The sequence below is a fragment of the Denticeps clupeoides genome, chromosome 1 (assembly GCF_900700375.1).
Source record: "Denticeps clupeoides chromosome 1, fDenClu1.1, whole genome shotgun sequence".
In the NCBI taxonomy this organism is placed as follows: Eukaryota; Metazoa; Chordata; class Actinopteri; order Clupeiformes; family Denticipitidae; genus Denticeps; species Denticeps clupeoides.
Window position 1 is genome coordinate 13,268,506 of NC_041707.1, and position 140,319 is coordinate 13,408,824.

The window sequence follows — 140,319 nt, forward strand, 5'->3', positions numbered from 1 at the left end:
AGGTTCACTATACAATTAAATAATTTGGAAAAACTGTGGATGGGTGTAAAAATATATTGTATGTATATATATATAAAATATATTTTATATATATGTAAGTATATTGTGGAAAATATATGTGGATATATACATACAAATTGCATATGAGAAAAACACTATGGTGTTTTGGATGTGTGTGTTTATTAGTCTATGTAAAGTATTTGTGGTCAGGAGTTGGCAGGGAAATCTTTTGGAATCTCTTCGTCCCACATTGTGGTGCCACAGCCTGCCACTGAAGGAGCTGCTTGGAGCTGTCAGGGTCTCTTGCATTGGGTGGAAGATGTTGTCCAGCAGGGATGACTGCTTAGCCACCCTGTTACTCACTACCTCCACTTGGTCCACCTCCATTCGGCCCTCCGGATCAGCCTGTTCAGTCTCTTTCTATCGCCAGCAGAGATGCTACCTCCCCAAGATGGCTGAGTTATAAAAGGTCTTCAATGTTTTTCTTATTATGCATTTAACTAATTTTTGATAAGTAAAGTATCCTCAACAACACAACCAGTGAGAACTTTTGCAAGAAATAACCGAATACACAGAACATATCTCAAAAAAGGTTGCTTCACTGGCAACTGGACTTGTTATGGATCCTGAAAGTGGTAATTAGTGATCACCTCTGGGTTGTCCTGGTGGTCAAGAAAACCTAAAATGTTACATCTTCACTTTTCTATTCCCTTCTGTGTTCTGTGCAAAGTAGTACAATTAACGTTTTGCCTTTTTTGCTCTTGTTCACACTGAGAAGGCTGGGATTTGAGCTCTATAATAAATGATTAGTCTTTGCCTGTAACACTTGTAATAAATCACACTGTTTGGACGCACTTGTGCCTCTTTACCAGAGGAAAAGATGAAAGGCCGTTGTTTGTTCATATATCAGGTCCAAAATTCGCTCTTCCATCTTCAGCCACTGCTCTTCTCATTCCACACATGAACCCCCTCCCCGGCACCGTCTCCTCTGGAAACTGTGAGGATAATTTAGCAGCCAGCAGCTTTTGGTTTATGATGGAGAATGTGTAGTACCTGTGTAGCCTTGTTATATATTCACTGTCAGGTAATGAAACACACGTGGGGATCTCGGGCAGTAGCCAGACTGGTGTCAGGATGCTTAACATGATCCAACCACATGAAGGGCTAATTAAATATGTGTATTTCTGTGTGTGTGTGTGTGTGTGTGTGTGTGTGCACGTCAGTCAGCCTATTCAGTTTGTATGTACCTTGTATTGATACTAAAGCCAAGCGGCACATGTTTAGCATTATCTTCAGAAACAACCCACTGGAGATGGGAGGAGGTAGCCAATGTGTCTGCAGCCAACATAGCCAACATGTCTGCCGTTTGGGGTCTGCAACCATGATATAGTGTCATTACTATATAAAGATTCTCAAACATTTCCTCAAGTATACGGGCTTTGCCCAAGAATGTAGGTTCCTACAACACGAGGGAATCGGTGTACTAAAGTTTATGAAACCATATCAGCACTAAATTCACGTGCATGATACAGCAACACAGCGGCTACATAAAATTTCAAAGGCACTGCTGCTACTGGTGTAGATACGAGACAACTTCCATCCCTTTTCACTCTCCGGCACACTGTTTACTTAACATGCCACTGTCTGGGCCCACCAGCTAAAATATGGGGAGGAAAATAATTGAAAGCAAAGTTATTTATTATCTGTGAACTGAAATTTGCTCATAATGCCTATGCATTAAGTAGCAGCTAAAATAAACAGTTTGATCTGGGGAGGGCTCCCAGGCGATGACTGATTTCTGCAGCTACGTACTGAAGCATTCTTGGGCTATGGAAGAGCCCAGGAGGACTGTATCCATGGCAAACGCATACCAAAGCAGCAACGCATTCGAGAATAAAACAAATCTCTTTCTCTCATTCTTTCTTATAATAAGCACACACTCATTTTCACTTTTGCTCCACTGTACTGGCCTGCAGTGGTCCTAAAACCTATACATGCACTCGGATTCTGGTAAAGCTTTAATGTTGAAGTAATAAATACAATGTGCAAGTAGAATTTATGCATTAAAACTATAGGGATTGAGAGTGTGGTTAGTCTGAACAAACAAATGGCTTTTTATATATAGAATTATTACCAGCTACAAGCCCTTTAAACCAAGCCAAGTGCTTTAAAAACAGAACAGTGCCAAGTTTTTTCAATTTACAGAGGTTTATAGGTATACCAGTTATGTCAGCCAGCCTTTGGCTTTCTGTGCAAGAAAATATGTTATGCAATGCAAGAAACATTGGTGTTATTTATCAGCTGATTTAATAATATTTCTTAATCAAATCAGAACTTAATCAACAGAATATGCATTTCAGATAACAAGCTGTTTGCTTTTGGTGTTACAGATAAACTTCTTTGCACATTTGATGTGGAAATATTTAATCTAAACGTACAAAAATTAATTACTGTAGTTTATAATGTAATGTAATGTCTCCTGACCCTCTGGGGCAGTGCTGGCCTAGCGGTTAAGGAAGCGGCCTCGTAATTAGAAGGTTGCCGATCCGCCAAGGTGACACTGAGCAAAGCACCATCCCAACACACTGCTCCCCGGGCGCCTGTCATGGCTGCCCACTGCTCACTCAGGGTGATGGGTTAAATGCAGAGGATAAATTTCACTGTGTGCACCGTGTGCTGTGCTGCTGTGTCACATGTGACAATCACTTCTCTTTCTTTCTTCACTTTTCTTTCTTCATTATATCAAGCAGTTAAGCAACACATCTTTTGGTTTAGACCAAAAACAAAATTTTATTCATCCAGCAGTCACTGAAACTTGAATTATGAATGACACTCAAAGACACTCTATTAAAGTAATTTATGTTTAAAACCCCCATGAGTCAATTTTGCTATGAATGCTTATAAAAAAATATTGATCCCTGAGAATTGTTTTCAAATGTGTGATGGAAATGAACATAATTTATTTTTATGAAAATAAATTCTCTCTTGGTTCCTCTTGATGTGAAGAGCGCCAAACTGTCTTTGTGTAGAGATTTGCATGTTGTGTAAATAAGTGTATACTGTATACTGTAAAATGTATACTGAGTGTAAGGCAGATCCCCTTTGGTGACGTGATAGTGTGATCTATTGGCCGACAGCACCCTCTCTCAGCATCCTCCTCTGTGGATTCGTACGTGGTGATCTGAAGTGAAGATAATTCCTCTACAAGGGCATGTAATATTTCAACTCGACTTTATTGGATTCTCTTGTGTTTCACAAGAAGATCACATGAGAGATTTTAAATGTGCACATATTTGGCAGCATGACTGAAGCAATATAAATCAGCAGTAGGCATGATCAGTTTAAGCCAATAATGCAGACTTCTGATCTTCTGATCTGGCTCTTTAGTAAAATAAATTATTGTGTGTTCACTGGGAGCCTTATTTGTTTTGTCCCATGCTCCAACTCTTGACTTACATCTCTCACCTGTTGCACTTTTTGTTATGTCCCCTACTGCTTTTCCCCCAAGTGCTGAAGTATTTGTGCTCTTAGAGGCCGTTGTGCATTCTCATGCAGTAGCAGCAGAAGCCAATGCCATGACAAATATCTCAAATGATGAGTCCTCTGGTTATTTTAGTCCATGCCTGAGCTCAAGCTGGGAACAGCCACAGGGAAGAATGTGGTTAGCAGCTGGAACCACAAGCTTCATTCTTCGTGGACTCCCACAGCCACCCCTGGAGGATGCAGAGAGTTCCTGTGAGCTCATGCTGATGATGCCTGCATGGGGATGCTTCATTGTGCAGGTGGCATTGACCAGCACAAACCAATTATGTAATGCATTTTGCAGTCTCTTCTGTCAATGACTTGAAGTACAGGCCCAAACTATGAGCTGCCCACCCTGTTTCTAACATATGTTAGACATATTATGTGACCCATCATGAGGTATTTTTATATTTTGCTCCATTGCTGCTCTGCCTCCAGAGAGATGATGTTGAACTGAAGATGCAAAAAAGATGTAAAATCCCTCATGTAATTTAAAATGTGTAATATTTTCCCATTATGAAGAATATTGCTCGTCATTGTGCCTTCAGCCTGTTCCTCTGTCCTGTGAAGATTCAGCATGAAACTTTGGCTCTGAGATGCTCTCCATAAAGGCGAACATTAAATTTAGTGTAACAGCAACAGCACTGTTGGTCAGATAAGAACAAAAGGAACATAGCTATATCTTTATTTCTGAGACATTTTGTTTGGATCCACATGTTTTCAGTTGCACTTGGCAGCTGTCTTCTGAATTCCAGAGTGGTAAAGCGTACTGAAATGGCATGGCAAGAAAACAATGAATCGAAATTCAGCTTTTATTTGAGGACAGCGCTGAATCGATCTTGAGTTATGTTAATGGACAGCCAGATCTATCATTTGTCCTGAACAATGCTGTTCATAGTTTGATGCCAGATATGAAGAACCTTCGGGTTGTAAGCAGCCAAACCACATTTTAATTCACTTGAAGATTTACTTCATTCTGTGCCTTGGGTGTGTTGCACAACTCAACTTCAAGCACCAACACTGAGTCGAAATAACTGCTCCTTCTCCTTACCTTATCCATGATTCAGACCTGGGAAGGCTTCCATGATTCCTTTATATCTTCAGAACTCATGAAACCATTTGCTCTTTTGAAGACACATGCGGGCCAAATCAGGCTTAGTCTGACAATGTGCCTTGATAGAGTTCCTGAGTCTGTAACATACAAGGTTTGCTCAATTTTTTTAAAAACTAGACAGGCAGCCAGCGTAACACCTACGAAAACAAAAAAACAAACCTTTATGACATAGAAACCTCACACACGCTAGCTAACATCCCACCAGCCCAATTAAATACCCCATTTCCATCAGCGTGACTGTCATGTTCAATTTAATATATGATTGAAGCTGTCTAGCACACTTGACACGTTGTACCCCGACCTTACGGGTTTCAAGTTCCAGCCAGGTGCTTGAGCCAGTGATCGACTTCAGTGGGCAATTTCCCACATTATTGCAATGAATTAGCTAATAATTCATGTGCAATGACATTTGTTTCGTCTCCAAATAGCTTTAATCACTGACAGCACTTCTAGTTGTCTCACTGTGGAAATTGTGGTAACCTGAGACAGATGGGGGAAAGCTGGGCTACCCTTCTTCAGCATGTCCCAGTACCTGTGTATCCGTGAGACCTTCAAGGGAAGTGGGACTGACTGTAGTGCAATGCTAACTGAAAAGCCATCAGTGAAGTCGAGCAATAACACTGAAACCTCACGCAGGTCTCACGCGTTTTTACGCAACGGATTTGTTTTATGCAAAATGACTGTGAAATATATTTCCACTATGTGACTGTCTAGCTTTTTTCAGTTTCCAGAGATTTATTAGCAAAGACAGGCCCCGCTGTGATGAACAGGAGCTCATGAATAGTACACTATGAGATGACATTTACCATGAGAAGCTTGGAATCCACCTAAATCCTCAGATGCAGCTGCAGAAACTGGCCTGTTTAAACCGGGCTAGGCTGTTTGATGTGGTTTTCCAGCAGGAGCTAGCATGGTTCTGTGGTCAATGTAGCGTAATCAACGTTTTGCTGCAACAATCTGGCAGCCTAGGTTTCTGGGATGCTGCCTTTTAATGGGTCCTAACAGAATTCATGGTTAAAGCCAAGGAGAGAATTAACTACCTTCTGATGAAGGATAATGAATAGCAGCAAAGAATGTTAAGTTCTGATGAAGTAAATATTTTCCCCCACATTCTGACCAAACACACTGGATTATTGTCTGTTAATGATTGTTTTGTAAACTATTGCATATTTTATGGTGAATTATTAGCATATACTACGTCATGTATGGCAAAAAATGTCAACAATTCTGTGTTTTTCTGTCAATATGGGGTGCTGTGTGTACATCAATGACGAAAAAAATAATGATTTTAGCAAATGGCTGCAATATAACAAAAAGTGACAAATTTAAGGGGTCTGAATACTTTTTGTACACACTATATATATACCACCCATATGAGCTTGTTATCTGAGGAGGGGCGGAGTCACTGTCATTTTAAACCAATTAGTGTCAGTTATACAAATGTAACTCGGAAATGGATTTATGGAATACAAACACTTTAAAGCATTAAATTAACACCTGGTACATTTGCTGTAAAACTACATGGAAAATATAGAAATTAATCAACAAGAGTTAGCTGAGCTGTGTCTACAAAATTAATGAAAAAAATCACGCAGAGGATTTTTTGCTCTTTGAACCTAGATTACCTGCCTCGGCACAGAAGCAAAAACCATGCCCACATAGCCCCAGTAGGTGGGCATGTAAATTAACCTGACACTTCTTGATGTCTTTTTCTAATTCCGGTGGTGCAACATGACTGAATGGATTTCAGGTTTTACATTTATATTTACATTTATGGCATTTATCAGACGCCCTTATCCAGAGCGACAGTCAGTATTTACAGGGACAGTCCCCCCCTGGAGCAACTTAGGGTTAAGTGTCTTGCTCAGTGATTCAATGGTAGTAAGTGGGATTTTAACCTGGGTCTTCTGGTTCATAGGCAAGTGTGTTACCCACTAGGCTACTACCAGGTTTTCCATTCAGTCACTTTCAGTCAATGTGAAAAAATTTGTTATATTCAACATTCTCGAAGTGAATGGCTAAATCATGTTTAGAAAAGAAACATACATTTATTGTGTTACATTTACTAAAATTATTAAAAAATTATTAAAATTATTTCCATTCTGTGAGTGCGTGCAAGACCTACAGGAAATGTTTGACCTCTGTCATTGCCAAGCAAGGTTACATTACAATTACTTCTGCTCCATGATAAAAATAAATTCTTTAAAAATCATACAATGTGATTTCCTGGATTTTTTTTCACATTCTATCTTGCACAGTTGAAGTGTACCTATGATGAAAATCACAGACCTCTCTCATCTTTTTAAGTAGGACAACAATTGGAGGCTGCCAAATTTTTTTGGCCCACTGTAAATTCTAAATTAATCGGGAGTGAATCATAAATGCACTTTCATTGGTGGTGTGCAAAAAGGTTCTGTCTGTGTGCATGTGTGTACACATAGACAGTGGGTTACTGGCCTCAAACAATGTTTAAAACAGGTTATAATTATCATTTGCATGCTCAGAAATGCAACAATGTGATTACCTTACAATACAGTAGATAATAGGGGTAGATGGTTGTTATGTATGCACATCACTGTCATCTTTAGTGTTAGTGTAATCACTGATTCAGTGATTTTTTTTTTTTCAAGTGTTTAACCTGGCGAGCATAACACTAAGTGTGCGAACATCTGACTCTTACATACACTGCAGCCTAAGAGAAAAGGAATAGTGTTGCACCGTACAGACTCTAGTTCACATGGGATGTCTGTGGTCACATGAAATGTCCATTTTTTATTTATTTGGTATGACTAACTGATTTTAGTACAGGAAAAGACATAAACTAGCAAGCATATGTTTACTCAATAAAGCAGCCAATGACATTGATAAAACAACTTGATTCAGTAAAAATGTACTTTTATGCCAGTTTTACTGCTATACATCTTGAAGTATTCATAATTAGTTTCAGTGACTTGGGAGCTTGTAAATTATCCTCCTTTTTTTACTATTTGCTTGATGAAATACTGATTAAAAAGTTGAATTTATGGTATTCAAGGAATAAATTTGGGACAAATGTTTTTCTTAATAAATTTGAGGAAGTTGGTGTTTGAAGCTCCATACCCAAACAGACAAAATATACACTTATTCTGATGTAAACAACACATTAGGCACCTTTTCTCATGATAATGTTCACCAGATGAATATTGGAGACAAGAAACATTGTAACATGGATGAATGTGTGATTGGCTAGATGGTGTGCGTTAAAAGGATAATGACTATTCTGATGGTGAACTAATCCAGAACAGCATGATAAAAGAACAGCATGTCCTGGACTAAAATTGCCTAAAGTCAAATGATTTAATGCGATATATTCTTATAATTCTATCACAATATTTATATGGTGGTCACGTGAACTGACAAGCAAATGATTTGTCTCTGATTGATTGTTTGTTGAATGACGTTGCAATAATAGCAGCTATTATGTGCATGAAAATTATATTAGTATGTCTTGCAAACACATTGTGTTTGTACCTGCTTACAACTCCAAGAATCAGGACCAGCTTTTCCTCTTTGTTATTCATCAGTTAAGTAAGTGCTTGTGAGACACAGCATTTAACCGGGGAGCAGTGTGTGGGAATGATACCTTGCTCAAGGGGGCCTCAGTGTCACCCTTCAAATATGAGTCCACTTTCTTACCCACTACAACAACAACAACATTTATTTCTTATATAGCCCAAATCACATGCAGTATGTCTCAATGGGCTTTGACAGGCCCTACAGTTGACACCCCCCACACTTGACCCTTCTGCACACAAGGAAAAACTCCACACAAAAAAAAACTCTAGGAGAGCGAAAAAAAAGAAAGGAAGAAACCTTGGGAAGGAGTGATACAGAGGGGGACCCCCTTCCAGGGTAGAGTGAGCCTGCAAATGGTGTCAGTGCAGGGTTGGGGATGATATAATAATAAGTCCTACAGTTGTAGGGTTGGAGAAGTCCAGGATGTAGTCAGTGTCATGGTCTAGATTACGTGTCCATAATGGTCCATTTGAAGATCCCTATAGCTGTAGTTGTAACGGTGGTGGTGGCTGTGGCGACCCTCTGGTTTGTTTCATGGTATGTCCTTGTTAAGCAGTTGTCAGGAACCAGGATTTATTTGCTGGTCTCTTCACTGGGGTCTGCCAGTAGTCTGGGCGCTTGATTCCGTGTCTCGGAGAAAAACAAACAGAAGCAGCGGCAGACGGTTGCACTGTACGACCGATACTGAAATATGTGGGTTTTGATATTGGATTTAAACACTGAGACTGTGTCTGAGTCCCGGACACTGACAGGCAAGCTGTTCCACAACTGCGGAGCTCTATAGGAGAAGGATCTGCTCCCAGCTGTGACCTTCTGCACCTTTGGTACCAGTAGTGACCCCGCACCCATTGATCGAAGGGGGCGTGGCGGTTCGTAAAGAACCAAAAGTTCACTCAGGTACTGTGGGGCGAGACCATTTAGAGCTTTATAGGTTAAAAGTAGGATTTTGTAGTCAATCCTAAATTTGATGGGCAACCAGTGCAGTGATTGTAAGACTGGGGTGATGTGGTCAAATTTCCTGGTTCTAGTTAGCTGCAGCATTCTGTACTAGCTGGAGTTTACTCATGCACCTACTAGAGCATCCAGACAATAATGCATTGCAGTAATCTAACCTTGATGTAATAAATGCATGGACCAACTTTTCTGCATCATGCATTGAAATGATATTTCTTATTTTCGCAATATTTCTAAGGTGAAAGAATGCTATTCTAGTGACATTATCTACGTGCGAACTGAATGAGAGACCTGCATCAATGATGACACCTAGATCCTTCACTTCAAGAAAAGAAAGGCTATCCAGGGTTATTGTGTAGTCAGCCAGTTTATGCCTGGCTGCTTGAGGCCCAAGTACAAGCGCTTCTGTCTTGTCAGGGTTTAACAGGAGAAAGTTGGTGAGCATCCACTGTCTAATGTCCTTCAGACAATTCTCTATATTGTTCAGCTGCTGCCTCTGATCTGGCAATGCTGACAGATACAGCTGTGTGTCGTCAGCGTAGCAATGAAAGCTAATACCGTGTTTGCGGATGACGTCACCTAAAGGTAACATGTATAGCGAAAAAAGTAACGGACCTAGGACAGAACCTTGTGGAACACCAAACTCTACTTTACTATGTGAAGACGAAACACCATTGATGTCCACAAACTAATATTGGTTGGTCAAATATGATCTGAATCATTCAAGGGCTGTTCACTTAATCCCAATAACATTCTCTAACCTGGCAAGGAGAATAGCGTGATCGATAGTGTCAAACGCTGCACTCAGATCAAGCAGGACAAGCAGCGAGATGCGTCCCTGATCAGAGGCCAACAGCAGGTCATTAACCACTTTAACCAGCGCTGTCTCAGTGCTATAATGAGGTCTAAATCCTGATTGATATACTTCATGGATATTGTTACAGTCTAGGTATGCGCTCAGCTGCTGGGCTATGAATATTTCTAAGATTTTTGATATGAACGGAAGGTTGGATATCGGTCTATAATTTGAAAGCTGACTGCGATCAAGATCCGGCTTTTTAATCAGGGGTCTAATGACTGCTACCTTGAATGAACTTGGTACGTGGCCGAGTTAACAATTTTGAGGATAAAAATTATAATATTGGGTGCTATTTGCTTAAGGAACCTTGTTGGAATCGGATCCAAAGCGCAAGTACATTGATTTGACGACGAGATTAATTTGATTAATTCATGCTCTTTAATAGGGTTGAATCGTTCTATTCGGTGGTCTATTAAAAGATTATTTTCCATGGAAATATCGGCGGAGCTGTTTGTTGTGCTTTTAATCTTCTCTCTATTTGCGACAATTTTAAGAAATTAAAGAATTCATTAAAGAAATTCATAAAATCATCGCTACTATGATGATATTGGGTGGTAGTATCTGTTTCCGTCTTATTCCTGGTTAGTTTGGCTATAGTTTTAAACAGGAATCCGGGATTATTTTTGTTTTTGTCTATTAACGAGGACAGATACGTTGATCGAGCCGTGCTAAAAGCTTTCTTATAGTTAAGTAGGCTCTCCTTCCAAGCTATTCGGAATATGTTTAATTTACTTTGACGCCATTTGCGTTCTAATTTCCGGGCGGTCTTCTTAAGCGAGTGCGTGTGATCATTATACCAAGGAATTAAGTTTTTATCTCTTACTATCTTCCTTTTGAGGGGAGCGACTATATCTAACGTACTACGCAGTGTTAATTCTAGACATTTGGTCACTTGGTCAAGTTCAGCGGGGTCTGACAGTGAGTTTATCAGCGTTGATAAATCTGGTAAGGTATTAATAAACCTCTGTGCCGTACTTGATGTAATTGTCCGTTTGTCTCTATAACGAGGGGGATTGAGTTTGTTGTGTCTGAGACATATTTTAAAAGCGATGAGGAAATGATCTGAGATCATTTCAGATTGCGGAAGAGTAACTATATCTTCTTATATTTAAACCGAAAGTCAACACAAGATCGAGCGTGTGACCACCTTCTTGAGTAGGTCCTGTTATATGTTGGTTAACTCCAACTGAGTCTAATAAAGACAGGAATGCGGTTCTTAGTGAGTCTTCTAATTTATCACAGTGGATGTTAAAGTTGCCGACAATTAGCGCTTTATCCACAGATACAACTAAGTTGGAGACAAAATTTGTAAATTCACTAAGAAACTCAGAATAAGGTCCAGGGGGTCTATAAATAATAATCAATGGAATGAATTTAGGATTTTTATTTTGTGAGACTACATGAGTTATATTGGTATGTAGAATCTCAAAAGAGTTAAATCCTTGTCCGGGTTTATGAGTAATACTGAGGTTATCCTTATAAATTACTGCGACGCCACCTCCTCTTCCATTTAAGCGAGGTTGGTGTACATAGCTGTATCCAGGAGGACTAGACTCGTTCAATGCTACAAATTTGTTTTGTTTTAACCAAGTTTCGGTCAGGCACAGTATATCGAACCCCTGATCTGTAATAATTTCATTGACAATGAGCGTTTTAGGTGTGAGAGATCTAACATTTAATAATCCTATTCTTATGTCGGGGGTGCTGGTGGTAGGTTCAGAAGGAGTGATAGTAACGGGTAGTAAGTTGCTGAAACAGACACCCCGCCCAGCCTGTGGAACAGACACAGTGTCAGCATATTTATGAGTTTTATTATTAACGTTTCTTGTAGAATCTCTTGTTTTAATAGAGCGAGGTAAAGACACAGTGCCAATATTGTACACGCTGGGTGGCGGCTCTACGCAAATGGCAGACACTCGGTTTAGCCGGTCTGTCTGCTGCCTGGTCTCGGCTCTGGCACTAGGCCTCCACTGCATCCGGAAAATGCATTTTTTCCACAGAATTCTACACACAACATTCCATAATGACAACGTGAAAAATGGTAACTTTTCTTGGCTAAAAAACAAAATGATGAAAACAAAAAGTTTTTGCCAGATTTATTAAAAATAAAAAACTGAGAAAGAGCCGTCACCATGCTTAATCACTGACGTCCATGGTGGGGATGCTATGGGGATGTTTTTCAGCTGCAGGAACTGGGAGACTAGTCAGGATAGAGGGAAAGATGTTTGCAGCAATGTACAGAGACATCCTGGATGAAAACCTGCTCCCGAGCACTCTTAAACTTAGACTGGGGCGAAAGTTCAGCAGGACAACGACATGAAGCACACAGCCAAGCAATGAAAGGACAACTATGTGAATGTCCTTGAGAGGCCCAGCCAGAACCCAGACTTGAATCCGATTGAACATCTCTGGAGAGATCTTAAAATGGCTGTGCACCGACGCTTCCCATCCAACCTGATGCAGCTTGAAAGGTTCTGCGAGGAGGAATGGGGGAAACTGGCCAATAATAGGTGTGTCAAGCTTGTGGCATCATATTCAAAAAGACTTGAGGCTGTAATTGCTGCCAAAGGTACACAAACAAAGTATTGAACAAAATCTGTAAATACTTATGTACATGTGATTTCTCAGTTTTTTTATTTAATACATTTAAAACCTCAATACACTTTTTTCATGTTGTCATTATGGGGTGTTGTGTGTAGAATTCTGTGGAAAAAATGCATTTAATCCATTTTGTAATAAGGCAGTAACATAAGAAAAAAAAGATGCACTGTGAATACTGTAGAAAGTGCTGTATTAATGCAATAACTACATGGAATGAATCATGTGGGATGGACCCCAGAACCGTCTTAAACTGGTTTGAACCATAACATCTACATAAACATGCAATCAAAGATCTTTACATCACAGAAAATGACAACGCCCTCGCAGATTTCTCTGTGTTCGTACAGGCCCCACTGAAATCCTGTGAACAGGAGAAGTGTTTTGTCTGAAGGACGCACGATTGGGAAATGGTTTTTAAAGGGCCTGACCGAATGGATTGGTTCCGGTGGACTTTTGTCCCAAGCTCCTGCTCCAGGCCCACATATGCAGAAGAGCTCAACATGTCAGCTGCTTTTCAATCAGGAAGAAATAACAAATCTCTGGCTAGCATTAGTCATCTTCTACTTTAAGCGTGGCGATCCAGAGCATTCCTAAAAATATAAATGAAGGGTCAGCCGTCATAACATCCCTTATATAACATCTGAGCATAATGTGTTATTTCCGTGACATATGCATATGAAATCATAAGCCCCTGTGCCGGCAAAAATTAATGAATTGGATAAAAATGTATTGTTATATTCACCATTATTGTATGAAATCCTCTGTTCGCAGGCAAAGCTGAATCCATCACACATTGGCAGCCCACACCACCTTGCCACCTGTCAGTTAAGTGGAATTATGGGGCCGAAGCGGTGGTTCATCAGGGCGCGACCGTTGTTGGTGAAATACACACTGCGTGATGAACAACTTCCCTTTCCTGCCCCGCACGCAGCTGTGGCCAGGGGCCTGGCGTCCTCGCCGCCGTAAATCAGCCCTTTGTACTCCAGAAGGATCCAATCATCCACAGGTGTGGGCCTGCTGAGGCCGGGCCCTGGGATTAGGTAGCCCAGAGCCGGACACCAGATCGCGGGCAGGGCCGGCCAGGGAACGCCGAGGGTGCTGGGAGGGCGCGGCGGGGGACACCACATGCGGCCGAGCTCTCCGACGGCCCCCGTCCAACCCCACCCGCTTCCACTTGGAGTGGAGCGAGGGAGGGAAAGAGTACTGATGAAAAGTGGCACGGGCCCACGGAATGTGATTTCAAGCTTCCACATCTGCAGGAAAGACGAAACCGGCCTCCTAATTTTACAATGATGATGTCAGTGAGAATACATGACAGTGTGCGGCTGAAGTGCCAAGTCCCCACCCCCACGTCTTTTTTCTATGTTCCTTGTGCCTCCACTTTTTTTCCCCAATGCAGTCATGTAGTGTGGGTCTGATGGAGCGTACCATCCCATGAACAACCTACCCAAGTGGGACAACATTAAATGCACTTTAAAGTTGCCCTTTAATGCTGCCACGTAAAAAGAAAAATGAACATCATGTTCCAGTTGTCTGCACTTGACTTGACTTTGGTAAGTGTGTTACCCACTAGACCAACATTACCCCACTAGACTGCACCCCCTTGTAGGATCAGGCAGTATTGTGGAGGGGAAACATTTTTAAATAATGTTTTTAAATTAATTGTTATTCTATGCCGTTTAACGTTTTATTTACGTTACCTCTGCAGTGTAATGTTAAGAACTGTTTTTCTATAAAAAAAAAAATTATGAATTAGATCAGAGCCTTGAGAACACTGGAACAGAATGTTTCTGTTCTAAATGAATCAAAATGAAAAAAACATTTAGTTTTTGATCTCTGGTTTTCTCAAACTGGAGGTTTTGTAGATTCCCGGAATTCTGTCGTGAGATGTAATCCTTAAATCACAAGATGCCCCAGACGGCTCAATAATTTTGCTTACCAGTTTCAAACAATGTAATGTCTTGGATGGTTTAGTCTGGGCCGTACACCGAGGCAGATTTTATGTTGTTGAATTTTAAAAGAACTTGCGTGTCAGTCGCGAAATGCCACAAATCATGACGATTTTAAATTGGACGCATACGGACCCTGATGATATGGTACCCATTCAGAGGCTATGCTTGCACCCTGCACTAGAGTCATTGATTACTATTACTGTATGTTTTTCTACCACGAATGGGACTTTTATAAGAAACAGCTTTGCTCTGCTTTCATGGATAAAAGGGATCCAGATTTCCCTACCTCCTTTTAACAGGGCGTGTTTTAAGGAGAGGGTTTCATCTTTATTCTGATCAGTTCCGCTTAACTTGATGCCAATTCTTTTTTTTTTTTTCCTAGGTGAGGGGGGTCAAAATGGTACCAAGGTAACATAATGAACCAATAAATTGTAGTTTTAAATGCATGACCATGCTTCCACTTCCAAGGCGGTGGGGAGAGCCTTTCATCTAAATCTACCAAAAATAAAAAAAAGATGGAAACATTTCTCCCCACATTGTGCCAGTAGCAATGACTTTCACAAAAAAAGTTAAGAGCAGGCAAAAAAAGAGCAACCTCCTGAAAAAATGACTGAGTTGCTGCCAAATAAAATGCAGCACAAAACACACATTTGCCTACCTGTGGGTCGGATGTGGTTATCCTTGCACTTTGATCTGTGGAAAAGTACTTTTTCCCCATTTAAGTGTCTGTCACAGGGCTGAACTGAGCAGAAAGATTATATTTACATATTAACCAAGTGGGCTCACATTTCTTACCGCTCCTCCAAATGGAACCGTTTTAAGGCCCTAACTCTGTAAGTGCCGCTTTTGACACAAATCAGTATTATAATGTGGAAAAAGAGAGCTATGGTACACACACACACACACACACACACATGCAAAGGAATGAAATTGTCACCATATACACAAACATGAACACTTGGTTGCATGCAATAATGGTTTTCTCCCTTCCATGCATAGACACACGTACAGTACACCTCACAGCTTGAAGAGAGCGTTACATCTGCCAGCCACACTACGAGAGTCGGCTGGGCTGCTCTCAGACATGTGGTCAGGATGTGACATTTTCGGGAGTTATTTATTGGTGCCTGACTGAGGAGAACAACTCCAAAACCAGACATGCTTGCGAAAGCGGTAGCAGGTCAAGCTCGGCTCTGTGTTAAAACCATGCGCCCAATGAGCTGATCACATGAGACGTGATGTTTCCGTGAACTAGTGCATGGCCTTGAACTGTGATCCTGATGCAGGGCAAGGATGTAAAGGCTTTGGGTTGGGGGGATGTGGGGATTTCTAGTATCCCACTTTGCTGAGATTCTGTTCTTCAATATAATCTAATTTCGGAGGTTTTCCGGTCCAGTCATGGATTATCTAATTTTAAAACATACGTGACAGTCCACTAATTCAGTAATAACTTTATCATCTTGTAATTCTATAGAACTTTATTCCTCTTTTTGATTGGTCATTATTGGCCATTGATTAAAATATCATCACATGTAATGCAGTAATGGACAAGGAACAGAATTCCTGAATAATACATTTTTTAATTTGCAATAACTGCATTGTACATTGTAAACCATGCATTGAACATATTTGGGAAACTGCTTTGAAAAAAATTAAAAGGCAGTACACTTACATCCAGTTCAATTATGATGTCTAGGTGGCCATGGCATCGAATCACAGGCGTGAATGGGTTTGGTGCTGGTGATTTGAACCCTTCATACGTGAGACTGTGGGCTGCATTTGGGGTCATGCCAGTGTTTCTTTTGTTCGTTAAAATCTCACGTTTTCATAAAAAAATCGACCGTTTGCCATTTCACCCACGAGGCATTATATCAATCAAGATGAATTTACCAAGAATCTGGCCTGTAAATGTGTTTATGATTATTGTAATGAGAGTCCTCTTTTCAGCCCAGGCCATGTTGAAATGTAATAAATTATGCTCAGTTTTTTTCCTGTTCATCAGGCAGTGATATCATTGATTATTGTGTATTGAAAGCCAGTTGCAACTGGTCGTGTATCACTGCAGATAGACATTGTTGAAAAAAACTAAGTCTGGCAGGTTACGGAGTGGTGACAGTGGTTAAGACCCTCTTCCCCCTGGCCCCACATCCTCCCACACCGCTCACCCCCCACACAGAGACGAGTTCGGGTGACAGCTTTCCACTGGTGGTTAAGGGGATTCTCCAGAGCAAGCAGCACAGCGTGATTGAGATGTTAAGTCATTTTCTTCTGGAACAATAAGCTGGGGTAATTGGTGACTGTGTGTCCCATCCATTTATCTGCATGGCTATATTTAACAAGGGAGAAAGAAAGATGAGAGGGCCTTCCACCCCGCCTTGCCATCTGCTTTACATTTGCTGTAATTGCCATTTTTCAAGTTACAGTCATCTGTTATTGTTAAGGTGGGGTATGTCAATCACACCAAATAATGATTGGAGGTTGATAACAACTCCTCTGTTCGGACAAGAACAGGTGGATCGTCCTGTATAGAATAATCGTCTGAGATTTTCTGTGTGACTTTTAGGTTTAACATGGATGTGGTAAGTACTATAAAGAAACTTCTAAAAGATGCTGTCAAGGTTTTTTTTTTTATCATTAAAATCTTCCCCCATCTGTAAATCTCAGCAGAAACGGAACCTCTATAATCTTTCTGAATACGTCAAATGTAAACAATAGATATCCTTTGAGTTTACTGCACTGGGCCTTTGCTCAGCCACCTTTGCTCATCTTGGACGCGGCCCATTTTAATTTGCAAAATTGCTCAGGCTCCGTCAAGATGGATGAAGGACCCTGGTGGACAGCAATTTTTAGCTCTTGCCACAGTTTCTCTACTGGACCAAAGCCTGGGATTTGACATAAAAACCCTGTCCAACTGATTTTTAAAGACTCCTACTCTACTGTAGCTTTTGGGTCATCGTCCCGCCTAAAGTTCTCCAGATTGCCTTACATTTACCTTACACATCACTTCCCCGCATCAGGAAAGGTCAGATTGCTGCTTCATGGTGGGCATACTGTCCTCTGTATGGTGTTTGTGCCAAATGTTTCACCTAATTTTGATCTCACTAGACCATAAAATCTTCTTTTACTCTGTGGTATCTCGACTGTTGTCCTTGCCACAGCCTACGAATCCTGACTTCAAGGCAGAGTAATCACAGGGAGGCAGCCCAAATTAATCCTATATGGGCCTAGTCCCATTTTTCCCCAATAGCCAGTCCCCTTTTCTTCCTTGATGTGCATTAATATGCATTTTCTGGAACTTTTGGAGATATGGGAAACACATGTGGCGTAGCCATCTATGTAAGCAGTATAGTTAACATCTATTTAGCCATGAAAGTGGGGCTAATTAAATTCTGTCTAAATTTAGTTTCTTCTTATTCTCCTCTGTTTTGGTGGAGAGATGCCAATTGTGCTCTAAAAGCTGCCCTTCTATGGAAGCTTAACATTCACAGATAAATTGAAGCTCTAGGGTATCAATGAATATCAAAAATTCATTAAGTCGGAAATGTATACAGGCTCTTGGTCACTCGTTATTATGATCAGATATTTGAATGATAAGCTTTATGTTAAAGGAGCACATCAATGGATGCCCTGGTGGTTAGCTGTGCTGCCTCACAAGAATGAATTAATTTTTCTTGCCTGCCTCATTGGCATTTTGCAGACTTTCACTCATTTTCCTACTCAGGCTTGGGGTTTCCCTAACTCATCCTGGGACACTGGACACATACACACATATTCACTCACACCTACGGTCACCTAGTGTGCATGCCTTTATACGGTGGGAGGAAACCGGAGAACCCAGACAGCCAACACAGGGGGAGCATGGGATTCTAACCATATAGCTAATTATCGTGCCACAGTGCGGCCGAAATTGTACAACATTGCTTGGACAAATAATTAACACTATTAATAAAGGTATTTCAGAGAGAGCCAGGTTTGGTCTGGTGACTACGCTCCCATTATGCTACGTTCATCCCATTCCATTGCAGTCAAGCAACCGTGAGGTTTTTCATTCGCTCTCCATATTCACTCTGTGTAAAGTGGTTCACAGCACACCCACACAATAAGCTGTGGTTTATTTTCTGTTTTTTAATTTGTCATTTTCTCCTGTAGGGTCTCTCATCCTCACTTTTTACATTCTACATCTTAAATTTTATTTCCTGCATGTAAATGCTTCATTTTTTCCCTGAGACTGTAGCAGTTGTGAAAACTGGCCAGCAGTGCTCTCCTGATTTCATCCTTAGCATGGACAGGCTATTAAAAAACTCCAGGCAACTTTTCTCAGCAATGGCTGAAGCAGATGGCCAGCACATTTTGCACATCATTTGTGAATGATTTCAAAATCTATTTATCTATTCCAGTGAGATTGCTGGAATCTCCAATCTGCGTTTTTTTTTTTTCCCTACCACTCTCCGCCATAATCGTTTCCATGCTGAAGCATAGCAAAAAATGCACGGATTAGTAAAAGCGGTATTGGGAAGAAAAGGGAAAAGGGGCCCAGTCGTAAACAATGTTATATTGCCACTGTTAAGCATCATCAAATTGTTTAAGGCAGTGCAGGCCCATCAGGGGGAATTATTGGATAGAATGTATATCACAGTGTTTGCCTTGGTCCAAGTTCACAGGGAAGTACACGTCCAGCCGGGAGGCTTTGCGTACACCACACATGCAGTGAGAGGAGGGCGGACGTGTCCTTTGTAGCTCCTAAGCACTGAGATATGAGATTTGATAAAGTCAGGGTTCATTTTTAGAGCGGGCTCAGTGCAGGCTAGAGAGAGCTCAGCAGAACAGCTGATGTTTTCTGTGTACATTTTCATAACATACTTGGCCCTGGTGGAGAGTGTGAGTCCCCATCTCATTTTCATACTCCGCCACACCTGCACAAATATGGGAAAGGAAGTTCCCGCCGAGCACGCTCTGCAGAGACGCTCAGGCCTATTTTCAGCTGGGACTACTACTGCAGAAATCTGATTGAACTTAATTATATGGCCGTAGCTGGAATGATCTCACTGCCAAACCAAAAAAAAGACAAACGAAGAATGGACGTCTTATTATTAAGTGTAATGTTTATTACACTTACACTCAGATCCACCTCCTTAACACGGAAACACTGTCAATAAAATACATTCATTGTAAACAGGAGCTACACAGACATGTTACTAATGCAAGTTTTCAGATTAAACCACAGTTGGTTCCATCTTCAACCATTTTGATCGAATGAGAGGTATCTTGATAGTGACGAAATTTCAAAACAAAAGGCATCAAATTAATATACAAAACTGTGTACACTCTATACAATGTTTCATGGAAGTCCTGGTATTTATTTTGAATGTTACACTATAATGCATAACAACTGAGTAGACCTTGAACCAATGGCGTATTCTTCGTCTTTTCATGTTCATCTGATTTATTTCCGCATTTCAACTAGAAGGACAAATTATGATTGGTTGTAATGATTCAAGGGACTCTGGACGTATCTTTTGTTTTCAACTTTACTGTAATTATGCTGCCAAAATGATACTGCTGTTACCATCTCTTGAAAAATGCATCACTGGAAATGGAAGAAATGTAGTGCTGAAGTGACCAGAAGGAAAGACAAGCCAGTTATATAATCAGTTCCATATTGAAGTAAAAAGCAGCAATGAGATTTCTACACACATGAAATCACTTTTAACAGTGAACTATATTACTCAAACAAATCTCCAAGTCCTAACTATTGGTCTGAGGGGGTTGGTGTTGTGTCTGAGATCATTAAACATCGTAAATGTTCTTATTGGGGAGTCAATATTAAAAATGTTTTCCCCTAACCCTGCGTACCAAACCCAAAGTTATCTGATGAAGCTGTGTGACTCATAGGTGAAAATCTGGGTGGAGAAGTGAGTGAGACATTATACACGTAAGTCATGATAGCCATTAGACTGTAAAATTAGCTTGCCAAAAAAGCAAAGCACATAAATCACTACTGATCATGACTGAGTCATATCAGTAGCCTAATGTGCAGTTACCAGAATTTATGTCTTGTGTTTGTGCCTTTGCCCACAAAATAAGATGTCTTGGCTTGCAGCCTTTACTCAAAAGGCAGAACCATTTTGGAGTTGAAATATCACATTTACTACAGCAGTTATTTAACTCTGAAAATAGTTTTATGTTGCATTTGTGGTCAAAATGTGTCTAGATTATTAGTATGTTTTTTTCATCCTTGACATTAAAATAAGCCAATAAAATGCTCTTTGAACATTTTGTGCTTTTCAGGCTTATTTTGGGGTATTTGATATTTGTGACATACTGCATTATTTTGAGTCATTTTCCTCCAGAAACACATGTGGTCTTTGTGTCAGGGATGTTTTGGTGGCAAACAAGGGATCTACCAAGGGTTTGGTGCCCTTTGTAAGTAATATAATACAGTATAGTGCATGTGTGTGAGGAAATGCCCCCTAACCTTGCAGTTCTAGTCATAAATTCCAATTAACAGTAATAACGTCTCCTTACCATTTGATGCAATATAAGCCTGTATTTAGACAGCTGATCAGAGTTAAAGAATCACGTTTAACCTCCGGGTCACTGAGACCGATCAGCTTTGTGTTTTTGTTTCTGTTCAAACCTCACCATTTTCTCAAAGAAAACTCATTCTTTGTTAACTAGTTATTTTGGGTAAATTGGATTAGGGCTTTGCTAATGAATACCAGAGCCTCTTCTCACTAACGAAATTAAAACACTTCCTTTGCTGAGTGTATGTGAACACCCCAGCCCCCTGCCCCACCAAAAATAGTATCACCCTGAGCTTGGGACAAGGCAATGTTTATTAGGTTTAAGTATATAAATTTACTGTAATGTTTTCTGATGGCTTGGCTACTGGAGAAAAAATACTTTCCTCAGATTGGTTTATGGGTGTGACCAATTTCTTCTTGCTATTTGACATTGAAATCTGACTTCATACCGGCACAATGAACACTGTTTTATCTCACTTAATTATTAAGATGTGTTTCGAATGCAAAATGAAATAAACCGATGAGAATGGTACCGGTTGAAAAGGCAGGGGCATGATATCTGTGGCAGATTGCTCTTTGCCTGGTAATCTAGATACATTTAAAACAAAAAAGATACACAGCCCAGCCCAAATGGCAGATTACTTTCCACCGCTGAATGCAACTGCCGTGATGTGGTGATCATGAACAGATCCCAGCTGTTTGCACAGATTTTGTTGATCCAAACTGCAGTGTCATGAAGTGCAGGGTTGTTAAAGTGCAAAATCATGTTTAATGACATGGATAATAAGCGATAATATGCAATGTGCCTCTGCCACACATTGCACAGTAAATTGGAAAAACCCACCTTATGAAGTGAAATAGGGCCCTATGTGGGCAACTCTTATGTACAGGTTATGTACAGACCATCACACCTGGTTTTCAATGGTCTTTTGGTCTTGAACTGACTGTTAATTGATTAACTCTCAGTGGTAATAAACCCATTGATGTGGGGGAAAAGTCAACACAAGAAACAGTGATGACGCATTCATAATAACGCATTCATAATTTTCACAATATATACACAACATAAAACTACAAAGGGATTATTACCATTTATATTTATGTTTTAATTATAATTTACATGAAAACCATTAGTAAATAAGGACAACATGCTGTTGACTACATCAGTAACATGGTGAAAACATGCTTAACAAACAACCTGGTAAGCTTTAAAGGAACGTGAAGTTATTTTTGATTCCCTGGTGTGTATGTGTGTGTGTGTGTGTGTTCATGTGTGTGCGTCTCGGTTAACATGAAACAGGCATATTACTTGGCAGACCCTTTTTGCTTGTTCTCCAGTGAATGAAAGAGGACGGACCAGGAAGCACAAACAAATGGGCCATAAAATGGCCCGCAGCAAGATTTTCTTAACCCTGTAACTAAAATCCAAACATAAAAAATCAAACTCACAAAAAACTCTTATTAATTATTTTTTTTATTAATGTATACCTTCAATCAGACTATAGACTTGGGTAGGACAAGCAAACATATGAGACTCGTTCTGTTTGGCCACCGGTTTGTTCAGATCCTCTAACAGACCGAGACTTGCGAGATGTGGCAAGACTCCCGAGGACTCGCCGAATAAAATCTGGAATTTGCACATTCTTTTTCTTCCTATTCTACTCCCTCAAACTTGCATGCCATTTCCAAAAGGGATATCTCCTATGGTTTACGTAAGCTCGCAAAATATGTTACACGTTTCACAAGACAGTAGTTTGGACGGGATGGAGCTCACATGGGTGGAGAAGAACATTTTTTAATCCATCAAGAGAACAGTTCTTGTTGAAAACACCCACTGATTTCCTGACTCCCAAGGGCCTTTGTTCTCGCTGGGGTCCAGGCCCTGGCTTAACCCCTCGCATGAAAACAAACGCTTCATTAAGGTAATATATCGATGTCTGTCTTGGGGTCATAGGTCACTCCAGAATTTAAGTGTTGATCAGGCAGATTTCTTTTGGCCAGTCAGGGTAAAAAAGCTAAGATGAAGAAGTAGAAAAAATGGAAACCGGTAACTTTCGCAGTGAACCAGAAGCTCAGAGAGGCTTGATCTCATTTTCACTGCCCTACATCAGCCGTTGAAAGCAGACTCCAGCAATTTTTGGACATGTGGTTTACATTTCTCAGAAACAGAACCATCATTTGTATTTCCTGATTTCGTTTTTTTTTTTTTTGATTGATAGCACTTCCCCCCCTCCTTTTCTCCTCAGCTTTTATTTTTGAAACCCATGTCTCCTCCGAAAGATGAGCTGGGCATAGATCTTGAATATGGTGGTAAGAGCAGGAAGAAGAAAAATGAGTGTCATGCAGGAAGAAGTGTCCTTGAGAGACCCTACCAGGTTCTAAGTAGGGTTTTACGACCGGAGTGGTGGTTTTTGTTTAAAACACCATAACGTTTTATGAGGTGAAACATGGGTCTCACTTTTACCTGTGAAAATCTTGGTGCTTCGATGTTGAGGTGCTATTGGTTCCATATGGACTCTGCCCTGACCAGCGGCCTTTGAGCCAATGGCTGCCGCCCAAGTCATAACATATCCGTATAAAACGGATGACAACAAGCACACCACCTTTGACCTGGAGGCTCTCCTTCTGCTGATCTAATGTATTTTCCTTAAGGTTTCCTCCAAACTCAATGCTATCTGAAACCTTATCACAACTTGACAATATGCATTACACAGCTCCAAAATGCAACCCTGATTAATATACTGTATATTTGGGGGACTGTCCCTGTAACTACTGATTGTAAGTCGCTCTGGATAAGGCCGCCTGATAAATGCTGTAAATGTTTACTGAAACTACCCCAAGTAATTTCATTTAGTACAGTAAATTCTTCATTTACCACACTATCTACTTTCATGGCCAGCCTGCTGTTCAAAAGCTGCTCTTGTCAATTAAAGCCTTTTTTTTTTTTACTTTAGCTTACACGTTGGGCATAGAAAGGAGATACAGAATTTGACCGTAACACACCATATAGATGGAAAGGATTATGTAAATCTACATTGTAATACATAAACAAACTAATATTTATATATAGACATCATAATGTGTATTGATTTGACCCAGTTTCAAGCAGTAGTGACTGACGACACAAGCTCGACAATCTCTGGGGTTCACTTAGACTAGTGCCATGGCCAGAGTAATTATTACATTTAAAGCCAAGACAAGACCAACTCAGAGAACTCATGAGTGCTCAAGGCGATTAGACATAAATCTAGAGTTTCTGCGGCCTTCCAGAGGTCACTGCCGAATGTGAGATAAGAGGCGAAGGCACTTGTCCAAAATAGTGTTATGATTTTTGAAAGGCTAATGAGATATACTTTACACCGTCGTTATTCTAGTTTCCCAGAGGAAATGCAATATGGGTGCCAAATGGCTGAAAGAGGGCACGCTTATTTATACCCAGGCATTTTTATTTACCCACTTTTTATTTGTAGGGTGTGTGAGATGAATACACATTGGTCTGAAAAATAAGATCTGAGACTGGAATGCATCTGATACAGCAAATAATAATGGCATTCATAAAACAGCAAATGGCCAACTAATTTTTTTTCTTTCTGATAAAATGGGAAAATTTGAGGGATAAAATATGGCTGGAACTTTGATATGAGCCATAAAAATCATAGCTGTGTGCAATAAAATAATTGATTTCAGCCCAGTGTTGCCTGAAAATGTAACAATAACAGAGAATATGATAATAAATTTACCTCTCGGGGACCATGTTCTGGTCTCTCACAGTCCCCGCTTGTGCACAGTTGACTTTCCATGCATGGAAAATAGGTAGACAGGCAATTTACTACTGCAGAGTTACTTTGTAAGTAAATGCTTATAAAAGTTTATTGTGCTTGTTAAGTGCCCACTGTGAAGCCCTTTGCTTCTGTTTCAGGGGGGAGGCACGGAGCACACTGCCTAAGCCCAGGAGCAACCTCTAGTCCTTCTGGCCTGACCTTTCATAGGGCTCATTAGTTTTCCTGTTATCAGTGCAGAGCTGCTGTATGAATCATTTTTGCAATGGCCAAGAAGCCATCGTGCAGGACTATTCAACAATTTTGGGTTATGTAAAAGTGAAATTTAATGTCATTAGTGTCACATAATTGACGTAAAATGACTTTGAATTTTGGGTTTCTTCAAACCCAAAATTGTTTTCACACCATATACTCAATTAGTCTCAGTACTTCCTTCTGTCATGGGACCTTTAATGTGTCAGACTTGCATTAGTGAACACAGTACTCTATTGGAACACTAATTGTTGCCGATTATGGGCCTTTGCCATTTTCAGCTACCATAGTCATTTCACTACATTAACAATGTTATTGTTGATCAATTTGATTTTAATGGACAAAATCCAGATGGCTATTCCATGTAGTTACCACATTAATTAAATTGTGTTACTATTGTAATGATCTCTGAGGTCAGTTATGTATTTGCTTTTTGGATAAATAACTAAAATACAAATAAGTTACTCTGACCTATGATCTCCATGAATTAGAAGTACTCAATGTAATTCAAGGTGAATTCATTCAATTCATGTTCAAATAAAGATGAACCATATGTAATTAGGAATTTCTAAATATTTTTTCAAATGGCCCATACAAATATGAACCTGGAGCAGTCTGCTGCTGGGAAATATGCTCTGAGTATTCAGTTTACACAGACTTCTTTCTATCTCTGTGGACTTCCACTTTGGTTCACCTAGCGAACCATGAGATTTTTGCGATGGCGTGATGTTGATTCATTGGATTCAGATATAATTTGAGTGATTACACATCAGGGAAAATTTGGCAAATCTTTCCACATTTGCAAATAAACTACTGTAGCAAGAATCTGTTCTTCTCTAATCAAGGTTAAAGGTCAAATGGCAGAAGAATCTCTCCCAATCCCACTAAAACTATACTTCACTGTTTTTAACCTGCTCAGGTCCTACATAAAGTTAAAGTTCTCATCTGATTTCTAACTGATGTTATTTGAACTTGGTTACAAGTGTACCCAAGTCATGATGACGATGGTGGCAATTTATTCCTTAATGCCAGTGCTTTTCACTCACTCAATACATCATTTACCATGCTTAAAAAATTGAGAGCCTAAGAGTTAATTTCAAAAGAATCAAGAAAAAGATGCCTCAGTTAATTATCATTCATTTTACTGACATTATTAATATAACTGACCACAGTTTTCTGCTTGGACATCTGTTGTTAAGAAATTAGCTCAAGAAATCTGCCCAGAAGAAGTCCCAATGCTAAACTGATTCTAGAAATACATCAGAAGCATTGGGCCTAAATGAGACACGCCCACCCCCCCCACCATCCCACCATGATGAGGGCTGTTGAGGGCTGGTAACAGCTAATGATGACAGTCCCAGGGGGAGCAGGTAAGTAAGAGGGCAAAGACTGGGCCTTTGTCAGTGAACAGGCTGCGGAATCCCCACACATGCCTCCATTCAGTAAATGACATCCCAGCACGTGGGGGCTTAAGAAAAACATTAATCATAAAGGTCAGACTTTCAATTTGAAAGTCTCACCCACCTGTCAGTCACACTACAGTCAAATTGACAGCAGGTCTTTTTGACATCTAGAATGTTTTAGAGTTTGCCATATCATAACATATAGCCGTCCTGTAATAATTTAAAGTAATGTAAACACATCCTGCTGTTGGACAGTACTTGTTCTTTTTTAATGGAAATTCATGTTTTCCATTAATGGAAATTTTAATGGAAATTCATGTTTTCGATGTAAAAATTGTATGTTTCTTTTCTTTTAGCTTCCTGATCACAATATTAACACATATTTTTGAACAAAAGGCTCTGGCAGAAATAGCATATTACTCCAATTAAAAGCACCTGCCTAATATTGCACAACAGGCACGACCATAATTGTCAATCGACATGAAGGAGTGTAGGTGGGTTGCAATAATCTTGAGGTAGTTTATACAAGTAACATCTAAATGAATGGCAGTAGACAAGTTTCCCCAGGAGAAAACCTCTTCACGGGGTTAACAATGCACATGCATACCCTCACGCACAATGCACTCAGGAGTCCACATGATCCGAAAGAAAATGTGATTCATCACACCACATCTTGCTCCACTGTCCAGTTCTGAGGTGCTTTTGATGCCACACAGGGGTCAACAAGGTCACTCTGGCCATAAATGTCAGCTCCATACACAGCAAGCTTTCTATCGTGACCAGCATTATGGTTTTTCACAATCTCTATGACAGTTGCTCTTCTACAGGTTTGGACAACAGATGTTAGATATAAGCTATCAGCAAAAGCCCAAACATTGGCAATGTCCTCAGTCCTGTTAAAGCACAGATGAATTGGGTCACATGGGTTTTCAGAAAAAAAAAGATTGAATTAACATCTTAGAATCATAAATTCCAAGTTGCCCAAAGGGAGCTGCGTGTTTACTGTAATGTCAAGCAGCATGTGACAAGCAGCAGTTCTAGTCAATTATGAAATTATCCTTGTTGTGCAGACTTTCTGCAGAATATACACTTTCAACGGCAATTATCAATTATGTGGCACAAACATGTGTCATGGAGTGTCATCTTAAGATCATTTGAATACCCAGCAGGCAAAATCATAAAGACCGACTGATTCGCTGTGGCGACCCCTAACGGGAGCTGCCAAAAGCAGAAGAAGACTAGTTTGCCTATCCAAATAATCTGCATCTTTGGTTTTCTACATGCCCTGTTCCAAGTCTACAGCAGAGTGTCATGGCAAAAGGCAGATTTGGTGCCATAAAATGGGAATGTCAGCAATACGAGGGAACCCTAATTGCAGTATTGCCCTTTTATTCTACGAACGTGAGGGAATTAATAAACCTGCGTCTGCCAGCATTGCCTTTCGAAAAGAGAGAGGAACAACCAGAGGAGACAATCCTTACGAAAACAAACACATATTGCTACATGCTAGAATTTATATTGCAATGCATTGGTAAATATATTTCAATATATTAAAAACTTTCCCATATATTTGCAATGCCTTTTTTTAAATATAAACTCATTTAATGTAGGCCATTTTTCAGTATATATAATAATATATTAAATAGTATAACAATGTATTTATTCAATATATGAAAATGGCAATATTTTTATATATCCTATTTCATATGTTTATATATTGCTTACATATAAAATATATTATTATAGAATATATACACACACACACACATCGGGCTTACTTTGTACCGGTATGGGCCCTCAAGTTTCAGAAATAGCATTTTAGTGACCTACACTGTTGGTCAGTTGACAAGAAACTTCTAGCTCATTCTTACAGCCTTTCTGCTACTGTAGCACAAAGGCCTGAATCTACATATTGCAGTTACATTAGCATAATGGATCTGATGTAAGTGTACTTCTACATATGGATAAACTGGGAACACAGTGATGGCACCTGGGGCTCAGAAAGGATGTTGTGAGATTCCAACATCCCAGAGGATGCCTGAAAATACTTGGCTTGCGTACGCTGCATGATCAACGAATACCAATCAGGTCATTCCTGGCAGACCTTCAAGGCCCACAAATGGTCAGGTGTTCATGAGCATATGAGCGCCCAGGGACAGTCCTGAAGGCCCTTCATCCTGTAAGAGTGGAAAGTCAGACAATATCAAATGCACATTCACCTTGAATCAACTTCAGTCAAGTTTCTACACGGCTACCCAACAGTCGTCACACACCTTGCTTCCAAAAGCAAAATGGAAAGAAAAAAATCCCAATGGAAGATTGGGAAAGCAATTTTTATAAAACCTTTAGCTCTAAAGCCCATAGTTCTCATCTTTGGCATGACTTCAGTTCATGTGTGTAGGTCTGTCAAACTTCCTTCCAGGCTAACGTGCATGCATATTTTCTTGCAGGAAAATGTCTTGCAGATGCCACGTCTGATTCAATCAGCCAGTTGCACGCTTAACTGTTCACTACTTATAGCGCTGTGCATGAACGCAATCAGTGATTGGCGTTCATAGTTCTTGTGAATGCTGAATTTAACAAATCGTTTAAATAATGAAGAACGTGAATGTGAGTGCCGCCCTGTGCTTACAGAATGCAGTATGGTCCATCTTCAGCACCATATCCACAATTATTCTGCAATGGACTTAGAATCTTCAACAGAACAGCCATTAAGGTAGAATGAGAATGGATTTTGCCATTGGCCCAGTGGATTTTGGAAACATGTTATGGCTAACATGAAGCAAGGCTAGTGGTATGGACATGTCTGCTGAATCCAGTTCACTGCAGCATTTCAATTGGTTTTTATAAACAAACAAATGGGCCAATCTTTTTCCATAGAAAATATTGGTCTGCTTATTATTTTTAAAAAGGAGCAATTGAATGTGAATTTATGAACTGAATTCACTTAACGAAATTAGTTCTTTTTCTGTGTGAACTGGCTTACACTGACTAAGTAAGCTATTTATAAAGAACTATTTCAATTCTAAACTTTATGGACTACAGCCAACTAAGGGACAAATACTGAGCCAAAGCATATAAAAAAGAATGAGTAAATATCCCAAAAGATACATCATCAAATAATGAACATTTTTAAATGAACCTACCCAGTAAAACACTGAATAATCCTTACAAATAGAGAGTTTGGTGTAAACAACGAGAGGAAGGGTTCTTTCCCATTAGGCCCCATCGTGCAAGTGAATTCCAACTCCAGAGTTCAACAATTCCCTCAGTCCTTTCGTCTGTGCAGATTCCCAGCTCCCCTTATTTGGGTCCGAGGTGCTCTGGAATCATGGCACAAGGACCACAAATGAGAGCCCAGCATTAGCTATGGAGTTATGTAATTGTTAATGTTGACCTTGCAAAGTAAAAGCTCACTGACTATGGTTTCTTATTCACTGGCTCTTACTTCAACCATCATGTCAGTACTACTGTCAGCGCTTGATAATGTCTCCTCAGGGAAAAAAAGGACCCGAGGTTAGTCTGATTGTTGGTTGCTGAACCTGAGCTATGTGGCTTAACACTGAAAGGGCAAGACAGGATCTATAGTAAATATTCCCAAGGGGAAGGGGAACTAAAACTCAGCCACAAATTGAGGTCTAATTAGTATTTAGGTTTATTTCTCAACTGCCAAAGGAGATGGTGTTGAATAGGTGTTAGATAAAGGACCAGGACTCACAGATTTTGGACTACTCATCAGGCAACGGAGCAGACAACACATCTGTTTTTACTCAGACCCCTTGTACAATTTGTGCACAAATCTGATTCCTTAAGCATGTTCTCTCATCTCTCTCTGGGATTCTGTGTTGCTGAGAACAATGCTTTGGACCTTTGCACATAGTTTTTCAAAATCATTTGTTTCTGTTTTTTTTTTTCAACCTAGCAGCAAAGCATGCTGCATAAATTACGGCGTGTTTGAAGTGAGGGTAAAATTAATTTACCTCATACCATGGACAGGCTCTTCAACAGTCCTCTTCACAGATTTTGTGGTTTGATTGGAGGTTCTGTTGGTCTCTGGTGATTTTAAATGACATTAAATTAATAATGCATACATGGGACAACAATACAAGAAAATGTCTCCAGCTCAGAACCAGACCTCCTCAGCTACACAATGACTCATATAATTTGATGATTATTGTAGTCCAACAATAACACGGAACAGGAACAAATTCCAGCAGATATGATTAATTTCATTATATTTGTGCACCATAAAAGTGCCTGGACATTATTTGATTATCCTTTTTTCCTTTATCTGTGTGCGGGCTAAACTACTGGATGAAATGACCTGTTCTTCCAAGTATTTTGGCTACAACAGTGACTGAGAAGTTTTAATCTGATATTTTCATAAGGAAATTGATGGAGACCTCAACATCCGTAACCTGTGTTTTTACTGTCATTTCACTTTCCACGTTTAGTTTAATAGAGCATATTATTCGTAATTCTGTTTTGAGTTATAGGCATAATTAAAATCCACACCCATGTCCTAACTTGTTATTGTTCTCAGGGCGTCATGGTGGTTCTGCTGCTCCCTCAGAATTCCTCTTGGAGCCCCAGTTTCATCCTTCAGTGCAACACCATGCAGGTAGGATGAATTAGAAATGTTAAATTGTTCCTGGTATATAGTCACACTTTGTCTGCATAGATAGTTTACATTGTGAGTGGCAAAGAGGTCGACTGGATCGACTTGCATTGCATTGTTTAAAAACTGTTTTTAATTTCCACTTGATTAACAGTAAATATCAGCATTCTGATGAAAAAATAGAACCCTAACTTTCAGCTGCAAATGTTTATTGCCAAATAAAGAAACAAGGCCTATAGATCGTCCCTCCTTGTTCTCTGAAAGCTGTTATTTTAGACAATACTAAATGCAAGATCAGTTGACCATATGTCCATTTTGCTTTTTATTTAAAAGTCAACAAAAGTAAAATGTATTAATTATTATTATTATTATTAATAATACATGTATTGATTAAATTATTTATTTATTTAGTGTTTTTATGCCTCTAAAATTCATGAAATCACATGCAGGTCAATTATCAATAGTTATTTTTGTTTTATTACATGTATTTCATTTATGTCATAAAAGATAAATATTGAGGTCAAGGTTTTCAATTCTTCCTGGTGCAAGCTGAATATGAAATGTTATCGAAGTGTGAGCTGGCTCAAACTCATATCTGTATGGGTGCACCACACATTCTGGGCCCTGGTGCTCATTACTTGCCTCATCCAAACTGTGCTCTTATCATGGAAGCACTCAGGTTCAATCTTGTTCAATCTCTGCTGACTGCCAGATGCATTGATGCTGCTCGTTTCTCAGTAACGAACCTCCCAAGGGTAGTATATCTGGACGCAGGGAGCGAGGGATGTAATGACCGACGCCTGTTGGCTCCATACGTGTCCACAGCATGGACCCTGACCCCAGCGCTGGGAACTCAGTGGAAAAAATGAAGAGGTGTTATTTTTCTATTCTTCAGGGAGGAGCAAGCAGCGGCCCTGACCCCTGAGTTAAACTCCAAAAATATTCAGTAATCGCATAAATATGTCCACATCATCATAACTCCGTGGCATATGTAACGAGTTGCTTAATTCCATCATCTCCGCGTGAACCTCGACTGGCCGTGATGGCAGTGTGGCTTTCGAAAAAGCTAAATCTTGAAAAACGTCACACGGGCCACGCCAGGTCAACCGCATCTTTAATATTTAGTCTGACACAGTCATTAAACATTTGGGGGTCGGAGGTGATCATTTCTAATTTTTGCATATAGTTCCCAGCATCAGCGAAGGAATCTTATTTTGGGCTTTGCAGGAAATTGAATAAATCGGGGCTGTACCAAAGCAGAAATCTCAAAAGACAAACAGACTCACAACATGTCTCAAGGCGCTATTGGCCACCGCTGCAATAGCAGCAGGAACTACTTAATTACAAGCTTGTGGCGCTTCAGGGGGTGGGCTTCTCTTTACTGTTTGGCACATGTCAGGCGTCCCAGCGGGACCCTCACACTCTCTCAAGGCCCCGTCTATTAATAACGGCATGGCAGCTAGAATCTTCATAAAGTTTTACGCCGTGTTCTTTTAGTCGCTGCCATCATTTTTATGCCCGTGTTTTGATGTTATTTTCCAAAACTATAACAGGTTTGAAAAATCCAGCAGGGGCCCCGTTGTGGATTTTTTTTTTGCTTAGGGGGCCACGCCAATTGTTTTCATGTGACACCGCGGGGGCCAGGTTGCAGTGTAACTGGTTTTTAAGTGTTTTCATTTCAATTTACCGAGCCCAAAAAAAAAATGAAGTTCTAATTCTGCTGACTGAAAAGAGAGTGGCAATGTGGCCAACGGCAACCTGAAGAGAACATGCATCGTTGCCAAGAATGCGGAAAGTGCGGAACAAAACAGTCCAAAGCGAAAAGATCCCACATTAAAAATGTCAGGCCTGTTGTGGAGAGGGAAAATTGATTGCTGTGTGAGATCAAAAGTCGAAAAAATCTCCCCGGTGCCTGAGATAATTTTGCTGCGGTGCGTTCGCACAACGGCCCAGTTAAGGGCCTTGTTAGTCTTCAGCGTGCATTTTTTCACCCCGTTCCAAAGTCTCGTTCGGTGTTGAACTGCAATTAAATGGTCTAGTGTAGCCGTTTCTCCCTTGCCCTTTTTATGAGTGGCGCAGGCAGTGGTGGGGTGCTGCAACAGACTCAAGCCGCTGTTGTTTTTATTTATTTATTTTAAATTGAGCAAGTGTGAGCCCCCACAGGGCTCCGATACAGGCGGAGGGGGTCGCGCGGAGCTGAAACAGTAGTCCATGTAGTAATGCACCGCCCGGGGGCTTGTTGGAGTCATACAAGGGGCTGGGGCGTACGAGATACGTTTATGGGTCTGTTTAAAAGCGCAAACAGAGAACAAATGCAAGCGTGAGAGGGGTCATTATTACCATACAGTACCATGCTTAAGCCAATAATCATCTGACAGGTCATTAGTTTGTGTTTCTGGGCTGGAGCATGGGGAGTTCTTGCATTTACCCGTGCGCTGCTGTCATTCCTGCTAATGTGCTCAACAGGTATCTTTAGCCCTGGATGAGGTAGTGCGGTGAATCACCTTTTGAAGTCAAACTTTTATAGGTGCATGTCGAAATGCCTAAGACATCTCTGAGGTTTGGAACCGCTGTGAAGTTGCCCATAATGGAACATTATGTTGCATGAAGACACTGTTTCTGAAGGTTGCTTTTGTTTATTAGAGGAAGTGAGGTAAGTCAATGAATAATCCAGACATAAATTGGACTGGAGACCGCAGCAGGATTTTGAATGTAAAAGCTTGTTGGTACTTGACATATGATATCAAATATTTAGCATTTCTCTGATTCATGTTTGGGGAGTTGCAAGAAGATGAGTATGCTTTTTACAAAGGGACCTTTAAGGGCCCAAGCTAACAGAATCACTACTACTCCCAAATCACCTTTTCTATTCACGTTTCTAAATCACCCATCTTAAAAATAATTTACATTTTCATTTTGTTATCAAAGCAAATGTCATTTGACTGCTTTTAAATTGCAGTATGCCTACTGTGTGCTCCATCCTACAAACATGATACAATACGTTGATGCTTTGAGGACGCATGTGCAAAGTGGAAATAGGGAGTTTAGCCAAGGTCATCTCTTGTTGCTTTCTTCAAGCTGCTCTGCTTTCGTTAATGTCAGATGAAAAGTTATGCTAAATTAGCTCAGGGATGTGTGAGTTCACACTGCAGTGGATGCGTATGTTCATGTCTTGTGTATAAAGATCGTTGGAAGAAGCTCCAGCATTCCTGTAACCCTGACCTGGATTAGCAGGCTTCACAATTGGATGCATGCTTTAAGAAGATGGCCAGCAAACTCATCAGAAAACCACCCAGGCTGTTGTGCAAATAGTATTGTTAATGGCTGGAAAGCAACATAATGCCTTTCTCTTACTGGGAAAATCTTCTGAGATCACTAAATTTTTCCCAGGATTTTTCCCAGACTCCAATCAGTGATTCCAAAAAGAGGCCTGTCATGTCACCTAAGAAATAAAACAGTAATCTTCCCAGTCACCTCATAAAGGAGATGTACAATCTGCTGCCCTAAATTAATGTACCGTTATTTCTCTATGAAGTTCGTGAAATTAATACAGGATCAACAAAACTGAAAATAAAATTCTGAAAATGAACTCCCTTAACCATTAAGTGTGGTAAAAAATTACAACTCTTTTCTTAGTATGGATTAAAACAATTGTTTCTGGCAAAAGACGCAGACACAGTGTCTTACCACAGATACTGCTTTGGCTGCTATTCTTTCATAATCTTGGAGAAGAGTTCAAGATTTTAATCCAGGACGTGTAAAGTCCTGAATGTCTGAGTGTGCCTTGCTTTTTTGCCATGTATAGGCAATTCATTATGAATGACGTTGGGACAGAAGAATAGATCAAATCAGCTCTCCTAATGGCACTTAAAATAGCATGTCCAGTTACAGGATGCATAATTAAGACGCAAGATTAGAATAGGTAAGTAGAAAAATAAGGTTGAAAACATGGAGGTATTGGCAGTAGAGTTTACAACCAGATTGATTAAGGGTGCAGTAGCTACAGGGGCATAAAGTTGATCAAAAACAGTCTAAATTATGGGAGAGAGTGGTGGAAACAGAGTTTAAAAAGAGGTCTTGTGTCTTCGTAGACTTGATCCTAGCGAGGGACTTGCAGAAAAGAATATAAAAGTGATGCAGGACTTGAATGAGGGCAGTGTGACAGTGACGAGGTCTGCAGTAGGAGTGACAGATGTGTTCAAGGTGGAGGTGGGTCTACAATTCTACTTTACTGTTTGCAATGGTTCACAGATGAGATGAGACAGAAGTCCCTGTGGACTATAATGCAAGGTGGGGTGCGCACACACACATATCTATAATTCAGAGTTGTCAATTCACCAATTCACCTTAGCATCAGCTGGGAGGGATCAGGACCCCATTTATCAGCCACATGAGCATCTGCTGTGTGCACCCTGCCTCTGGGCGTCACAGGGAGAGTGTACAAACGGCACTTGGTTACAAGGTTCTGAGCCGGGAGTCAAACTCACAACCACCATGTTACGTAATGGCCATTAAATTCATGCAAAAAATATGGATTTTTTGCTACATGTTCCAATGCCCCCGCAGTCAAAATAATCATATCATAGCTATTGCAAATCACTAAAGAGCCTGGTTTTACATGAGGGTGGTGAACACTAATGAGACAAACAAACAGGAAAAAAAAGAAACAGGTGTGATGTATGAATCCATCCATAAAAGCAGCAGCAGGACGGCAGGCCCTGGTCCTGCTTCAGGGCACACCGCACGCTCTTAAAAGCCTACATGAGCTCATGCTAAGGAACCTTGTTACAGGAATGAGTTTACCAAGCCACTGCCGTTGCAAAAAAACAAAAAAACAAAATAAGGTAGTGCTTTCAATGATGTGCAGAGGACGACTCTCATGCGCGCAGACATTCTCATTACAACATGACGGCAGGAGCACTTTTTAGTGGGGCGAACGGCAGAGCTGGGGAGTCGTGAGGTCATCCCAGATTCCTCAGTATTATTTTAATACAAACATAAAATGCCATTACTGCTCATTATTTTGAGAGCCAGATCACGATAAGTGCAAATGCCAAAGGTTTGACTCCGACCAATCGAAAACCTTTTAAAAACAGTTGGAGTGGAAAAGTGCGAACAGCAGCTGGGTCAGGCAGGAAGCATAACTTTCAAAGGGCATGCAGGCATACACGAACAAACACACACACGTACACAACCATGTCTGAAGACATATCAGAAGAGATTAATGAATTAGAAAACCTTCATTCACGTTTTCAGTATCTTGAATGAAAACCCTCCAATTACGTCTTGTAACCATTTTGCCCCGTTAGTGATGAAATGTCATGTGCATTATCAGTGGCCAGGTTTCAAACATTACGTGGATGTACAGTGCATCCAGAAAGTTTTCACAGGGCATCACTTTTTCCACATTCTGGTATGTTACAGCATTATTACAAAACAGATTCAACTATTTTTCCTTAAAATTCTACACACAACACCAAATAATGACAACATGAAATAAAGTTTATTCTAGATTTTTGCTAATTTCTTAAAAAAAAAAAAAAAAAAGAAATTACATGCACTTAAAATTCACAGCCTTTTGTCAATACTGTGTCAGTGCACCTTTGGCAGCAATTACAGCCTCAAGTCTTCTTGAATTTGTTGCCACAAGCTTGGCACACCTATCCTTGGCCACTTTCACAATTACTTTTTGCAGCTCCTCTAAAGCTCCATTAGTGTTGATGGGAAGCGTTGGTGCGCAGCCATTGTAAGATCTCTCCAGAGATCTGGGCTGCGCAAGTCTGGGCTCTGGCTGGGCCACTCAAAGACATTCACAGAGTTTTCCTGAAGACAACTTCTTTGACTTCATTCTTGGTTTGTGCTCTGACATGAACTGTCAACTGTGGGACCTTATAAAGACGGTGTGTGCCTTTCCAAAAGAGGTCCAATCAACTGTTTTGTCCAATTAAGCTGCAGAAACATCTCAAGGATGATCATGAGAACCAGGAGACACCTGAGCTCAATTTTGAGCTTCATGGCAAAGGTTGTGAATACTTACGTACATGTGATTTCTCTTTTTTTTTTAATATATAAAAACACAAACTATTTTTATGGAGTGTTATGTGTAGAATTATTGAAAAAATATTTAATCCTTTTTGGAATAAGTTACATAAAAATGTGTGCAAAAAGTGAATACTTTCTGGAATCACTGTACATGCATGTGTATATGAGTGTGTATGTATCTCACGATGTGGGCCAGGGCGGGGTCTGTGTGGTGCGCCAGCTCACCACAGGATTCTCTCACACACACATAGACACCATTCAATCACACAATAACATACAAATTAGTGTTGCTAATTTACCTAGTGTGCAGGTCATTCGATGGTGAGACGAAACCAGAGGACCCAGAGGAAAGCCGCACCAACACCCACACAAGTGCTGTACATGCATGCATGACACAGGGAGGTATTAGGAGAAATGAGACACCCAACTGTTGCTGCAGGACCATTGGGCTTAAGGGTGAAGGACAGACACGTGCTAGTCTCATGTCTTCATGAGCTACAGCCTCGCCAAGGCCCTTCGAAGCTCCACATGAAACAATCCCAAAGAAATGTAATTCTTTTCTGGTCATACAGAAAAAAATATTTGGTTATTGTGGCTTGCAAGGTTATTACAATGTTAAAATTGTGTTTGTGTGTGCATGTGAGTGTGTTTGTGATAGTGTGTGTAAAATGTTCAGTGTTAATTTATTACATAGTTATATATACACAGTATATGTATATAAGCACACACACACACAATCATGCTGTAAAAGGTTTTTGAGGTTCAATGTTTTTTCTGGACACCCATTTTTTGGTCTTGTAAAAGTCTATAGGGCTTTTTTACTTGTCTGTTACATCTTACAGCTCATATCGCAAGGTTTTAATCCGACTTTGGCACACTTTTACTGTCCCAGCATATTGCTCACAGGTGTGACTGCATATTTGTAACCGATGCTGCATTTTACGGCTCTCCTTGTTTCACTAAAGAACATGTAGAGTGATGTGTTGTGTTAATGATGTGATGAAATGCAGCCTAATCCACAATGCACATAATGTCACAGCACCCCCCTGTGGACTAAAGAAAGCTTAAAAATGGCCTAAACATTCTGGCTGTGTTATCATTCTACAATTCCACTACGCAGAAAATGGGTCTGACAAATGTATCTAAACAGAGAGGTGCAAATGTTTGCCCCACAATTATTCTGTCCATATGCCACGCTGCCTTTTTCTTGAAGCATCTGCAGCATCACTTTTCAGTTCCCCCCAGGAGACTTTCGCCATCAATCTCGCTGTCTCCTGATTTTGGTTATGCATGATGCCCCTTGGAGTTCAGGGGTGCATAAAAATTCCTGAGCCCAAAAGACCACATGTCCAGAGGGATATGTCCAGCAGAAGCAATGAGAGGAATACTTCTTACAGAGAGCCAACAAGTGAACATGGGTCAGACAGGATTAAAAAGAAGGCTGGGTTCTGCCTTCATGTTGCATGTCTTGTGTTCTGGTGGGTTCGCAAGCCAGCAAGACCACTGCCAGCTTTGCTTAGCAGAACCTGGGTTGTTCTCATAGCGTATCGTGCCTTGCAACATCTGTTGTGCGTCTGTGAATTATCCTTTAGTAGCATTTTTGTTGAAATCAATTCTGAATGGGGATTGAGTTCATGAAAAGCGGTAAATGATATTATTGTGTGTTGACTGAGGTTTTGGGAAATGCGCATGGTGCAGGTAACATACATTTACATTCTGCCAGAAATTTAGCTCTGTGGAACTTTTTGTGACCATACATGGAGATGATGAAGACATTATTGGACCTATATGGAGTCATTAGAAGAGAATAGATCATTACTACATAGAATAGAATACATTAGACGGCCTAATCTGAATCCAGGTTAGACCTTGTTTGCATGCATTAGGGGACCTCAGTCAATCAATCAATCTTTATTTATATGACGCTTTTTACAATGTAAATTGTCACAAAGCACCTAACAAACTGAACAGTGCTCAAAGTCTCAGGTGATCAAGCCAGAGGCAACAGTAGCAAGGAAAAGAACTCCCTCTAACAGAAAGAAAACATTAAGAGGATCCTAGACTCTGCAAGGGGAACCCATCCTTCTCTGTTCAACACTGGATTACAATATTATACATCCAAAAATAATTGCAGTCCACATGTGTATAAAAAAGTAGCATCCAAGTAGAGTGTTGGAGTCCCAGCAGGTGACTATCAGATGGGGTCAGCAGAGGGCCAAGTAGGACAGTCCATAGTGGTCAGCTATGTCACGTGATCACACTGAACCAGTACACTCCCCAGGAAGAATAAACCATCCACACTGGAGTGGTTGGTGAAGGATAAAGAAAACAGAAGAGTGAGTTAGTGTTGAGTTAGCAACAAAATGACAGTTACTGAACGGAGAACTACATTTTTTGCTTGGATTTAAATACAGATACTGAATCCTGTACAGTCCTCGAAAGATTGTTTAAAAGATTTGGGGCTCTACAGGCAAATGCTCTATTTCCAGCCGTGACTTTGGATACACGGGGGACAGCCAGTAAGCTTTCTCCCAGAGAACAAAGGGAGTGTGGTGGATTATGAGGTAGATTACTAGTAGATTACAAAAATAAACTGGAGCATGACCATGCAAAGCTTTATAGAAGATAATCAGAATCTTGAAGTCAATACGGAACTTACCTGGAAGCCAGTGCAAAGAAGACGGCCATAATGCGATCATACCTTCTAGTGCATATAAGATCCCTGGCTGCAGAGTTTTGGATGAGCGTATGTTTAAGCAGCAGAGCAACCAGAAACTTCCTAACTTCTTTGGGGCAGTGGTGGCTTAGCGGTTAAGGAAGCGGCCTTGTAATCAGAAGGTTGCCGGTTCAAATCCCGATCCTCCAAGGTGCCACTGAGTGCCTGTCATGGCTGCCCACTGCTCAACAGTGATGATGGGTTAAAAGCGTGCACCATGTGCTGTGTGCACCATGTGCTGTGCTGCAGTGTTTCACAATGACAATCACTTCACTTCCAGTAACGCTAGCAATGGTGGAAGAAGCCTGTCCTGGAAATATTTTGAATGTGACAATTAAATGACAAATCAGCATCAAAGATACTTTGCAGATACTGTACTGTACATAAAAAGTATCACCCAAATTATTCACAGATGTATTAGGACCAGTTGAAAAACCAGCACACTCCAATCTATATTCTATCTATCCATGTCTTGTCCCTTTAGAACCAATCACCAACACTTCAGTTTTATCCATGTTGAGCATGAGGAAATTGGAGATCATCCAGTCTCTAATGTCCTTCAGACAGTTTCCTAGTTTAGGGAGGTGCTGAACTTCATTGGATGCACTCTTCTAGGATTTTGGACATGAACGGAGGGTTATAAATAGGTCTGTAATTTGATAAAACCTCAGGATTAAGAAGTGTTTTTATAACAGCTGTCTTTAGAAATAAAGGAACATAGCTAAGACCAATGGATGAGTTCATTAAACCCAGGAGTAATTCACCTAACGCAGTTGGTAGCTCATTCATCAGTCTAGCAGGTATTGTGTCAAGGATATAAGTTGATGGCTTAATTGACGAGACCAAGGCAACAAGTTCGGAAAGTGTAATCGGGGGAAAGAAATCAAGTGTTGGTAATCAATATGCTGGGTCTGTGTTTATGAGGATTTTGTCCAATGTATTTGGAAATAGAATAGAATAGAATAGGACGGTTCAGCAGACATTAAGAGATCCAAATTTTCCCTGAAGTGCACCTCAGAAAGAGGTGCCCAGTCTCAGCTAAAACAAGGCAGTAACTTCAACTTTGTCTTCCACTAGAAGCCAAATCGTCAAGGCCAAGACTAGGAACAGATGCCTGGCTTTAAAAATGTTTACGAGATGCATTAGTCTTGGCTTTAATGGGAGTTTTGCACCTGTTCGTTAAAGTGTTCCCCAGCCCTGCACGAGGGCTCCTGGTGTTTTAACACCTTCTGTGGGTCCCACGGAGGACCAGGTGCATCATTTGCCTGGTGCTCACCTCACAGCGAGGTTCTTATCAAACTCTTCTTCTCCCGCCAAGCCCCTGGCATCGTGAATGGGACCAGGAGGTGCTGGGACACCTTTGCTCTGACCACAAAGCTGCCCGAGCCTGTCTGAAAACCACGGTTCAGAGACATAAACATTCACTGCTTATGTTTATGCCCACTCATGGTGGCTATCGCTGGTGCTGGCCATTTAAGTTACACAAGTTTGTTTGGTGTCTTTAGATGAAAGGAGGTTAAAACCTATTTTCAGCAACTGTTGACTGTTCTGTGCCATGTTTAGGTAAGAATTATGCCAGTTTAGTCTTAAATCTCTTGGTTAATCCTCAGTCTAATCAACACCACCGCAATCATTAAATCGGTTCAACCTGTTTGTCACCTCAATGTCATTCGCTTGGTGCTCCACTGACAGAAGGGCCTTTGCCGCTTTGCTGCATCCCCTGCCAAGCCCTTGGCACCAGGCGTGAGAGAAGGAGTGGGGGGGGGTTATTGGTTGGTGCCCGTGCCAGCCGAGCGTTGTAGAGACACATGGCTGGGTTGTGTAAACAGTCGGTGCCCAATAGCCCATTACAGTGGAAAATACACCCTCACCGCTGCGGTTTAACAAGAGGAATTTCTCCCGCCTGCACCTGTTTGCTGAAAACGTAAACAATGCATTTTCCATTAGCTGCTTTTATAAGGCTGACTCATTACCTGCTTCCAACACGCTGGCGTTTAACGCCTTCCTTCATTCGAGAAGCATTTACTGGGCCCAGCTGGGCAGCTTATTGGAGGCCCAGGAATATGATCTCTGTTCAATGTAAGCACAGCATGATGAGATATGGAGGATCACAGAGCTGTCTGAGCAAGAGTGGTTTTTCCTTAAGTAACCCTTGACAAAGACCTTCATGTTTCATCCCTAATTACTCCACTACCTCCTTAAGTCAGAGGTGACTAACAGTTAGAAGTCATTTTCAAATACTTGTACAGTGACGGCAGAAGGGAAAGGGATGTCAGGATAACAATTGGCTCACTATTGCATTGCCTTCAGTACATTCTAGTTCTGTCATGATATATACACATTCTGAATTATTATCTGTAATTTCTCTTATTTATTACAGTGTGTTTTTAGCAGGTTTGCACGTACGTTTGTCACTCAGTCACATTCAACAAGACAGAAAAACTATTATGCTCATTTGTCCTACACTTTATCCCAAGTGTCTTACAAGTGGGATTTGTGCTAAACTCTCCATCATCGATATAATAACCCTGGCTATCAGAGTTGAGTGAGATTGAAGAGACTGGTAAATCCTCTGAGCATTTCCCTGTTGATGACTGAGAAAGAAAAATGTGTTGAAGGGATCTATGCTCTAGTCCTTTGCCTGCTTTGATGCTGAAGGCCATGCAACACATCTGATGTGACAATCAGTATGGATTTGTGGAGGGAACTAACAAATGAATTAATAAATAAAACAGCAGGAAGATGCTAAAATGCCACAACTGGTGCATTAATCATTTGTTGACATCCAACTGCTTTAATGAGAGGGGATATAGAAGTGCATATTTTTCCCTGTTACCGCACAACAGTCCACATTTTAATACAGACACTGTTACTAATTTTCGGCAAAGGAGAAGGTACATTCTGTAGTTAAATATTTTTCTGCGCTGCATTGGGGGCTCATTTGAACGATAGCAAACATCTGGTGTCCAAATGCAGTGGCTATGCAGGTCTGAGTCATAGTGAGCAAATGTTCTCTTCAGAGAGGCTGTAGCTCTGTACATTGATTGTGCCAATAGTATTCCAATAGTGTTACTGTAGTTGCCAATCCAAAACTACTATTGAGACTGCAATAATACAATACTAATTCTAAATCTGACATGCCTTATATAGAGAATAATCTAGTTTTTTATTATATCAGCGTCACCAACACTTGTCCTGGAGATCTTTCCCTGTTCCACCATACTTGATTCAACTGAAGAACAGGGTGGTAACTAGTAGAGAGGTTGAATCAGGTTCAACCGAGTGTTTGTTTCCTCCATGTTCAGACAACATTCGTGATAATAGCACTCGAATGCAGTTATGGCCTCATTCCATTAACTGCAGGACCGAAGTATAAATATCTTTTAGTATTGCACTTCTTCTCATGTATTAATGTTAAATGTTCTGGATTTTTGCTGGTAACCCACCAGATCCTGTCAAACACAGAGTTGTTGAAACACAGAATTTCAGACTTGAGCATTAGCAGTACTTTACCTTTAAAGAATAACACATTTTCTTTTTTGGAAGCTTTATGGTACCTAAGGGTGTCAAAGCCAACATTGCATAATGTAAATGCAACTATTTTAAACTTAAAGTGTGATCAACCACAGCCTGCAGCTGCAATTAACTTTATGCATCATAGAATTGTCATTTTACAATTCTTTCTCTGTCTGTATCTGAAAAACTTCTAGTAGTTTAAATGGTCAAACATATCTGTTCCCCTCCAAGCTGTCAAATTACTATGCTTATTTAGAGAATCAAAAAAATTCAAGAAATGCATTTTAATGTATTTCTTAAGCAACTCACTAAAACATCTAAATGTTTAAACTTTAAATTGTCTTAATTTATTGGTTATATTTATCATTATATAGCCTATGAATTATTTTTGTTAGCTCTGACCCCGAATTAAGTTTTCAAAAGAAGACATTACTTTATTTAATTTTTAAAACCCACACAGTATAATTTAATGCTCTAATGTACTCCCTCACAGAGACAGCCAGTGAAACACAAAAACCAAGGGATATAGCTTATGTTACTGCACATAATTAATTTTGACGGGTTTTTTTATGCAATCAAAATGAAAAGCCACTGATTTATAGCTTCAAAGGTTACATGCTGGAAGAGCTGGACACTGGGAGAATCATCCAGTCTCTCCCACCAGGCAACACATCGCCTCTGCCTGCAGCGCACTAGGTCTGACCAAAGGGTCTACTGCATTCCCAACCTATGCCTGCACTAATTTATGGAGCAGTAAAAGCACATAGAGGCGCTTGTAAAGCTTTGATAAATTCATCATGGCGATGGCTCATAAATCTGGATACCCCCTGGGAGATTTCAGCACTTTTGTTTACAAGGACCTGTTGCCTGATGAGGGGGAGAGTGTGTGGCTGGGAGGGGGTGCAGATCTGGAGGTCTGTGTTGGGGGGAACTCTGGAGCAGGTGGTGCTGTAAGGGGTAATGAGTCTGGAGCTTAACGTCTGTCGCTAAGGTGGCACGACTCCCACTGCACAGACGGATGTGTAACCCACCGAGGCTAGGTGAGGTTTATGTCTATGTAAATCAGCCCCTGGCCCTCTAAATGCTGTTTTATGGACTAGGGCATCCGGTCAAGTGCAGCACAATTTAACCTCTTTGACAAAATTGCAAAATCTTATGCGTGAGTCAAAAATCTTTATAAAGTTATAGATTTAGAAAAAAGTACCTTTTGGCAAAGATATTTAATTTTCATCACAATTATGAAGAAATGGAAGTAGCCCTCTTTCAGCTGCACAAAAACATCAGACCCTTAGTCAATGGTAAGTACTGCCGGACAATGACCGGCTAAGGGTTTATGTCACTGTTGGCTATAATAGAAGAAAAGAAAAAACACAATATCATCATCATTCAACAAGCAGCCAATCCAAAGACTCCTCACTGGTAGGCTCATTGAATAGTCCCTTGACTCTGTGGAAGGGATTCTGATTCATTGGGTTCAGGTTTGAATTAGGTTTATAATGTTCATTCTTGGTAATAAGGACTATGATTTAAGTTGTCTTCATTCTCTTTTCTTTCTTTTGCTCATGTATGCTGCACAACTGGAATTTTTTTTGGCCATAATGCCGTTTTAATTTTTTTTTTATGTGTCTTGTACCTCATCATTCACCGACGTGGCATTACATACTCATTGTGCACAGTTATTGTGGGCACTGTGCTGGTTGGCCTTTGTACTGTCTCTAAAACTGCATTTGGTGTGAATAATAAATGAGAATGAAGTGGTGCATGTTTCATCTGATTTCCATTTGACATCTCCCTCCATGCAAATTCCACTATGCAACTCTAATGTGGTGTCCAGGTTAACTGGAAAGTTTTCATCCTGCTCATGTTGAACCATCAAGTCTGGAGTCCGTGCCAGACTCTAATCTGGTGGTGAGGGTTGGCTTCTACCACACATAACATAAAAGGCGCTAAAAAAAGGAACCAGGCATTTGGTGGTTCAAGACATTTGGTTGAATGGTATGTCATCCTGGCCACTCTGCACTTTTTTTGAATGCAAATTTGCTGCCATTACCATTATTTGTGGTAGTTATTTCCATAGCAAATTTAGGACATGCACTCATAAGTTTCTTGACATGCTGAACTTGAATACAGCTTTTGTATTTTGATTCAAGTGATTTTAACCTCCCCAGTAATTAAACAGTGCCATTCCAAGCATCTTTGTTGTTGTGGTCCAGCATTGGAGCATATTATTTTTTAGTTTCTGAGTAAACAGGAAGCATAACCATATAATTGACTTCAAGAAAGGGAAAAGTTGCCCTTTTCAGTAGTGACAGAATTGTTTAATGACACATTGACACAGGTCTCAAAACCACCCAGACCCTCCTCTCCCCAGAACACAGCTCCTTGTAGCACTTTAATGGATTCAGGCTGTGGCCGAGGTCACTGGTTCCTCTGGGGAGAGGTTATTGCATTGTAAACTGCATGAAAATGTATGTTAATGCTTAAACGCTACCTTCAGTCACAATTCTAATTCCCTAATGTCTTCTTCCTTGCAATAGCTTTTAGAGTAGCCAGACACTAATTTATCACTCTTTTCCTAGGAGTTGAGCTGCAAATGCACCATTAGCACCATTTAGTGGTGCCTTCAGAAGGTAACTTCACAAACATAAAGCCTCAGAAATTGCAATGTATTTTGGACAGTTGAATGTGGGTGTTCTCTGTTGAGCAGTGTAACCAGCTTAAGTTGGTAAAGGTGGTGGATAAGAAAGTTAAGGTGTGTTTTCATACTGGTAATACAAGCCCTGACCAGATTCATCCTGCAGGATTTTAGTTTTTGATGGACCAGCATGTTTGACCATCTTTTCACATTGGTCATGATCAGCTTTGACCTGCAAATTTTACAGCCTTTAGTTAAGTGTATTTGTGCTGGTCTTGCTAGTGAACTAACTAAGACCAGCTAAAACCAGGTACCAGCAGGGTTCAGCAGGTTGTGAGGTCCTTACATAAATGTCATTGGGCTAAAAACTAACCAAACTGCCAAATCTTTCTTGTCTGTGTGCATTTGTTGACGAAAGGCCAGGAAACACATTTGATCAGCCGTTAGCAAACATGTGGGTCTTGCTTAGTCTGATCTCTGCCCGTTTAAGAACCCTTAGAACACGGTTCTGTATATAACGTTATATTTAGATAAAGTATAGAGTAACAAGGCTCTGACCCCTGTATAAACTCTGGGCCCGGCGATGGCGGATTTGTCCCTGTGAGCATGAATGCACACGTCCGTAGTCGGTGCATACTAGTCTTCTCACATCACCGAAAGAATAACACAGGGACACAGGGCTCGGCTGGCAGGCCATCCTTCTCCGGCCAGAGGGGCATCTGACCCGCTGTAATCACTGCGGCAGATACGCGCCGACCCGCGTCCAAATCTGTCATGAAGCAGATCGCCTCACATTCAGCTGGCTCGATTATCCAGGCTGATAAGGCTCCCCAAATTGCTGCCATTAGCAGTAGCTCAAGAGTGATTTGCTGCTTGGTTAAGGGGCGAAGAATAACAGCCGCGCTCCCTCGGAAAACGTCGACCGCGTTTGCTTTTGCCGGTGTTCGCTTGGCAGCCCTCCCCCTACTTCATTTTGTTTTCTGAGGAAATAAACAAGTGCTTGTTGGGACATTCTTATCGGTCGCAGTCTGATTGGAGGGCGACCAAATGCTACAAACATGGCCCTCCAAGATCACAAGGGGGAAACGCAGCGGATAACGTGGACGGCTCCCATTTTCGGGAAAGTTGTGATGCCGATAAGGCTCTACGTGTCAATTGCCGATATTAATCGTCTCTCTTCCTCCCAATCACCTTTTGATTAAGACTTGTTATTTCCTTTTGCTCGCAAAAGTATGTTTCGTTCCTAAAAGCCTGAGAGGGTGCATTTAGGAACAAACTAGGTGCTATTATGAAACTCCATTTAAAATGTTATCCGTGGTTATGTGGTTCAGGTACGTTGCAGTCATTCATGCGTATTAAAATTATTTTTTTTACATAAAACAAGTCGTGAGTGTTGCTTAAGTCGTGTATGTTTGTCATGGGTTTTTTCTTTCCTGTTCAAGTGCGTGTGTTGTGCAGTGAACGTTGTGACCTCATAACGTAAAACAGCTCGGTTTCCACTAGATCACTCCATGTTGGCCCTCGCCTGCCTCTGTGTGTGTGTGTGTGTGTGTGCACCATGCATCTCTGTAAGGCTTGTGTTACACACTGTCGGGTGCTCAGCGGTTGAAAGTGGTTGAGAGCTGGTACATATAACCCCTGCTGCTCATTAACCTCGTCCCTTCCAGTGTACACCACGGTAACGGTGCAGATGAGCAGTTTGTCGTTTTCAGTGCCCTTATCGCACCCTGTTAGCGTTGTTAGCATTGTTAGCATTGTGCCCGACAGGCATGCATATTTGCATGTAATTCTCAACGTGGAAACAATTTGAGCATCTAATTGAACAAATCACAGAAGGCTCTGCCAATCAGTGCCCCACTGATCCCCAAATCACACACCCGGACTACTCAAACACTCATACACACACACACACACACACATATATCTTACTGGGCTCCAGTAAAAACAGAACTGGGTGGGTAGTTTAGCTGTAGGATGGATTTTTTTTCTCCCAGCATAGCATCTTTGATGCTTATCTTCAGCAGGCTACGGCCCTGGTTCTGGTTACCTTTTTTTTTCAGTCCACAAAGTAAACCTTTCATGTTTGTGTTTACTTCTACGTGCCTGAGATATTTTCACAGTGGGGTGATTTGGCACAGCACAGAATCCCCAATGAATTACAAAGTAAAATCATAGCAAAACTGAATGAAATGAATTCTCAGGTGGCCCAGAGTCTGATAAGAGTTGTGCAGCGTGTGGGAAAGTCCATCTTTCATTTTGAAATAGCGATAGAACAATCAAACAACACACAGCTCCGGGCCTGGAAAGCTCGAAAAAGAAAGGGGAGAAAATATTCATATTGAAATACCAGGCCAGCACATGTTGCTTTATGTCTTTGCTTTATTTATTTTTCATTTCATTTTTTTTACAAAACTATGATAAATATTCAAATAACAATTTAACCAAACGTTATACTTAAATCTAATGAAAATAAAAAAATATTTGGTTCTTTTTGAGTTTTAATGTGATTACAATTATGACCAAACACAGACATGCCTACATATTGTTGGAGCCGTGGCCACAGTTCAAATGTTTCCTTATTTGGATGTGACATATGGGAAATGTAAATAGATTCTTTAGGGTGCACATACAGTAACCCTCCAAATGTACTCACTGGGAGAGAGCCCACAAACTGCTCCTATTGTCGCTGGCAGCCACGCCCATATAGGACTAAGTAGTCATGGAAATTGAGTTTCCTAGGTTTCTTATTAACACAAATCTGCAGATAGAAAAACAATATTTCTGTTAATCAGCTAAGAGAACAGCCTCAGGGTATTTTCCTCCATATCTATCATGTCAATGTTTTGAGGGACTTGTGTTAAAAATGAAGCCACTCAAGGTTTAATACTTAAGACTTAAATCTGCTGTATTGTATACTGTATGTTGTCAATATATATGTACCTCTAATCCCTGTGTGATTGGGGTCATTTGGATGGTCAGAATTCTTTCAGAGTATAATTAAATACTCATAATAATCAGTATTATGATCACAAACTGAAAATAATCGATTTAGATGACTGATTACATGGTAACACTCACTTATTCATAAGCCCAGAGTCGCTCTGCTGAGCCCATTTTGCAATATGCAGAAATGGGTCTCTTCCTATTTTTTGGTTTCATTTTATCTTGTGATATCATGGAAGAGGCACTCGGCTCTTGAGGCTCCTTTCCTCCTGGCCCCTGAAATCATATGCTGAACTTTGGTTCATCCCATACATATTTTGCCAAGTCACATTGTGTAAATAGTTGTGTCATCGAATGTGTCATTCGGCCTCAAAAGAGGAAGACATCACTACTTTTAGAGAAGGAACTAGGCAAAAACGGATCTATTGCAAATGATAAAATCAATGTCTTTGACATTGCATTGAAAACTTCTAATCTTTTATTCTTTATTTTAGTGGATTCCAGATGCTTGTTGATTTTTCGTTGAAATGCAGATAACATATCATACTGCCTTTAACTAACTAGATTACAAAGGGATTTGATTTAAAAATGACCTCATTTGGATGATTAAGAATATCTAAAACTGATAGTTGAAACAAAGAAACAATGCATATTAATTGATTCAAATGGTCTTTATTTGCTGTTTAGTCTAATTAAATAAATAAATAAATAAACAAACAAATAAATAAATAAATAAAGTATTGACATGGATGTGAGGACATCTAGTGGACATGGAAATGAGGCAGGAGGCTCAGCAGCTGAAGAGAAGACCGGTTTAGGGAGAAAAGCCTGGCTGTGGTCTGAATCTTCATCATTCCATGCCCAATTCCCCAGCCTTATTTATTGTGAGAATGTGGGAAGTGTAGATCAGTAGTAAAATAAGCAACAAGCTTTCATGGCAGACAGGACGTTTTAGTTAATCAAATAGATTATAACATTGTAAAATGCAAAGTATTGCTGTAAAGGAGGAAAAGGAAAGGATTGATTGCTCACATTGGTACAATGTTAATTTCAAGCAGGGACGAAAATATCTTCTAATTACAAGTTTCAACAAGTTCTAACTCTCTCTTGCAAACAAAAGGCCTGTGAACATTTGAAACATTTCAAATATTGATGCAATTTTATGTGTATTCAAATAATCAGCAATTTGCTAATGTTAATGAAGTCTGAGAAAAAATTATAAAATATTAAAGCCTTTTTTCAATGCAACAACTTCACTTGTGAGTGTTGAATGTTCTCTTTTCATCTCATCTGCCAGCCTGATTTAATGACAAATGTCATTATAAAGATTTATAAAGATTTAATGATGGTACATGCACAGTGACTACATACAGACAGGTAGGATTTTACTGAGCAACAGGGATTAATAGCAATTTTGTAATACTTTAGTACTTGTCTGTCTCTTCCCATGCTGTGTGTGTGTGTGTGTGTGTGTGTGTGTGTGTGTGTGTGTGTGTGTGTGTGTGTGTGTGTGTGTGTGTGAAAGAAAGAAGCAGTGTGAGAAAGAACAGGGAGTGGGTAGATGTTGGAGGATTTATTTAAGATAAAACCTGATATCCGACAGATACGTTGAATCTGTTTGGAGAGAGAACAGGTTGGAGGGCTGTACAGCACTTTCTTTGTCTTGGACGTTGTGAGCGTGAAGCTGACCCAGTCGGTAGATATGAGCAGCCGGTTGGAGCCACATTGCATGAAAATTATTAGCGCATAGACCTCTTGTTAACTAGTTGTGCAACAGCTGCACTCAGCGCGTTTGATTTATGTAACAATGAACAATTGTTCCCTTTTCAAAGCGAATTACCTTAAACAATGATTACAACACGTCCACACAGCACCTGCAGCTTGAAGCCGCACATTTGCCAAATATAACTTTTCATTCAGCCCCCAAAAAATGCTTTTAGAAGAAATTGTTCATTTGCCCCGATGAATATAAGAAGAATTTCATTATGTAAGTAGCTTAAAAATATGACAATCATGTTTAACCAAGATTTCTATTTAACCCAGTTGTGAATTTATACTGCTGAAGGTTTTTATCTTAAAACAGGACCACTGCCTCCTGCATTCAGTTTAAGAAGGATCTGAAATGATCTAGTCTTCGACCGAAGTCTCAGTAACTCGAACCATCATCGCGGGTACATGCGGCATGTGAGGCTGCGACCATCTTGTCACCTCCCCTGATTGCTCCAGTGAGCCCGACTGGGATTTGAAGGTATCACCCGATCCCCCTCTGCCAACCTGGAGCGAGTGCTTTTACCCTAATCAGTTACGCTCGAGTCCCCCCCGCTGAACCGTCCAGGCCCACATATTAATGAACCATGACCAATATGACCGATGCGATCGCTACATCGCCGGGGCGCGTCATGGATACCGGGTTACGGGGGCCTGATATTCGATAAATAGGTGGGAGAGGGGTTCCAAACTGCACAGAGATAGGCTCTGTCAGCTCCTTAATCATGTAAACACTATTGAAAACACATGTGTGCTGCTTTCAGCGGACGCGTTGCTCATGTTTTCCATGCCGTCGAAAATACAGGCAAAAGTTGCGGCTACATCGCGGCCTGCAGCACACCTTCTTCAGCAATCCTTCTTCAGATCAGGGTGCGGTAGATGACCTCGGAAACTGTTGAAAGGGAGCTAGCTTAACATCAAATCCCAATTAAGTCTTTGTTTTAAGGCATAAATGAGCACATTGTGTATGCACATAAAGCGGCAGAATGCAACTTGTAGCAGTGAGTCTATAGATTTCAAACAGCGGAAAACCAACTTTACTCCAAAACCAAACATAGAGATACATTATCAGCACAATAATTGAAGCATTCTGATTGGCCATTCACATACATGCCCAATGTATATAGTAACAGCTCAAAAATTATATCATTTGAATTGAGAAAAAACATTTCGATTTTTTTATGATTTACCTGATGTTCTAGCACAGGTCATCGAATGTGTCGGAGGAACATAAGGGTTTTTTTTTCAATGCAGAGATTCAAATTAAAATACCTCAGCCTGACCGATGAGGTTTCCCTTTTAGCAAAAACACCAGTAACCCGTGTGCCACTGTGCAGGCTGCTATTCTAAAATCTCACTTTTCACGTGGGCTGCTCTGGTGGGACAGGGAGCCAGGAGAGGAGAGATGCCGGGCAGCAGCACAGTGAATGAGGGTGGTGGGGGGAGGCGGAACCCCGGGGATGATGTGAAGCCTCATCGCCGCAAAGAAAGCCAAGCTGAGATTGAATGACGGCGGCCCTGCCGAGAAGAGAAATGAACAACTGTGCGAGTGGGCCGCAGTGTTTACTTTGAGTGGGAGCTTTGTGAAGGCGGGGGGTGTATATGAAAGGGCGGGCGAGGAACGGAATCCCTGAAACCGACGCGACCAGGCGTTCTGGACCGCCCAACATTGAGGATTTTGCTTTGCGGATTCCCACTAAGTTCAAATATAAGCAGCAAAGACCACATGTTTGGTTAGTGTGGGTTAATGTGGGCAGTGGGGTATGAACCTCTGGCATGGAGCTCTGATATCCCTCGGAGTGCTGACAAGAGTTTATTACAAATCAAGATCTTTTTTTCCCTACAGATATCTCAAAGGATGTATAAAGAAGGTCACTGAGGGTCATATTCACACTCAAAAGCAGAGTTTGGAAAAAATAGGGACAGGAGGTTAGAAAGGGGTTCAGAAAGGTCAGAAGGATTGATGAAGGCCTTCTCAGATGGGGGTGGCTTGGCTCAGTACGGTAAAATATCTTTAGGGGAACATGCATTCTGTAGCACAGCCACATGAATGCATTACATTTCAAATAATATATTTCCAGTACCTATACACTACATCGTTTTATTACAACTTATTACAAATGATTGTTTACAAAAATGTTTGCTCCATGTCTAAAACCTGAACATGTTATAATATGAAATAAGCTATGAGATGAACAGCTTCATCAAATAATGGGAGAGACTGGGACAGAGGCTGGCCGCACCTCATCTGCTAGATGTGTTCCTTACAGGACCATCACAGATAGCAGGTAAGCAAAGGAGGCAACAAATTGCCATGTTACCCTTCATATGAACTAAATGTATTTCTAATATACATCTGAACAAGTGCTCTAATGAGGTCGATGGTTCCAAATATATTTAGGTGTCCAGAATAAGCCGCCATTCATGATTTGCCCTGCAAAGCAATGTTGATGTACAGGAGGTTTCAAACATGGGCCATCTTTTTAATGCCTGATCAGTCGGTTATCATGCAAATTCAGCCCAAGGATTCTTGTTGTCTTGGTTCATATTGTGTGTAGAGTAAACAATGTAAATCTGAGTAAATGTTTAATAATGTGGAGCAAGGGTCAACCTGGATCCCATGCTGCTTTCTACGGCAGGTGTTCACAAGAGAAACTGCCAAAAAAAAAAAAAAAAAAAAAGCATCCAAACAACATGGCCATTGATGCAGGAGACAAAGGTCTATTCATCAGCGGGGAGAAGCTGGGTGCATGCCCTCCTGCAGGTGAGCTGTAGCCTCGCTGGCGTCACACCAGCGCTCGATCGGTGTCGCTCTCAGGTGTCAGCTGTTGCAACATCGAGGGAAAGAACAAGAGCATGGATGTGGAAGCCTGTTCGTGCTTGAGAAATGCTGTCGGTGAGTGCGGGGTGTTTTTTTTATTTATTTATTTTGCCAGCCTCCGCTAATACATTTGGCTGGTTAGGATTCTTTCGGAAGGCGGGGCCAAATGCTTATTACTGTACCAAAAAGAGCCAGTTTTCAGTTTATAGGCCCTATAAAAAGACTGATCTGTTCTCCCATGTGAACCTGTTCAATATAAAATTTGTGAGATAATCCATACCTGTCTAGAATATTTACATCTTCCTGATCCCAAAAATTTGCTGGAAACCCACAAGATATGCAAGCACAAACACGAGAATTTTTTTTTTTTCACTTCTGAATTCTCGGGTGCTGCCCCGAAGGACGAGAGAAGTGCAGCTAGGTCTTGGCCTACATTCCTCTGCCCCTGTGTCTTCTCATAGTTTTACATCTGAAGAAACGGTGAAACCAGCTTCCAGCCTGTTGACCTTTGCCCCCGTCACACACACATTCATATATTGACACACACTACACTCATGGGAGCTGATAATGAAAGTGGTTTAGATTTCTACCAACATGTCCATTATTATTCTTTTTGTTTATGATGGGTGAGGGTCCTGGGTCAGTTGTGGTGTTCTGGTGTTTGATGATCATGGAAAGGAATGATGGTGATAATTGTACGTAATATGACTGTAATATTATGAAATTTTGCTGATAAAGTGAGAAGAATCTTTTTCTTCACACCTGCTCACTGCAATTGCAAACTCCCAAGAACCTACAGCATGTTCTCCAGGGGCCACCAAAAATCAATGAAACAGGTTGTGACAGTCTACACTGTATGCATCGCTGGTGTTACCCTTTGGCTGGATTCCTGTCGAAGGTCAGAAAGCACACAAAGTTTCCCTTTTTACTGCCACACCATGCCGTACATGTTTTTTTCGCAAACATCTGCCACTGAGTTTCTAGCCGTGCTGCAAAGCACACACCGGTCCCAATTAAAATTTACAGCTACTTTGATTTTGATGTGGGCAATTTAACAAGTGCCCCGTAAACATGCTCTTTTTATCGACTGAGATTGTTTCTTCTTCAGCTTTTATTTCAAATAACTTGGAAAGAACTTCAAGAAAAACTTTCGAAACACATGTATCCCAGCTGCCAGAGGTCAAGATAAATTATTAAAGGTTTAGGATGGTTGATACTGCACAATCTTTATATATATATATATACTAGTACATGCTAGTACAGTTTCAAATTTTTATGTTCTAATTTTGTCGATGAATATTTAGTTGTTTTTTTTTTTTTAAGTTTTTTTAACATTTCTAAATGAGCCTAAATGTTTGAATGTTGAGCAGCACAACCGATATATAATAAAACACATAAATTATTTTAAATAATTCTGTTCAGTTGATATTTTCAGACACTTGTTGTGTAAGAGAGGCTGCATACGTGCAGCATACTGTTTTTTTTTGTTGTTGAGAATGAGAATTCATAGAGCCGTGTAAGAACCGCTGCACAAAAGAATTTCCACAATAAAACTGGTCAATAATTTTGCTCGCGTTAAACCCTTTAATTAAACTTGGCATGGCTGGCGGCTCGAGGGAGTGAGTCACAGCATCACCTCAGCACATGCACACTGGTGGTGACGGTGGCAAAGTAGCATGGCAAAATGTCCAAACAAAATGAAATCTCAAGGTCCAACTGGGAGAGAACTGTGCTGGAATCTGTCCATGCAGACCTCTTTCAGAGGACCGAGCTCCAGGAACTGCATGCTTTTGCACCCTGCTGCGAGTAGAGTGCATCATGGGTCTCGGTCACCCCATCATCAGGTTGGCACTGAACAGTGTTTTGCTAACCTTTGGAGTGTTTAAGAATCACCTATAAGCAGTAAAGTGTGTGGCTCATTAATTCAAGCTTGACTTGTTTTCTCTGGATTGCTGCCCTTGAGATATTAATAGCACCTTAATCACAAGCAAAGCATTCGCTTTCAAAAGAACAGGCCACCATATGGGATTTGGAATGATGATCCTTTATTCGACCCACAAGTGTATAGTGGTGGCCTAGCGGTTAAGGAAGCGGGCGGTTGCCGGTTCAAACCCCAAGCCGCCGAGGTGCCACTGAGCACCATCCCCACGCTCTGCTCCCCGGGCACCTGTCATGGCTGCCCACTGCTCACCAAGGGCGATTGTTTAAAAGCAGAGGGCACATTTCGTTGTGTGCTGTGTATCACTTTCATATATATATATATATATATATATATTGCGCATAAGAAAAATGGAAGTGGTGTATGGTCTGGAGAAGCATGCAACAGGCTACTTGGTTGTTTCTTATGCAATTAAACTGTAACTTCTTAAAAGATTTGAAGAAATCCCAGCCTCTAATATTTCTCTGATTGTTTATATTGTGCTGATTGAAAAGCCTGTGAAGTGTCCTGCCTGACCTGGACTGTCTGGTCTCCATGCACGAAAGGTCTGCTGTTTGCACTCCAACCAGCAGGTGGCGACAGAGGCGGCTATTGCGGTCTGTTCACCCCGCAGAGGAAGCAGCGGCGGCAGAAGAAGTGACACGTGTGTTTTGTCGCCAGCGGTTTCAGCATGGGAAAGAGAAGACACAAAAACGAAGCGATTAGCAAGTTAACTAAAAAACAGAGGAAGCACCTCCAGGAATTTGGCGAGCAACACCCTTTCCACGACCAGTGAGTAGTTGGTTTTATGTGACCACCAGGTTACTACCACAATGTAAAAGTTGGTGCTTTATTCTCCTTCGCCAGAGTTGCGGAAAGGGCTGAGAGGACACAGGTGCTGAAATTGGTGAGTTTTGGTCACTGCGGACAGTGTGTGGTTAGCAATGCTATTGAAATCATTAAAAGGTCGAGTTGGTGATGTAAATGTCAACCCAGATTCTTGTGAATGTTTGCTGTTTGCAGCATGACAGTCCAAAGCGTGTGGAGACTGAAGGTGATGATGAGGAGGAGGAGGAGGAGGAACGTCCATCAGCCTATCAAAAACTTCTGTTCACACTGAAACAGTCTGATGATGTTGAGAGTGATGAAGATGAGGAAGAGATACTGTATGATGGTGTGTTTAATTGAAATATTTCACAATTTTTCATTTAGAAATTTTGAAATTCTCTAAATGCCTTGTTTTTTTTGTGTTTTATTCATGGCAGAGGGAATTGAGGAAGTGGATGAAGAGGATGGAACAGGGGTAGTAGAGGAAGACTTGTCTCCAGCTGAAGAGCATCCACGAGAAAATGCTGAGGGAGAAATAGATGGAGGAGAGCTGGAGGAAACTAAGAGAAGCAGAGCTGAAGTAGAGGAATTCATGGACAAGAAGCATGAAGCTCAGTTCTGCCTGGAGACAAATGTCTTTGGGGAGGAAGATATGGACAATGCAGATGACATGGTACATCAGGATGGATATGAGGGTAAGTTTTTTTTTGGTATGGTTTGCTGTTATATCTATATAATTTCACCAGACAAAGTGTTTGCGTATCTCTTCCCACAGACACATTTGTGAAACATCTAGAGACAGAACTTGATGAAGAAGACATTAGGAACTTATTAAATGGAGTAAAGAAACGTTCGCAGATCAAGGTAACTTCTTTGTTCTGTATTATTCACAATACACTAGTTTAATTTATCTAACTGTGTGTATATTTCTATATATAGATTTATAATTAATTGTTTCTACAGTGCACATACAATGTATTGTTTATGTACATGTCACCACTGCTGATAATAGGGCTGTCCCAAATGATTATTTTTTTCTTATTTTTACGATTCATCATAACGATTAATTTTTTCTAATCTGCTGGATTTGGTTCTCGATTATTTACACATTAAATGACTAATATAGCTATTTATACATACTTATTTAGATATTGGAATGATAAAACAATAATTTCTTAACATTCCAATACATTTATTAAAACAAACTTAAACTCAAAATTACAAAATAAAATTCAAGTAAGAGTTAAATCAGTGTAAAATAATGTCAAGTAGCATCCAGTAAAAAAATTAAAAGGTCACCCAAATACTTTCTTAGAGCAATTGAAAGAATGCAATAACAGAAGTTAACACTTAAATTGTGTTTTATTGTCTTTTATTAAAATAAACAGCAGCAATAGAAGCCAGGATCCCACCATGGTGTCCTTCCTGAATCAACTGAATTTTAACAATAGAATCATGTTGAAAACATAACTTTTTCACAAACACAAAAACATGTGTTACCGTATATTGCTTAAGTCACACACTCATGTGTTTTTATTTATTAGATCTGGTCGACCGAGGCCATTTTACTACAGGAGGCCAGCATCATGAAAAGATGATTCGGCCAAAATTGCCAATTTTTTAGGAAGGTGATGATATATATAGTCCATATTACACAGAGGACCAGCAGTAGCCTGAAGCATCAGCTGGGATTTTAGTTTCCTGGGTTTTGGAGCTGCTTAATCATTCTTTACGTCATTGGCATAATCTGCCCACTCGCAATATGGAAGTAGACCCTTTCCCGTGCGTTCCCACAATGTTCTCTTATATCCTTCTACAACATAGAGTATAAAGTACAAATTAGAATACATTTTTGATGAATGATTGCTTTTCTTGCACTGAAACGTGTGTTGCTTCTATCATTTGCAACATGAACAATGTCTGGAGTTTTCACCCATTTCACCCTTTTTAATGCACCATTTCAAAATATCCCTAAACTTCAGAATGGTATTGTGTGTGTGTGTGTGTGTGTGTGTGTGTGTGTGTGTGTGTGTGTGTGTGTGTATATGGGAAAAATAAAAACAGTTCTACGTGTTAATTGGTCAAGTGATGTGACAATAAAAGCAATTTGATTGGTTTTTTGTCACATTTGAACACAGTGGCCCAGACTGAGCAACATGCTGTGTATCTCCAACCTGGAGAAGTTCCCTGCTCCTGGTCCAGCATCTGGTGTGAGTCCTCCTCCTCTCCACAAGGCCCTGGAGGCTAATTGGAAATCTATGAACCAGCCCTTTCAGGCAAAGGGTGCCCCTGTACAGGAGGTGAGCAGCCTGCAGAAAGAGCTTCTAGGATTAATGGGGACATATAGGGACGTGTATTTTCCTGAATGCTCACCCATAACCGAAGGGAAAGAGGTGCGGAGTGCCTACTGCCTGCATGTCCTCAACCACGTGCTGAAAGCCAACTCTCGCGTACTGGCTCACAATGCTCAGCTGAAGGAGTCCAAGCCAGGAGAAGAGGATTTCAGGGACAAAGGACTGACCAGGCCAAAGGTAACAATATAATTCTAAATGCAACTAAACAGAGCTGTAAGGAAAGCAGAAATAAATCTAGCATTGTATCGCATTTCCTGCATGTGTTCAGCTAACGCTTTGTGTTGGAATTTCTTGTAGATGTTTTCCCACAATTTCTGAACAAATTTTATAATCCATATTTGGGGTTATGTGAGCGAGTTATGTGGGGTTCCTTTTTTTTTCCTTCTAGAATGGTTCATAAATGTAAAATAGTGGAAAGTTTTTTTTTTTTTTTTTTTAATTATCATTTACATTTGCGGCATTTATCAGACGCCCTCATCCAGAGCGACTTGCAATCAGTAGTGACAGGGACAGTCCCCCGGAAGACACTCAGGGTTAAGTGTCTTGCTCAGGGTAGTAAGAGGGGTTTGATCCTTTGTGGGCTTCTGGGTCATAGGTCAGTGCCTTTCCCTCTAGGCTTCTATCACCGGAGACAAGAGCATCTGTTTTTTCTGTTGACAGGTTCTCATACTGGTGCCCTTTAGAGATGGAGCCCTGCAGGTGGTCCAGACCTTTGTTACTTTGCTGGAACCAAAGGGGAAGAAGATGGATGTGAGCAACAAGAAACGGTTCAAGGATGAGTTCGGAGAGGTTGTGGAGGACAGGCCACCCAACTTGGTCAGACCAGATGACTACCATGCTGTCTTTTCAGGCAACGTGGATGATCACTTCCGTATAGGTGAGCTTTGCTCATTCAGGTATATGTTTCAAATATCTGTTGTTCCCCTCCCTTGCCCCCATAAATAGGTTATATTTAACTTTGATATCTCGCTCTTTGAAGGTGTTTCCATTTTAAAGCGCAGTATGCGCCTCTACTCCCCCTTCTACTCATCCGATATAATCATTGCCTCGCCCCTGGGTCTGCGCACACTGCTCGGGGTTGATGGAGAGTCCAAGCGTGACTTTGACTTCCTGTCTTCCATTGAGATTTTGGTTCTGGACCAGGCTGATGTCTTTTTCATGCAGAACTGGGAGCATGTCCTGGTAAGTGCGATTTACTTTGCAAGTGCAGACAGGATACAGGTCTGATGCTTATGAGTCTTATTAATATAATATAATAATCCCTGTACCTGATAGCATGTGATGAAGCACATGAACCTACAGCCCTTGGATTCCCATGGAGTAGATTTTTCTAGGGTACGGATGTGGAACCTGAATAACTGGGCTAAGCACTATAGACAGACGCTTGTGTTCAGTGCCATCCAGGATCCTCAAATTAACAACATCCTTACAAAGCACTGCTTCAACTACCGTGGACAGGTAACCAAGCATTCTGTAGAATATTTAACTTAGATTATTGGCAAATGGTAGATGACCATTTGCCACCTTTTTCATTTCCAGGTGGCGACCAAGAATTTACCCAAGACTGGCTCAATCTGCCAAGTGCTGGTGCAGTTGCCTCACGTGTTTCAGATGTTCAACTCAGACAGTTTCATGGATCAGGATGCGAGGTGTGGTTTGTATTTAGACAACGATGACCACTAGATGGTGCTCATGATCAGGTTATAATATCCCTCTGATGTAGATGCCATGTGCAAACCATGCTTGTCTGATATGACCTTTACCCTGCAGGTTTCAGTTCTTTGTGGATAAAGTGCTACCCCAATACAAAGACTCCGTAATGTCCCATACCTTCATCTACGTCCCCTCCTACTTCGACTTTGTGCGGATACGCAACTACCTCAAGAAAGAGGACGTGAACTTCACCAGCATCAGCGAGTACTCAAACCGATCGGAGGTGTACAAAGCGAGACACTTTTTCCAGAAGGGTGACAAGCAGTTCCTGCTCTTCTCAGAGCGCTTCCATTTCTACAAGAGGTCAGTGTGGGGTCTGGGACGATGCCACGGCCCATCTGTGTAGCCATTTATTTATGACTTCAATGCTGACGAATCAGACTGAGACTGGAGAATTTCAGTGGATCACCTCTTTGGCTTATGAAACTGCATTTTGACATTTGTGTGGTGGTTTTGTCATTGTTGTCATGGAATTCAGTCTCTCTCTTTGCCCTGGTTCCAGATATACCATAAAGGGCATTCGCAATCTCATCTTCTACGGCCTACCAACCTATGCCCACTTCTACAGTGAGGTGTGCAACATGCTACAGACGGGCACTGATGGCAGGGACTCATCCAGCTGGACGTGCACGGTGCTCTACTCCCGGTACGACGCACATAAACTGGCGGCAGTCACCGGCGCAGAGAGGGCTGCCCAGATGCTGCAGTCCAAAAAGCCTGTTCATCTGTTCGTCACAGGAGAGGAAGACAAAGCCTCGTGAATGGCGGTGGCTGAGTGTCATTGCCTCTGGGCACAGCAGAAACGAGACAGATGTTGACAACTTTCAATAAAGCTAAACGTGGACATGTGACAGTGCCTGCTGACAGGAAATGGCTTGGGGCTGGTAGAAAGCACAGAGCAGGACGCGTCATTAAATGTTTTATAGTCTGGCTGATGGTTGTGTTAAGTTCAGTGAATATCTGTGCTGGCAAGTAAGACCTTTAATATAAATGTGGTGAAATGTGTTTTTCACCGCAGTGGCTGCACATTTACATAGAATTGCTGAAATTTCTACAGAGTGGTTTAGATATCCATGTGTTATAATCAATTTATACATTAAAGCATACCTTCTTTTAAGCACCATGTACAATACAACCTCTGTTTCACATTTGTCTTTTATGTCCTTTTTTCAGGTTTCACCCACAAAATTGTAAATGCATCTCTTACAGGGTATCCGCGGATCCTTAAAAATCTTTAATTGGATTTTTGAAAATTAAGGCCTTAAATATCATTAAAATGTCTAGTAATTCTGAAATCCAGAGTTCAATTTGTTACTTTTCACAGGAATTATCTGAACACCACACCTCAGTTCTTACTCCATTTCTGTTCAAAGCCACAGCCACCCTGTACAACAGGGCCACTAAAAATATTTTAAAAGTCTTCTGTGTGATGTCAGCCATGGTGAACTAACTAACTCTTCACGGGGTCTCCGATTCCAATCAACTCTATTCTGCACAAAATATATATAGGTAACATTAGTTAAAAATCAACAACACAATGCAACATAAATTTGTATCATAATCTCAAACATCCCATTTATATCCAGTTTTTAAAATAATTATTATTTGTTTATTTTCCCTGGATTGTGCAGCCCTGACAATAGAAACCACCAATAAAAAACAATTACAACTGTATTTTAGAAGAAAAAATCTAGCCCTTGGAGAAATTTAGGTGATGAAGGGTCTTAATTTGATGAAAAACAGATCTACTGTCTCATGATGTCTATTGATTTACATCCTTTTCTACATTTCAAAATATTTTTGTGGAGTTGTAAGAATTAACCATGAGTTCCAAGTTGGTTAGAAATCTAGATTGGTTAGAAATGATTTCATATGAGGTGAGGTCACTTCATGTGTTGTGTAATTGGATATTTGTATTGTATGTACCTAGATTTACAGTCACACCAAATGTGTAATGAATTTATAAAATTATATGGAAAAAAGTGACTATTTCTAACACTTATATTGAAGTCTTTGTTTTTGCCTTCAGCTTCATACAGGGAGTGCAGAATTATTAGGCAAATGAGTATTTTGTCCACATCATCCTCTTCATGCATGTTGTCTTACTCCAAGCTGTATAGGCTTGAAAGCCTACTACCATTTAAGCATATTAGGTGATGTGCATCTCTGTAATGAGAAGGGGTGTGGTCTAATGACATCAACACCCTATATCAGGTGTGCATAATTATTAGGCAACCTTCTTTTCTTTGGCAAAATGGGTCAAAAGAAGGACTTGACAGGCTCAGAAAAGTCAAAAATAGTGAGATATCTTGCAGAGGGATGCAGCACTCTTAAAATTGCAACGCTTCTGAAGCGTGATCATCGAACAATCAAACGTTTCATTCAAAATAGTCAACAGGGTCGCAAGAATGGTGTGGAAAAACCAAGGCGCAAAATAACTGCCCATGAACTGAGAAACATCAAGCGTGCAGCTGCCAAGATGCCATTTGCCACCAGTTTGGCCATATTTCAGAGTTGCAACATCATTGGAGTGCCCAAAAGCACAAGTTGTGCAATACTCAGAGACATGGCCAAGGTAAGAAAGGCTGAAAGACGACCACCACTGAACAAGACACACAAGCTGAAACGTCAAGACTGCGCCAAGAAATATCTCAAGACTGATTTTTCTAAGGTTTTATGGACTGATGAAATGAGAGTGAGTCTTGATGGGCCAGATGGATGGGCCCGTGGCTGGATTGGTAAAGGGCAGAGAGCTCCAGTCTGACTCAGATGCCAGCAATGTGGAGGTGGAGTACTGGTTTGGGCTGGTATCATCAAAGATGAGCTTGTGGGGCCTTTTCGGGTTGAGGATGGAGTCAAGCTCAACTCCCAGTCCTACTGCCAGTTTCTGGAAGACACCTTCTTCAAGCAGTGGTACAGGAAGAAGTCTGCATCCTTCAAGAAAAACATGATTTTCATGCAGGACAATGCTCCATCACACGCGTCCAAGTACTCCACAGTGTGGCTGGCAAGAAAGGGTATAAAATAAGAAAAACTAATGACATGGCCTCCTTGTTCACCTGATCTGAACCCCATTGAGAACCTGTGGTCCATCATCAAATGTGAGATTTACAAGGAGGGAAAACTGTACACCTCTCTGAACAGTGTCTGGGAGGCTGTGGTTGCTGCTGCACGCAATGTTGATGGTGAACAGATCAAAACACTGACAGAATCCATGGATGGCAGGCTTTTGAGTGTCCTTGCAAAGAAAGGTGGCTATATTGGTCGCTGATTTGTTTTTGAATGTCAGAAATGTATATTTGTGAATGTGGAGATGTTATATTGGTTTCACTGGTAAAAATAAATAATTGAAATGGGTATATATTTGTTTTTTTTGTTAAGTTGCCTAATAATTATGCACAGTAATAGTCACCTGCACACACAGACATCCCCCTAAAATAGCTAAAAATAAAAACAAACTAAAAACTACTTCCAAAAACATTCAGCTTTGATATGAGTTTTTTGGGTTCATTGAGAACATGGTGGTTGTTCAATAATAAAATTATTCCTCAAAAATACAACTTGCCTAATAATTCTGCACTCCCTGTAATATGAACCCTGGAAAGTTGATAGACATTGCAGTATAGGTGCATTTATTAGGCAGCTATATCCCAATATCAATATGTTGAGCATAACCCTGAGTCAACCATCTTTGTTTGTATAGATGAGCCTTAACAGCTCGGGAGTCTGCTTCAGGGAACTGTTTCCTCAACACAAAGATCTTTATTTGTCACAAGCATTGTTATAGCAGTAGAACACAGTGAAATGCATCCTGAACCACTCTGTTTCAACTGTGCATAGGTGAAGTAATAGTTACAGAAATAAATAAAATATAATAAAGGAGAAAATAGAATGAAAGAAGAGGTGGGAAGCTGATCAATCATGTAACGCTTTGCATTATCCAGTCTTACTGACCTGTGACCTCCAGTAAAGATCTGCAGAGATGCTGCAGAGTATAGTTTTTTTTCTTCCTTATCTATGTTCATTGCTGTACTAATAGTAAAAAGTTCAGTGTTCCACAGCCCACTGGTCAATGCCTCTTTCCGTGGCTCTCATGCAAACTTGCTCGTGTGGCTGTCTTTAGTGTTACTATCAGTGTCACCCACACCCATCCACACTGGTGCCTCCACTAAAAGCTCTGATGTCTCCACTGGCCAGTTTCTCTCTAATCACTCAAACAGATGCAACCTGAAAGTTGTTCTACCCGCTGGGAGAGAACAAATTCTTAACCTGGCAGTGAAGAGAGCAAATGGACACGGACCAATGAAACTCCCAAGAAAGTAATTACGGAAATCAATTCAGCAGGGAACGTAGAAAAAAAAATCTAAATAATGTTCACTATATGTACCGTTATCCGTATATATCAAATACATGTGTTTTAGGCTATACAAAAATGGACTAATATGTCAGCCTATTTTTGTTTTGTCATTGCCAACATGTCACTTCACACCTTGATTTCAAGGTAACACAAAATCTTTTAAGGTTAGCAGTGGTGTGCTGGCATACCATTGGTGTTGTTGATGGTGTAGAATATCCCTCTCTTGTATATTACTTAATTGGCAGTAATGTATTTGGTCCTGCATATTTCCTGAAGATCCTGGCAGATCACAGGAGTGTGATACAGTAGTGCAGAGTTCAGTCTCCTTATAGCAATGATACTAGTGTTCAGGTCCTGGCCTGGGTGTTCTCTGACAACGTTCTCCCACGCTGACCCAGGAGGCAGGATAGGTGAACTGGTTTTTAGATCGGATGCGTATTCAACCGCAAAATGGACTAGCGCCCTGTGGGGTGTTGTTTTCTGTCCAGCTGCAAATATCCAGAGAATTTCCTGACCATTTGTCGAAATGTCAGCGCCCCAGCTCTCCTCGGAGCCTCTATGTACTGCAGTGTCAGTGGCCTGTGTCACCGACAGCAACCAACAGGGCACAGCAGGGCAGAGGAAAAGCGGTTGACCTTTACACTGGTACAACTGGTCCATCACTCCACAAGCATGCTGGGATGCTGCTTTGGTTTGTTGTGTGAGACCCCTACTGAAAGGTACAATCATGAAACCTATTTGTTTCTATTGTTTCTATACTATAATTGTTTTCAACCCAAATTATTGAAATTTAAATATTCTCATATAAGCAATATTCTCATAAGCAAAAAACTTTTATCATTATATTTTCAAGTTTCTCCACCATTTAAACATACTAATACTGCTAGTAAAAATATCATCCTCATATTGTTATAAAAAATCATTCTTATTATTATTATTTATTTGAAATTAGAATATTTTTTTCTTATTATTTTTTAAAATTGTGATCTGCATGAGTTGTGCATAATTATGAAGCTCATGAATTATGGATGATAATTGGGCCAGTGGTGGCCTAGTGGTTAAGGAGGCGGCCCCGTAATTAGAAGGTTGCAGGTTCGAATCCCGATCCGCCAAGGTGCCACTGAGGTGCCACTGAGAAAAAGCACCGTCCCCACACACTGCTCCCCGGGCGCTTGTCATGGCTGCCCACTGCTCACTAAGGGTGATGGTTAAAAGCAGAGGACACATTTTGCTGTGTGCTGTGTTGTGTACCACAATGACAATCACTTCACTTTCAAATGCAATTAAATTAAGTTGTGGCTTTTCAGTTTATGAGTGACTGAATATTTTGTCCTGCTCATTTCACTCTGTCAGCTGCTCACACCGCCTCACTTTCTGGGATCTTTTAGTAGCTTCCATTCCTCCAGCCATCACTCTTCGTTTCTCTCTCTGTCAGCCGGAAAATGAAATAGCTGAAGCACAGACACAGTGTCATCATGAATAATGAATACGGCTGAGTGCCTGTGCGGTTTGGATCTGGCCCAGTTTGTCTAGCTCACTTAGACATATTTCCAAATCATCACTGAACCCAGCTCCATTTGAGACTGGGCCCTTTTTCCCAGACCAGAGGGTCTGTGATGGTGAAAACCCGAAATAAAATACCTTAATGCTGGTGATGCTGCTAGATATTCCGTCCTTGTCAAAGTCTCTGCTACTGTCTTCATCAGAAAATGACTGTATTGTTATATGACAAAGCACAGCTAATGATACCACGTTTCAGCACCACTTCAGTGGAGCTCATTAAAGTTTAAACTCAGTTGGCTTGGCCATTTGTCAGGCTCCACTTCACAAAGGGTATATAGGTGTCAGAGGGTGCATTGTAAATATGTGCCTGAGTGCGCTTTGTGCATGAGCACATGATGCTCTGCTGATCATAATGCAGCACTGGCCTGCACTGCAGGCACTGGACTGGGGATGCACATCTGGAAGGGTGTATTGCTCCATCTGTCATGATCTTCTTTCTAATTTTCATTTTATACCATTGTTATTTATGTATTTCAGTCAACATTTATCTATTTATCTTGGGTGGCTCCAATGGAAACTAAAAATCAATATATGGTAAATATTCTTAAATATATGTACAATAATATACATTAATTCTAAATTGCTAATCATTCTATGTCAAATGTCGTAAATATTTGTTGTATTTCCTTTGAAAAAGACCATGTGATTCCGTAGAGTGGTTCAGCTGTCATAACAGCAGCAGCAGACCCCGGTCAGTGAAGGTCACCTCAACGCTGGTAAAAGCCCGTTCATTGTTATTCTCCGCCACATCTGCCGTGTTAGTTTATCTGTGAGTGGGAAGCCTGTTTCCGTGGCAACTCCTCCCCGATGCCTACGTGTCAGCGTTGAATGGGGCAGCATGGAGAGTTGTTGAGGGAGTCTGACTGTGCAAAGAGGTGGCTAGTGTTGGGAAATAGAGTACATACACAGTAACCGGTGTCATTAGCAATTTATTAGGAACGTCTACCAAGTGCTTGCTGATAAGAATGGTACACCACCCAGCCAGCAGCAAGCCTGAGGTACAGCCTGAGGTAACAGGTCGCTAAGCTGAGTGCAATTCAAGGTGACCTTGGAGGGTACATCCAGCAATTAAGTGCGGTTAATTAAGTGTAAATAAAGTCAATTGAATGTGGACAGGGCCTCTGATAGTGAACAGAGACCGAGCAAGGGCATTTGTGCCTTTCCCATGGTAGCAGAGTGTAATATGACCTCTCTCTGTGGACCGATCCCATTCCTTCAGATAGTCCCATAAATCACTGCTGTTGGACACAATGAATTTGACATTCATGCTCAAAATGAAAAATGCATTTGAAAAGTATGTGATGTTTTGTATCCATGGCAACAAGTATGTCCAACCGTATTGCACTGATATGTGTCTAGACAAAAATAATAAATACTTTCTTCACATTTTTTCAAATTGCAATGAGAAAAAGCCCATTTGGAGTAGCTCTGGGGTAGCTTTAGGCTGGGAAAGGCTGTACTGACCAAGCATCCATTTATACCACTTCAGCCTGGTTAAAATGTGGCCTTTCTGCACTTCCACAGCAGAGGGTTAAACCGAAATGCAGAGCATTACCATGGCAACGGCAATGAGCTTGGTGGACCGCATGGAAGGCACTCTCACTATGCCAGGCCAAAAATAACCCCCTGTACAAAAGAAGGGATAGAGGAGGAAGAGTGTGCACAAGGCAATTTTCTCCTAATTGGCTGAAAACATATGGGTCTATCTCTTTCTTGCTGCCCTCTGCATTCTCACTTCAGCTCTGACATCATCTGGCCAGATGGGATTGTTATTATTTCTTCAACAAGGCGTGCACAATAATTCCTTCCCATATAATTTAATGTTCAATACAAGTAAGGTCACAAGCCATTCTGTTCTAATATTCTATTCACATCTCATTTGTAGTATCATCTGCTTTTTTTTCAGCCGTATCAATGAATGGGATATGTGTTTAATCATTGATTCTCCACTGTGGAACAGTAATTTGGGGATTATGTCCAAATGCACTTTTTGGACATAGGGTGTGAGGGGTGTGAGCCTGTTCAATGGGCTGGAGTGAAGCTGGTATTTCCATCCGGTAATCTATCCAAGAAACTGGTCGTCTTAGTCTTTTAGCACTTTAGGATGTATTTACAGCATTTAATCATACAAAGGTTTAACACTGACAAAGCCAGCAGTGGACAAATGAATTGATATGACTAGGGAAGAATATGCAAAGGATTGTTTAGCCAAAGTATAATTTTAACAGTATTATGAGAATGGATATAGTCCCGACCTGACTCTATGGTTAACAAGATTCTCCTTACTGCAAAATGATTACTCATTTTTTTATTTATCATTAATGTCAGTGGTATGTCCTAGAATCTAGAAGGATTCTAAGGACTTGTGTATGTTTTGTCTTGAGTATTATTTACTGTTCTATACATAATTTCATAGTGCTGCTTAGTGCAAAAAAGATACTATTTACACAGATTCAATATATTTGTTTGACAAATATTCTCCAATAAAGGAAAATAAATTATATATATAACATAAAAATCTAAACATGAGCAGAAACATAAACTTCAGTTGTGAAGGCATGATGGTTAGTTTGTATTTATCATATTTGAATGTAAAGCTAAACCAACATTTTGGCCCCGTAATGAAGAATGAGGGTCATAGTCTCCTTCATGGTCATGACAAATTATGAACTCAAACACAAGTGATGCTAAATTCCTGATAATAAGGCTGCCATTGGAGAAGAAAGGCCTGTGTGGGCCTCCAGTTCTGTTAGTTGCACAAAACATAAAAGAAAGTTGCAGCTAAATTCTGGATTTGTGAAGCTTTTTATTGGTTATGTTATACATGGTGTGTAATTATTATTTATCACTGTAATAGTCAAGCTAAATCACTGAAATCCAGAAGAAGAGACGGTGGATTTTTGGCAGACAGCTCTCCTTATCCATCTGCCTCCTTGCCTGACATGACTAATAAAACAAATAAATCATTAAAGCAACAAAATGATTCATTTTGTCTGCTTTGATGTACTACATGTATTTTTGCAAAACTTGTTTAGGGGTAAACTCGCATCCTTTGAAGTGAATGGTGCGACATTCGGCAACACAAGACAAGACATAAGCTGCTGCTGAAACATGAATATTTTTTACATCAGTGAGTTTCTAAAAAAAGGCGACAGCATCGGCCTGTGCAGGTACATTACATGCGTGTACACTTTTATTCACATCCTGTGATTTGGTGCATGTTTAGTTGTCATGGCTGCCCATTGCACACCAAGGGTGATGGGTTAAAAGCTGTTGTGTGCACAGTGTTTTGTGCTCCAGTGTATCACAATGACAATCACCCCACATTCACTTTTTACAACAACAACAACGTTTATTTCTTATATTGCCCCAAATCACAGTGTGTCTTAATGGGTTTTGACAGGCCCTACAGTTGCCAAACCCCCACACACTTGACCCATCTGCACGCCAAAAAAAAAAAAACGCTAGGAGAGAGAAAAAATAAAGGAAGAAACCTTGGGAAGGAGTGATACAGAGAGGGACCCCCTTCCAAGATAGAGTGGGCCTGCAAATGGTGTCACCGCAGAGTTTGTGATGGTTTGTCCAATAAGAGAAGCATTATTCTCTTTTAAGAATACAGTGTAAATATCCGGTCTACCGCAGGTATTTTTTTCCTTGTTGTTCATGTTTCTCTGTACTAATTATACTGTAATTATTACAATTAATCCAATTGTAAATAAGGTTTTCGCCAGACGTAAAAAGGCACGGAAACTCGCGGCCAGACATAATTCCAGATCATACCAAATCCCCGCACCCCCCCCCAGTCGTCCCTCTCAGTCGCTCCGTCTCTCCCCGTTTTAACCGCCGGCTTTGGTCGCGTCCAAAACAGAGCATCATGGCGATTGATGGTAAGTAGGCCAATAAAGCTCCGCTCCTGTCCGTAAGGAACGTCTGCCTTTTAAACGCCGGGCGCCGGTTCCGTCCCGGGATGAACGCGTCCGCCGGGGAGCGCGGTGACGCGCGGCCGCGCTCGGTTCGCTTGAATAAAAGTTTGTCGTGTTTTTTTTTTTTTTTTTAGAAATTGTTTTTTTGGTTTTGTTCTATTTTCCCTTCCTTCGGCGGAGGGCGGCGAATAATGACGCCGAAGGGAAGGTCTCGGCCGGCGGCCGTGGTGCTGCTCGGACAGCTCCTCACGTTTTAACTTCGCTCGGTTCGTTCCTCCCGTCGCGTCGCGGGGGATTACAAATCTGCGTTGCTACAAAAAAAAAAAAAAAACACAATCTCCAGTGTGGCTGCAAACTTGCGAACTTCTCAGCCACGGCTGCCGTAGGTCGTCTACCCTCCGGGCTAATAATTCCTCCACGTCTTCGGGCCGCGTCGGTGTCGTGCTTGAAATGTGCCTCACGGGTTCCTTAGTTTCGGGGGATGAGGTGACAACGACGCTCTAACAGGTTGTGCCGGTGCGGAATACCGGGACGCCGGCGCTGCTGGGGAGTGTGTGCGCTGCGAAACGCTCCGTTCTGCCACGGGAACATTTGCTATCACTTGAGCGCCCACACGCAGCCTACGCCTGCTGCAAGTTTGAATACTAATCGAGGGGGAGCGACCGACGGCCATGCACTTATCCTCCTCCACCTACTGCTTTTATGTGGAGAGGTAGCACTCGTAATAGGCTTCGTGTGAAATCAAATGTTTCTTCACAGTCATTCCTAAGGAAATAAAAAAAAAACAACAACTCTTGGACCATGATTCCCATCAGATGTAATGGATCTGTGCAATGGTGTGATTGCATGGCATCCTGGGAAGAAGGATTGGTCTTTAATGCTTTAAATGGCCGTTTACTGTCTGATTTGAAATGCATGAAGAAAACAATATCTGGAATGGGTTTAATTCTCTTATCCAAAAAAAGCTTTTTGCATTGCATGGGAGTCCTGAATAAGTCATGGCACTCTGACATGCGCACAGTAAACTTCTCCATCCAGGTTAACAGCACATTACATCTGCTTTTCATGCAAGATTCAAGGGGGCATGAATGAAATATTAATCAGGATTTCTTTTTTCTTAAACAAATGCAACCTAAATCCTTTGTCATGTCAGGAATAGTGCAAAATATTATTATTACGGCCAGACAGAATGCTTGTAGTTCTGAAAGCTTGCCCACCATGACCTGCTCAGAACTAAATAACAAACAGTTATTTACAGCAATGTCAGAAGCTGTCAGAGTAAATAGCCTCCACCAGCCGACCTCACTCGTCTGCTCTTCATGTCTCAAGAACCCTGAGATGTGCAAGGTCGCCGGGACGAGGATGATCTACACACATATGCCCAAGAGACGCACATATGAGACCAATCCAATCTTTGCAGAAGATGTTGAGTGATCGCGTGATCGATTGACCCAGCTCAGTGTAGGGTTCCAGGAAACTGTTGATTTAAATAAAAAAAAGTCTCTCCTCAGGTTTCGGGACCGTGTGAGAAAACTGCCCTCTTGGCTGCGGTGCGGATCAACAGGCTGAAAAGACCCAGTGTATTTATTGGTGCTCTCCTCGCCGCTTCATTATTCTTCCTGGCGCTCTCTGAAAGGAGCGGATGGCAGCACAGTTTGCCATATTCTTTCAAGGGCTGGTCGCAGGCTGCAGGATTTTAAGGATTTACAGTGCTTGGAGCCTTTTTTGTCATGGGCAGTCATTTCAAACATTTTTTTCTTGGTACTCTAGAATTATGCTTTAAAAAGCAATACACAGCACGAAGAACGTTAATTCAATTTAATGAACAGTTTCAAGTTGGAAAATTGGCCCTAGGGCTGTATGATATGGCATAACATTTATATTGCAGTATAATCCAAACCTTACTAATGCGTAAAATTGCTGCAGGAAGTTGTACACAAAATACGGTTAACACATTTCAAAGTAGTCGTGCAGATTATTGTACAAATCGACAACTAGTCCGTAGCAGTGGCCACCGAGATCATTTTTTACGTTCTCGTTGACCTCGCCATGCAACTTAGGCATTTTGACTAAAGCAAGTGCTTAGGACCTTAATTGTGCCTTTAAAGTCGCCTCTGTCCACTATTTGAAAAGGCAGCACATCCTTTCATAGGAAAACTGTAATAGCACTTGTCATCTCCATCCACCACTGTATATTAGAGAAGGCCTGGGTTAAGAATTTTTTTTCTACCACTGACTGACTTAGCTTTTGAGGAAGGCGCATTCTTTGCCTTGCCTCATATTTGACGACGCATTTAGTTTGGGCGACCAGACGTCCTTTTCCCCCTAGACATGTCCACTTTTTGAGACCTGGAGATTGCATGTAGAAAATCCTACATGTCCACTCACATTAGCAAACTGCACATTTTGCACATTGGACGCAACTTAATGACTTGCAACAGCGGAAATTCTTGCATTAGGGTGGCATAATGAAAATCTCTCCCAAACCTTACTTCTTCATTCCGGTCGTCTCAATGTTTCCCACGCTCAAGTTTAACACAAAATCCCTGTGTTGGTGAAGCAGAGTATCAGAACAATACAAAACACCGCCGGTGGTTTGGTAATAAATGTGTGATAAGAGTGCAGCTTTCTGCTGTTCGGGGCTCCATCGTGGCCAGACTTGTCCGACTCTGTCGGCGTAGCAGAGCTGTACGTCTTGAGAATAAGAGACTGAGCTCGACGTGCAGTGTAGTTCGGCTGCCGGACTCTTGTAGGATATGATTATCGAGCCGCCACCCTTGCGCCGAGGCCGCCGAGCGCAGCTGCTCGAGGAGATACTGCCGTCACCGCCAATGTGGTGAGTGAAGCCTTCCAGATAAATTATATATGCCCGGCAAATCAGCAGCGAGCACGTACACAAGCCCGTGTCAGATGGAATTTTATACGTGCGAGTGGGTGAGCGTGGCCTGATAGCACAGAGCAAGAGCATTAGCAGGGATTACGGTTAACGAGAGGAACGGGGCGGAGGGTCAGGGACTCGCGGCAGCGTTGCACGGTGCGAGGCAGGCAGGAATTAGCCCCCGGTAGATACTGCTCTGGGTGCGGCCGTTTACCACAGTCACTTACGACCTCACATTATATAGTCCAGTCCGGAGAGAATAATTTTACAACAAACCTGAAATGCCCTCACTACTAGCTTTTGGCCACGGAGTAGAAACTTAAGCGTTTTTTGTGTGTGCGGACACACAGTAAGATATTTATCACAGTATTTAATAATGGATATTGTACATCGGATGACCAGGTAGGTAAATTATGACAGACTTGAACGTGCATTTGATGTCAGACCTGCTGATACAGGCTGCTTGGATTATTTGCACTTGCACGTGTCCGGATTACATTTATCTGTACGCCCTCCTCCACAGCAGAAGAGGAATATCATGCACAATAGAAAGAAATTATTTAACTGTAATAAACCGGAATTCTTAATTAACGTCTGTTGGCTGTTGAATTTGAGCGTTCGTGTAGTGTATGGGCACCACGCGAGACTCATATTTTTCCGCATCCTGTTTAATTGTCAGCGAAACTTTTACATTGACATTTAGGGCATGTATTAGAAGCGACTTATCCAGAGCGACTTGCAGTCAGTAGTGTTGAGGACAGCAACTTAAGGTTAATTGTCTTGCTCAGGGACACAATGGTAGTAAGTGTTCCGTATTGTTCTGTAGGTTGTCATGAAAAGCGCAACTTGGAGAGCCCTCTGTTCCCACCAGTATTATGAGTAGCACTCCAAAACAGGACCACTTCACAACATGTTGCCAGCGCTCTCAGTTGGGAAGGGGTAGGCAGAGGCCGGCCGTAATTGAGGCCCCATGTTGGGTTGGTCCGCTGGGAACCCGAGCGGTCGGGGTAAACAGGTGGCCTGCCAGCTCCGCTGCCGGCGACAAGCGTGATTTTTCGACTCGTGGAGCGGAACTGGCACGGAACCGAACGACGGGGCTAGATGCACGGCCAAAGCTGACACGTCTCTGCTGCAGGGACTGAGATTACATCAAGCTGCTTTTCTCTGGCAAAGTTCACGTTTTGACGTTCTCTAGACATCTGGTACATCCTGGGTCATCTGTCAGAGAGAGAGGTTTGATAACAGAAGGCTGTCACTCGTCCCACTGAAATAAACCGGAGGAATTAAAGGCAAGGTATGCAGGTTTACTCCTGCACTTTCATGTGTCAGGGTCGAATGATATGTTCCGTTGCCTCTCGGGTCCCTTTCAGGCTCATGCATGCATCTTCCAACCCCACCAATGCATACATCACAAATTGATGTGTTGGTACATTTTTTAAAAAGAAGTCTCGGAAGCATTTAAATCTGGTTCAAATGTTGAAACATGTAAATGCGGGCAGTAATTACAGGGCATGACTTCCGTTTTGCTCTACCCCTGCGTGGCGTCGAAAATTCGTCCTCGAGATGAAACACTTTTTACCCTATTACAGTGCAAGCGAAGCAGGGACTATCGCACTAAATCATCCTTTCTGAATAATTAATGATCGGAGCATTTACTTAGAGAGGCTTAAGTGTCGACTAATAGCCCTGTTTAATATTGGATTACGTGGGTCGGACCGCTGTCCCGCGTTGTCTTGCGCTGTTGTGTTGTGTTTTGGATGTAAAGAACAGGCAACATGATAATATATTCGAATGGACACTGAAGTGTCTGCATTTCCCGCAAACTGCTCAATGCAATACAAAGGGGTGCTGTCTGACTTTTCTTGTTGTCGCTGTTGTTTAACAGCATGCTGCTGACGTCGCCAGTCTTTGACGAGGCCGACCCGGGTTCGAATCACGGTCAAACAAGATCAAGCAGATCCTAGTCCTGGCCATTACGAGCCCTCAAATAAAATTCATAGCATTATAGAGTTTGACACAGTCAGGTTTCTTATTGAATTAATAAAGGGTGATACATATATGTCTACATTATCCGTCCTTTATTAGAGAACAAATAAGCATTATTTAACATCCTTTATTCACTACCTGTTGCACTGCACCGCTGTGGTCTGTTACAGCCTGAAGCATTCTTCAGTAAGTTTTATCACACACTGGGGGGTTTACAGACATTTTCACTGGTTACAGCTGTGTGGCAATATGGAATCTTTTCTTGAGTCTGTATTGGGTGTGATGAGACTGCAAACTCTTACCAAACTGCAAACCTTTAGTGTTCCTTCAAATGGACCTGGGCACCAAAGGGCATTAACAGCTTGTACAGAGTCTTGCCCAGTCATGTGCCAGAATGACACCATTAACATTTGGTGGGTAGGAGTGCCACAGATAAAAAATGGCATCGACTCATGCACTGAGCATCGTTTTGGTATTTGAGGCGTAGAGGGGTCCCTGTCCAGAGATCTTTTCATGATCTGTTAGGGACTTAAACAGGAGTATACTATCAATTTTACATCATAATACATAACTGGACTATAATAAACACTACATGTTGTCGTGTCCTGGAGGTATTTCTCTCAACAACCCAGGGTAATCCCGTGCTGATGAGAGAAGGATGTGGAGTGGTGGCCTAGAGGTTAAGGAAGTGGACTCGTAACTGAAGAGTTGTGGCTCAAATCCCAAAACCACTGAGGTGCCACCGAGCAAAGCACCGTCCCCACACACTGCTCCCTGGGCGCTTTTTGTACCTGCCCACTGCTCACTTGGGTTGTGTTAAATGCAGAGGACACATTTTTTGTGTGCACCAAGTGCAACACGGGGCAGTGGTGGCCTAGCGGTTAAGGAAGCGGCCCCTTAATCAGAAGGTTGCCGGTTCGAATCCCGACCCGCCAAGGTACCACTGAGGTGCCACTGAGCAAAGCACCGTCCCCCCACACTGCTCCCCGGGCGCCTGACATGGCTGCCCACTGCTCACTCAGGGTGATGGGTTAAATGCAGAGGACAAATTTCACTGTGTGCACCGTGTGCTGTGCTGCTGTGTATCACATGTGACAATCACTCCACTTTAACTTTAACAATGACAAAACAGTCACATTCATTCAGGGATTTTTCTTTGCTTCTGTCACCTTTGACTTGCTCACTAGGAAATTATTCAAAGAATTAACATTTTTTCAAAATCAGTGTTTGTACTGACAGATATCCATTAATTCTGATCAGATACGTGTTGGAAGTCCTCAGACTGTTCATTGATGCATTTTCAATGTGTTGCTGACAACGCTTGTTAAAACGAGGTTTCCGTGGCATGTGGGTCCAGACAATGGCCCAAAGAGAAGGTGCACCTCTACAACTTGTCCCCGGTGTTATATATTGTTGCCAGTCAGGATTAAGTTACTCATCTGTCTGGCGCTTCAAAGGGACTCTTTCAGTAGGGCTAATGGGGTCTGCAGCAGCTCCTGGATGATGTGTAGCAGGGTTGGAGCGATGGAGAGTTACCCGTTCCCTTCTTTGCTCTCTCCACTTTTCTTTTTTATGTTGCGGGAATTTTAAAAGGAGCAGTTTTATTGCCACCACATTTCTAGCATTATGTAATGTCTGGGTTTATGGGCATATCGTATCAATTTTCAGCATGTTACTGATTCTTAAAAACTGCAGTGTGGACAGCAGTCAATACCCCACAGAAATGAAAATAAGCATCGGCCAGCTATATTCAAGCCAGTGCGTGAACCACAAAGGACCAATATTGCTGTCTTTGTCGCACTAGTTCTGAGATCAAATGAAAAATTAGATCAAGAGAGAAAAATTGTGCTGGTGTGATGTGCATAACACAGAGGATAAGGAGAGAGTGAGGAGGTTTCCCTTCCACAGGTCCAGACACCAATTCCATGTCTTCATTTCATACAGCGTCTGCCTTTATAACATGTAATTACAGATTCTATTCTGAGACCTGTAGCTCCCACTTTAGCAGTGAACCCACTTTGGCTGGTTTAAAAACCAGGCCTTATTGGCCTTATTACCCGTAAAAAAAAAAATTAAGATATTCCGAGGACAGACAAGAACCAAACATGGCAGAATTATTCTTTATTCAGCAGCATCTAATTAATTAGCTGATGTCCCAGAACAAAAGGAAAAAGAGAACACAGGTGCTCCAGGTGGCAGACCTGCACATACACAAACATTTAGGTGAATCTGCAAAACTTTCAGTCTGCTGAGCAGAAGTATTTGGCCCAATTCAGGAACCTTTCAATGGGGCAAGGATGCAGAGGTGGAGAGGACATCGAGTCAAGGTGACGTTTCTGAGCCAGACTTGCTGTTCTTTTTTGCAGACAGCTGAGCTCATATATTTAGGTTTGCCCCAGTTTTCGTTGAGGGCTATCCGGACACCTGGGAGACCAGCCTCTGTACTTCGGAGTCTGGAGCAAGGAGACAAGGGGATCAGTGAGAATCACGCCTTCTGCCAGAGCCATTCCTAAGTGTGTGGGTGATGTAGGGTTAGTGCTACTATCCTGCCAAATGGAAACCTGGGTGTTAGGCCTTGCCTGGGTGCTCTTGTGTAGAGGTTCACTTCAGGATGCTCCCACTGCCGAAAGACATGGAGATGAGGTTAACTAGATGATGCTATATTAGTTCTACTGTGCTTGTTCACCTTGGCCAGGAGAGTCTCTAGTATTCCAGAGGCTGAGACTTTGTTAAGTAAGATTTAAAAGATGGGGGTTTGCCGTGTTTTTAAATTTCTTTCTGGAGGCCTGAAAATTACCCATGAGCACCTGGGGGGTGGTGGGATGGTGGAAGGGGCAAAACAGATGACATCCACACACAGGTATGTCACTGGGGCTCTTTAGAAGTGAAACATTCAAAACCTTGGTCCTTAACCTTTTCAAGAGAACTGCATTCTGTGTTGGAGAAAAAAAGTCAGTGGTGCATAATTTTTCACCTTCTGTAATTTTTTTCTATATTTGTAAGAGTTCAGAAATGTGTTTCGTATTTCAAGGGCTGAAACTGATAGGAACAATAAAGCATTCCAAGAAGTAGAGCAGCTCTCTGCTCCATTTCTCATAAGAGAGAAATCAGTTGCACATGCTTTGCAGACAATACTTATGTAAATCTGGTTAAAATGTTTTCCCTACTACATCACCAGGGGTGAATACAATCTCTAAATATTAATTTAAAAAAGAAAGGCATAAATGTGCTAAATTAATTAACAATTAACTAGAACACATAATGATATAATTTTTTCACTGTCATCTATAATTATTAACAGAAACAGCCGTGGAAAATAGATCTTTTTAAGAAGTACCATGGATTGTATGATATTCTAAAATTGATTGATGCATAGGAAGAAAACTTATTTTTCAAAGTTAAACACCACAAAACATCTCTGTGTTGTCTTGGTGTGTAATATCTAATGGAAGTGCTGTACATGCAATCCTTATAATAAGAATGTTCTATTAAAACTCGCCTCGGTTAATTTTTCATTCAGCAATGTGATTTTGCTTGTGGGTTTTTTCTGAAGGCTGATTGGTTATTGCTTCTCCTATTATATTATAAAGACACTGTCCTTCAGTCTAAGTGGCTGAGTGGTCAACTGGAGGGCTCAACTGTTTACATGATGGAAATTGATTATACGACGTGACGTGCAGTCCTCTTGTACCAGTGGACGTTGTTCTCAGTTACAGCTGCAACTAGCTGACATGACTCTTGAAAGATTCTCACCCTCTTTTGAAGCGTTGGTTTGTGTTTTTTTTTATACGATTTTGAATGTATGTTTCATTTCCAGGGTTTCCTGCAGGTTGTAAATGAAAGATGTCCATGTTTGTAAAGTTGCTGCATTTTTCTGTCTTCAACATCTTGTGCTCCTTGTTGATCATCTGTTTCTATGTCCCTTGTTGTGTTTTGCGGTCATGTCTCTGAGGGGTTGTGAAGTACTCAACTTGTTCATTGTGTTTCTGTGCTTTGTCTGTCCTCATTTATTGTCCCAGGTGTGGACCATTTAAAAACTGCATTGTCTTTCCAGGTGGCGAGCGCCATTGTGGAGTACACGAGCTTATCTGCATCAGAAAAGGTAAGTGAGTAGTGAAATGCCTTACTTTCACTTGTTTGTAAGTCTTCAACTCACGTGTACAGCTTTTGGCATTCTGCATTCTCTTGTCTGTGCAGAGCCTCACTGTCTGTGCCCTTCAATATTGTGTCTGTGTTTGTGTGTCAATGTCTGTGTTTATTATGTGTCTGAGGAAGACACATAAGACACACCGTTCTGATGGAGAGATAAAAAGTTATAGTCAATAGCTTGACTAGGCCTTGGCAGCATTGAATTTGATAATTATCAATTAGTCACATCATAACACAAATACCATCTCATCAGTGGTGAAATTCAATGCCTGTAATACTACATTTCGTTGCCCTGTACTTGTACATGTGTAATGACAATAAAGTTGAATCTAATCTAATCTAATCTAATATGATCCTTAAAAATTGGTCTATTAGAACATATCTATTAAAGCAAAAACAACCACCAGTAAAATATGTGAAATTTGCAATATTTAGAAATATTTTGTAAAAATCATTGTATCATGATCTTATTATCCTAGGCTGACTTCACTGGAACCTTTAAATGACAGCGGTGTCTAATGGAAAGACAATTAAAACTGCATTAGGCTCAAAAAATGATTTAAGCAAGTATTTTTATTAATTATTTTATTAATTTTTATTGATTATTGTGTATGCATTTTTAACAAACTCAATAAAACCTGTTAAGGAAATAATCGAAATTCATGATGGTCTCTTCAACAAGGTCTCTGTCTCGATAGTCTTACTTTCCACGAGTCAGACAGGGAACCAGAGCTCTCATTAAAGCAAATGAGTTTACGCGATGACAAATCATGAACCCTTAAATGAACGCAGCGTCTGCTTCTTAGTCTGTAGTCTGCAGTGAAACTAAAGTAATTATCCGAGCTGTGGGAGATCAGATCCACTCCATGTTGCCATGCCAGACACTGCGACTTAAACTGACAGGACGCCTCCGGTGACAGGAAGCAGCTTGAGTCTGCAGTCGTCTCGACGAGGCAGCGCGGAAGGCTGTTGTGTCGGGCTGTACGGGCGGATCAATACAGACTTTTTTGTCTGTGCCTCTTAAAGCATCCTGACAGCTGTCATGTTCACATCATTAGCAGCTTTATGAAATGACATTATTGCCTGATGCTTATGGGCACGGGGTGTGAACGGACTATGTAGACCTGCATGTGGATGATCTCGTACTTTTATATTTTTTTAAACCCACCTACCCACCTTGGTGTGATTCTGATGCCACAGGGTAAAACTAGTATCACTTCAGAGCGCCATCACATGAAAAACAATTCATTGTATTCCTCCACTGCAGTTATTTATTGGGGTTAGGAATCATGGAAGCACATTGTTTAGCGCCCGTTAGGCAAGGATGGTAATCACATCAATTAACATCTAATTTAGTCAGGTCGATAAAGGCTGTATGCTGTTTCGTGCTGTTAGTGGTAATGAATCACCCTCCATTCAACTGCAGCTGTTTTCTGTGCAGGCCTGTCTATGCGCGGTGTGCGTTTTTGTGCGATTTTCAGCCTGCTGTCTGGGCATTCACATGAGTCCATCCAGGGATTGGGATGGGATTGGGGGTGATAGCGCTCCGCTGCGATTCCCGTCCAGTTCTGCTTTCATCTGGCCAGTTACTTCATGTGCATGGAGAGGTGCTGCCTCCGAGCACGGGACCCTGAGAGGGCTTATGCAGTGCCGCTGTGTAGGAGTGCGCGGTGGTGTGTAATTTGGAGATGGCCCGAGCCCTTTGATATACTGTCGACTGTTTCCATGCCAACCAACACACGCAAGGTGTTTTGCACTCTAGGGAAGACAAACACACTGTGATCCATACCATATCACATATACTTTACTGGCTCACCTATAATAATGGAATGTATGACAAATGTGGGTGTTTTGTTTCTTTTTTTTTTATTATTATTTTTATGTCACTGGATTTCTGAGACTGAACCCCCTCCAGACACATACTCTTCAGTCTTTCCCAATTTTTAGCGAGGTAGTCCATGACTGACAGGTGAATTATTATGATCATCTCATTACGTTGATTCCTGTCCTGCATTTGAGAAGAAAGCTATCAGTCAGGAGCTAATGTGCAGTAAGCAGGGGAAAAAATACTGCAAATCCACATGATGATTTGCAGTGAATGTAGTGTTTGTGCATAACTCTGTACAGCCAGGAACTGAGGCAGTTATATGAACGTATACACCAAGGCACCGATTTTCTATTCATTTCCTGGACTTCTGCTTCTCATATACCTGGCCTGTTTGTGCAGGGCTTTGTGGTGGGGCGCAGCTGTTTCCAGTCTCAGATGCTCCCGGTTGTCCCAGTTTACACGCCGACCCGGGCATGCCGCCGTGTGTGCTTTCAATGTGGAATTCATGTGACGTGCAGTAGAGCTGGCCTCAGGTGTGTGTGTTGGCCCTGTGGGAAGATGTGCTTTATTGCTGGTCCAAATCACTCGGTTCCCGAATCAGTCCCAAAAGCCTGTTGGTCTCTGGGGGCTCATGGCGTGCTGTACCCAGGATCATTTTCCATGAGTTGGCAGGAAAACCCGTGTCGTCTGTCTGTCTAGCATCTGCCAGTTATACTGTAAGTGAGCTTGTTGTGTCAAGCATGATGGAGGGTGTCATCATGAGTCATTTTTGAGAGATCGATAAGACGTGTGGCTACCGTAAGTGTTGAGGGATTGTGTTCTGTTCCTGTTGAAAGGTTTGATTTGATCCCAATGCTGTCTGGCAGGATTTATAATTCATCTTGTCCACAGTTAGTCAGCTAAGGGCATCCACGCTGCTGCTTTTTAGATTGTGTTGCGGTTACCAGACACAATAAAATCATACTGTTAATGTATTTTTACTCAACCTTTCTCTAAATACACTTAATCCATGTGGCTGTTGCTGGAAGGTCAGAGGTTGTCAGTGCTCCTAATGGTTTTATTTTGAGTCTCAATTAGACTGATTTTTATTTTAATTGTAGTATTTTATAATACATGTGGACATATAGAGTTAGATCTATACATTAAAACCATGTCAAAGTTAACAGTTGTTGTGTGCCCATTTTAATTCTAATATCTTATTATTAATTTTTTACTATCATAATAAAAAAACTAAAGGCCTTTTCTGTAAACCTCAGAGTCAGCTAGTAAAAAAGACCCATACCAGCTGCATTATATAATTAGAATTCGTTTTTTTTTACATCATTTTTGTATTTTCAATCCATGGGTATTTCGATGATTTTGAATGTATGTTTCATTTCCAGGGTTTCCTGCAGGTTGTAAATGAAAGATGTCCATGTTTGTAAAGTTGCTGCATTTTTCTGTCTTCAACATCTTGTGCTCCTTGTTGATCATCTGTGAGGTTGTATGTGACAGGAAAAAAGAGAGGATGAAAGAGTGAGGACTGTCATATATTCCCTTCTATTTGCCACGTAACTAAGGGCAAATGAATGATATGACCTTAAAATACCAACAAATGATGATGTGATTACAATGTGCAATTCTGTTTTAATTCTTATTTTCTAGTGGACGCTAGTGGACATTTTTTCTGTGGTGACGCTAACTGCTCTGCAGACAGTCTGAACTGTGTCTAATTAGAGGTCCATTACCTGCATAAATATTTAATTACATGTGAAAGTAACCCATTGGAAAACCTGATCTATTCTTAGAACAGTGGGCCTGTTAACTCCATAACATTCGGTGGGGTGATCATGCACCTTATTTAACACACGCTTGATCACTTCGGCCACACAAATGGGTCGTTGTCATGAAGGGAAGTGCGATTGGATTCATCAAAAGACTTTCTAGAGAAGACTTTCTTTCTATTGACAGAATGATAGCAGACTTTATGTCAGAATTGAAATGATAACCATTGATAACCTGAACCATGGAAAATTCTAGCTGATGTTGAGGACATGCTGAAACATTTGGCTGGAACATGGATCTGAGGGTGTCAAATATTCAGTGGGAAGTGGCACTGTTTAATTCTAATTGGATTAGTGGCAGTCAGGAAATCGGATGTTTTCAGGCAGCCATGTTTTCATTACCTAGCATTGCCTTCTTTTCTTCTGAAAGGTTTCCAAGATCATTTTCCAGCTTTTTCCACAGTTTAGTATGATATGGTGCTCACAGCAATGAGCAATTACAAGTAACAGACTCTCTATACTTGGCAGTTGCCAACATAGATGTCAGCCATCTGTAATGTATGGAGGATTATTGTGTAGAAAACATCTCACTCCTCCATAACAAACACCCACAAGGACACCAGTAGTGTATGCATAGCACACTGCAGAAAAAAATTGCACGGTGGGATTCAATTGCACAGTCATATTACTAGTGCATCCAACGATTATGAATATAGTGATAGATATAGGGTATATTTTATTTAATTCAAAGGTTAAGCCGTAATATTTGAACTACACATGAGGTGATGTATTAATTGTTTTGTATTAATGCTTATGACTTATAGCTCCCGAAAAGCCCAAATCCAAAAAGTTATATATGAAGAATTTAGATTTTCAATTAAAATATGAAAACATCATTATATATATAAACACAACATTTATGTGTGTGTGTGTGTGTGTGTGTGTGTGTGTGTGTGTGTGTGTATATATGTGTGTGTGTGTGTCATGATGATTAAAATGTGTGTAAAAGCATTGTGCCTCTATATTTAGATTAAGTGTATCTAGATTGAGTGTATCGGGGTTTTTTTACAAAGGGGCTGAGCTTGTTCCCTGATCTATGAGGTGTCCCTGAAGTGAGCTAAGGACAGCGAGCTAAATAAAGAACCTACTATATGTCATTTCCTGATGGGATTAGAACGTACACAGAAAACAGGTCAATCAGGATCAATGGCTGACAACACAGCAGCTACAGGAAGTGGTGTTTGTGTGTGTGTGTGTGTGTGTGTGTGTGTGTGTGTGTGTGTGTGTGTGTGTGTGTGTGCACGCATGTGTGCCTTTTATCCCTAGAGCAGAGCTGTAAGTTTTGCTTGTTATCTGTTTGCAGTTTTCTGGGCCAGGACAGGTTAATGTTTAATTAAGAGGCCTGAGAGCTGCACGTGCTTCAGGATGCGTGACATTTTCTGAGCTTCTCAGCTGTGCTTTCTATCCATTGGGTACTGTGAACAGCAGTAAAGGTCTTGCAGCCCTTTAAATGTCATCCATTATCAGATGCAATTCAGGACAATCACTTGAATGTACACTTGTACAGTGGTTCAGTGGACCCTGTTTTTAAATGAGGTGGGTGTTTCTTTCTGCATGGGTGCTGATTTGGGGACAACACATGTCTGTGTTATGTAGAAATGACATAAACTAGGGAGGATGTAAGAAACACAGCATAGTGCCATAACACATGAAAAACAGAAGCAATGAATTTGCAAAATGACAATTTCCAGTATCAACCCCTAGTGGCAGAGGCACGCTAGGGCCAGGACATGACAGCTGTTTCCATTTTGTTTTTTATGCACTTCCTGGTCTTCTTGTTGGTATTTCACCTTTACCATTTTAAAAAGAAAAGGTTCGATAAAAAATACCATGGAATTGGAACAAATAAAGATACCACAGATTTTATTTGTTTCTCATTTTTGGATTTTCTGTAAAACATGCCTTCTGCTGAAGAGAAAGGAGTAAGTCAATGACTGCCGAATGGAAGGTCTTCCACGTAATGTGTTTTTGTAATTGTTATGTCCTTTGTCCTTTTGCATCTTTACCTTGCTATCTGATGACACTTTGTACTTTGGTCTGTTGCTGCTGAAACAATGTAAATAAAGTGGGGGCAGTGATTGGGGCCTAGCGGTTAAGGAAGCGACCCCGTAATCAAAAGGTTGCCGGTTCGAATGCCGATCCTCCAAGGTGCCACTGAGTAAAGCAGCGTCCCCACACAGCTGCTCCCCGGGGGTCTCTCATTTTTTCAAAGAGAAGTGTATAACTGTAACAGCACCAGCACACAACATAGAGTGACAGTTCACCAAATTTAATGTTGTGGTCCAAAGGATCAGCCATTGAGGTTCTACATTGCTACTGACAAATGTAAATTATAATCGTTATAATTATAATCATATCATTATAATTTAACTATATAATCTGGCAACACTGATTTATGATAAGAAAAGTGTGTGAAAAAAGGGGCTATAGTTTTACACAAAACTTTCTTGTGGAAGAAACCGGTTGTTGTGAGAACAGTTTGTTGGTCCCTTTTTTGGACCATTACTTATACAGAGTTACCTTAATGTAACAATAATTGATTTCTATACATTTATACATTTTTAAGGAAAAATTTATGAAAACAGTAAAAAAAAAAGTCACTTTACATGTTATATACTATGTCTGCATGCTCAGTGGTCTTTACACCATCAGGGCTGTTCATTTCGAGAGCTGTGAGAATCAGCGGATTAGAATGGGTTAAAATGAAAGAAGCAAATGTTTACATTTTACTGCACGCTGGATACGGGCAGTAATAAAATGTTTCAGTGTTTCGGTGATGGTTGCCATGAGTCATGATAATTTAGAATTTATAAGAGATGCCTACTTAATTTAAGATAAGATAATATTATTTTTAAACTATTTTATGTTATGTACTAAAGTATCGCTATGTATATAGTAACAAAGCCTCTACATCTGTGAGTGTGAAAACCTTTAATGATATCTTCGCAGACCTATCTGGGTGTCAGTCACCCATATGTTGGCTAACTATTACAGTGTTGGTTTCATGCGTGTAACCATATTATTAAGGTAAAACTGAGACGCCTGAAATGCAGACACCGACCTGAAGCCTGGTCTTAAAATCCCATCTGAAATTAGCCAGTGCGAATTGGCGCCATGACTGCCTAGTCGGACTTATTCCTTAATCACCAGCAGGCCTTTGGCAGAGACCGGGCCAAGAGAGGGACCTTCCCTCCTGGCTCTGTGTGAACCTTGGCTACAGCTCCCAGCCCAGCTGTAAGGGAGAAGTTCCTGAATAATTCAGGCTACGCTAACATGGTGCATGCTGTACTGTTTTGAAGGTTACCTGTCTTCAGGCAACACAAATGCACACACACCGTCATGTTCTCATATTGCAAACACTTGATTATATTGAGAACGTATTGTTCGGTAAAAAGATCTTTGTAAGAAGAAAACACAAAGCAATATAAAAAATGCATAGGGGTGGAACAGATCTTACCTAGATCTTCTTTTAGCCGTACAATATTAGGACACTGGGATAAACTGCGGCAACACAAGGGCACTATGGTTTGTGACATGGCCTCACGCCTCCAAGGTCATGTGATCAAGTCCCGAAATGGGCTCCGGCAGCTTCAGCCCTGAGAGACTGGTATTAAATCTTGTAGTTAACAGTGTGTGCATGTAATTTGTTGTGGTGGGGTTGTTTTTCAGGAGCACAGACGTTATGGATGTTTTTCAATTTGAAGTTTTCTTATATTGTAAACAACACACAGGCAAACTGTGTTGATTCATAGAACCACTGAGTCATATAAGAATTCTACAATGATTGCGTGTGTGTTTTCAGAACAGATTTAAAGAGGGCTGACATTTCTCAGGGTTCTGTTTCCACTGGTTCTGCTGGCTAGTTTCCACCATCTCCACTTTAGTTTAGACTTTAATTGGGTCATTGCAGCCGTCCACACTGTCACGCAGTTGACTGCTTCAACTTCAATCAGCAGCTTAATGTTTTGTGAGAGGGGAGAAGGAACACTTCCTGAACAGACCCTGACACTTTACTCTTAACTAATGTTGTCATTAGTTTTTTTAAATGAACTTTGCTGAATGTACCAGCTTTCAGGGTGTATATGTCCCCCAATAGACATAAGCAGCCCAGTCTGCAATGCTGAGAAGAGTCAATGTCAATTTAGAATCTAATTAATGCCACACAGACTTTTTTGGCCCTCAAGCGAACTTGAGAATATAATGATGATTGCGATGATGATTAGCATTCGTGCCGTTGTCCTTACATCTCATTAGCATTGTTGACTTGTGTTTCATGAGGCTGCCACCCAGCCTGCTTTAGCTACTGGGTTGCTTGACAAATTGTCCGGGCAACAGAGGCTGCAGCAGGGTCTGACTGGATGTCCCCGTGTCACCAGGTTAACCCGTCTCAGTGCTGGATGTCTCTGTAAGCACCCAGAGAAGAAACTCGACTCAAGAATTAAGCTAACGGCTGACATTAACCTGACACCTCAGAGGAAAGGTCGAGAATTTAAGATGCTTCCTTAAAACCTCCCTTTTTTTGTGTGAAGCCTCAGCATCGGCTGCATTTTCTTTTGCGCATAGAATTACAGGGAAGTTGGGTGACTTTTGGCATGTCTTGCCCAGATTAGTTCTCAGGAAATATCCAATTAGATGCACCTCTAAATAGCCGCAGTGTCATCAGCCCTCAAAAGACATGCATGCATCAGACAGCGTGACTTGTTTCCTCAAGTGCCCTCTCCGTCGCTGTCAGAGCAAAGAAACACACCGGCAAGGCGAATGAAGCAAAGCCGCTGACGAGGGACGTCTACCGTAACTTGGCACCGGGCGGTTACACAGACCGGCTCCATAGCAACCTCCGCCACTTCCTCTGTCCCCACCCTGTCTGTCACCTGCATCAGTTCTGCTTTTTTTTCTTCTTCCTGGCTGCAGTCATCTGCCATTGGTCGTACACCGATAGCAGCTGGAGGCACATACCCCGTAAAAGTACTTATCTATTTGTGAGCAATCATGTCTGTGTTTGATACGTGCGTCTCGCTGGCACGTGTTTAGGACAACCCGAAATAATGAAAGTGAGCTGTCCATGGTGATCTGTGGAGCGTCAACCACTTCACACTTTAATTCTTAAAATCGAAGCATGTTACTGACATCCAGGAGAAGGCAACATGACCATTTCTTTATTTCAAAATGTGTGAAGTCTGCTGTGAGACAGGATGACTTTTACTCCCTAGTTATTAAAAGACTGATAAATCATGTATTGTTCAGTGTGGTTGTACGTAGATATTTTGTTGTATAATGGTGTACTTTTACCAGTGACTTTGACCAATGACACAAGCAACTGTTTTCTGGGTCTTGGTGATTATATGTGATTTCCTTCCTCTTCCTTGAGACGATCTATGAAGTCCATTTAGTCAAAGGTTAGGTTCTCTCAAGATGGAGAATGAAGGAATGACTTTCCTAGCAAATTGATAAATGCTCTATTCAAAGCTCAGTTTCAGTCTCACTTTGTCTTCAGTATCTCTGTGCTTGTTTTTGGTACCCCTGACCTACATAGAAATTAAATATGGCCCTTTCTAAGGAATTGTAAGGTGTGATAGTTAACAATAAGTTGAATTTCACAAAGCAGATAAATACAGTGGTAAAAAAAAACATTTTCCGACTCATAATTCTAATAAAGATTAAACCAATCCTTGGCTTTATGGATTTGCAAGAGGTTATCCATGCCTTCGTCTCATCTCCCCAGGACTATTGCAGTAGTCCAAACATAGGAGTAAGTGGATCTCTGCAGTTGGTGCAAAATGCTGCAGCCCGGCTATTAACTGGCACACCTAAAAGGATCACATATCACCCATACTGGCTTCTTTAGACACTGGGTTGATCATTCTACGTTTTAGAGTAGATTTTAAGATTTCAGTGTTTGTGGTTAAATCCATGAACAACCTCCATACCTGGGGGATCATTTTTTACCATGCACACCCCTACCAGGTTAAAATGTGCAGGTCATTTGCAGTTGGAGCTCCCAGACTGGAATAAACTTCCCCCTGTAAAAAAGCATTTTATACTTTTAACTCCTTTTGACTGTATATGTTTGTTTTTTTTTTCTTTATATTTTTTCTTTATATATTTTAAATATTTACAGTAAAGTACTGTGGTCATTTCACTTTCACTTCATTTCCTGTTGTTTTTAAATGTTCTCTATAAATAAACTGACTGCTCTATAAATAAACTTTTTGTAAACATTGCATTTTGCTGTCTATTCTGTCAGGAATTGATAGAATTTTTAATTAATGGATTGTGTCTGTGAGTCCTGTTGTAGTTCAGACATTTACCATTACACTCAAAACAATCCAGTGATCTTCATAAAAACCATGTTTGGCACAATATTCAGTGCATTAAATGCTCAGGATTATCTGATAAAAGACAAAAAGGACAGGTGGTATAGATCTAATTAATTGTTATTTAATTAAAATATATATGTACCATGTATAATGAACAAGATATAATAAATATGCAAATTACACATCTCATCCACAGATAAAAAAAAATATTTTTTTACATCCCTAATTATCTATATTTAATGTAAATGTTCAGGTGTTCCTCTCTAAAGAGTTCTTGTCTGACTCTTGGTTGGGTAAATTATACTCCAGCGGAACGGTATCCACTCACGCTCCTGTCTGTCTTCTTCTCTCCTCTCTGCAGTGTCTCCTGAGGCTCTGGGGTTCCTGACGGCCGTTGCAGTCTTCATCATTCTGATGATTCTTCTTTTTTTATACCTCAACAACAAGCTGTCCTTCGAGAACCCTGGACCTCTGCCTTGCCTCGATGAGTACAGGAAAAGCAAGGAACTGCAAGGTGAGTCTTTCACTTTCCTTCGCTTTACTTTACTATTTCTCTTTGTAGAAATCAACGCTTGGTGCATCTCTTTTACTTGCTATATGTTTATTATTGTAGTTATCCAAATTTGTAGTTTACAAACTTAATAAAGACTTTTCAATAAAAAAATCTCACATATGCATGTCATCATTCGATATCTTTGGAGCCGATCAGAATGTGTTGCAACTAACTGTGTTATGACATGCAATTAGACACACCTTTTAAATAATCTTAATGTCCTCAAATGACAAAATAGACAAAGCCAGCCATGAGGATAATCTTCTTGAGCCTAAGTAGGTAATTGCTTGGGGTCAAATGATGACTTGCAGTTAAAGGTTGCATATAATTACACCTTACTCGAGAGATGGTAACCATACATCATGAAAAGATTCGTCCTGTCCACGTGTCCTCGTCACATCAAAGTTCTAGGTCATTCCTGCCCTGCCCCCAATTCACAGCGGCAGACGGTGATAGGCCAAAAACAAGATAACGCTACCAGACGTCTGCCGACATATCAGGCACTGTAATTGAGCTGCAATCAGCGCTCTCCTAAGGATATCAAATGATCAGAAGTTTAATGAGAATGCGTCCCACAACACATCGCACACATATCAGATACCCTTACAAGGATTTATTTACTCATAAATTCTCAGAATTAGGCACCCCCAAAAATAGGTGAAAACGGATCCCCTGTTTGTAGCAGCTTCCAATTATCTGTCTATTACAAAGTGGAGCTAGCTTGTCACATAATGCCCTCGGCTGGCAAATGAACACTAGGTCTTCTTTCAGTGACAGTGACAGGAAAAAAAGGGGGCGGGGCTTGGAGCTGTCAGAAAACAGAAAAAAAAAGGCTGTAGACACAGGCAGCTTCACCTTTCTCCTTTGATGAATCGGCAAGGTCAGAAACCTGGGCCCTGTGATACAGTGAGTACTGAGTCACCAAGGATCGTATAGCACCTCAGGGTGAAAGCTTTGGCCAGCTCTTAAGTACACAGAAACACAAGCAAACACATAAACAATAGTGTCATCAATACTGAATGCTATGCATGTATACAAAAAAAAACAACAACAACAAAGCGTTATAGATCCAGTTGCAGATAATAAGTTATTAAACTATTTTGTTAGAGATTACATGTATAAAACATTGTGAATACTTATGAAACATTAAACTGGAAAAAAATTCTTATATATGCTAATTGATGTTTAAGAAGCACTGCATTGATTTAGATTTTGTATAGTTCTGATATTGATATTCTGATAATGTAAGGTTTGTTTAGCCTACAAATCACTGCATCCTAGTGTTACAGCTCCATAATGCATTTCTGCTAAATGTATTCACACTTCAAATTTATAAATTATATTTTCTTTGTTAAAAAATAAAAGAAATCAGGATTTGTTTCTGAATCAGTAGGCACAAATGTGACAACTGTGAAGAGGAAACCAGAAACAAGCTGTGAGTTCATTCCTTTATAGAAAAGCACTTCTCTCCATGCTCCTGTAGGACACATTTAAAAGCAACTGGGACAATTTGTTGCAATGGGTTAGAGCTACAGGTTTGCCTATGTCAAAAAAAGATTGTACGGATCATGTCCTTCTTCAAGAACCTCCGGCCGAGTGTGCCCTCTGTCTCCAGTCTTCTGAACTCCTTCACGGAAACCATGGACGATCTGGCCTGTGCCATTGGCGATGTCACTTACACAGTGAGCGACCAGCTAGCCGAGCAGGTCAACTCCATAATCCACAAGGTGCACGAGGAGGAAAGGGAGCGAGTGTGGAGAAAAGAAGCTGCTGAGAAGGAGGAAGCTGCCAAGCAGGTGGCTGCCCTTGCTGCTGCTCAGGAGCAGAAACCAAAGATCCTGATTGTAGTGGAGGAGGATGAGGCCAGTTCTGCTCAACAGGAGCTTCAGCGGCAGGGTTTGTTCAGTCGACCCTGGAACCCAGAGGAGTGTACTACCGACTACAGCAGTGGATCAGCCCAGACTACAGAAACCTTCTCCACCTGCAGTGAGCTCTCTCAAAACCCTGAGATGCCCAGAGAGGTGTGTAACACCCAGGAGAACTTATCCAGTCCCTGTGTTAAGACTGAGCCCTCTCAAAACCCGGAGACCCCCAGAGAGGTGTGTAACATCCAGGAGAACTTATCCAGTCCCTGTGCTAAGACCCTCCCAGAAGATGATCAACCCAATTCAGACCCTGAACCATGGAAGCAAAATGTTGTCAGGGAAGCTCAACCTACCTCAGGAAGCACCAAAGTGCACCAAAAGGCCAAACATCGGAAAGAAATTCCAAAGAATTGGGAGGGAAGAGGTGAGAAGGTGGCAAAGCATCATCCATCTAGCAAATCAGACAAACCCAAGAGAGAGGGGGGCAGGAAGATGGGCTGTCAAGGTGAGCAAATGCTCAGACTTCTTTCTGTTGGCCACTGAAAACTTCTGCTCAGACCTCATCCTGGAACTGCTGCTTTCTCTCTGGATTGTCCTTTCGCTGGCATGTCCCTCTCTCTCTCTCTCTCTTCCTACCAGATATGCATTGATATCTTGAGATTTTCTTCATTCTGTGAATTTATTCAAAGGAAACCTGATATTTAGACATTTTTTGTTGCATGATTTTAGGTGGTATGTCTTCTAGTTGCTATGAGACAGAAATGAAACAAAAAGATGTCATTCAGTATTTTAACTACATACAAGCTTCCCTATTACATTCCAATATTTAATATTAATTTATTTACTGTTCTATACATGTACAGGTAGTCTACTCAATGCCATGCTTCTGCTGCCCCCTTGTGGCGAAAAAGTACAACCACACTTTGCAGTCTGTCATTCTTTTTCTTTTCTTTAATTTCTAGTTTCTATAATTTCACCTTTACGGTGTTCAAAGCTTAGATGTTTGTCATAAAGACCAATTGAGTTCACTTGTAACAAAACAGATTTTTCTCTCCCATCTCCCTCCAGACAAGAGCTACACTAATCCAGACTACAGGGCCTCCTCTTCAGACAGTGAGGATGAGGTGATGGGGAAGTACCAGGAGGCCATCAACCGCTCGCAGGGACTGAGGGGGGGTGGAGCCAACACACAACACCACAAGGTCTACGGCTGGGAAACAAGGCAGAAATACAGTCCTCTGGCTGCTGAATACGATGGCTACAGCAGTGAGGATTCTGGTGACGACGGTGAGGACCACAACACAAAAAACATACACATGTATGCTTTACATCTGCCAAATATAGACTTTTTTTTTTTTAAATAAAGTGCCACCTGAGCTGCCAGAACGATAAATAATTTATAAAAAAAATAAAAAAACAATACAAATCAGAAAATTTAACAGGATTTGTTTGAATGTCAGAACTTGTTCTCTACACTACACTGCAGATGCACACACTCGCAGATGCACACACTCACAAACTCTCACACTGACACACACACACTGCAAAAAATGCTTTTCTAACTTAGCAGTTTTGTCCTGGTTTCAGTCCAAATCTCTAAAAATCTTAAATCAAGATACATTTACTAGACAAATGAAATAGCATAAGAAATGATGTCTTGTTTTCTGATAAAACATCTCAAAATTAAGTGATTGTTTAAAACAAGCAAAATTATCTGCCAATGGGGTAAGAAAACTAATCTTAATGAGATGTAATCTCAAACAGAAGTTTTAAGCATCACTTAATTTTCTCATGCCATTTTCCTTGTCTAGTAATCTTGATTTAAGATTTTTTAGATATTTGAACTGGAAACGAGACAAAATTACTAGGTAAGAAAAGCTTTTTTTGCAGTGTAGCTATACATGACAACAGATTGAAAGATGAATGGTCCAAAAAAGGCTAGTTAATAAAAACATGTCTTTAGTCTTTTAATGCAAAGTAACTATAGCACCCTGCTTTACTACTGTTATTAACGAGCTAACGCTAACTTGTCATGCCTGTCAAGCTGGATGACGGGTAAACATTTACATTTACAGCATTTATCAGACGCCCTTATCCAGTGCGACTTACAATCAGTAGTTACAGGGACAGTCCCCCTGGAGCAACTTAGGGTTAAGTGTCTTGCTCAGGGACACAATAGGCGAGTCGTCCACGCGGAGACGCAGAGAACAGTCCGAACGCTGTTTCACCCCCCCTCCACACCTGTAGGTGGCGCTGTACGTCCCCGTCTAGTTCTCCTCCGCGGCGAGTTAAACACCAGCACCAGGGACATTACGTTCCTCACTTCGAAACACAACAAAAGTAGGATTCTGTAGCGACTTACCCTGCTGCTGAACTCCATTCCTCCTCCTCAAACACTCCAACATGTTTGCGTTTCAGGTGCTGGATCGTTGCCGTGGTGCTCCCGTGCCGTGCCATGTCGCTTTTGCATATTTTTGCGCAGATTTCTCTGCCTCCGCCACGTATCTGTCCTCTACCTCCGCTCGTTTTTTTTTTATTTTTGCTCCGCGCTGTCTATGAGGCACCAAACTCTGCTAGCATCTGTGCGCAAGAGAAACCGAGTGTGTTCACTCCGCTCTGCGCTCAAATAAAGTTTTTTTTAATAATCAAGCGTCTCTGCGTCGCGCGACATAACGAATCGATTAGGAAATTCGTTGCCATTACTATTTTAGTAATCGATTTTTATCGATTCAATAGATCGTTGTTGCAGCCCTAGTTGAATGTGCTAAAGATTGTGGAAAACCATTCAAAATAACTGTGTGTTTTAATTTAATCATTAAGAGTTGGGAGAATAATTGTAAAGTTGATTACATAAAAAAATGTCAACGTAATCATTTCCCTGCAATGACAAAATGCCAGATTTTCTGTTTTCTTGTTCCATATGAGCGGTATGGTTTGCCTAGTTTCAGCTTCATACTGTAATCATGTAGAAAACTATGGAATTTAATGTGAGCCACATTCAAATGAACTAAAAGAGCTCCTACGGAAATTTTCTATATTCAATATTTAAAAAAAACTGCATTACGGATCAAGTCCTAGTGAACAAAAGGGATTTCAATGATGGATATTTAAACAACTTATGTAAGTTGCTCTGGATAAGAGCGTCTGCCAAATGCTGTAAATGTAAATTTTACAATAACCTAGGCATTTAGATATTAAACAATGACATGTTTCTATTATTTAAAGTTGTGATAAGGTTAGAATGATGCCATAATATTTTTTTAGCCTAGTAGTGTTAATCAATCGAGAACCATAACGTAATATGATGAGGGAAATGAATAACTGATTTTTTTTTTCTGAATAGATAATAAACCCTAAGAGCTTGCATGGCTACAGAAAAATTAGTTAATCCGTCAGTGATTCAATTAAAAACTACTAATGTGTTAGCAGTAACCACTAGAGGGAGCCCTTTCTCTTTTGAACAGCGCAACAGTTACCACCGATTTAAAGATAAACTGCAAAGTGCGATTAAAAATACTGCAAAGTCGTGCTCACGTGAATATAATGCTTTGCAAAAAAAAAATTGTCTGGCAGAACGTTCATGTTCGTGCATTCCTCTTATAGTAATGTGATGGAATAGTATTTGATAAACAGTCAATAGGTGATAATAGTTTCCATGCATTCATACTCAGGCTTGACTACAATCTGAACATGACTACAATCTGAAAATCTGTCGTGTGTATAATCATCTTATTTGAAAACTGGCATTACATATATAAGCTTGGCCTTAAAACAAAGTCAGCATTGTTCGCTATAGTATCTGCCTTACATCAAAAAGAACAATATACTGCCAAACGAAATGTGTTTTTAATATAGTATGGTTTCAATAAAAGCTCCTGTAATTTTCTGGCCTACTTTTCAGATGCACAGCTACAGTCAAAGCCAAATACCTGATGAAGCGTTTCATAAGAAGTCAACCCTGAAGTTCTTTTTGCTTTCGGCCTTTTTTTCCGTGGCATGGAACAAATCTAGATGCTGGAGCTCTGCGTCCCCCACGGACACACCGGGTGCAAAAAACAAAAGTTGTTCTTCGTTTCTGCCTGACAGGCCTGAGGCATGGCTGAGAAGAGCCGCGGTTTGGGGCGCCCAGCCCAGCTGCCGCGTGCCAGAGCCAGCCTCCAGACGGACAGGGCACTGGAGAGTGGTCTGTGGTCTTCCATTTGCCCCCACATCAGTGGGTGGAGGTGGCGGGGGCGGCCATGTTGTCTGCCGTTCCCTTTATTCTCATACAGTCAGCCATTTTGCTCAGGTTTTTCCAGGCAGGCTCTGGAACAGGGTGGGGAGCAATTGTGAGCTGCAGCACATTCCTTAGATGTAGAATAAAGTGGTGGTTAAATAAAAATATTGTGGGGGGCGGGGGATTATTATTCTCATTTAATTTACAGAGCGACAGTAAATCAGAGCGGGCAACGTCACCGCAGGAACCGCAGCAGTCTTCTGGGGTTTTTACCTACAGCCAGTCCTGTCAGAGGGAACAGATACGCCCGGGAAGCCTCTCCTGCTGTAATAAGAGGCTGTCAGGGAGCGAGAAGAAAGGGGAGGAGGGGGTGCCAGGCTGCCACGTTACCTTCCTGCCGGCCTGAGGCCGTGTGTATTATACATGAGGACAGTGCTGCGGATCGGCGGAGGGCGGCGCCGCTGGCACTCGGCGTGAGAGGGGGTTTAGCGGCGATAGAGGCGCTGGAGATGATTAGTTGCCGGATTCCCAGCGCCTTTGAGACGACAAGGAAAATCTGATCCTGGCTTCTCGGCTCCTTCGGTGGCAGCCGGCTCTGGTCTCTGTGGAATCCCGATTAAACAAAATGATTCTTCTGGGCTTCTTTGTAGTCATCAATTAAAGAGCGTAGAGCTGTGACGCTCTGTCTTCCTTCCTTTCAGCCCTTGCAGAGCTTTAGATCTGCATCTGATTTCGGGCCCCCCGTGGTATTCTAATATTACGCTGAAATTACATAATATCCCATTTTTCTTAGCACATTATGACATGGGATGTACCCAAGATGGGAGCTTTTCAAAAACTCACAGAACAGAGTAGCACCCGTCCCTCCCTTTTCACTCCAGCCATTGAGAAAAGTCTCCTTAAGCGCCGCGTCAAACTTTAATGCTGAGGCGTGGGGGCTGGGTGTGGGGTGGGATGGGCTGGGGTGCTCATCCTGTCATTGTTTCCCCCATAAGGCAGAGAGGCGACGAGCCGCAGTGGCAGGGTGGGAGGGGGTGAGGGTGACAGTCCCAATTAGCGAGCCGAGGCGCAGCGAGCTGAAGCGCTCGCCCCCGGCCTCGAATAAAAACAGCCACAGGTTCAAAATGGAGTCAGGCCTTTGATCAGATCCGCCCTGTGTCACGCAGCCGAGTCGGGGCCCTCGCCTGTGCGCACACAGCGCCGCTTTTTAAAGTTGTTGAAAGTGCACTTCTGAGGGATGTGACAGTGCTGCCATCAGTGAAGCAGGAGAGCGAGAACACACCACCCCGCTGTCTCTGTTGTCTTCGGCGTGGATGAGTTCAACCAAGGAATAAAAAATCAGAGCCGTGGCTTCTTCTAACCGCAGGAGCTCAATATAGCATTTGTCGGGCCATGACTGGTGGAAGCTGTTTCTCACCTTGTTGTTTGGACAGCAAACCAGAAGGTTCCCTCAAGGACGCCATTTTTTTTTTGTTCTGAACAAAAGGGAAAACGTACATTGCTCAGTTGTTCTGAGTCGCAGAGGCCATTCTGTTTATGGGGCCTTGCATGGGTCCCAGTAGGGGTGCGGGAATAATAGGGAGCAGACGATGAGGTCACCTAACGTGCATCCATCCTGATCAGCAGCAGATTCCTGTGGTGATGGTCACATTCTGCCTGCTCCTCTGCAGTGTGTGTGTGTGTGTGTGTGTGTGTGTGAGAGACGTTTACCGCCCATTGCTAATGGAGTTCACATGTGCGCTGCCTTCTGCCAGGAGCCTCGCTGGGCCCTCACATCACATCAACTATGGATTATGATCAAGTGGCGTGCGGATGGGAACGGGTAGTGAAACCAGCTTGCCGATCACTGTCGCCATGCAGAGTGTGTGTGTGTGTGTGTGTGCGCTTAATCCAGAGTCATTTTATTAGCACAGCACTGCTGCTGGGTGGATATTTTGGGTGCAGGACCACCCTCAACGAGCCACAGAGATTCCCTCAGCTCTGCTCAGCTCCTGCCTGCATAACACCGCGACTCGCTGTGGTTAATGGGTTGGGGACTGAAACGGTACAGGCAAAATGTTCTGATTTATTAGGTTACCTGTGAGCATGTACGTTTTAACATTTGAAGCACACCAGTCATTTATGAAAGCTGCGCCAAGTTGCTCTTTATATGTCATTTTTTTCTAGATTTGCCATTTGTGGATCTTGAGAACAGAGCTGTGGTTCTTTTAGAGTTTTTAGAGAGTCAAGAGCACAGTCTGCAATATGGGTCAATTATGGTAAAAAAGTTGTATTTGTATAGCAGCATTTTTTACTCTCTTACACCAGAAAAGCTCCCATCATCTGAAGTGTTGGCAGAATCCCAACTTCAGCCTGCTTGGGTGTGAGTGAGTGGAGTATATGTGTGTGTGCCCTGCAGGGGGCTGGTACTCCATGAATTCCTGCCTTGCTCCCAATGTCCCAGGTTGGGCTCCTGCAGCCCTGATTTGGAATAAGTGGCTATGGGTAATGAGTGAGTGAAGTTTGGGGTGTCATCTGATCAGCTTTTCTCCACTTAAACTATTGTTTGCTGTGTGAAGTCTAGTAATATTGTTGCACAGGAATGTATACTTCAATGAAGCAGAAGAAGTAAGAAGACAACCGGTTACTGACATCAAATTTGGGACATTCAGGACAGTGCACTGTTCCTGTTCCACACAGAGAACTGCATCCAGAGGATGAGGCGCACCCCTCCGCTGGATGAGCTGCAGCCCCCACCCTACCAGGACGAGGACGGCTCTCCGCGGATGTCCTGCACACCCTCGGACATGGGCGATACCAAATGCGAATTCTCCCATGGCAGCGACAGCCCGCGCCACTCACACAGCAAGTGCCCAAGTGAGGGCAGCGCCACACATGAGACCGAGAGCTACCTTAACAAGGGCTACGAGGAGGATGTGCCCAGTGACAGCACGGCTGTGCTCAGCCCAGAGGTCAGAGTTCACCGAGCCTTTCACTGGTTATTTTCCATTGCTTAAGACACTGGTACCAGATCTTAAGTAGAAACAAAGGAACTCCTCTGGGTCTAGCCTGAAACTACACCGCAAGGAAAAAAAAAAACCCTGAGGTTTTATTATAAATAGGAGCAATTACATATTTATTCATTGCTGCAGGTCCACCTCATTACAGTTAATAAAGATAAGCTTCCCTTATTAACATCAAACAGCAGCACACATTAATGAGTTAATCACGCCCAGAGCAGGTCCACAACCAGCAGCTAAATACATTTTTATTGGCATCAAAAAGCTGCGCTGTTGTTTCATCAGCCCTTCTATTCAAATGCAGCGTGAGTCTAAACAGATCCGTCTTTTTCTCAACTCACTCCACGTTCATCATCAGTTCATTTAATAATACCTGGCATCATATAGTTCAGTAAAAACTATATACCTGCAGTGCTAATGGATATAAAATGAATGGTAACGTGGTAAAGTTATTGTGGCAGAAACCATAGTAACTGATCTGAGACCGTGTAAAATGCCAGGAAAACTTAAGAGGAAAAGCATATTTATGCCTTACATTTGCACAGCAGCAGAGTGATATTTTCCCTCTTCTTTATTTCTTTTTTGTGATTGTACCACCAAAAGTACATTAGTCTCCCATTGCTACTCAGAGGAGCCACAGGAGTGGCATGAAAAGTTATTAAAAAGACATTTAGATGCGTAACCATATGGTCATGCGTTTTGAAAGTGTCAGGATCTCTAATTCAGACACAGAATATCTTCTGCAGCACATTAGTTGTATATGTGTGGGTGTTTTAGGGCCAGCATCTGCTACCGGAAAAAATATCTTGTTAATATTATAATACTTCTAACAACACACTAATATACCTTTTGTATGCTGCCACTATGGTTCTACATTGAAACACATTATTCCATAACGACGTTGTGAATTAACAAGGAAATTAATTTGCACTGCGGCTATTTATTCAAATCGTAGTTAAACTGTGATAAAAATGGTAACTATATATTTTATTGGTATTTGTGTCACACCCACCCTGAATGTGTGTGACCCTGAATGTGTTCACCTGTTCCTTATCTTGTCCTCGCCGATTTTTGTAATCGTGTTCACCAGTAGCTGCATGTGGAAAAGTTGCCTCATATCTGTTTGTCTAGTGCACAAAGAGTGGAAATCAGGTGGCCCCCACGCCTCAGCAAACAGGATTTTGCACTAAATATGTGGGGGTTTTTAACCAAATCTCCCCGTCACTCTCTGTCTCTTTTTTTGCACTTGTCTCTGACATAGTTTTAATCCCCGAAAAAATTAAACCCACAAGTTAATGCTCTGATTTTGATTGTTATTTATTTTACATTCAAATATGCATTCTAAAAAGCTTTAGTCTTAAGAACAGTGGTAGTAGCCTACTAGGTTACACACTCACCTATGAACAAGAGTAACACAAAGTCACAGGTTCAAACCCCACTTCCTACTATTGTGTCCCAGAGTGAGACATTTAACCCTGAGTTGCTCCTGGGAGACTGTCCCTGTAAGTACTGAGTATAAGTCACTCAGGATATCCAGTTACCGGGGCACTGGTGGCCTTCAAGGTGCTACTGAGGTGCCACATGGAAAAGCACCGTCCCCACACACTGCTCACCAGGCGCCTGTCATGGCTGCCCACTGCTCACTAAGGGTGATGGGTTAAAAGCAGAGGACACATTTCGTTGTGTCAACGTGTTGACAATCGCTTCACTTTAACTTTTCACTTTCATCTGCTAAATTCCATGAATGTAAAAACTATTTTTTTTTTTCAATTAAAATGAATTCATGTACAAAAATATACACTGTATAAATTATGTGCTGTGGACATTCTATGCCAAAATGTCTAGTTAAAGTGTGTCTTGGTATTGCGCTTCATCTATTTATTAAATAATCACATTAGCCTGCCCTGGTAGGCACCAGTAAGCTCATTATACAGGACCTCTTTCCTTTAGAACATGTCTGCCCGAGGATCTGCTGCCCAGCTCCCCAAAGGCTACGAGCCAGACCCCGTGGCCCAGTATGGCACCCTGGATGTGGTGTTTGACTATGAAGCAGAAGTTCAGAGGCTGGCGCTGACCATCACCGCCGTCACAGACCTCCCTCCTCTTAAGCGAACGGGCAACATCTCCTGGCAGGTACACTTCGTGCTGCTGCCCACCAAAAAGCAGCGGGCCAAGACAGGCATCCAGAAGGGCCCGTGCCCGGTGTTCACAGAGACATTCCGGTTCAGCCACATCGAGTCGGAGATGATCGGCAACTACGCCGTCCGATTCCGTCTGTACAGCATACGGCGGATGAAGAAGGAAAAGGTTCTGGGCGAGAAGGTGTTCTACCTCACGAAGCTCAACCTGCAGGGAAAGATGTCAGTGCCAGTCATATTGGAGCCCTGCTGCTCCCTTCCGGTGAGCAACAGCGCAAACGTGTGTCACAAACATTCTACGTTTTGTTTTGCTGCCGATTTGACGATAAGCACGGTCGACCTACATCTGTCTCTCCCATTCATCAGGGCAGTGACTCCCAGGCCAGCCTCTCAGAAATGTCCTGCAGCGACAGCGTGTCTTCATTCCAGTCGGCGGGCCTGGGCTGCTCACCAGAGATCCTGGTGGGGCTGGTGTACAATGCCACCACTGGCCGGCTCTCAGTGGAGGTGATCAAAGGCAGCCACTTCAAAAACATGGCTGCCAACAAGCCACCCAGTAAGTATGCTGAAGCAGTTAGCCTGCTTGTTTTTCTTCTGAATAAGCCAAATTTTCCAAGTATTGTAAATGGAAAATCAGCACCAACTAAAATGTAAATGTGAACTGAATCAATCATGGAATTGACAGGATAGTAATGACTATTGCGTACTCCGAAGTTCACTTGTACAGAAAGCAAAGTATGATTATTGATCTGTCCTGAGAGTAGGTTTGCTTAGTAATATGTAATTAGGTCTATTGTGGTTAAGCTATTGGGGAGAATTGCCATCAGATTAGCCAAAATATTGTAATATTGATGTAAACATTATGGGTTAGCACGTAGTCCAGTATAATAATACCTTTTGCAGACCAGAAGGGGATGATATATAATCTGCCTGTTCAGGCAGCACCATCTAGTGGTGCTTCCTTATATGACACTAAATGCATTTGGAAAGATTTCACTACTGAAATAAATAAGCATTTCTACATTTGTTGTTACTATCCAGAAAATGTTTATATGTTTTGGTAAGGAAATGGAAATATTTCTGATTACTGACATATAGTGCATGATCAATCCCAGGTCTAGCTTGTAAATATCATTATTACATTGAGTTCATTACTGGCATTACCCCCAACACTGCTAAGGCCTTATGTTCTTCAGAATTACTGAATTACACCCATAGAAGAGAATGGCAGTATGGGCAGAAAGACAATGACAATGACTCCCAGGCCACTGCATTTACACACCAGAGCTATTACACCCCTAAAAAAACAGGACCTCCCTTGTCTGTTTTTACCCCCAATCAATCACCTCACCCCCCTCCATGGTAACTGAAGACTTCCAGAAAAACAAATAGCAAAGCCTTCTATGATGTTATTGATCTTCTGACCTGGTTTCTCTCTCCTGTTACTGCTGGCTTGTTTGTTTGTTACGTTCCTTGTATTTATGTCTTTTCTAACCTTTTGTCCCAAACCTTCACCCTATTACTGACATCTTGGTCCATTGTTTCTCTTACTGCTTCCCAACCCTTGTTGTCAGATGGGCTGTTCTGTTGTCTAAAACACTTGATAGGTGGACAGGTTTATATTATTAGAGGTGAGTCTCTCTTCTCAGCAGACTGATGTTGGCTGTCTGCTCTCCAGTCTATCGGTGTTGGACACTGTCTTACGCTCACGTTCTGTTTCTCTCCTGTTCTCCCTTCTCTCCCTCTTTCCTCTCGTGCATTTCAACATCCGTAGACTAGAATGAGTTTCATCATGGAATATTAACGCTAAGGGTTAAATGTTAATACAGGTAACCTCAAACTACAGCACAGTTTTGCAGACATAGATTCACTTCTCCAAGGCCAAATCATTTTAAATAGGTTAAAATTATCCTTCAAACCAAGGATGTGTAATATGGACAACACTTGTCATTTTTATTTATGTTAGCTTCCTCAGTGTCTTCTCCATGCTAGACATATACTGGCTTATCATATTTATCTTTTTAAAAGTAACTTCTACTCAGACGTTTTATCTGTGTCTGTAAAACTGCCTGGTGTGGGGAAAAAATACATTTGAGATCTGAATATTTTAGCTGGGCTACATATTTTCTGCAGACTGTGTTCTTATGGATGACTTAACCTATAATTAGGTTAAATGTTAAATGAACCTTAAAAGTAAGAGCCAATTAAATCCATGAAGAAAACTCAAAAGTATTTCGTATTTGTGCATCACTCATACATCAACATTGCTGCATTTCCCTCCTGCCCTGCTCCCACCTCCCTCACCTCATACCATCATGATTGCTATACGAGAACTCCAACTGCTTGACTCTTTGTAGCATGTGTCTTGTGAATCGCCGAGAGAGAACAAGCCTGCTTCCACACTACTTTGTGAAGTGCTTTTGTTAGTGATGTGGTTTACAATATTGTGTTGTGATTGTAATGTGCATCATTTTAATAATTTTATTTTTGATGTTTTTGAACGTTTGCCAATGCACAACTGAAAGACATTAAATTCAAAACTTTTAATAAAACATTAGAAACCAAAAATAATTTTATTCACATTTCATCGAAGCGTACATGTGAGGCATAACTGATTGTTTAAAAGCTGAAAGCACAATGTGTTCCATTGCAGGTTTGACATCTGCTTGAGAGGCCGACAATTTACTAGATCTCCACTGTTTTAACCATACCGCGCAGTGTTAGCTGTGATAGGAAACGTGTTGGTTTTCAGACTGCTGCTCTTATTAATTAGGCCATTCAGATCTCTGCTCATAAACAACGACAGGACAATTGTTACTCTACTGCCAGCCACTTATGCCACTTAAAGTGCCACTGTCACATCCATTCAATGACAAAATGAAATCAAGCCTGTTTCAGCAGCTCTTTTATGTCAACAAGAACAGGAATGAAAAACGCCTTATTTAGAGCTTTGAGATATGCCTTCAAATGCATCTGGCACTCAACGTGATGAAAGCACCTTGACATATTCCTGACATTTTGAAAATAAAATGCATTATTACGGAATGCACTTGCATGCCAAGACAAAAAGGACCTCCAGAAATGTGGTGCTCATTTGCTAAAGGATTTTAATGAATGCTCTTCCAAGTCATTTCTTCATTTGTATTCTTCTTGGTAAAAGAGCAAAACCATTAAATGCATTTAGATAAGGCACTGGTTGAGGTCAGGGTGTCTAGGCAAAGACTGTGCATACAAAAGAAAATTGTAAATATATGTATGAAACAAAACGTTAGCCAAGGCTGGTTGAGAGGGCAGCAGTATTAAAAATCAGATATCATTCCCAATAATTATGTAATTTATAATAACAAGCAATACAAACATTTTTCCTGCCAAGTAATGCAGGCTTGTAGTGGTTTACAGTTGCCTAGCAACACCACATGAGAGTTTAGAACCTGTTCCATGAAAAGGTATCAAATTATATTCTTTTTCAGGCCATACTTAACCATGTTTATCGTTATTGTTTTTTGTTGAAATTTGCAGATTTACCTCTGATGGGTTCCTGTATTTTGTCTCTCTTTCTTAGACACGTACGTTAAGTTAACATTACTGAACTCCATGGGACAGGAGATGTCCAAGTGCAAGACGTCCATCTGCCGGGGACAGCCCAACCCCATCTACAAAGAGACCTTTGTCTTTCAGGTGGCCCTTTTCCAATTGTCAGATGTGACACTCATCCTCTCCGTGTACAACAAGCGCAGTATGAAGCGCAAGGAGATGATTGGCTGGATCGCACTGGGACTCAACAGCTCCGGAGAAGAGGAGCTCACACACTGGACCCAGATGAAGGAGTCCAAGGGTCAGCAGGTCTGTCGTTGGCACAGCCTGCTGGAGTCCTAGAGCAGAAGAATGACCAAGGATGATGGTTCGACATAGGCGAGGGACGAAAGTAAAACAGAAGAGGGTGAGCTCAGAGCTGCGAAAAACATGGTCCCATGATGCACCTGTACTAGAGTTTTGTGAAAGGAGTGAGTTTATTGGAACGTTTTTTTATTCAAACAGCGCTGTTGTATGTAGATGCAGCATGGGCGTGGAGGCTGAGTGTAAGACATCACCTGTTATAAAGGTATTAGATGTGAATGCTGCACATCTGCTCCAAGTCAGGTCTTCTGTTATGGAGGAGTAAAGGGGTTTCTTTTGTTGCCAATGACTGCAGGCGGCTGTAATAAATGCTGTCTGTCATTTGTTACTTATTATAGCTTATTAAGCATTTGTTAATATTAGTTCCTTGGCTAGTTAGTGGAATAATGAGATTCAGTGTCCAGTGAAATGGAGTGGTTACCCAGGATGCGTCTAGAGTTGCCTTTAAAATTGTCCAAACGGAGGTGCCCCAGCAGGCAGCGTCTGATAAAAACACAGGATTTGGACACGACTTGATGCCTTCCTGCCTTCAAATCCCGCCTAAGCAGCCAGCATTTGTTCCGTGTCAGACACAGCCGCAGTGTGCCCTGATGACAGATTCAAATTAAACCACGTGAGCATAATGCATAGAAATGATACAGGTATGAGACATTCTCAGCATGGTTCTCTCTGCACAAGTGAGATTATTTTTAGTCATGGACTTCTAATTCTATCCAGCCACAATTTAATGTTTTTCATGGTTTGTTGTATGGATTACGTAAATTCACATTTTTTCATGACTATACTTTTTTAAATGGACTGTCTACCAGCAATGTTACTAAAAAATAGCACAATTTGTTTTTTTCTTTTTTTAAAGCAATGGCCAGCACAATTTTAGAAATCCAAGCCCATTTAAATAAAACTAAAACACTTCTCTTAAACAGGACAGGTATATGTTGCAAATCAATTTAGCCTTTTTATCAGCTTTTTATCAGAGTTTTCCGTCAAAAAATTCACCATCTATGAGTGCTCGGTGCAAACAGGTCATCCCCAACACCCTAACCTGCCAAAAATCAAAAATGCTGCCTAATGTCAAAACTATCATTTCCTTACATAACGAAGGCAGGTCTTCACCACTGGTGCTGGGTGCCCTGGCGGCACACTGGCGCGTTCTACTGCATGCCTTACTCTCTTTCACCCAGGCACGGATCTACTTAAAACGCGGAACACCCACCCCGTGGCCATGACCTGCACAAACTCACCTCCTTAACAATCACCTCCTTTGTCCAGCCTTTGTGATGGACATAATTAGGAAGTGCTTTGGAATATTAGTGAGAGTGTGTAAATACGTGAAAAACATGTTGTATTTGTATTTATAATAATCTGTGAGAGAGGAATGTATAGCTTGGTTATGGTCAGACACTGTTATCATTGTGGAGCTGTGCTCTTCGTGGTGTCCTTAAAAGGTGGCTGAAGGCCTCCGTGGTGGACAGATAAACGTTGTGACGTTAGTAGTGATAGAGCTGATTTGTGGGTTAAATGTCAGATAGGTAACTGTGAATAAATCTGATGTAAATTCAATGTTGCGTTTCTTGACATTTTCTGCCATGACATGCCCACATCGTCCATTCTAAAATATTACATGAAGCCACGAGTAACTTAATATTGATAATGATTACAGTTAGAATATTGAGACACTTAAACCACTTTTAATGTTTTTTTCCATCATTAACCAAGATATGGAATCGACCACAACCTCATAAAAGATTTTTTTTTTCATGATATCCTTGGACAGAAAATAATAAAAACAATCCATAAGAACCAAAATGAACTAATATTCATGTCCAGGCTGTCAGTGCTCTTCTCCAGCATTGCCACACTGTCACTGGCTAAACGTCCTGATGTCCTGCACAGCGCTATTCACCTTGTCAAGCAGGTTGATTGATCAGATTACAATGCACTTGTACTTTCAAACTTGTATTTAGCTCCCATGTGATTAGGTTATTCATGGGAAGCCAGATTCTGCTTTTGAGAGCGCTGCTTCACAGCTGAGCTCAGCTCAAGAAAACTGCGTTTTCACCATTATCATCACTATACAGTAAAATTACACCAAAATTTCTGCTTCTAGGTCAAATTTAATGAAGTACACAAGCAGAGAAGACAGAAATTGCCACCCGAACAATTCTGCACGATGAAAATGAATGCACAGTTTGTGTTATGTTATTGCTTACCATTACGGCGTAGCTTGTTAAAGTTAATGCTTCTTTATTTCCAGTTTCAGAAATCTGAGCTGCTTGCTTTTCATACTCTTGAGTGAGAAAAATTATGTAAATATGGCAACAAAAAAAAACAAAACTAATATTTTGCCAATAAAATTACTCATGATGTTCTGCTTGAATGTGGCATGTGGCAAATTTTGGACATAATTATAGTTCATATAGTTCATCATGTTTTGTCATGGCCAGCGAGTTGGCACCCCTGTACTGAAGAATCCTCTTAACACCAGAGATACAGAGGCTGTTCGTGCTAGCAGTTCGATTACGAGTTGCAAAGTAAATCAATAAATATTTTTTAAAAATGCGCTTTTCTCACGTTAATTCACGTTATGAGTGGCTTCATGTCAACATGTTGTTTTTCTGCACATTTGTTCAGAAGACTTGCAAATGATCGTGTGCGCATCCATTCCCTGCCATCGTAATTTGTGTTGGGTTTGTGTCAGAAGATGTCAAGTCGAGCTTTACTCAAAGATGCGCAAAGTCAGCGGGGGTTCAAATTAGTGACAGGTGAACAAAACGTGGCCTGAATTCCCGCGGTGGTTTTATCTGTCATGCGACTGTCATGATCTCTATGTGATCTACGATTTGAAATTGTTCTATGAATTACTTTAAGCAATGTTACTCCTCACGTATCAATTGTTACATACTGTAAGCGTTATATAGATTTTTTCGGATCTATTTTTGTATCGACGAGAAGATGAACCAAAAACTTGTCTCTTGTATACGTTTTTGAAAAAGCTCTGTGAGCAATATGGTTCTGTGAGCCGCTCAGTTCTGGTGGCCTTTTTGTTATTAATGTCTTCATGATTTTCTTTTTCTTGTATGTCTGCTATTTTAACATTTCTTACAAAATGTCTATATATATATAGGGACACTTGGGGAATGACAAAATGGGGAAGAGAAAAAAGAAAAGTAGTTGTTGCCCTGTGTACTGTTGTGTTTCAGCTGTGCAGATGTCAGCATTTGTAATGGTAGTGGTACGTGTTATGGTCCCGTCCCCAGACCAGTCACAGACTGGTATTCTCTGTGGAAAATGCACATCCTTACTGCACAACAGTGAAACGCACCTTGTGAAAGAATGTCAGCAGTCCCAGAATGACAGCAAAGGATGAATGGACGAACCCACCGGTCCCCGTTTCCTCCCCAAATCTCGACCTTTCTGTAGCTCATGCCTCGAGGAGAGACATCGGGGTTTGCTGTGATGCGTGGAAATCTGTTGCTGCAGAGAGTTAGAGCAAAGTCTGGGTGTGATCAATCCTGGGACGTACAGTTCAGGCCAAAAGTTTGGACACATCTTCTCATTCGATGTGTTTTCCTTATTTTCATGACCATTTACATTGGTAGATTCTCACTGAAGGCATCAAAACTATGAATGAACACATGCGGAGTTATGTACTTAACAAAAAAAGGTGAAATAACTGAAAACATGTTTTATATTCTAGTTTCTTTGCTCTGATTACTGCTTTGCACACTCTTGGCATTCTCTCGATGAGCTTCAAGAGGTCGTCACCTGAAATGCTTTTCCAACAGTCTTGAAGGAGTTCCCAGAGGTGTTTAGTACTTGTTGGCCCCTTTGCCTTCACTCTGCGGTCCAGCTCACCCCAAACCATCTCGACTGGGTTCAGGTCCGGTGACTGTGGAGGCCAGGTCTCCACTTTTTATTAAGTAAATAACTCCACATGTGCTCATTCATAGTTTTGATGCCTTCAGTGAGAATCTACCAACGTAAATAGTCATGAAAATAAAGAAAACACATTGAATGAGAAGGTGTGTACAAACTTTTGGCCTGTACTGTACACAGTGGAATTATGGCAGGATTCGCCTCGTTCAGGCGAGAGTTGGGTGTGGGCACCACGACATGTAGGCCCCCTCTTGTTGGGTGTTGCGAGGGCCTGAGAAAAAGAAAGTGGGTGTCTGGCCCCTCCTGCTCCCTGTAGCTGTAGATCTGATAAACTCGGCCGCAGTTCAGGCAGGTCTGTAACCGATACCGCACTTTTCTCCCCGTATACCTGTCCTGCATTAGACAGATTCTGGGGAGTGATTTGGGCCTTTTACATACGTCTGATCTGAGAGAATGGTACCTGAGGAGGAACTTCGTGAAATGGCAGGGCTTTACCGTCTCACGTTTAACCGCCTCCCTGCGCGTGAAATATGAACGCGACAAATCTCCCCGTCTCCGGCAAACGCGGCTCCGTGTGAAATGACATTAAGTGCGGTTATCCTTCCCCAAGCCTCCCCGTCTCTCCTGCGGCTGTCACGCTAAGACGTCTAAATGAGGTGCCGACGCCTTCACTCTGGGACCTTGCAGCGAACAGCGCGTGAACCTGCCGTTCAGCGGCAGCGCTGAAACCTCTCATTACCCCACCACGCGGGTTTTAATGGCCACGCCCGGAGTCCACGCTACCAAAGAAAGGGCACTGGGGGACGTCACCTGTAAGTGCCTGGGTGAACAGGATCGACAGGACGTTCCTACTGACCACCAGCATTCGCCTTCAACCAGGAACATGTCAGGAGGCCCACGATAAAATGAACTTTCACAAGGTGTGTTTCTAAAACACAATCCACACACACAGTTCGTTATTTATTTTATTTTACTGTAATGGCTCAGCTTTGTCTCATTTTAACTACACGCCGATACCCACCGATTTGGTCGGTGCCTTACTTTCCCCCACTTTGTACGTCAGCGCACTGCTGTACTTTTGGCTGTTTTTCTGTTCGTTTGTTACTATCTCTCTTACATGATTTAATGATGAAGCCTTGTAACGGGGATTTCTATGTAAAATCATGTTTTTAAAAACGATTCTGGAAAGAACTGTTTCCCGTGTTGTCATTACGGCGCTCTGATGATGCGTTTCTCATCGTACGGGAAACATTTTCAGATGGTGAAATTCAAGCGGAATGTGTGGAGGTGCGAGATGACTTCAGAAACTACAAGAACTATAGGACCAGTTGAGCTGTTCCTCTCTTTCTTCTTCTGACTCGGATCAGTCACACCTCTCACAGATGCACACGTGAAGGTCTGAAGTAGGTATGAATCAAATGCCAGGAGAGACGAATCCACGCGTTCAAGTAGTTTTTCAGGAGCCAGAACAACTTTTCATTTCCTCTCATTAGCAGATTCTCTCTTTCACACACACACACACACACACACACACACACACACCCTTAAAGCTGTTGTATAGTTTAGTAGATGACTTTGTTGCATGTGTTGCAAGTGTGCTGAGATATACGATCATTATGTTATGGCTGATTCATGTCCATCCACCTGATCCATCAAGGCATGGACATTTTATCAGACGCCCTTATCCAGAGTGACTTACAATCAGTAGTTACAGGGACAGTCCCCCCCCCTGGAGCAACTTAGGGTTAAGTGTCTTGCTCGGGGACACAATGGTAGTAAGCGGGATTTGACCATTTTAGGTGCTTCTGACAGTGGACATGGTTCAGCGTGAGCACCTTGACCCAGTCTGCAGTTCTGCGACAGTAAATGCATCAAACTGGGATGCACCGTGTGATGTGGCAGAACGTTTTCCAGGCTGCACTCACCGTTGGACATCGCAGCGTAGTCCCCGTCAAAGTCACACAATCCTTACCCACTGACCAACACATCAGTGGTGGCATAGCGGGAAATGAAGCGGACCCGCAATCAGAAGGTTGCCGCCCACTGCTCACCAAGGGTGATGGTTAAATGCAGAGGTCACATTCCGTTGTGTCACCGTGTGCTGTGCTGCAGTTTCACAATGACAATCACTTCACTTCACATCCGCTTCCAAGATCAATTCTTTCACCTCACCTGGCCATAATGTAATGGCTGATGGTTACCACGATTTTGCAACGCAGTTGATGTCACCGAGTTTACATGAAAGTGAAGTGATTGTCACATGTAATACACAGCAGCACAACACGGTGCACACAGTGAAATTTGTCCTCTGCATTTATCCCATCACCCTGAGTGAGCAGTGGGCAGCCATGACAGGCGCCCGGGGAGCAGTGTGTGGGGGACGGTGATTTGCTCAGTTGCACCTCATTGTCACCTTGGCGGATCGGGATTCGAACCGGCAACCTTCTGATTACGGGGCGCTTCCTTAACCGCTAGGCCACCACTGACCCCATGGTTAGTGCCATTTCCTCCAGCAGTGTGTGTGTGTGTGTGTGTGTGTGTGTGTGTGTGTGTGTGTGTGTGTGTGTGTGTGTGTGTGTGTGTGTGTGTGTGTGTGTGTGTGTGTGTGTGTGTGTGTGTGTGTTGCATGTTAAACGCCTCCAGTGCCCCAGTGGAACCCAGGGACGTTGCTCCTATGCTGTTCTACACTCGAAAGGCGCGTCTCGGGTTCGGGTTCGACTCCTTCGTTTGTTCACCAGCAGGTGGCGCGCACGACCCCGCGCGTCCCGCTCACGGCGGCCGTGGAAGTTCGGCCACCGGCAAAACCCGCCAAACTGCATCCGAGCGAGTTTTACTCCCCGTCCGGGGCGAGAGGGGCGCAGACTGCGGACCACCGGGGCGCCTCGTCTGGTGCGAACCTGGAAAAGTCGTTTCAGCGCCGGGCGTGAGGACAAGTGAAATAAATCACGTCCCTCCCGAGCGACTCGCTTCGCGTTTTTTGGAGACGTCCAAACATGGCCACCGCGCAGCGGCCGCTGGCGCTCGTCCGAAAGTTCCCCTGAGCAGGAAACGGGGAGAACGGCTGGAAAACACGAGTCGACGCCGCCGGATCAAAGCGGGGAAAATGTGTAACAGATGACCGCCCTGCCTCCCCCGCCCTCCCCGCGCCGCCTGTTCCCGGTCACACGTTAAATCCGCCTCTCTCCAGCAGGGCGGCGGGGGGACAGCTCACCGTGTCGGCGCGGCGTAAAGAAGGAGAGAAAGAAAGGAAGGAAGGAAGGAAGGAAGAAAAGGAAAAAAAAAAGGAAAAGAGGCGCGTTCCGCCGCGACGGATGGGGCGACGGCGCCGCGCAGCCACCGGGAGGAGCGCCGCGACGTCGCGCCAGACGCGGAGCAGGAGCGCGCCGCTGCGGGGAGGGATCGCGATGGACGCCGCGGGGCGGCCGTGAGGACCCCCGTCCCGCCGCATCGCCCCGATTCCAGGTGGGTGCCCACAGGTGCTCGATGGTTCGCATCAAGAAAAGTCGACGCTTTAAGGCGACACTTCGTAAATCCCGCAGCATCTGCCGTGCACGTTCCCATCACGGACATCGCGGCTTTACATCCACCAGTCTGGAATGCTGGGAAGTAACTTTTTTTTTAAACGATCTCGTGGAAATGTACTTATTACACATAATTCACCAGTTAAGGAGAAGAACAGTATTTATCATATTTGAACTTCTCTGTGTGTGTGTGTGTGTGTGTGTGTGTGTGTGTGTGTGTGTGTGTGTGTGTTAGATGAATTCTTGCTAGATTTGTCTACATCCCCTGTTTTCAATTGCTGAGGCCGATTCGTAGCCCGGTGGACTTACTGCACAGCAGAGGGATTTGGGGGTAACCTTTCGTCCGGAGGCGCTCCGTGACGTGTGTACAAACGGCAGATGAAAAGAGGTTTGCGTCTCTAGAAGCGCACCTCGCGAGAAGGAACAATGAGCCCTGGAAGGATGTCAGCAGCGCATGCATGGAGGGGGGAGCTTCCTCTCCTCCTTCCCCCATTCCCCCCCTTTTTTTTCCAGCCTCTCCCCCCCATCACTCCTTCGTGAGGAATAGTCCACACAGTCGTTGTGGGCTGGCATTACACTTGGAAGCGGTCCATCCGCATCCACTGCCAGCAACATCTGGAGTCACTTGCCAGGAATTCAACCTTTGCTGTTTGTTTCCCTTAGAAGGAGACGCGCGTAAGTCGGAATTGCGATGGTCCCGGCAGGCGGCCGCGGCTCGCGCGCCGCAGATTGCGCCCGTTCCAGGCCGAGGCCATTGTTTGGAGGGAAGGTTCCTCTCGTCACGGTGGCATCTGTTCCCGAGCCCTGGGCGAAGAAGCGCAGGGGTGTACCCCGGAGACCGGTGTGCCAGATTCTCCGCCGCCCATTGATCCCTGTCGAGCCCCCGCTCTGTAATTTACCACCCGGGGGGATCTCATCGCCCCATCAATCCTATCAGTGCGTCGGCAGACTCCCGTCCTCATTAAGGATTCATAGCGTTAGGTGGCCTTCAGTTATTCTCCCCGTTCAGCCCCCTCACCAGGGCGGCGGACCAAACATCAAAGTCATCGCCCGACGTCGCCAGAAAAATTATCTGCAATTAGCGCAGAATGGAATGAAGAGAGTTAAGCAGGGACTCGCCGTCACTGATTTACCATCGCCGGGGCGAAAAAAGAAGACGGGGGGAGAAAGCACCCAGAATAGACAGTAGTCAACCCCGAGCGGGGACCACGGGCACGGCGCGAGCGGGCAAAACATTCCTCTGACGTTGATGTGGTGTTGTTTCAACACGATCGTGTTTCTACAACGCCTGAGCGGCCCCGCTCCAGGGCCCGCACTGTGGGTTTGTCAGGGTGTTGGCTGATTTGACTGTAATTTCCTTTCCCTCCTCTTTTCTTTTTTTTTCTCTCGAACGGACCTGGGCTAGACAAGCTGGGAAGCCACAGAGGGATTTGGCAGGTCGGAAGGGTTTTTCTGGCTTGAACTTCTCCGTTTTTTTTTTTTTTTTTTTTTGTTGCTTTTCCCCTTCCCTTCCCAGTGTTCTGACGTTTTTTTTTTTTTTTATTTCCAGTCGCTGTGATTCGTAGGGCCGACCAGGTAAAGGTGCCGGGACCTTCCTAATGCTTCTTCTCTCTCATAGACTCAACCGTTGACTGCGACGTGACACATTCTTCTCCCCACCGAAGGCCTTCTTTTGATTAATAGGCCGGACCCGGGGAGATGACCCCCCCCCCCCCACCTCTCCTTTTTTATCCAGGTTTTCTCCCCGGGGACCCGTCCACGGACGGAAAATGTGTCTCCCACATGTTGAGCGGCTGTAATGCAAAACAATGGCAGTGTGGTTTGGTGATGCCTTCGAGGTTTAATGAGCCAGCCACTTGCACAGCGTGTGTATGTGTGTGTGTGTGTGTGTGTGTGTGTGCGTGCATGTGTTTTCTGTCTCTTTGTTCCATTGCTTACAGTTTCCACGTACTAGTAATGAAGACAAGGTACGGTACTCGCGCTGCCCAGCAGCCGCCGGAACGGGCTGAGAAATCTCACGTTACATTTTTTTACGCTCTCTTCAAACTCGGGGGCGAAGCCACGGCTGACGCCGGCGCGAATGAAGCTGCGGCGCGTTATGCAATGTGGCGCTCACGACATGCACGCGTGTGTTGGACAGGGACCCGGGCTCTGCGCGGCGTCTGCGGAAAGGCCGCGCCGCTTTAAAATTTCATGAGGTGATTTCGTCCCGCCCGCAGATGGAGATTAAATTCCGACGGTGACTTACTGTGTGCAGCTAGACTGCTGATGCATTTTTATATGAACGCTGGTGTCATTGTTTATAGTCCAGCAGCAGCAGCAGCAATATTTTAGGCTGTTGAGAAGCACGTGTTTTGATCAGTTTTTTTGTATTTTTTAAAGCCTGCAGCTATACCTGCATGTCAATATATATATATATATATATATGTGTGTGTGTGTGTGTGTGTGTGTGTGTGTGTGTGTGTGTGTTATCATATTTCCTGCTTGGATGAACAATGCTTGAATGGTGATTGGTAGTTCCCACCCAGGTCCAGAGGACTAAACTCGTCATTTGCCCCCCCTGCCCTTCACAGCCCTGGAGAAGCTTCTCCGTCAGGACACATGTGTCTCCTGGCAGGACGAGCATGCCCAGTGGCTGGGGGCGGCTCGCTTAGTCACGGCACCGTGGCGAGGAGCATCCTGTGACATCCTCTGCCGAGCAGGACAGGGTGCTGCAGAGCAGGGTGCCACTTAAAACATGGTTCCCGTTACCTTGGTAATTGAAACAAAGAAACTGAACACCTAACGGACACAGTGTACACTGCACCCGCAAGGGCTGGGCCAGCAAGCGATAGTGTTCATTGTTGATTGACAGCACTTTAAATGTCTACATTATTGATAATATCTAGTTAGAAGACAGTAAACCTGTTAAAAACACAGGAGTGTGATGAGACTACAGCACAGTCTCATCACAAACTAGACGTTTTCGTCACGGATGTAGCTACACATGCTCATTTTAAAAGAGATAATTCTGTAGTATGGGTTAAAGGAATACTGTGCATAATGAACAGTGCCGTCAATCCTTTTTATGCCTCTGAAAAGCCAAGATCGAATATAAAGATCACGTTTTTCTATAGTTAATAAAATCCAAGCGCTCGTCTCTGTGATAATCATCAGAATAAACAAAAACTTGTATTCATAGAACCAGTAATTGGTCGCATGTATCGAACATCGCTTGTGTCTATTTGAAGATTTGACACCACACTCCTCTCCACAGACCTACACTGACGGGTGTTTAATGGAGGGAAAGGTCGGGCTTTTTCGTTTGCGTTTTCGATGAACGAGTACGCCACGCGGCCTTCGCCCCCCCCCCCCCCCCCCCCCCCCCCCCCGCTCGCTGCAGACCTCGGCAATCTAGTTTGAGGACTCGCCAAGTGGCTCGTGAGAATTTTGCCTGTCAACCCCATTTCACTTATAATGCCAAAGTAATTGTTTGCCACGTTCCTGACTGACTTAAGTCTCTTTTAGGTGGTGATTGTTGGACCCAAGTACCAACCGAATCCCATGGCTTTATATTGGTGGAAGCTGTGTGCCCATGGCAATCCCATCGGGATTTGTACAGGATCTAAAGTCTTAAACACGGGACGGACGAGGTCATTGTATATAGAAAGGACATAATGAGGCATAATGAAACGCTTTCTGCGATGGGCTGGTTAAGTGTGTTTTGGTGTAGCTGAACCTGGCGAACCCTAACATTACTTCAGTGGAAAACTGTAATTGTGCGGCTGCTGCTTGGAAACACAACTCGCTCGGTCATTATGGCCAGCCTGCCCCTGCTCACGGACCGACCTCGCAGCTAAATGCATATCTGCTCTCGGGCGTCTGGCGGTGGGCGGCGCCGCCTTCAAGCCGCTTCGTGTCCTCGCCGCTGATGGGTGTTGATGAGCGGTTGACGGTTAGAACGTCTTTTCATGTGACTGCGTGGAGGTGGTTTGAATGGAAGAATGGCAGAGCGAGGGAGACGTAGAGCTCGCTCTGCTTCTTGTGTCAGAGCCGCGACTTCCAGAGGAATTCAAAGGAGCATCTGCCATTGGATCAGAGAGCGGCGAGGCAGCTGGCGTCGGCGCGCCCGTCAGACGAGTCAAAGGCTCCTCTGACAGGCCATCTCTGCCTTTCTATGATTAGGAACGTCTCACTTGGAGCTTCGGCGAGCCTACCGCAGGTTCCCTCGTCCCTCACCTGTACCCCGCCCGCCCCCGCCTCTCCATCTCATTTGCAAAAATGGATGGCTGGGTTACAGATAAAGGGAAGCTGTGGCGTTGTTAGTCGATGGTGATGGATAATCCGGCCCGGCCTTTTGGGGCTCATTGCTCATTTCGCATTTTGGCCCCAGGTATCCCACTGGCCCTCGGAAGAGGAGTGGTGTCCGATGTGCTCCGCGGTAATGCGGAGCTCATAAACGCGTAATGATCTGTTGCTAATCATATTCTAGCCGCGCTCCATTATCACACGCCATCAAGAGCTAACTGTGAAATATAATTTGTACCCTGTAGAGATGAAGCGATTAGCGAGGAGATCTTTCAGAGTGAAGGGAGCGATTCCATTTGGTGTGTGCAAGTGTTGCGGCATCTCTCCCTGTGTGTGTGAATGTGTGTTGCAGGTAAACCTGAGCTTTCAGCGTATATCACTCCTATGTGCGCCCGTAACGGACCCATAATCAGAGGGTTGCCAGTTTCAATCCAGAGCAAAGCACCGTCCCCACACGCTGCTCCCCAGGCGCCTGTCATGGCTGCCCACCACTCACCAAGGGTAATGGTTAAAAGCAGAGGACACATATTGTTGTGTCACCCTGTGCTGTGCTGCAGAATTTCACAATGACAATCACTTCACTTTTAAATATTAACAGTACAGAGAATTGAATATGTACGTCTTCTCGTACTTATTTCTTGCTGAGGATAAAATTTATGAAATGCGAAGTTATGAAATCGATAAGAATAAAGATGCTTGTCACAGATTAGTCTAGTTCCGTAGAGATAGTTACAAGTTTACAGCTCATTGTAGTACATGGTTATTAGTGTGTAACGTGAAGTTCGTAACATAGGAACACAGTAGATGTGTGTGTGTGTGTGTGTGTGTGTATGTCAGCTGTCATGCTCCATGTCAGGCTTTGTTGGTGTGTGCTAGTGCAGGTCATGCTCCCTGCCTTTCCCTCCCTTCCCACAGGGGCAGCTCGTCTAAAGGTTAAGTGCTGTTAGTGTCAGGCTCATGATTAAAAGCCACACTCACAGGGAGGCCTGGCACCCAGGAGCTCCACACTGCAGTGTGTCTGTGTGCGCGAGAGAGACTTTCTTGTCTTCTTCTTATTGGTGCAGAGAAGTTGCTGAGTTAGTTTTCTTTTGTTTGCTACCAGAACCAGACTGGATTCAGTCTGAATTCACTAGATTGATAGAATTGATTAAATATTGCTTTAACCAAGAACCCTCCACCTTTGGTTAGACTGAGTTGCACGTATTACTCTTGGCAATAAAATAAGTTGTCTTAAGCACAAAAAATATATGTATTTAAAAAACAGATCCATGTTCACAGTGGATATTATAATATGAACGTATTAGTGTCGTGTTACAAAATTGGGGTCATTATATTTGTGTTGACCGGGCCGAACAGTAGCACCATAAATACTTTTTGTGTTTACATTTATCAGACTCCCTTATCCAGAGCGACTTACAACCAGTAGTTACAGGGACAGTCCCCCCGGAGCAACTTAGGGTTAAGTGTCTTGCCCAGGGACACAATGGTAGTAAGTGGGATTTGAACCTGGGTCTTCTGGTTCACAGGCGAGTGTGTTACCCACTAGGCTACTACCACCCTTCTTGATCCAGGCATTCGTGGTACCCAGATGTTAGACTAGATGGGGGTTGGGGTGTACCAGGACAGTGGCCATGGTGAAGCACTGTTTCAGGGTGTTGAATGTGGCTTGGGCCTTGGGGTTCCAGGCAAGGTGAGCTGGCTGTAGTTGCAGATGAACCGCCGATATAAGTTGCCGAAGCCCAGGAAGCTTTGAAGCTGCTTAAGGGAAGTGAGCACGGCCCAGTCTGATGGCAGTGACTGTAGTGGGGTCCATGGCGACACCCCCCCCCCGGGCAGAGGCGGATGCCCAAGAATGTGGCATCAGGGGAGAATATCAAGATGTCATGTAAATACACAAACACAAATCTGTTGAAAAAGTCTCTTAAAACATAACTGACGAGTGGCTGGAATGTGGCGGGGCTGTCGGAAAGGCCGAATGGCATGACCAGGTACTCATAGTGATGACTGGGGTGATGAATCCTGTCTTCCATTCGTTCCCTTTTCGTATTCGCGCTAAATGGTAGGCATTGCGGAGGTCCAGATTCGTGAAGACTGTGGCACCTGCCTGCAGCTCAAAACCGGGGAGCGGGTAGTGGTTCTTCTTTGTGACCGCGTTCAACTACCTGAAGTTGATGCAGGGGCAGAGGCCCCCATCTTTTCTTCGGCTGGGGACGTGGATGGCCCCTTGGGGGTAGGGTTCTCGGCTGCAGGTCAACCACTAGATCGTATGGCAGTGTGGGGGGGGGCAGTACAGTGGCCCGGTCCTTGACGAATGTGGCCGCTAGGTCGTGGCAATTAGATGGCACCTCTGCGAGGTCCGGTCGTTGAGGAGTCATGGTGGTTGCGACAACAGAAGGCCAAGTCCCTCCACGGGGCACAGAGCAGGACACGGAGTGAGGAGTGCAGCTGGGAATGGAAACGTAGGGCCCTATGAAAGAACTTTTTTTTATTCTTTTGGAATTCAATGTTTTCCAATATAAAAATATTTATTCACCTAAAAACTATGTGATTATAGAGTGGAAAAAATAACATGCAATATGAAAAATCACATTTATTCACTGTTCAACTAAGTGCTTGGGCTAGTTCGCTTCTTTTCTGTGGTTCTGATGTGAGTTATTGACTGTAAGGAGTTGTTCTTCCGATTCATAAAAAATAGTGGCCATTGTTCTGCTCTGTAATTTTCCCCCACATAATGGATGAAGTGAAAGTGAAGCGATTGTCATTGTGAAGCACAGCACACGGTGACACATCGAAATGTGTCCTCTGCTTTTAACCATCACCCTTAGTGAGCAGTGGGCAGCCATGACAGGCGCCCGGGGAGCAGTGTGCGGGGTGAGTTGCTGCGGTTCGATCTCTTGTTGTTGCTGGGAGGCACGACCTTTGCCCTGTACTTCCGGGTCAGCGGGTTTGGGGTCTGTCAGCGGTGCAGGAACCATGACACCCTCCTCAAGAACCTGGTGTAGGGTGGTAGTAGCCTAGTGGGTAACACACTCGCCTATGAATCAGAAGACCCAGGTTCAAATCCCACTTACTACCATTGTGTCCCTGAGCAAGACACTTAACCCTAAGTTGCTCCAGGGGGGACTGTCCCTGTAACTACTCATTGTAAGTCGCTCTGGATAAGGGCGTCTGATAAATGCTGTAAATGTAAATGTAAATATAATCCTGCACATCAGCGCTCAAGGCACAGGGTGTTCCTCTCCACGTTCCAGGCAGCTCCTCGTGGAACAAACATTCGCGTGCGCGGCCCAAACATTACGGGAGATTCATTTCCCCTCTTATTGAAAGCATGTTGATCTAATTTTGCCTCCATGGCTACGCAGGACATTTTTTTCCGTTCACTGCGGACGTGTGCAGTGTTGCCCCAGACATTTTCTTGCAAAACGCAATTCCCCCGCAGTGAGGGGCAGTGAGGCGATAAAAAGCGCACCTTGTCCGGCACGGAGGCGTTGCGGTGATCTACGGTACTGTGGGGATCAAGAGATCTGCGTACATTTTACAGATTTTAAAAACCACAATTACTGTGTGGTGAAAATAGGTTTTTTTTTTCTTTCTGTTGATCACATATTGCCATATTGCCACATGCCTACTGATCACCTATTTTTGGAGCAGACGACCTTGAGCACTACGTCAGCCCAGATGCTGGTCCACAAGTCCACCGTGTTGAGTAAAACCACGTCGTGGAGGCTTTCTTCATGCCGAATGAGTCCGTCCTGCGGCTGCTAATCTTGCGGCAGCAACAGGCAGGAGGGGGAAAAACAGAAAAGCGGGAAGCAGGCACAGTGTGTGTGTGTGTGTGTGTGTGTGTCTGGAGTTGCCATGGGGAAAAACAGTGGCACAGGCGGAGGTAAGCGGGTTGGCTGTTTTGGTCAGGCGGGTCAGCGCTGGTAACGGTGAGTCAGTCCCGACCTTGCTGCGGACGTTCCTTTGGCTCGGTTTTGAGGGTCTGTGTGGGTATAGAAGCATGCGGATGGGGTCCCAGACGAGGGACCCCCAGGACACTCGTTCTCAAGGCGGGACAAAGCTCTCCCCCTCTCCCGCCCCATATCTCTCTTTCCCTCCCCTTCTCGCTGTTCTTCCCTCCCCATCCCTCTCATTCCCCTCATCTCTTTCCCTCCCGCTCACACGCATCTTCCCTTCAGCCCTCATCCTCTATCGCTCTTCCTCTCGTCCCCTCTCGCTCTGTCTGCAATTAATTTCTTCTCATCAAAGGGAATAATGCAGAGGGTCGGCAGGCAGGCAGCCGGTGAGGGAGCCCGGGCCAGATAAAGAGGAGCGGAGCCTCCGACGGATCCCAGACCAATTCCGCTCCCTCCGTCTCTTTCGCATTCTCTCCCTCTCTCTCTCTCTCTCTCTCTCCAGGGTCTCCGGAACAAAACAGAGCAAGAAAGAGGCAGACAAAGCGGGAGAAAGAGAATGGGAGAGAGAGAGAGAGAGAAATGATACCCCTGGGGAATTTTTCCTTTCCCTTCCTTCCTTTTATTTCTCTCACCCTTCCCTCCTCCCCCTCTTCCCACACACAGAGGAGCTCGTGAAGTTTGTGCTCTAAATATTGAGAGCGTCAATTCTTTTTTTTTTTTTTTTCCCCTCTCTCGCCTCTCAAACTCAAGATAGTTGTCTAATGTTAGTGCTGGTGTGATGGTGTCAAGGCAGCAGATTGAAAGGTGCCGGAGGAGGAAGACAGCGGAGGGCGGGACATCTGAAGAGATGCTTCCCCCGGGACGGGGATGGGAAGTGATGGCATGGAGTGTCAGAAATCGGTTTAAAGAAGGTAGCTGGAGGTTAAAAAGACGTCTCCGGGAGGAAGGGGCACGGTGGCTAATTATCCGGCACTGCTCCTGCTAGTTGGGTAACAAGGAAGTTAATTAGGTCAAGGTCTGGGCAAGTGTTTCGGATTCGGCACTGACAACCACTCTTGTGCCACGCAAGCCATCGAAAATAATGGGTTTCAGAGCACAGCACAGCGCATGGTGCGTTTGGTATAAAAACGCCTGTAGCCCGCCGGGCACGAGGGAACTCATGCCACCCCCCATGTCCAATCACGTTCGTCCCTGTATGATAGACAGTCATGCTCACCAATCAGATGTGTCCAATGTTAAAGCCCACTTAAACACAAGCAAGGACGCTCGCTCTCAACTCATAGAACGCTAGCTACAGCGCAGTTAATATTTCAATGTACGGTTACGCTACAGTCCTTAATACACATAATATAGTGAATAATCATAATTTAAATTGCAATTGGTGAAATAAATCACAATTTTGTTTTTTTACTTAAAATTATTCTTAAAATCATTAAGGTAGGGGTTGCTGATGAGGTGGATGACCCCCCCCTTCTATCATAGCCATTGGCAAACCCAAAAATCATCTGCTCTCGATTTAATTAATGGTGGAAGATACTTTACTCCTGGTTCAAGCCCAGACTCCACGGTTGGTAATTGAATCAGTTGAACTGCTGACCACTATTTTCAAAGTGGTGCCAAGTGCAGCACTATGTGCACTGTCATATTGACATAAATAAATAGATAAAACAAGAAAAATGATCTTTATTGATGTTTGTTCATGATGGGCGCAGAGATAAATCATCCAGAATAAAGCAACATATGTGATAGCTGCCAATCCTCCCATTTTAAACTCTGCTAAATGCTAAGTGTTTTTTCTTGTTTTATCTCTTTTTTGAAGTAAATCCTTACACTAGTTAATATGCCCCCTGCTTAGCACCAGTTTGAAAACAGCGCCCCAAGAGACCATTGGGACACCACTCAGCCTGGTTGTGCAACTGTGCACTGCCATTGCTTCCTGCCCATCATTGTCATTGCGGTTCACCCTGTTCTGTTGTCTAATGATCATAAACTGTAGGGTGGAGATGGAATCTAGCAGGGGTGTGAGGAGAGGTGGAGGACAAATACAGCAACAAAGGGAGGTGCTGAAGAAAGACTAAATTACAGAGATTCACACGGATCAAAAGGCAGACTGGGTTTCATACCCATTCAGCAGGCTTTGAGAGACACCCATTCACCCATTTGTCCCCTCTTGGCCCAAAGCCGTGACACAAGTGAACTGAAATATAGGTCACCCGGTGGTGCGCATTTGCCTCTTCTGATCAGATAAACCCAGCGAAAAGCAACACTGCAGCCACTTGAACTGCTTTGATTAGATAGGACTGTACAGTGTTCCACCCCACGGCAAAGATGTCTGCAGCCCTTCCCATTCACCCCACCATAAGTTAAACCAGTGGCTTCCCGCCAGGCTGATTTGAGGGAGTAAATCACAGCCCTGAGCTGCTCAACATGTCAGAACCCACCCTCCCTACCCCCCCGTTTCCCGAGGCTGCGCCGTCTCACTCTGGATCCAATTATGACACGTCATTTTAAAGCGCTTAAGGGGATATTATTGGCAACAGGAACCTGGATGAATGCTGCGCTCATCAAACATCAGTTCATATATCAAACCAATGGGATTGCAGCCAAATGCACTGTGTGAGTTCATGGGCACAAAGTGGCATTAGCAGAGCTTGGTAGAGTGTCTCCAGAAGCAGCTGTGTCGAGAAGTACCGTAAACCTCTTTATGGCTTTGTTGCAATCATTACGCGCTTTCACAGGGATTAAAATGCCATCAGCCTTCGATAACGCTGGAAGGATAGCCGGATAACATCTATACAAATCCTCTGCTAGTGCAGCCTTTAAGTGCACACGGAAGTGTACTTTTACTGACCTGAGCTGTGCACTCCTGCAAACACGCTCCAAATGTGGACCACACCCAAGACAGAGATGAATTTTCCAAGTATAGTCATGCGGCTGGAGTTTTATAGCTTCTGCGAGGCTGGAGCTTGGGACAAAAAGGAGTGTCTTTGCGGCCGTTATTTGTGGCCTCTGAGTATCCTTGTACTTCTGCTGTGGTGTGAAAAAAAAAAAAACGACAAAAATATTTTTAGTGCCTCATTAACAAGATGAACAATTGACAACCCACAATCCTTTCATGAAGAAGAGGAAAAGGTGAAAGTGACGGAGGGCATTGTGTTGCACACCGCACGGCACGACGTAATGTGTCCTCTGTACATAACCCACCACCCATCGTGAGCAGTGGGCAGCCATGAATAGCGTTGTTGTGGACAGTGCCTTGCTCAAGGATACCTCAGTGGCCCCTTGACGGTTGGTGGGTTCGAAAAATCAACCTTCCAGTCTCGGGCTCAATGATTTTAAGAAAAAAAACTAATCCATATTTATTTGACAAATTTCACAATTGCAATTTAAATTACGATTTTTCACTGTATTCTCTGTATTTAAAAATGTACATTGAAATATGAACTGGGTGATAACTAGCATACCACGAGTTGAGAGGGAGAGTCCAGCGAGCTACAGACATTTTCTGACCAAACATGGCATGAGGTGCACTTTGCTCTGGTGTGGTTGTCAGTGCCGAATCCTTACCACTTGCCAATTTGGTTCGTCGCATGCAAGCGTTTTGAAAGTTGGAATTGTTGAACATTGATCGATACCTGCCATGACCGATTTTTGCGCAACCCATAGAATTAAAGCGGGGGGTGTTAGGTCTTTCCCTTCGAAACACAGACTCAAAGCAGGAATGGAGGAAAAGCTGATCTTCTCAGTCTCCAAGTGTCCAGAGATCTACAACACCACGTTACCAGAGTGTCGTCTGCCCGGTCCTGTTCTCCCCACTGCATTTCTAAAAATTGCGATTTTGGTTCCGTTTCGGTATATTTTTCAGTCCTATTCCAGTCACAAGTCTGCCTCCTTAGCAACTGGGACAATTCAGTCAATTATTGAAGCTTTGTGTATTTTGCTATGGGGGTGTTCATAGGCTGTTGTGATTATTAACACAATTTCTTATAAACAGGACTGTCGATATTGGATACAATTGTGGATACAAGGTTCACAATTGGGGTTCTTTCCTGAATGACACTAAATAACAATAACTATTCATTTTAACTTTTTATTTGTATCTGAAATGAATGTTGTTTTCTTCTTATTATTAACTATGGTAAGACAAAGATTCCTGATTGGTCCCAGTGTTATCCATCTGTGCTCCTGACAGGCTGCAGCGAGGAAGAGATGACCCTGGTTCTGTCCATGAATCCCTTCTGTGAGCACGATGGGGATGCCCCGCTCCCACAGTACCAGCCCATCTGGGAGTCGGAGCGCTGCAGCAAGAGCTGTGTGTCCAGCCCAACACCACCAGAGGGTGCCGCCGAAGGGCTGGCTGAGGGTAAGGAACCATAAGCCCGCCGCCCAGCAAACCTCAAACTATAGGGTTCAGTCTGCAGAACCTCAAAATACCAACTAGAGCAGCATCCCAAATCCCTCATCCTGACGTTGGGCCAAGTACAGCCCACTATGGTGGCAGACTGGGTCTTTATAGTCAAACCTCTTCCTCTAGGACCTGGGCCACACATTGACAGCCTTCTTATGCTAACATTGAAATGGTTGGTTATTATAACCACCGTATTCACTAACAGGAAATGTCAGGAAATTGGATGATTAGTTTACTGGCGAGTGTTGCTGGAAGGATCTGCCGTAGGAACATGGTTCACATTCTACACATTGTCTCAGATGCAATATTCTAAAGTTTTTTCTTCTTAGCAACGTTCCTCACATTGGTTTTCCCTTTAGAGCCCCATTGTAGGCGAGCACCTGATCATGTGACCATGTCAAGAATTGCGTACTTTAAAAGGAAATATGTGGAGGACGAGGACCCTCAACTGAGTTTCAGAAGTTACTGTCAGAGTGTAAGTACATGTAGATTTTATAATTATGCCATTTATGAGACACCTTTAACCTGGACTTTGTGGACTTCAGGTTTACCCAGTAGGCTAATGCTACTATTTATGGAGGGTTGATATAGTGAAGCAATTCATTGGTGTTATCATTCAGGCTTTTTACTGTTACAGTTTAAAATCTGTTATAAATACATGTATACAACAGACTGTTATAATTTTCATGTTTTACTGTCCTCCTATATAATATATTGGAAAAGTAATTGTGTTTTAGTGGTATAGTAAGCAGTTCATCTGATTCACTAAAAGTGTCCATACACCCTCTCCCATACACCAGCCACCAACTGAAAACATAGTTTTCCTGAAAACTTTTAACAAAACTTTGTGGTATTTTTTTCCAAGGTCACAAGTCCAGAAACAGACACTGGTCAAATTGCACATTTTCCTATTCTCAGTATCTTAACCATGGCACAGACCTAGCCATGAGCAAAACCCACACATGTCCCACCAGACACTGTGAATTTGGCTTCACAACTTCTTACGGCACTCAAATATCTCAAGGGTATGTCAGCTCATGTTCCATGCCCATATGGGCCTCAAGGGTCAACTAAACTTTGGCCACATCTTAATAAGTGTCCAAGAACATGATGATTACATACTGGTTGAATAAAAATGTTTAAAAAAGCTTTGGCTACAACGTAAGTTCTGCACCAATTTGAGATCAACCAATCCACACCTACTTGAGTTAAACCAGTCAACAAACACTAGAGATGGCACTTCCAACTCACAGAAGCACATCTACTCTTGGTTGAAGTCATGTGGTTTTGCATTTTGTCCCCAGGTTGCTCCAGCTCTGGAAGAGCGTGCCCACGTCCTCCGGCTGTCTCTCGAAAAGATGCGCTTCATTGACGACCCCGAGGCGTTCCTGCGGCGGTCTGTCCTCATCAACAACCTCCTGCGCCGCATCCGTACCGAGATCCTGATGCAGAGTGAGTGGTGTCTGCCCACAGGGTCTGGCCCTTCACCATGCCTCCCTTCTATCCCTGCCCAGGGCCCCCACTCTCCACAGTCCCTCCGGCCCTGCTTTACACCCCCGGGGCCCTACCGCAAGCGCTTCCGGCTGGTGCGGGGTGACACTCCGGAGTGCATACCTGCCTGTTGCTGCTTCTATGCCGCAGGCCGCTACCTCCACCTCCCCTTCTCCGTATACGATGGGGTGACCCACTCAGCCCCTCATCATTCCTCCTCATCATCCTCATCCTCCCCCTCCGCGTCCACATCACCGCGCCTCTTCCCGCTTGAGGACAGAGATAAAGAGGCAGAGTTGGACAGCCTCACAGAGGGGACAAGCCGGTCGCTGGACACTAAAGAGCCGCGAACCCGGCAGAGGGACAGAACTGCATCCTGGGAAAGCAAGCGGGGACACAGCAAGGCAGAGGACAGGCAGAGGGAACGTGCGGGAGGTGAGGTGTCGACGTCAGACGCGGGTGGCCACTCACGCTGGAGCGCTGATGCCATGGAGACGGCCCCCCAGGGACCTCTGGCGTGGAGCCAGGTGGGTCACAAATAGTGGCGGAGAAACTGAGTCATTACCACGGAAACCAGGGAGGAAAAGAAAGTCAAGGTATCGGTGACGTGATGACGATGATGAGAACCCTTTATTGCTGTTGCAATACACCATGTCACGAGACACAAGTACCAGCGAAAAACTGGCCATCAACCCGACCGAACATATACACAAGCATCACATGGGGGTAGACAGGTCAGGAAGACAGGGGGAATGGACAGAAAATCACATGGGGGGAGAGGAGGAGAATAAAAAAAAAAAGTTTTGTTGGTGTGGCTGAACAACACCGCAGTACCCGGCACTGGACATCAAGGAGTGGGCTGAGTGGGTCATACGATGAGGGTCAGACCTTCTTCCCGAAACGCACAGGGTTTAACCTGAGGCTCAGAACATTGTTCACAGCTACCCAGTCAGTTAGTTCTCTAACTAGTCCTGTGGATTTAAGTTTACTTTTGAAACGGCTTCTCTCAGCCGGAAGTTGTTTTAATTTTTTTTTTTTTTTTTTTTTTTTGAGCGCAACAGCAACAACAGCGACAAAGAGCAAAAAAGTAAAGAAATAAAATACATGAAATCTTGTTTCTGTCCAGAAACTTTCACAAGGTGCCTTATTTTGTATGTGGAAGTATTGCTACAGTTTGTGCTTGTAATTGTGACTTAAGTATCTTGAGCATCGAGAGACTGCATCATATTGCCATCAGGAGCGATGACAAACCTTTAGTTGAGGTCTGCCAAGAACACAAATCCATGTGGGTGGCAAAAGACAGACTGAAACGAACATATGACAGAACCGTGTAGTTGTGTCATCCAAATTCAAGTGAGAGGTAGCATTTTACCACAAATACATAGGAAGCCGACAGAAGGAAAAGGGAAAGAGGAAAAGGAGATGAACCCCGTCATTCCAGGGGGTCCAGTTGTCGTAGTAACTGATTAATAATAGAACAGGCTGTGATTTCTGAGGTGGCATGGGGTTGTTCACGGCTCCCCTAATCACCGGCCCCCATCACTCTTCCTCCAGGGACTTCACTGCAGCACAGACCGAACGAAACTACACTCACCGCAGGTTTCAGTTTTTTTTTTTTTTTTCCCGCACCTGTAATTTGCAACATTCCCTTTGATTCCATTTTGTTTGATCACCCAGAGCACTCCAGGAGCACCAGAAGATTCTTGTTTAAAGCAATACACTTGTGTCATGATTGGAGACGGGGACAGAGAAAACGCCTGGTTTTGTGCAGAGACGCCAACCTACTTTGTTCAGTAATTTTTAATGTGATGGTTTTTGTGACACCCGTAACTATGAATAAAGGAATGTTCCAAAATGCATTGCGTGAATGTTTGTTCTGAACAACTTTACATTGTATGAGTGTCAAGTTACGGAAATTGCGAAGTGGCTCAGATTGATGATTGATGAAATGCATTTCGTGGATGAAATGACATTTTGTTGACTAAATGATTTTATATCCTTCATATAACACAATCGTCTGTCCACAAAATGGTGTCAGTTTTTTGTGGACCACATGTGAAAGGGGTTTACATTTCTTTGGATAAAATGTAAGTTGATTAGATTTTGTGCATTGAAATAAGCACTTGGCACTGGGCGCCTCATAATTTTGAGACCGTGTTACCTTGGATCTGGCAAAGAGGCATCCTGTAGATGTGAAATCATATCGAAACATGATTCTACAGCCATGTTCCTGCCGTGTCCTGTTCAGTCTCCTGTGAAACTGCGCTGATCGGTCGGCCTCCAATAAACAGCAGCCACGCGGCATCAGTTTTAACGTGAAGCGGCTGTGTGAGTACGTTTGGTCTGCCGCTTGCCAGCCGTTTCACTTTTTCACTGCAGCTTTAATCGTCTTGCAGACCTTGACTGGCTCTGAGACCAGATTAACGCGGATAAGGGACTGCGGTCCTCTTTAATTCTTCTTTCAGGGGAGATTTTGGGCAGGTTTTGCACGGGCTTGCCCGGTTGCACGTTGCAATATTTAAAGTATTAAACTGAAAACCAGAAAGCATCACACCTGGTTAAAGCCGGGAATGTCTCCTAATCTGGCATACAGTATTTTATAGGTTTTATCATAAGCGAATAATTGGGTTTGATCTCCCTCTGCGGTTGGTAGCGCAGCATGAGATCATGCAGAGGTAGTGGAAAAGGAAGCAGGAACACTGGAGGTATTAGCATTACGTAATGCGAGGAGCCACAGAGGAGCCACTTATTTTTCTTCACACACACACACACACTTTCCCTCTCTCTCAGTTACATGGTCCTCCTCTCTACATCAGTCTTCCCTTCTCCGTTTTTTTTTTTTTTTTTCGCTTACACTCTCTCTCTCTCTCTCCCTTGTTTTATCTATTTATACCTCTCTTCATTATTCTCACGCCAGCACCAGTCGTCCCCGCACCCCTCCACCTGCACGTCTGGCCTCTGTGAGCTGGGGGAGGCAGTAAATCCACTCTGCCATGCGCCACCCATTAATCTTCCTGACACACAGGCAGTCACCTCCACACTTCCTTCCCCTGTCATCTCTATTATCTCTACGGAAACAATATTTACTGGCTGCGGCGGGCCAGGCTCCCCTGAGGGCGCACCATGCAGCGAGCCACGCCTGTTAAAAGCGCTCATCTTCATACCCTGAGATGCAATAAAAAAAGACCATTAAGTAACCATGTTTGTGAGTGTGAAAGGGGGGTCGTGTAGGAATACACACTCAAACACACACACACACACACACACACACACACACACACACGTTCTCTTCTGTTGCTGTTTTGTTTTTCTCCTGTCTGGTCAAGCTCGAGAGAGAGACTCATCATGACGTGACTGGAAGGCAAGCGTTTGGTACAGGGCTCCTCATCCATACAGATTTGTTGCTGTCAGAGATGAGTGCTTCTGCCTCGCCCTCCTCCCCACCCTCTCTCTCTTCCTCTCTCTATTCCTCTCTCTCTCTTCCTCTCTCCCTAACATCATTCTCTCTCTCTTCCTCTCTCCCTAACATTGTCCTCTCTCTCTTCCTCTCTCTCTCTTCCTGTCTCTCTCCCTTGCTCCCTGACATCTTCCTCTCTCTCTCTTCCTCTCGCCCTAACCTCTTCCTCTCTCTCTCTTCCTCTCTCCCTAACATCTTCCTCTCTCTCTTCTTCTCTCCCTAACCTCTTCCTCTCTCTCTTCCTCTCTCTCCCTTCCTCTCTCCCTAACCTCTTCCTCTCTCTCTCTTCCTCTCTCCCTAACATTGTCCTCTCTCTCTTCCTCTCTCTCTCTTCCTGTCTCTCTCCCCTTGCTCCCTGACATCTTCCTCTCTCTCTCTTCCTCTCGCCCTAACCTCTTCCTCTCTCTCTCTTCCTCTCTCCCTAACATCTTCCTCTCTCTCTTCCTCTCTCCCTAACATTGTCCTCTCTCTCTTCCTCTCTCTCCCTTCCTCCTCTCCCTAACCTCTTCCTCTCTCTCTCTTCTCTTCCTCTCTCCCTAACATTGTCCTCTCTCTCTTCCTCTCTCTCTCTTCCTGTCTCTCTCCCTTGCTCCCTGACAATCTTCCTCTCTCTCGCTTCCTCTCGCCCTAACCCTCTTCCTCTCCTCTCTACTCTCTCCCTAACATCTTCCTCTCTCTCTTCTTCTCTCCCTAACCTCTTCCTCTCTCTCTTCCTCTCTCTCCCTTCCTCTCTCCCTAACCTCTTCCTCTCTCTCTATTCCTCTCTACCTGATATCATCCTCTCTCTTCCGCTCTCCCTAACATTGTCCTCTCTCTCTTCCTCTCTCTCTCCCTTGCTCCCTGACATCTTCCTCTCGCTCTCTTCCTCTTGCCCTAACCTCTTCCTCTCTCTCTCTTCCTCTCTCCCTAACATCTTCCTCTCTCTCTCTTCCTAACCTCTTCCTCTCTCTCTTCCTCTCTCCCTAACCTCTTCCTCTCTCTATTCCCCTCTCTCCCCTTCCTCTCTCCCTAACCTCTTCCTCTCTCTCTCTTCCTCTCTCCCTAACATCTTCCTCTCTCTCTTCCTCTCTCTCCCTTCCTCTCTCCCTAACCTCTTCCTCTCTCTCTTCCTCTCTCCCTAACCTCTTCCTCTCTCTCTTCCCCTCTCTCCCTTCCCTCTCGTGTCCCTAAACCTCTTCATCTCTCTCTCTTCCTTCCTCTCTCACTAACCTTACTCTCTCTCTTCCTCTCTCTCCCTTCCTCTCTCCCTACCTCTTCCTCTCTCTCTTCCTCTCTCCCTAACATCTTCCTCTCTCTCTTCCCCTCTCTCCCTTCCTCTCTCCCTAACCTCTTCCTCTCTCTCTTCCCCTCTCTCCCTTCCTCTCTCCCTAACCTCTTCCTCTCTCTCTTCCCCTCTCTCCCTTCCTCTCTCTATTCCTCTCTCCCTGATATCATCATCTCTCTTCCTCTCTCCCCGACATCATCCTCTCTCTCTTCCTGTCTCTCTTCCTCTCTCTGACATCTTCCCCTCTCTCTCTCTCCCTGACATCGCCCTCTGCTCCTCTCTGTGCTGTAACTTCACGCCTCCGCGCCTCCCCCGTCCCCCCGACGCCTGTGCCGGAGCGTTGCAGGAGAGAGGGCCCTGCTCTGCTCTGCATTTTAACCTTGAGCAGCAACTCTGCTTCCTCCGTCCGCCCTGCCCCTGGCGTAGTTCGGCCGCTTGTAAGTGACGTTTTGGAGTCGCTGGCAGGCTGAGGGTCGTGAAGGTGCTGAAGTGACGCGGTCTGCGGCCCGCGCTTATCACCTCCATCTGCACTGTAGGTTTCACATCGGTGCACGACAAGGGGAAATAAATATCTGGAACGCTGATGTTTATATGACAGATAACCAGCACCAAACTAGTACTGTATGTTTGTGTGTGTGTGTGTGTGTGGTGTGTGTGTGTGTGTGTGTGTGTGTGTGTGTGTGAGTTCGTTCTGTTTTTTTTTTTTTTTTTGCCACAGCATGCAGCAGGAGGTAAAATTGGGAGGGTGGAAGCATCATGACGGTGTCCCTTTGATAGGTGGGAGAAGAACACCCTCCTATCGCCCCCTCTCCTCCCTCTCTCTCCCTGTATCTCTCCCTTTCTCTTTATCTCTGTGTGCCCCCCCCCAACCCCCCTCCACCCCCCCAGCAGCCCTCAGGCGCAGGGATCTGCCGTCTGCGACTCGCACAAGCCAGACCGTGGTGAGGGGAGCTGTCATTCGTCAACAAGGAACTTTGGCAGCTCCGTGTTGCCATGGGAACTGTCTGTTGCCGAGGAATGGCTTTGCATCACAACCAAATTGGTTCCGAAAGACGCGGCACGGGTCTTATTCCCGCTCCTCCACATCCGACCACTCACCTCAACCCGGTGTAGGGGGGGACGGGGCTATTGTTCGTCCACGAACCACTGCCTTTCACACCCCCACCCCCCCCCTCCACACCACTCCTTCCTCGCCCCAATAAACTAAACAGCCTGAGGTGCAACCACCTGAGACAAACGATGACCTTGAAAATTCATCAGCACAACATCCAGCCCCCGCCATTCCATCCCATCCCGTTCCGCAGCGAGAGCAGCACATGCTTCAGCGTCGCGCCGCGCCGTCCGCAGAGATCACAGATGCATGTGCGCAGGAACGCATGTGATCCGGGGGGGGCTCCCAGGAGACGGGCCCGGCTGAAATGCCAGCAGGCAACGCGCCAGCGCCTCCTCCCTTCCTTTACCTCGCTTCCTGCGCCAGGCAGCCAGACGATCCAGGGATCGTCAAACCCGCTGCTGTTATTGTCATTTTATTACCGGAGGAAACAAAGGTGACGCGCTCGTGCGGAGCGACGGAAAAGTAGAGTTCCATTCTGCTGGCATCTGTGTGGACTGGTTCGAAGCCAGAGCCAGAGCCTCGCTAATTATTCATGGCCCTTAATAGACAGCGGTGTCTGTTGTGCACTGACGGCCCTGTCTGTTGTCGTTACGTCACTGCAGACCTGCATTTACAAGTTCAAGTCAAGTTCAAGGCTCATGCTGTACCACACTGAAACGTGTTAGCCAGGAAATGAATGATTTATTCTCGGCTATGATTGAGTCCCTCTTTGGTTATATTGTAACATTGGGCCACATTGTGCACAAATCTTAGACCAGCAATTCTGCAATGGGCATAAGATAAGAAATGGATAAGAATGGTCTAAAAGCAAACAAAAATGTATTAAATTTAAAAAAGCAAGATGTCTTGTATTGATCTCTGATCTGAGCTGAGATTTCTTCACCGATTTGGTATTTAAGCGTGTGTGTTTCTACCATCACTCCGCATGTTGGAAATGTATCTGAAAATGAAAGAAATCATTGTTACTTTTACTGTGTTTAAGTGTTTGTCTACATTTTCTGAACCATTTATGGTTCAGTGGCTGAGACCTTTGCCCAATACAGTAAGTGTACAGTAAACACCCGCTGACCATTTTCAAGAAACATGTTGGCCAAGTGTCCACCATGTTTGTGTACAGAGAATATAGCCCTGCTGTTGCCATGGGCAGTTCGTGTCACCCAAACTTAGAGCAGAGACGTCACTGTCACTGTTGCCTTGGCAATGGTCCCACACCAAATAACCGCTTGTCAGTGATCTTTATGTCAGAACATGACCTGTGATGAATGGAGCAGTGTACATGCTCACCCAACGAGGGTGAAATGTAGGTTCTACTGTACCTGCATTCACTGGTATATAAAAATGATATTGAAAGCAGAGCCAGACCAGGTGAGTGCTGAGAAACTGTTTTAGAGAAAATGTAAGTGTAGAGAAAGTGTAAATGTTAAATCTTGGCCACACATAAATACACGGATGCTGTTTTCTGTGGAGATAATGGGCAGATGTGAGAGATCTTGACTGTTTCTGACTAAAAACTTAGTGACCAATGCTGAAAACCTGCACAACAACCATGAGTGAAGCATAAGTCACATATAGTCAGTTTGCCAATATAATATTGAATTTACAATGTTTATTACATGATAATAACAAACAGAAATCAAAGAAGAGTAAAATAATGGTTCAATGGTTAACTGTCTTGGGCGGCAGGTAGTGTTGTGGCCTCACACCACCAGGTCGGGTTGTTGGAATTCAAGTCCTCGCTTTGTGCATGTTTGCGATGGGTTTGTTGTGGTGTGTGTGTCCTGTGGTGAAGCCTGACTGAGTCCCTGACCTGCGTCCTGTGACCCAGAATGGGCACCAACATTAAGCATATTAAGTAGTTATTAGAAGTTGGTGGGCCCTGACACAGACTGAACAATAGTTCCCACACATTCCATGGTCTGTCATGGTCTGATCATGTTATATAACAGTGAAGTAAATCCACAGTTCCACTTTATGATTTGTTCATGGCCACACCCCTGTTTACCCCCAATATTGTATGACAGTAAAGTGCATTGGGAAACATACATTAATTGCTTTCGAAATGAATGAACACCAATTCCTGAATTGCCCTTACATGTCTGATGAAGACACACTAAAGCTTAATAGAAGCAGAGGATCTTTAGGAAATACCTTGTGAGTTAATTTCAGGTTGCAGTATGACATCATACATCATCCCTTGGGGACTGTTTAATGAAAACACAACCCTATTTCAGCACTCAAAATACAGGTATGTTACTGTCCATGCAAGAAATGATGCATATATCAACAGGACGACTTTTACGAAAGCAGAACCCATGCTGAAAACATAGCCCAAACTCCAGCTTAGAGAAGATATTGACCTGGATAATGGAAGTATGAGCAAAGGTTGCTGGAATGATCTCCAGCTTCCTCACAACCCTGATCCATCTATTAGACAAAATGAAATATAGTATTCATAATTCTGTTGTGCATAATACCCCACAACTAGAATGATTACATATTTGAAAGTTATTTCTACATTGGGGGGAGCAGGCTGCTCACAGAAACACCATGCTGCACCATGCTGTTCCGCAGTAGCCCTGACAGGGCAAAAGAATTACTGGCCCATTTTGCGTTTTACATAGAAGTATCAGGTCAAATCCAGCTTCAACCAGCAGGTGAAGATTACTGCAAAAGATCATTTTGGCGTTGTCCATCTGACAGCCATCTTGCAGTGTAGTTTACAAATTTAGGGTTATGCATTACATTATGAGTTAAAGCAGTTTGACTTCTCGAGAGGGGTCATCTGTTGGTGCTTTCACACTTTTCAACTTTCACACCTCTTTTTGGATTAGTCAGACACAACAGGGTAAAATAAACTTAGATTTCCACAGTTTTCCCTCTGGTTGATGTAGTCTGGAATAATAGACTTTGTAGATAACATAAAATACAACCTATACACCAGTTGCCAGGTAATGTTCCCAGATCCTTGGTTGTTTCAGTCCAAAAATGTTCAAAATACTGATATCAGTAATCATTAGGGAACAATTCAGACTATGGAAAAAAAAAAGAGTTTGATCAAGTCTTGGAAGTAGAAACTTCACCAACACAAAATTGAACATTTAATGTGTGTGTGTGATGTTTTGTTTAAATTTAGCAAGCTTTTCACAGTGGCCTTGGTTGACGTGGAGTGCTTCCTGTCAGCCAAGGTGAAACTGTGACAGGAAGGTCTGCTGGAATGATCTCGAGTTCACCACCGGGACCCCGACCCTCCAATACATCATCCGGATAGGTGAAGCAGGACCTGAGTTGTACCAGAGACTTCATGCAGGTGCCCGGCTGACCCAGAGGGCATCTCTGACACCCACTTTGCTGGCCATCGTTGCCAGGGTTGGTTTGAGAGCTGTGAAGAGCAAGCACTGTTTGGACTGTTAGTGTGGTTGATAATCTCAGTGCAGAAAAAGGCCTGGCTAATGTGGAGGTAAAGATCTGCGGAGAGCTGAGGCTCACCTTATGTCACCCTCCAGCCCCATACGACATTGAAATCCAGCCTCTGCACAGAGTCAACCTGAGCAGGACACAGACTCTGGAGAAGGTCCCGGTGGTGGAGAAGCACATGGGCCAGGGCATGCTGGCCAGTTTCCAGCACCTGCTGCTCGACTACAGTCAGTATCAGGCAGAAAATAGCCGCATCGTGCTGCAGAGTGACAGGGATGCTGTGACAGGAATCCACAGCACGCAGCATTACATCTTCACTGGGGCAGTGATGGCCTAGCGGTTAAGGAAGTGGCCCCGTGATCAGAAGGTTGGAAGGTACGAATCCCGAGCTGCCAAGGTGCCACTGAGGTGCCACTGTCCCCACACACTGCTCCCCGGGTGCCTGTCATGGCTGCCCACAGCTCACCAAGGGTGATGGTTAAAAGCAGAGGACACATTTTGTTGTGTGGAATACCACAATGAAAACGTGAACGTGTGTATGCGGAATTGTGTGGAACTATGGATGGATAATGAAGCTGAAGCAGTGGGTGCCTCACTGTTTGCTAGAATGGTTAACAATAAGTAAATAAATGAATGAAACTGGTGACCTACGGTGTGTTGTGTTTATTTGAGAAAGCTAAGCTAATGACGGCAACGGGGGATGTGTAGTCAGTGTAAGTGATGTTTTGTGGGCACCCGTGCAGAAAACAGACATAACCTAACATAAGCCTAACATACATTGACCTAACATACATTGACAACATGCACCATCCAGTTAAAAAGTTCCCGCACTTTTTACAGCGCTACCAGGAGACAGTACATCGGGAGATGCAGAGGAGGCTGTAGGAGGGTAACAACCCAGCAGCAGGACCGCTACCACCGCCTTTGTGCAAGGATGGTCAGGAGGAGCACAGCCAGAATCCTGCAAAATTTCCGCCAGCAGGCCACAAATGTGCACGTGTGTGCTCAAATGTGCTCAAATGGTCAGAAACAGACTCCATTTTTTTGAAATGTAGTGATTGTCAGCAGCACAGCACACGGTGCACGGTGAAATTTGTCCTCTGCATTTAACCTATCACCCTGAGTGAGCAGTGGGCAGCCATGACAGGTGCCCGGGGAGCAGTGTGTGGGGACGGTGCTTTGCTCAGTGGCACCTCAGTGTCACCTTGGCAGATCGGGATTCGAACCGGCAACCTTCTAATTACGGGGCTGCTTCCTTAACCGCTAGGCCACCACTGCCCCCCACCTCCATGAAGGTGGTATGAGGACCCGGCTGCCATAGGTGGGGATTGTGCTTACAGCCCAACACCAAGCAGCACGTTTGGCATTTGCAAGAAAACGCCAAGATTGGCAAATTCGCCTCTGGCACCCTGTGCTCCTCACAGACGAACGCTGGTTCACACCGAACACATGATGCTGTGGAGAACGTTTTGTAACAGTGTAACATCCTCCAGCTAGACCAGTTATGACCAGTTAATAATGGTGTGTGAGATTTAGGTACCATCATTAGGTACCTAGTTGAGATCCTCAGAAACCCCTTGTGAGACCAAATGCTGGTGTGGTCTGCCTTGCTATGGACTGAGTCCAATTGAACAAATCTGAGACATCATGTCTCCTTCCATCCACCAATGGCACGTTGCACCACAGACTGTCCAGGATTTGGCATTCTTTAGTCCAGGTCTGGGAGGTGATCCCTCGGGAGACCATCCGCCACCTCATCAGGAACATGCCCAGGCCTTGTAGGGAGGTCATACAGGCACGTGGAGGCTATACACACTACTGATCATCATTTTGACTTGTTTTAAGGACATTATTTCAAAGTTGGATCAGCCGGTAATATGTTTTTCCACTTTTTTTGGAGTGTGACTCCAAATCCAGACCTCCATGGGTTGATAAATTTGAATTCCATCTATAATTTTTGTATGATTTTGTTGTCAGCACATTCAACTATGTAAGGAACAAAGTATTTAAATAAGAATATTTCATTCATTCAGATCTAGAAAGTCTTGTTCCCTTTATTTTTATTTTTTTATTTATTAAATTATTTTTAATTTTTTGTACCAGTACATTAAAGCAGTGCTTTAGTAGTAGCCTAGTGGGTAACACACTCGCCTATGAACCAGAAGACCCAGGTTCAAATCCCACTAACTTCCAACTGTGTCCCTGAGCAAGACACTTAACCCTAAATTGCTCCAGGGGGGGATTGTCCCTGTAACTACTGATTGTAAGTCGCTCTGGATAAGTGCGTCTGATAAATGCTGTAAATGTAAATAACATAGATTTCGCATTTTTGCTCATGGGCTCCACCTACAGTTACGAATTATAATTAATTTGCAGAGTCGTAATTTCGCATTGAGTCAAACACGAAAGCTGTGCACCAACATTTTCTTGCAGAGAAAGGAGCTTGAGATGGACCAGGGTTACATGAATGCCAGTGGCAGTCACTCTGCCATTACCGAGGAGGAAAATTGTTGTCAACGAGGGTGTTTACCTCACTGTGTCAAGTTACTCTGACCCAGGTTCTGTGAATAGTTTAGTTTTACATTAAGAAAATATATTTGATTTATAATATGTACCTCAGATGCAGAGGGTAGGATTTAAGTAAAATGCTGTTCTTGTGAATTAAAATTATGAATGAAATGAGGTGTTTTGAGTGTGTTCCTCTGGTTAAAATCAAATCAGTTAATCCTTGAATGTTAATCATTACCTTGACTACCTTAATTTCATTTCCATTATCTTCTGAGAACCTTTCCCATGCCTGCAGCACCCCCCAACTTATCTCCATTGGTTCCCATGGGTTCGGCTGATGAGCAGCCCAACACGCTACCTCTGGCCCACTGTCCTATTTCTTCAAGCCCTGTCCTGACACAGCACAGCACGTACACCGTGTATGCGTGTGAGTGTGTGTGCTTTATTTGTGTGTGTGCCTCCAGGCGTTTTAAAATCATACCACTGAGCAGAAGAGACAAGGGCATGTGCTGTTTTCCCCTTGGACATGCCCTGCCACCACATTTCTGCAGCCCAATCGCTCTTTCCTCTCCTCACCGAGATAAAAATATCTGCTTTCTTTTACTACATTATTCATTTGCTTAAGCTATCCAGGTCGTGTCTTTTTTCCATGTAGTAGCATGTCAGCATCTCTCTCTCTGTGTCTTTCTCTCATCCTCACTGCTGCTGCCATCTCTGTTTCTGTTTCCATGTTTAGTTCCTTCAGTGACCCATAAAAACCACTGGGATCTCTTACATTTGTTCAATGGTTCTCACTCACTCTTCTTAGCACATGGACCGTGGTTCTAGGCCACCCCAGAAGGTTTAGAGGTACAAAAACTACAGGAGAGAAAGAGAGCGCTCATCTGGCTTGCAGGTTGTTGTGAACGGAATGGTGTGTGTGGTTAGACACGGGGGGGGGAGCACATTTGTGAGCAAGTAAAGTAGAGTAAAGTAGAGTAAAGTAGAGTAAAGTAGAGTCAACATGTTACACAGGTGTAATGAAATCAAGACAACATACTATGTTGTTTTAAATAAACAAGTTATTACTTAATATACAAAATATTGTTTTTTTGTAATTTAAAAATATGATATTTTCCTTACTGTAAAAAAAACAGCCCAAAGCCAAAGTCCTTTATTAACATCAACTGAACACAAGCACTGCAAGGTTCCTCTCCCATGATGCCGTGCTTCAGGAATTGACACGCTAACTGACTCACAGAAAGGCTGATTGTCCAAACTCCCTGTCCTCCATGTTATTACGGATCTTTCTGGGACATGATATGTATGTTACATGATATTAAAACAAAAGTCAAATTGTCAAACGCCAAATCAACGTGAAAACCAGGTCAGTGGCCCCGTTACACCACTGAATAATTTAGTTTAGATCAGGGGTCACCAATCCTGGTCCTGGAGGGCACTGGGCCTGCACAGCTTAGATCTTACCATGTCCAGCTACTTGTGACCATGCACTCTTGAGCATTCCATTTTTTAATGCTTAAATGCATGTTGCGTATACATGTAGAGGCTATGTAGGTGCACTCTGTAGAATTGATTTACTAATAACAACTACATCCACTGAAACATTCACGTTCCCCACCCCTGTGCACAATGCACTGAGCGGCTAGGTGTTGCTCCAGTGCTCGAGCTTCCTGAATGAAACGTGGGATGGAAATCTCTTCGGAGACGGTCGAGCGAACAGACTGGCCGTGTTCGACCCACTGCAGCGGTGGCCAGACATAACAGCGGGTGGGCGGCTAAAACTGCTGCAGCTGCATGTTTAACAGAGCTGTGAGAGTCGGCACGCGGGGCCCCCTGCAGTGGCGGAGGATTTACTGCGATTTGCCACTGCACCCTCCCTGCCAGGAGGTATGGCATCCTAAATTCCAGCTGAGAAAAAAAAAGAGATAGAGGGGGAAAAAGGGGAGAAAACGGAGGAGGTGCAAACGAAGGAAAACCAACACAGAAGGTGTCGGAGAATTCCCCACTGGCTCCCAACCCACGGAGATTACCAGTCAAATAGTGGGAGTAGCTGGAAGTTACTTTTTCAGCTTACCAGCAACAACCCACCTGTTCATAAATAATAAAGTAAAAAAAAAAACCTTACTCCGCAGCTCTGGATTGGTTTTGGGAATGTAGCAGAGTCGGTAGCTGACGGCCCTCGCTGTTTCGGTCTCTGTGGGG

General features: G+C 42.9%; 3 protein-coding genes across 12 annotated transcripts; all 3 read left to right on the plus strand.

Annotated features, from left to right (window-relative positions):
* The first annotated feature begins 54,388 nt into the window (after positions 1–54,388).
* On the plus strand, positions 54,389–62,074 carry utp25 (UTP25 small subunit processor component). 3 transcript variants are annotated; one of them, XM_028987054.1, is made up of 13 exons: positions 54,389–54,471; positions 56,085–56,283; positions 56,359–56,398; positions 56,515–56,665; positions 56,757–57,014; positions 57,095–57,183; positions 58,458–58,850; positions 59,334–59,550; positions 59,653–59,855; positions 59,949–60,131; positions 60,213–60,322; positions 60,444–60,689; positions 60,889–62,071. In XM_028987054.1, exons 2-13 carry the CDS (start codon positions 56,183–56,185, stop codon positions 61,145–61,147), a joined length of 2,250 nt encoding a protein of 749 aa, XP_028842887.1. In that variant the 5' UTR covers positions 54,389–54,471; positions 56,085–56,182; the 3' UTR covers positions 61,148–62,071. The 3 variants fall into 3 exon arrangements, with proteins under 3 accessions (XP_028842887.1, XP_028842894.1, XP_028842902.1); XM_028987061.1 differs by lacking the exon at positions 54,389–54,471 and having other exon boundaries at positions 56,050–56,283; XM_028987069.1 differs by lacking the exons at positions 54,389–54,471; positions 59,949–60,131 and having other exon boundaries at positions 56,082–56,283; positions 60,183–60,322; positions 60,889–62,074.
* Positions 62,075–70,177: 8,103 nt separating this feature from the next.
* On the plus strand, positions 70,178–108,486 carry syt14a (synaptotagmin XIVa). Of its 8 annotated transcripts, none has more exons than XM_028975338.1 (9): positions 70,178–70,193; positions 79,148–79,195; positions 89,572–89,724; positions 92,697–92,915; positions 98,524–98,795; positions 100,794–101,243; positions 101,348–101,537; positions 102,535–102,612; positions 104,544–108,486. In XM_028975338.1, the coding sequence occupies exons 1-9, from the start codon at positions 70,181–70,183 to the stop codon at positions 104,855–104,857; spliced, it is 1,737 nt and encodes a 578-aa protein (XP_028831171.1). In that variant the 5' UTR covers positions 70,178–70,180; the 3' UTR covers positions 104,858–108,486. The 8 variants fall into 8 exon arrangements, with proteins under 8 accessions (XP_028831171.1, XP_028831180.1, XP_028831190.1 ...); XM_028975347.1 differs by having other exon boundaries at positions 102,556–102,612; XM_028975357.1 differs by lacking the exon at positions 102,535–102,612.
* A 3,188-nt stretch (positions 108,487–111,674) lies between these two features.
* On the plus strand, positions 111,675–128,215 carry sertad4 (SERTA domain containing 4). Its single transcript, XM_028987682.1, has 4 exons — positions 111,675–112,216; positions 124,654–124,824; positions 125,229–125,344; positions 126,174–128,215. The coding sequence occupies exons 2-4, from the start codon at positions 124,671–124,673 to the stop codon at positions 126,900–126,902; spliced, it is 999 nt and encodes a 332-aa protein (XP_028843515.1). The 5' UTR covers positions 111,675–112,216; positions 124,654–124,670; the 3' UTR covers positions 126,903–128,215.
* Positions 128,216–140,319: the final 12,104 nt, after the last annotated feature.

What these genes read in the sequence shown, in the direction of transcription:
- syt14a (XM_028975290.1), top strand. Translation starts at nt 91,332, where the DNA reads ATGTCCTTCTTCAAGAACCTCCGGCCGAGTGTGCCCTCTGTCTCCAGT. An exon ending in TGAGGATTCTGGTGACGACG is followed by an intron (nt 92,916 to 98,523) that starts GTGAGGACCACA and finishes TGTTCCACACAG; the next exon opens with AGAACTGCATCCAGAGGATG. An exon ending in AGCCCTGCTGCTCCCTTCCG is followed by an intron (nt 101,244 to 101,347) that starts GTGAGCAACAGC and finishes CCCATTCATCAG; the next exon opens with GGCAGTGACTCCCAGGCCAG.
- sertad4 (XM_028987682.1), top strand. Translation starts at nt 124,671, where the DNA reads ATGACCCTGGTTCTGTCCATGAATCCCTTCTGTGAGCACGATGGGGAT. An exon ending in CGCCGAAGGGCTGGCTGAGG is followed by an intron (nt 124,825 to 125,228) that starts GTAAGGAACCAT and finishes TTTTCCCTTTAG; the next exon opens with AGCCCCATTGTAGGCGAGCA. An exon ending in TCAGAAGTTACTGTCAGAGT is followed by an intron (nt 125,345 to 126,173) that starts GTAAGTACATGT and finishes TTTTGTCCCCAG; the next exon opens with GTTGCTCCAGCTCTGGAAGA.
- utp25 (XM_028987054.1), top strand. Translation starts at nt 56,183, where the DNA reads ATGGGAAAGAGAAGACACAAAAACGAAGCGATTAGCAAGTTAACTAAA. An exon ending in AGAAACGTTCGCAGATCAAG is followed by an intron (nt 57,184 to 58,457) that starts GTAACTTCTTTG and finishes ATTTGAACACAG; the next exon opens with TGGCCCAGACTGAGCAACAT. An exon ending in CGCTTCCATTTCTACAAGAG is followed by an intron (nt 60,690 to 60,888) that starts GTCAGTGTGGGG and finishes CCCTGGTTCCAG; the next exon opens with ATATACCATAAAGGGCATTC.